Source organism: Eleutherodactylus coqui, chromosome 8, assembly GCF_035609145.1.
Source record: "Eleutherodactylus coqui strain aEleCoq1 chromosome 8, aEleCoq1.hap1, whole genome shotgun sequence".
NCBI lineage: Eukaryota > Metazoa > Chordata > Amphibia > Anura > Eleutherodactylidae > Eleutherodactylus > Eleutherodactylus coqui.
In genome coordinates, this window is record NC_089844.1 from 62,614,613 (window position 1) to 62,740,635 (window position 126,023).

At 44.7% G+C, this 126,023-nt stretch overlaps 3 protein-coding genes and 2 long non-coding RNA genes across 9 annotated transcripts; all 5 read left to right on the forward strand.

Moving 5' to 3' along the window:
- The first annotated feature begins 1,238 nt into the window (after positions 1 to 1,238).
- LOC136577490 (GATA zinc finger domain-containing protein 24-like) lies at positions 1,239 to 10,107 on the forward strand. Its single transcript, XM_066577380.1, has 4 exons — positions 1,239 to 1,268; positions 4,899 to 4,921; positions 7,554 to 7,598; positions 9,856 to 10,107. The coding sequence occupies exons 2-4, from the start codon at positions 4,909 to 4,911 to the stop codon at positions 10,086 to 10,088; spliced, it is 291 nt and encodes a 96-aa protein (XP_066433477.1). The 5' UTR covers positions 1,239 to 1,268; positions 4,899 to 4,908; the 3' UTR covers positions 10,089 to 10,107.
- An 8,284-nt stretch (positions 10,108 to 18,391) lies between these two features.
- Positions 18,392 to 26,766, forward strand: LOC136577492 (nacrein-like protein C1). The gene is made up of 5 exons (XM_066577381.1): positions 18,392 to 18,412; positions 20,688 to 20,710; positions 21,838 to 21,897; positions 25,977 to 26,378; positions 26,598 to 26,766. Exons 2-4 carry the CDS (start codon positions 20,698 to 20,700, stop codon positions 26,351 to 26,353), a joined length of 450 nt encoding a protein of 149 aa, XP_066433478.1. The 5' UTR covers positions 18,392 to 18,412; positions 20,688 to 20,697; the 3' UTR covers positions 26,354 to 26,378; positions 26,598 to 26,766.
- A 9,694-nt stretch (positions 26,767 to 36,460) lies between these two features.
- On the forward strand, positions 36,461 to 69,251 carry LOC136576450 (uncharacterized). 2 transcript variants are annotated; one of them, XR_010786372.1, is made up of 4 exons: positions 36,461 to 36,505; positions 65,576 to 65,653; positions 67,993 to 68,022; positions 68,744 to 69,251. It is a non-coding gene; the product is annotated as an uncharacterized lncRNA (long non-coding RNA). The 2 variants fall into 2 exon arrangements; XR_010786371.1 differs by lacking the exon at positions 36,461 to 36,505 and having other exon boundaries at positions 65,562 to 65,653.
- Positions 69,252 to 77,298: 8,047 nt separating this feature from the next.
- Positions 77,299 to 82,350, forward strand: LOC136577493 (uncharacterized). Of its 4 annotated transcripts, none has more exons than XM_066577384.1 (4): positions 77,299 to 77,705; positions 77,810 to 77,880; positions 78,302 to 78,330; positions 80,502 to 82,350. In XM_066577384.1, the coding sequence occupies exons 2-4, from the start codon at positions 77,843 to 77,845 to the stop codon at positions 80,717 to 80,719; spliced, it is 285 nt and encodes a 94-aa protein (XP_066433481.1). In that variant the 5' UTR covers positions 77,299 to 77,705; positions 77,810 to 77,842; the 3' UTR covers positions 80,720 to 82,350. The 4 variants fall into 4 exon arrangements, with proteins under 4 accessions (XP_066433481.1, XP_066433479.1, XP_066433480.1 ...); XM_066577382.1 differs by having other exon boundaries at positions 77,299 to 77,649; XM_066577383.1 differs by having other exon boundaries at positions 77,299 to 77,547.
- A 17,675-nt stretch (positions 82,351 to 100,025) lies between these two features.
- Positions 100,026 to 109,406, forward strand: LOC136576451 (uncharacterized). Its single transcript, XR_010786373.1, has 4 exons — positions 100,026 to 100,162; positions 100,783 to 100,813; positions 104,645 to 104,864; positions 109,227 to 109,406. It is a non-coding gene; the product is annotated as an uncharacterized lncRNA (long non-coding RNA).
- The last annotated feature ends 16,617 nt before the right edge of the window (positions 109,407 to 126,023 follow it).

The following is a 126,023-nucleotide window of genomic DNA, read 5'->3' on the forward strand; positions in this document are numbered from 1 at the left end:
CCTTCTTCTCCTACTTCCAATTTCTTCTTCATTCTTCTCCACCAGTAGAGAAGGAGAAGAAGAAAGTGAAGGAGAAGAAAAAGGATAAGAAGACGGAGAGGGAGAAAGGGAAGAAATTAATAAAGGAGAATAAAAACATTTTTCTTCCTTCTCGTTATTTTTCTCCTTCTCCAAAGAAGAAGAAGCTGGAAGATTAAAAGGAAGAAGCTTGGTGACTCAGTAGCTAGCACTGTTGTCTTGTAGCGCTGGGGCCAGGGGCGTAACTATAGAGGATGCAGGTAATGCAGTTGCACCCGGGCCCAGAAGCCTTGGGGGCCCATAAGGCCTCTCTTCTCCATATAGGGAGCCCAGTACTATGAATAAAGCCTTATAGTTGGGGGCCCCGTTCAGGGTTTTGCATTGGGGCCCAGGAGCTTTAAGTTACGCATCTGGCTGGGGCTCTAGGTTCACATCTTTATGGAGTTTGGATGTTTTCTTTTTTGTTTATTCTTGTTGTTCTTCCCCTCCTCTAAAGTAAAACCAACAAGTATGGTGGCTCAGTTGCTGGAGTTATAAGTTCAAATCTGTCCAAGGGAAACATCTGGATGTGTTTTTTTTCCAAAATTCATGCCAACAATATCCTTAATCGGATTTGAACACACACTCCTCTCTGATTTTTACCCCCGTTGATTTGAATTGGAGTTGGAATTGACTGTTCCAATTCACAATCATTTTTTTTTTAAATTTGGGTCTGCTGACTCAAATATTTCACTAATTGCGCAGCACTACATATGACTGCCATAATCATGTTGGGATGAGAGCATTATGCATAAAGCCCCCTGATTCCTCCATTGAATTATAGTGGAGGATCCATTTCAGTGAAATTCAAATGCAGGAACAGCTCTTACAGATATCTGTACACTTCAAGAGCCAAAATGATATAAGCTATGTATAGAGGTGAGGGATGAGAACATTATTCTTTCACTATATAAGGCACTTGTCAGGCTTCATATGGAATACTGCGTACAATTCTGGACACCAGTACCGTGGAAGGACATTGCAGTGCTTGAGGGGGTTCAAAGCCCAGCAACTAAATTAATAAATGTAAGGGGTTTTTTTTACTGTAAGAGTAGTGAGACTGTGAAACTCTTTGCCTGAGGACGTGTTGATGGCAAAATTGATAGAGGAGTTTCAGAGGCAGCTTTTTAGAGAACTTTGACATTACAGGATAGAGACATTAAAAAACCAGAAGGCTTGTTTGATCTAGGGATCTCCAGATTTGGAGTCAGGTAGGAACTTTTCAAATGTTTGTCCAGGGATTATTCTCACTGCCATTATGGAGTTGGGAAGGAATTGTTCCCCCCAAAATGGGGAAAATTGGCTTCTGGCTCATTGTTTTTTTTTGCCTTCCTCTGGATCAATAAGAGGGGTGGAGGTGTGTGTGTGTGTGGGGGGGGGGGGGGGGGGGGGGGGGGGGGGAGAAACAGGCTGAACTGGATGGACACTTGTCTTCTTTCAGCCTAGCATACTTTGTTACTATGTTATGTAAAGGGTATATTGACCTCAGAGCACCATTTTACATTTAATAGATGTTAGCTATATAACAGGTTGAGTAACTTTGTATATACGCTGCATTAGTCATCATGCTCTGATACTGAGTTATATAACATATTATACTACAGCCCTGAGTGGTTGTTACTGGAGCTAGTGCATATACTTAGCAACAGGCATCCCTTATTTAAAGGGAGTTTCCAACTAAATACTATTGATGACCTATCATTAGAATAAGTCATCAATAGTTGATCGGCCGGGGTCTGCCGCTTGAGACCCCGACCAATCAGCTAAGCGGGCGAATGCTGTCAGCACCACAATAACATAGAGGTCAGACCGGAAGCCTCCACGCCGATCTGTGACTAGTGGCTGGTGCTTGTTACTGCAGGCACGGGTCTCACTGATATCAATAAGAGCCGTGCCTGCAGTTACAAGTGCCGGCCACTATATGGAAGGTCGGCGCAGAGGCTTCCACTCCGACCTCTGTGTATTTGGAGCCGAAGTCTCCACGCCAACCTCCCATGAAGACCAAAGTACTTATAAAAGTAATAATTGCTTTATGCAAATTAATTTTAAATGAAAACTGTTCAATGGTTTTCAAAGATGAACATAAAGTAAGCGTTGAATAGACAAGGTACAATCCAAATGCCTTGCATAAATCAATAGTACAAGCAAATATAAAAATACTTGAAAAAAAATGTTTGACATGAGAACTTTATTTAAAGAATATGTCATTTCCTGATGATACATTCCCTTTAATGTTGATGATCGCAGCCTTATAAAGTGTATCATGGTCCGTCACACTTATTTCAGGTTATTCATAGCCCTTATTTTTATAGGTGCCTCAGAAAAACAGAATGTCTTCACATGCTTGTCACATATGTATAAGTTAATGAAGTATAATTTGGTATGTGTAGATTACCATTTATACGCATTTTGTGCCATGCATCATGCTTGCTTCCACCCAGCCCTTCAACGGCTATAAAAGCAACGCAGCTCGCACAGAGCAATAATCACACATTCTGCCTCGTCTCAGTTTTCACTTCTAGGTAGGTACTTAATATATACATTCATTTTTGTTGTGAATTGTTAGGATTGCTCAAAAATTCCACTTCCATTTGGGGTTTTAGAAAATTGTAGGAAATGATCTATTTAGTAAAGTCCTGATTTTATTCTATTGGTGGAATTACCGCTGTTATATGTGCGCTCAATGCCAATCTGATTCTCCCCAGCTTCTCTGTCACAGAATTGCATATCAAAATGTACTTTATGATTATTTTGGAACCATTCAATGTATAAAGGAGCATGAGCGGCCCGGAGAAATTGAAATTAAGTTTAGACCAGTTTCGCCCAAACGTATTGTAACACGTCTGTAATACAGATCCGTACAATACATTCTAACCGTATGTTATCAGTATTTCATCATTGCTTGATCTGTATTTACCCCCATGTGTGTTGCAATTAGTCTTATTTTCTACTGGGTAAATACTGAACCAAGTTTGCCCAATAGAAAATAATACCAATAAATGCAAATATGGAGGTGAAATGGATAAAAGTAGTGAATACTGCATTTTTAGCACATGAAAATAATAGTCATGTATTTAGATACATAGATTTAAATTAGTTCTGTATTACGGACCATAAAACATGGACCAAATACAGAGTATAAATATGCTTGTCTGAAAGTTCCCATATACTGCTATTTGCTGCAGTTAAGTATAAAATTACTTTATATTTATTGCATATAAGACAGTTTAATTCTAAAAGCAGATTTATGTCAAGACAGCTTCAGACTGACGCATTATCGCATGCGAAATACAGCCCATTGATTTCGCTCTAATTTCCTTTTTTGCGTGCAAAATAGGACCTGCTCTATTTTCCTGAATATTTGCGCACCAAGGGCACCATAGAAGTCTATGGGAGGTGCACAAGTGCACGCACAAAACACGAGAGCATTCACAATACGCTGCACAATTCTGTGAAAAGGAGAACACATCTGTATTTCATTAGCCTTTTAAATCAGAGTGGGGGGTGTCACGCACAAATGTGAACTCCCACTGCATGCACAAAGAACTACAGTACTATGCACCGATCCGTGCACAAATCACCTGGTTCACTGTGCAAATGCATTGCAATGAGGTGAGAGTATTTGCGTATATGCTCAACTAAAGCTGCCCTCACCCATATAATGAGGTTGGACAAGGGGGCTTTCACACAGGCTCCAACACACACTTCAACATGTGGAAAGTTCCATCCCAAAATCTGCATGCCTCCATGTGACATTTAATATGGAATTGAAAATGTCTTAATTTTGCCAGCAATTCTGCATGAAAACCTGCATTTACACGTGGATTTTGGTGCAGACTTCCGCAGTGGCAGCTTCAGCCGCCTATCGCAGAGCATTTTGATTCCAACTTCTGAAAGCACTTAAAGGGGTTGTCCCGCGCCGAAACGGGTTTTTTTTTTTTTCAACCCCCCCCCCCGTTCGGCGCGAGACAACCCCGATGCAGGGACTTAAAAAAAAAACAGCACAGCGCTTACCTTAATCCCCGCGCTCCGGTGACTTCTATACTTACCGGTGAAGATGGCCGCCGGGATCTTCTTCCTCCGTGGACCGCAGCTCTTCTGTGCGGTCCATTGCCGATTCCAGCCTCCTGATTGGCTGGAATCGGCACGTGACGGGGCGGAGCTACACGGAGCCGGCATCCTGCACGAGAGGCTCCATTGAAGAAACCAGAAGACCCGGACTGCGCAAGCGCGGCTAATTTGGCCATCGGAGGCCGAAAATTAGTCGGCACCATGGGAACGAGGACGCCAGCAACGGAGCAGGTAAGTATAAAACTTTTGATAACTTCTGTATGGCTCATAATTAATGCACAATGTACATTACAAAGTGCATTAATATGGCCATACAGAAGTGTATAGACCCACTTGCTGCCGCGGGACAACCCCTTTAAATACATCAGGTTCAAATATTCATAAATGTACAATAAACTCGTAAAACTTATCAACATCTACACTTCGCTTCTGATTCTCTCCTTTGGAAATGACTCCCGTTTCTGTCTGTCACCAGTATAATTTAGTCTGTGTAATTTAATTTTTGTCCTCTGTGTGGATTTATATGTCATTGTACGCCCTCGCTATTTGTAGGGAGCGCTGCTTGTATTTGGGCGTGTTCCAGCGTTACATTCTGACTTTCCATAGTGATTATATAGAACATTAATATTTCTCTAACTGCAGCGTTTCATCGTATCTGGTGGGATTTTGCCACATTGATAATAAACTGTAGATACGGTAGCTGAAAAATGACTTATTCTTGTTACTTAAGTATACTAAAACAAACTACTGAAGCCTCTTTCCTTTTCCAGGTTCTCCACCATGTCTAACTATGGTAAGTCACCCACCAGACCTTTGGACTTATTTTCCATATCTTCCATTATGTTATAAAACCTTCTAATCTCTTCTGTATTTGCTTGGAGCATTTGTCCTTCTGTTTATGAATGAACACATTATCTATTAATCAGCGAACACTTTTCTTACATTTTAAGAGATAAATGTAGAACTCAATGCTGTTGAAGCCACATACTCTGAATATTAGACATTTAAGGGGTTTTCCAAGCAGCGGTCACCGGGATAAAGCGGGGTTGGAGCAGAAGCACAGCTCCGACCCCTGTGTAGTGCCCCACACTCATAATTGTAAGGGCAACTCTTATTGAAATCAATGAGAACTGAGTTTGTAATTGCAGTCACAGTTTCCATTGATTGCAATGAGAGCTGTGCTTGCAATTACGATCGGTGAGCACTACACAGGGATCGTAGTTGTGCTTCTACTCCAACCCCGGTTTATCCCAGCAGCTGTTGCCTAAATAACCCCTTTAATTGCTTCTTATTTCAATATTTATATAAAGTATAACTTGCTGATTGGTGGTGGTCTCACTACTGAGATGTACAACTGTACTGAGAATGGCAGTCCCATGTCTCCGTGTTCTCATCATTGTGTTAGTGCTTCTCCCAATGACATCACAGTAAATCAGTGAATGGAGCGCTGGTCAGGATGCACAGTTGGTGCTCCATTCATTTCAATGGGTCTGTGGAAATACCCGAGAGCTTGCTGCTTGACTACCTCCGCAGGCCCAATGAAACTTAAATTGAACTGCAGTGCGCTTGCATGACCGTTAATCCATTTATTCTCCTCCTCACTGCAGGGAGTACTAAAAGCCAACAGTGAGGAGGATGGGGGACACGGGACCAACCTGCTCAGGATTGGTCGGGAAATCAGCGGTTAGACCCCCACCGATCAGCAAGTTTTACCCTATTCTGTGAATAAGATCTAACTTGTAATTCTGATACAACCCCCTTTAAAGCCTTAGCACTGCAGGGCGTATAGCTACATCCTGCAGTGTCAGGGTATGTATGACGGGAGATCATGCAGGGATCTTCCTCCATACAACGTAGGCGCTGGCTGTTTCCTACAGCTGACACCCGCCAGCTGTCGGGTTGTCCTCTGACAGCCAAGCACCAGATCTCCCTGCCACAGAGACCATCGGCTTGCTTCTGACAAACCAATGGTCTCTATGGCAACCTGTAAATAAACTAGTTCAGGAGTTTGAAATTAAAAGCGGGAGATTGCCGACAGATCGGCAGTAGCTCCCTGCTTCTTATTTCAAAATCCTGAACTGCTCTGTGTGGGTCTGTGCAGGCAGAGCACACTAGCACAGCTTGTGGCACTGTGCTCTGCAGTTCCCATAGTGATACATAGCCCGGAAACCTTCCGGGCTATATCGCTATGGGCAGTGGAGCTCCTCACGGAAAATTTCCTGGCGTGCCACTCAAGGAGTTAAATCCCCCAGCCAATTTTCAGCGGTCCCGTATGGCCCCCTGCGAGGAGATCACAGGGAGCCGTGTGGGTGTCATGGCAGCCAGGGGCCTTCTGAAAGGCTCCAGGGCTGTCATGGCAGAATGCCTATCAAGCCATGCTGGTGGGGTGGCTTGATAGAATGCTTGCCCAATCGCAGTAAGATGTAATTCTATGGCATTACATCATACTGCAGGAGCAGTCAAAGCATCGCAAGTTGTTCTCTCCTCTGGGGACTAAGAAAAAAAGTATAAAAATAAGAATAATAAAGTTTTACTAATTATTAAAAAAAAGGAATAAAAGTAGAAAAAAAAACCTTTGCCATCTTTATTATAAAAGAATCTAAATAATGAAAGAAAAATGCACATTTGGTATTGCGATATCCATAAAAGTATAATCTATCAAAGTAATGCATTATTTTTAGAGATGAGCGAACGTGCTTGTTTGGAGCAATTACTCGATCGAGCATCGCTTTTTTTGAGTAACTGCCTAATTGGGCGAAAAAATTTGAGGGGCGCTAGGGGTGAGCGAGGGGTTGCCGTGGGGAGTGGGGGGTAAAGCGAGAGAGAGAGAGAGCTCTCCCCTGTTCCCCCCTGCTACCCCCTGGCTCCACCCCGGCGCCCCCTGAATCTTTTCGCCCGAGTAGGCAGTTACTCAAAAAAAGCGATGCTCGATTGAGTAATTGTCCTAAACGAGCACGTTCGCTCATCTCTAATTATTTAAAGGCGGCAGAAAATAATTTAAAAATTAAATATCTTTGAAAAAAAAGTAGTACAGAAAAAAAAAAATATATATAAGTTTGGTATCGCTGTAATCTCACTGACCCATAGTATGAAGCTATCATGTCATTTTTGTTGCAGTTTGTGCACCATAGAAACAAGACGCACCGAAAGATGGAGGAATTTCTTTTTTTTTTCACTTTACTCCTTTTAGAATTTTTAAAAAGTTTTTTAGTACATTATATGGTACATTACATAGTACCTTTAAAAAATGCAACTTGTCCCGCAAAAAACAAGCCCTCTTTAATAAAGCATATATTTTTAACGCATCTTTACTATTCTAACTACTATGCATTATTATATTTTTCTGGATATGGTTTCTTCTACAGGCAGATACATTGATATACTGTATTGATAATTTACACCTCCGTTTCTTTATTTTTTTTTAGGAAATGGAAATTTTGTCGCAGGACTTGTCACAGGAGCTCTTTTAGGTTAGTTACTAAACTTATCATGACATTCCATTTTTAAAAGACAAGTATTTCATACAATGCAGAGAGGAAGATGTAATAAAACTGGTGCAACGGAAAAACGAAGTAGTTGTACATGTACCAATCAGGTCGCTACTTTCATTTGGTAACGTAGCAAACGTGTCTACCGTGGCTAACAAATTGCAAGCAGCATGGTGCAGTTTCTTCCTTTCTGGTGTAGTTTTATCCTAATTTTTACATTGGGATTAATAGTATTGCCCCTGTCAGTAAGTGCAAGACTTTCATAAAGTTTCTATGCTGGATTCTCTGACTTCGGCTTCTGTCACACACAGTGGGACTAGAGATGAGCGAGCCTACTTGGTAAGGCAGTTACTCGAGCGAGCATCGCTCTTCTCGAGTAACTGCTTAGTGATCCGAGCAGGCTTGGGTGGGCTGCGGGGGGAAGCGGAGCGTAGCAGGGGAAAGAGTGAGAGAGATCTCTCTCTCTTCCCCCCGCTCACCCCCGCAGCCCACCCGAGCCTGCTCGGATCACTAAGCAGTTACTCGAGAAGAGCGATGCTTGCTCGAGTAACTTCCTTACAGAGTAGGCTCGCTCATCTCTAGCTGGGACATATTTAACAATTCTTGTATGCAAGTTATCTGGCATACAGAATTCACAATTTTGGTACATTCCAAAATTGTGACTTTTTGTGGGTTTACACCAGCCCCATTACATTTTCAAAAAGTGGGTGAGGCCAAGCATTAGAGGGCGTGACTATAGCTTGTCACATTTACTATAATGTACACCAGAAACTGGCATACCATATAGCTCGGAGCTGGTGTAGGTTTCAGTCACAGAGGTGTCACGAGGAGCTGCTTGAGTCTTTTAATATATTTGTCGTCCTGCTACCAGAGTACTTGGACCAATGTGGGAAACAACTGTCTAAGTAAATATACCCCATAGTTTCTGTGGCATTTCTATACAGGCTGTTAAAAAACTGAATGAATTTCAAGCTTTTTCTGCAAACATTTTTGGTGGCATTTTTGTCGGACATTTATGATGTGTTTTTTAGGTGTTATTTCCCTAGAGAGAAACAGACAAGAAAGTGCCTGAAAAAGTGCAAAACCTAAAGAATGCTGCATATAAAAAAAACAAAAACATAGGGTTAGATTTATGAATCTTTCTAAAAGAAAAACTGCCTATAGCAACCAATCACAGTGTGGCTTTCATTTTATATTCTACTCTTGAAAAATGAAAGCTGTGCTGTGATTAGTTACCATGGGCTACGAAAAGTGGCATAGCTATAGTAGTCAACCGAGCCATGGGGACCTCTGGGCGCAGCACCCAGGAGAAAGCCCATCCAGCGAGTCACCCCCTGCACTGCAACTCCGGGCTATTATCTGCATTCACTTCATCACATCTTCCGACTCTTCCTCCAGCAATGTGTTCTCAGTGCAGGACCATATAGACCATGCTGGTATAACCTGGGTATCTCCTGCATATAATTCTATATGTTCAGCTGGTATCTCCCTGCATAGTGATATAGAACATGCTGGTATAACCTGCGTATATCCTGTATTACATATGTGCAGCTGGTATAAGTTATACATCTTCTTGTATGTAGTGATATTACCTGATTATCTCCCTCCCTGAAGAAGTTCTTACACTCATCTAGTCATCTAAAGTGCATACTTCATTTTAGTTCACATAGACTATTATTCCAGGGTTGCTGCCCCTTTTCCTACATTCGCTAGTCTGCATGTATGACCTTCATCTCCATGAAATGCTATTTCCTATTTCTCCATAACAGATTTTATCTCCCACCATAATGGAGTCCTTCTCAATCACTGTTGGGTTTCAGAGTCACAGCTAGGCTTTCTTTCGCTAAGGATTTAGTTTGCTGCCTTAGTTTCTAAGCACGCCAGCCATGGTAGAGGGGTTTGTTGATTCTCCGAAGTCAGTAGGGACAAATTCCCCACCAGCTCCTCCTAGCTCTGCTTCTATGGTGTTTTATGAGTAGCGGTAATTGAGCTAGAGCCCTTCTTGTGCAGGTCACATGGTGGAGTCATTTATTCACATACAGCAATTTTTGTGAGCTTACTATGTATTGTAAAGTGACAATTTGTAACGCGTTGATAAAGAGTAGCAGAGAGATTTTAAAGTCTTAATGAAGTCTACTGTCAACTGGCCATCATTACCTCGGCATCTCATGCTGTATAACAGATAGTGTAATAATTACAGTAATGATTCTTGTATCAAACTATAATAATTATTCAACAGGTGGCGGTCCCATTTATAATCCACGTGTTGGATACAACGGGATCATTCGTCCAAATGGGAACATTCGTCCAAACTGGAACTATAATGGAACCTGGAACAATCGTCCATACTGGAACAATGGTAGAAACTGGAACAATGGTGGAAACTGGAACAATGGTGGAAACTGGAACAATGGTGGAAACTGGAACAATGGTGCATATCGCCCTTATGGAAATGGAAACTACTGGTACTAGTGCACAGAACTGAACCAGAACAAAGGTGAGTTTAAAATAATTATACTGTCATCCAAGGCTATAATATGCTTCCACTATATGGCCTGATTTGACCAAAAAACTATTAACACTTCTATTTTTGAAAGCATTTTTTCCACACCTTTTGCAAAGGACTGTGGATGTTTTTTTTTACAATATTCCTGAAAAATAAATTGGTTATACTGTAGTCATTTCTGTGATATTGCATTACTATTCAATCTAAATGTTTACTCATTTTAATTTCCAATTTCGTTATAGCACAAGCCTGGACAGTCAACAAACTTCACAGACAAAGAAAAAGCCTGTTTTCTGTATAAGCTGTGGTCATGTTCTCCATCTGAATACATTGTCATTTGCTGTGTTTGAAATGTCCTGTATACTGTAATTTATGGAAATAAAGCTTGTCAGATGACACATTATAATGGTCTGCGTGGTAATGATTATAATAATTAACATGGTTAATTAAAATCACTACAAAACTACCATCTGAGCACAATGAAGAACTGGTGGGACCATAAGCCTGAAAATGTGGTTAAAAATGAAGCTGTAAAAATACTGTGGGACTTCTGTATACAAACAGACAAAGTCTTGGCCCGTAATATGCCTTATTTGACCATAATTGATAAGAAAAGGGTGTAGCTCAATGTCATTGCTTTACCTTGTGATGGCAGGGTCAATGAGAGACGATAAGAGAAAATGGCCAAATATGAACGTTTGAAGGTTGAAATACAAGCTTCTCTGGCACAAGCTGGCAGCTATGGTCCCACTAGTAATCGGTATATTGGGTGCCTAAAGACCTTGACCGGTCCTTGAAACAACTCAATATCAACAAAAGTAACATTTATCAGTTACAAAAGGCCACACGTCTTGACCCTACATGCATCTTACACTGATACACAATGACATCCTAGGCTCCTGGATGGTTCCCGATAGATTTGTGTATAATAATCATCTGAAGAACTAAGCAGGGCTACCAGCATTCTGCAATATAGAGTTGTAGTTAGACCTTCACATGGAGTGTTATGGGAATAAATCATACTCCAGAAGATTTCACTGGTTTGCTCCAGATTGGTGATAATGAGAAGCTTCATGCAGGAATATATGTATTCCTTCTGGTTTATTGAAAGTAAGTACAATACAGTTATACTAAATATGGCGCACCTATTACAAGCATACCTCTCCCAACATCATAACAACTCATGATTGGCCTAGTATGTAACGACGCTGATGATTAACACATGTTTACGCCCTAGGTGTATGCTGCTATGTGAACACGTAATTTCTATATACCCAAGTAGCATAGACTTTATTAATATTCCAATCTGGACCAAGGAATCCAAGTGATGAGATAAGGAGCACCCCCCCTCCCTTTTATGAGCAGTGGGCATCGCAGGTCTTTGGGAAACACATCTCAGGACCTTGTTAAGTCTTGGGAATTTGTGTAGGAGTGTATTTCAGATACCAGCATAAGAATGAACCAGTTAACCATTTGACTGCTAGCTATTTTCTATGAAGGTGGATATATGAATATATACATACATACATACATTTGCATAGGGTGCTTTAAGAAACACATTTAGAGGATCCTTCCTCCTGTGTATATGTGAAGTTCCAGTGTTACATTGTGTACTGCAGTTGAGTTTGACATTACTCTGAGACAAGTTAGACAAGTTGGTCTTTGTGAAGATAACATTGACCTGTGTGACATTAAGGCCGTTCCTATGGAGTACTGTTATAATTGTACCACTGCATTGCTGTTGTTGCTAGCTAAAGTTGAGCAGTCCTTAAAGGGGGTCTTACTACTACTTAAAATTGCTTCATAACCACTCTGTATTTCCTGGCTGCTGAGCAGGACCTATGACTGCCAAAGCAATGACCTTCTATAGCCAGTGAACAGCTGCAGCAGTTAAATGTCCGTGTCAACAGTAACTAGGAAGTATAGAAATGTTGTGAAGCAAGTTTAAGTAATGGAACAACCCCTCTAAAGGGTTGTCCCACTTTTAGCTGCTTTCAGACAGCTCCATACACTGCACAGCCACAACTTGCTTCCATACGCTCTCCCCATTCTGACACTACACCCTCCTCTCAGTGTCACCCCATACCAATAGTGCTCCAGTAGTGTCCACTACAAGAAATAATCCATCGTTGTACCCCACAGTAATAGTGTGCTCCTTTATAACACTCACAGTAATAATTCTTTGTGCTTCACCACAAGGTCATAATGTCCATTTTGTGCCCATGAATAATATAATAATTCTGTGTACCAAAAATAATGGTGCCCCATCTGTGCCCAGTGCCCACTCCATGCCCCTCATAACCAATAATGCCCTCCCTCATGGCCCCACATACCAAAACTCTCTGCACATTCTAATAGGGTCCGTCGTGCCTCCACATTGCAACATGGTATCACTCTGTGTCCCACACTGTAATCATGCTCCCCTTTGATCCCCCACACTGTAATAATGCGGTCCTTTGTGCTTCCACACTGTAATAAGGCTTCCATCCGTGCTCTCATACTGTAATAATGACCACTCTGATCCCCACTGTCTAATAAGAACAGAAGGAAGCGTCAGGCTGTGTTATACTGTGTTTCATACTCACCCAGTCCACAGTTCCCACAATGGCCCCCTGCAAAGTCAATGCACACACAGCAGTTTGACTTTTTTCAGGAAGTTGTGTGCGCATCTCCCATAGAGATGAATGGGAGTGTCTGTCCACAGCCTTCTGAAGAGTCAAGCTCTTGACTTTGCAAAGGGAAACCGCAGGAATGAGGTACTAGGCGGACACGAAACACAGCTCCCCGGACTCCCTGACATCTAAACTAGAAGCACCATAACTTTACAATAAGCACTTATTTTAGTGGTTATAGTAATTCATAGGTTCCTTTTAATAAACTGTTTCCGAAGAATGTCGGGTGCAGTTATGTAAATTTACATGAACTAGTCCTTTGGAAGGAAAATGCATGCATATGCAAGACAGTATTTATACACATTCCATTCCTCCTAGCCTTTGAGTGTGTAACGTATGAAAAGTATTCAACAAGAACATTTCCTTTGGATATATGAGTTAACCAATTGATGTTGTGAGGGAAAACAGACAGCCAGAATAGGTCATAATTAGCACCCCCATATGATTAGTGCTTCTCGTCATGATCGGTTGGGCTAATTCAAATTCAAATTTCATCAAGGATAACATCTACATGGACTTTGAAAAACCCCATCCAAATCTTGCCCTTGGACAAATAAGCAGCAGTGCTAACAACTGGGCCACTACAGTTGGTTGCTCAACAAGAGTAAACAGAAAGAGAATGTAAAAACAACATCCAGCTGTTGCCCTTGGACAGATTTGAACCTAGAATGCCAGGATGTCAAGGCAGGAGTGCCAGCGACCGATCCACAATGTTCGGTCTTCCTTCTCTGGAGGAAGTGGAGAAGACAGAGAAACAGAAAAAGAATATACAAGGTCCATGCAGATGGTTTCCTAGGAAAGATTTGAATCTAGGACCCCAACACTGCAAGGAAACAGTACTAGAGACTGTGCCACCATGCTGCTTCTTCCAATTTCTTATTCCTCATCCTCCACTAGAGGGGGAAGAAAAATAAGAAAGTGAAGGATAAGAAGCATTATAAGGAGAGGGAGAAAGGGAAGAAATTGATGAAGGTGTATAACACAAACCTTTTCTTCCTTATGCTGCTTCTGTTTCTCCTTTTCGGAGAAGAAAAAGCAGGAAGAGTAAAACGGAAGAAGCTTGGTGACTCAGTAGCCAGCACTGTTGGCTTGTAGCACCGGGGCTCTAGGTTTATATCTTTATGGAGTTTGTATGTTCTCTTTGTGTTTATTATTGTTGTTCTTCCTCTCCTCTAAAGTAAAACCAACAAGTGTGGTGGCTCAGTTGCTGGAGTTGTAGGTTCAAATCTGTCCAAGGGAAACATCTGGATGTGATTTTTTAAAACCCATGCCAATGTTATCCTTAATGGAATTTGAACACACACACCTCTCTGATTTTTACCTCCGTTGATTTGAATAGGAGTTGGAATCAAGATATCTGTACCCTTCAAAAGCCAAAATGATATAAGCAACGTATAGGGGCGAGGGATGAGACTGTAGTCGCCCAAAGTACATATATTTGGCCCCTCCATAACTGTCATACACGACGTGTCTTTTATGTGGATGCTCTGTGCAGATTGTCTTGTCTTTAGTTATGTGTATTGCACAGCTGCAGCATGTAAGAGGTTAATGCCTGGGATATGTCTAGAAATTGTAACCAATTGTCTTGTCACATGAGTATGGAAGGTATAAATAGGAGTGTAAGGTGTGGTTGTTAAGTTCCATTTTCTTCAACGGTAGTGTGTGGAGTGAGAGTGACGGCCACATTGGAGTACCTTCAACCCTCATGTGGTGAAGAATGGTAGAAGAAGAGAGGTTCCCAGATGACTTAACCCGAGGACCCTTATCCTAGGAGAGAGAGAAAGAAGGAGCCTGCCGTGCAGTATTCAGACACCTGTCTGCAAGTGAGTGTCAGTGGAGTGTCTTGTCCTCCTCTGGTGTGTGTGTCCAGGAGTAGAGTCATACAGATAACTTAGACTGTAGCCCCGGTTTCATCCTGTGTTCTCCTCCCTGACATCTTTAACCTGTTCCTCCTGCACTGGTGTGTGAAGTTCTAACCTCCTAAAGTAAAGTTCCAGTCTCTGACCATTCCCAGTGACTGAAGTTGTCAACTATCTGTGTGTGGACTTTCTTACTTTTCCCGTCAGGTATCTTGCGGAGTAAGGAACGGTGGCGTCACCCGTGACATATTTATTCAAGCCCATCACAGCATTTATTAAGGAAGAAATGGACAGCACCTTCAAAGTGAAAAAGAAACGGTTCCAGGAGGGACACATCTTTGAGGGTTGTTCTTAACCTCCCATATAATCCACTTAAGTCGAGAGCCGCACATACAAAAAAGGGAGAAAACCCCCCCAAAAACTTTTTTTGGGGGTATAAATACAATTAAAACTGGGTGAGTGTGCTCCAATGGTGGTCAAGAAGGAAAGTGTGCTGGAACTTACTTGGAGGGAAGGGAGTGACCCCACTATGAGGTGGGGGAATAATTACATAACACTTTAATCCATACACATTAATGGGGAATCCCAGCATACAAGAAAGCAATGGAGGTTAGTGGGACGCGATTTGGAGCTGAGGCTCCTTTTCAAGCAGAAATCTGTGCAGGAATTGCTGGACGCTGGGGTGCTTGAAAAAGCAGCCGACACTCAGCTCCAAAACATGTCGCACTTACCTCCATTGCTTTTTTGTATGCTGGGATTCCCCATTAACGTGTATGAATGAAAGTATCATATAATCATCCATCCAGAGAGGATGTGTTTTTTCCTCAACACACACTTGGGGACCATAGGGAGGAGAATCTCCCCACCTCATAGTGGGGTCACTCCCTCCACTCCAAGTAAGTTGCAGCATGCTTTCCTTCTTGACCACCATTGGAGCACACTCACCCAGTTTTAACAGCATTTATTAAGGTAACTGCTGTCACAGCGTTGTCTGGAAGAGGCCTAGCGGTGCCTTGGCTGAGGTTGCTTGCGCCCCTCTGGGGGGGGGGGGGAGTTGGGTAGAGCCACTGTGACAAGTGCCAACTCTACTCCCACCATCTCCTCAGTGTGAACTTTGGGTCTCGGTCGCTGCAAGAGCATTATTCTTCCACTATATGAGGCACTTCCCAGGCCTCACATGGAATACTGGGGACACCAGTACTCAGGAAAGATGTTGCAGTGCTTGAGGGCGTTCAGAGACGGACAGCTACATTAATAAACGGAAAAGAAGGACTTGAATACCCAGAGAGGGTTAAGGGGTGACTAAATAACTATGTATATATACATTAGGGGATAATACAAGGATCTCTCCCATGATCTGTTTATACCCAGGACTGTGACGGTAACAAGAGGGCATCCACTACGTTTAAAGGAAAGAAGGTTTCATCACCAGCACAGAAGGGGGTTCTTTACTGTAAGAGCAGTGAGATTATGTAACTCTCTGCCTGAGGATGCGGTGATGGAAAAATCGATAGAAGAGCTTAAGAGGGGACTAGATCTTTTTAGAACACTATGACATTACAGGATATAGACAATAAATAACCAGAAGGCTTGTTGATCTGGGGATCTTCCAACTGCCGGACTTGGAGTTAAGTAGGAACTTTTCAAATGCTGATCCAGGGATTATTCTGACTGCCATTATGGAGTCGGGAAGGAATTTCCCCCCCCAAGATTGGCTTCTGCCTCATTGTTTTTTTTTTTTTTTACTTCCTCTGGATCACCAAGGCGGTGGGGATGGAAACAGGCTGAACTGGATGGACACTTGTCTTTTTTCAGCCTAGCATACTTTGTTACTATGTTATATATAGGGTATATTGACCTCACAGCACCATTTTACATTTATTAGATGTTTATTAGATAGCTATTTAAAAGGTTGAGTAACTTTGTTAATACGTTGCATTAGTCATCATGCTCTGAGTTATATAAAGTATTATACTATTGCCCTGAGTGGTTGTTACTGGATCTAGTGCAGACCTGGGCAAAGCACGGCCCGCGGGCCACATCCGGCCCGCTGAATAGCTCGGACCGGCCCGCAAAGAGTGTCCTGGTGACTCACCAATGAGTCCGGTGTCAGCAACGGGAAGCAGCGAAACTATGCACTCCGAAGCCTTGTCCATTTTGTTCACTTCTGTGCTGTGCTAATAGTTATTCAGGCCTTACTTATTCAAGCACCTCTACCAATGACGTAGGCTTGAATAACTTTATTAAACAGCACATAAGTTAACAAAATGGACAAGGCTTCGGAGTTTGTAGTTTCACTGCTTCCCGATGCTGAGTAAGTGATGCCACTGTAACTTCTGAGTGCCAGGATGCTCGTTGCGGACCTTGGGGAGTGCCAGGACAATCGTTCCACGCTCGTCATTGGTAAGTGTCAGGACTTTTCCCTTTGCATTGTAATTAGAATAATAATACTAATAATATTCACTTTTTAATCTCTCTTCTTGGGGCAGCTCTCTGTGCCCTCTCCTAGGAGCATACTACTGTGTATTAAAAAAATCTATTTTCCGAGGTTAGCTGTTAACCCTTAAATATGGCGGCTAACATTAAAAAAAGAAAAATTGATGCAGAATGCCGAGTTTTTAACAAAGAATGGACTTCTAAATATCTATTTACTGAAACCAAAGGTAAAGCTGTGTGTTTAGTTTGTGGAGAGCAGATAGCTGTATTTAAAGATTACAATTTGCATCGCCATTATGAGACTAAACACGGAGAGAAATACAAGAACTTGACGGAGGCAGAGCGGGCACGGGTATCTGAAGATTTGCTAGATATTACAGCGCCATTCATTTTCAATGGCGGCCGTATTCTGGCCGCAAATCGGGCGGCTGGAATACGGCCCCATTAAGGCAATGTGCATGGAGCCTTCGTATGTTGGTCTGGCCCTCTAAAACCATTCCAATTTCTCATGTGGCCCCTTGGGAAAATTAATTGCCCACCCTTGATCTAGTGGCTATACTTAGCAACAGGCATCCCTTATTTAAAGGGGTTTTCCAGTGAAATACTATTGATAACCTAGCATTTGGACAGGTCATCAACAGTTAATCAACCGGGGTCTGTCACTCAGGACCCCGCCTGATCAGCTGAGTGGTTGAATGCTGTCAGCGCCACAATAACACAGAGGTCAGAGCGGAAGCCTCCACGCTGACCTCCATGCAGTGGCCAATGCTTGTAACTGCAGGTACAGCTCTCATTGAAATCAAAGAGAGCCGTGCCTACAGTTACAATCGCCAGCCACTACATGGGAGGTCAGCATGGAGGTTTCCACTGTAAAATGGTATTAAAGATGAACATAAAATAGGCAATGCACGTTCCAAATGCTCTGCATAAATCAATAGTACAAGCAAATGTAAAAATATTTGAAACTATGTTTGACATGAGAACTTTATTTGAAGAATATGTCATTTCCTGATGATACATTCTGTTTAATGTTGATGATCGCAGCCTTATAAAGTGTGTCATGGTCCGTCACTCTTATTTCAGGTTATTCATAGCCCTTATTTTCATAAGTGGCTCAGAAAAACAGAATGTCTTCAAATGCTTGTCACATATGTATAAGTTAATTAAACAACATACTTTGGTATGCATATGTAGATTACCATTTTATATGCATTATGTGCCATGCATCATGCATGTTTCCACCCAGCCCTTCAACAGCTATAAAAGCAACTCAGCTCGTACAGAGCAATAATCACACATTCTGCTTCGTCTGAGTTCTCACTTGTAGGTAGGTACTTAATATATAACATTGTAAGCAGTTGTTTAAACGAATTTATTTTAGCCTATTTGAACCTAAAATTCTTTTTCTTTTCTTGTGAATTGTTAGGATTGTTCAAAATTTCCAGTTCCATTTGGGGTTGTAGGAAATAATCTATTTAGTAAAGTCCTGATTTTATTCCATTGGTGGAATTACTGCTGTTATATGTGTGCTCAATGCCAATCTGATTCTCCTCAGCTTCTCAAAATGTACTTTATGACTATTTTGGAACCATTTGCTATATAAAGGAGCATGAGCCGCCAGGACAAATTGAAATTAGGTTTAGGCCAGTTTCACCCAAACGTATTGTAACACGTCTGTAATACATCCATATTACGGATCAGTGTTACAGATGACATTGTAACCTTATGTTATCAGTATTTCATCATTGTTTCATCTGTATTTACCTCCATATTTGTTGCCATGGGTCTTATTTTCTACTGGACCGAATTTGCCCAGTAGAAAATAATACCAATGAATGCAAAGATGGAGGCAAAATGGATAAAAGTAGTGAATGCTGCATTTTTAGCACATGGAAAATATAGTCATGTATTTAGATACATAGATTTACATTAGTTCTGCATTACGGACCATAAAACATGGACCGAATACAGAGTAAAAATATGCTAGTTTGAAAGTTCCCATATACAGCTATTTGATGCAGTGAAGCACAAAATCTAGGACAATTCAACTCTAAAAGCACATTTATGTTAGGACGGCTTCAGACGGACGCATTTGCGCACGCAAAATAGAACCCATTGATTTCATTAATATTTCTCTAACTGCAGCGTTTCATCTTATCTGGTGTGATTTTGTCACATTGACCATAGTTTTAATTGTAGTACTATGGTCCGAGTCTTCAAGGAACAGTTTTAGTTGTAATTCCTAGAACAGTTTCTTGAAAGAAAACAACTTTTTGCTGCAGTTTTCCCTCAGTGTTTCTGGTGCTGCCCTGAGCTAGCTACTATCATGTACATTCAGGTACTAAGAGCAATGATTCATCCATGCAGGTGTAGAATGTATAGCCTTCTATCATGCCCATGTACCTGCCCTGTTAATCATGAGCTACTAATTATATCAAAGCTCTAGCAAAAACAAACATTCTTGTTACGTCTTTCATCTGCCCAAACTCAGGAATTTACACAGAACTCAGACCGTAAAGAGATGTAGAACTCATATGGCATGGACAGAATCTAGACACAAACTCAAGAATTCAGACAGAACTCAGACTGCATAGACAGAACTCAGAAAGTGATGTAAAACGGAGATGGCATAGACAGAATCCGGACACAAACTCAGGAATTTAGACAGAACTCAGACCGCAAAGAGATATAGAACTCATACGGCATGGACAGAATGTAGACACAAACTCAAGAATTCAGACAGAACTCAGACTGCATAGACAGAACTCAGAAAGAAATGTAGAACTGAGACGGCATAGATAGAATCCCGACACAAACTCATGAATTTAGACAGAACTCCAGGACAGAGAAACGGACTACATACTCGTGAACAGACAAAAAACACAGACTGACAAGCGCTCAAAACACTCACCTCATACCTACAAACATAGTCAGATGGAATAACTATAGAATGTATGAGGTATTAGTTTGTATTTTGGCTAAGATACTTAAGCCCGTGAGCCCACTTCATGGGTCCTCGTTGTCCCAGGGGTACCTACACTAACAAGACAACTAGCCCCAGGAACCCTGCATGTGGAGTGTTCATCCCGATAAGGACAGCCCCACACTGGAACCTAGGGACTTACCTTGCCCTAGATGGACAAAGTATACACAGCAGGACACAGTTCACACTACACAAAAGGCAAACTGCACAGACAGGCAAGAACATGATGCTGAACAAATCAAAACGCACACTAAACATGTCCGCTCAAACCTCATGTCTGGCAACATGCACAGATAAGCAGAGACATAACAATGTTCACTGAACACAAAGAGCAAACAGGGGGCGACCAGCAGCCACTAATAGAGGGCTGGAATAAATAAGCAGAAGATCTGGAGAATTGGCTGGCTGGAACAATCCACACCCAGCCAGCTCAATCAACCATCACCTGTAGAGGTGTGCTGCTAGAAACCAAATAGTACAACAGATCCCAGCCAGCACAATCCTAACAATTCTCATGTACAATATATTGTAGACATTTGAAATATCATTCTTGTTACCAATATATTTACCAAATATTTACCAAAATGAAATATTGAAGCCTCTTTCATTTTCCAGGTTCTCCACCATGTCTAACTATGGTAAGTCACCCACCAGACCTTTTGACTTATTTTCCACATCTTCCATTATGTTATAAAACCTTCTAATCTCTTCTTGTATTCTGCTTGGAGCATTTGTCCTCGTGTTTATGAATGAACACATTATCTATTAATCAGCGAACACTTTTCTTACGAACATTTTAATAGATTAATGTACAATTCAATGCTTGTTGAAGTCACATACTCCGAATATTAGACATTGAAGGGGTTTTCCAAGCAGCGGTCACCGCTGGGATACACCGAGTTGGAGCGTAAGCACAGCTCCGATGCCTGTGTAGTGGCCTGTGCCCATAATTGCAAGCTCAGATCTCACTGAAATCAATGGTAGCTGAGCTTGCAATTGAAGGCGCAGTTCCCATTGATTTCAGTGAGAACTACGCTTGCAATTACAAGCTCTGGCCACTGTATAGCCATGCTTCTGCTCCGACCCCGGTGTATCCGGGGGGGCAGCTGCCTGGATAACAGCATTAATTTCTCTGTTTTCAATGCCTTAAATAATACCTATGTGCTTCTTATTTCCATATTTTTTCGTTACTGCGTGGGTGCTTTTCCCAGTGATGTCACAGTGAATCAGTGAATAGAGCACTGATCGAGCATGCACAGTTGGTGCTCCACTCATTTTAATGGGGCTGACAGATATACCTGAGAGCTTGCTGCTTGACTACCTGGAAATGAATTAAACTGCTGTGCACTTGCATGACCGTTGCTCCATTCATTCTCCTCCTCACTGCGGGGAGTACCAAAAGCTAACACTGAGGAGGATGGGGAACATGGTACCCCTCTTCTCAGGATCGGTCGGGACCTCAGCAGTGAGACCCCCACTGATCAGCAAGTTATACCCTATTCTGTGAATAAAGTATAACTCTATACAACTCTGATACAACCCCTTTAAAGATACTATGGCTATGGGCTGATTCACAGCCTGAGGATATGCTGTGGGTTTTTACTTGCTGGGATCTTATGACTCTTTAATAAAGCATATATTTTTAACAGATGCTGGATCTTTACTTTTCTAGCTACTATGCATTATTATATTTTTCTGGCAATATAGGCAGATCCATTGATATACTGAGATTCATTTACACCTCTGTTTCTTTATGCCTTTTTAGGAACTAATGGCGCAAATATTGCCTCAACTGTTGCTGGAGCACTTGCCGGAGCACTTTTAGGTTAGTTATTAAACTTTCCATGATGTATAATTATTGGTGTTGTTTATACCTTCCTTTTTAAAAGACAAATATTTAATACAACAGAGAGAGGAAGATGTAATAAAACTGGTGCAACGGAAAAAGGAAGTAGTTGTACTCGGAAACTAATCAGGTCGCTACTTTCATTTACATCTAACAGCCGGGAGGTGGGGTAAGGCAGAAAACGTGTCTACCAGGGCTAACGAATTACAAACATTTTATCATGCTGCAGGAACCACAGTGCTAAATATGGTGCAGTTTCTGCCTTTCTGGTGTAGTTTTATCCTAATTTTTACATCAATATTAACAGAATCGCCCCTGTCAGTAAATACAAGACTTTTATAGAGTTTCTATGCTGGATTCTCTGACTTCGGCTTCTTTCACACACAGTGGGGCATATTTATCAATTTTTGTATGCCAGTTATCTGGCATACAAAATTCTCTATTTTGATGCGTTACAAAATTGGGACTTTTGTGGGTTTACAGCAGCCTTACCACATTTTCAAAAAGTGGGTGAGGCCAAGCATTAGAGGGTGTGACTGCATGCAGCTTGTCACATTTACTATATTGTACACCAGAAACTGCCATACAATATAGCTCGGAGCTGGTGTAGGTTTCAGTCACAGAGGTGTCACCAAGTGCTGCTTGAGTCTTTTAATATATTTGTCATACTGCTGCCAGTTACTTAGACCAATGTGGGAAACAAATGTCGGTATTAGTGTATCTTGACGCCACCAGGAATTCCTGGTGGAGTCAAGATTGACAGGGGGGAGACGCCCCCTGATGCTGATTGGCTGGAAAGGGTGTTCAGCGTGAGGTCTTGCAAGGCCACTAAACATTATTAGAAAAGGCATACAGCAGCTGCTGCCGCGCAGCCCTAGGACAAACTTCCTTCACCTGCGGCGGCCCACAAGCAGCAACCCCCCAAACTTCAGCAGCAGGGAGGCCATACCGAAGTGACAGTGGTTTTTCTGCAAAGGCCATCACGGAGCAGTGTTGCCGCCGGCACAACGGCGGTGACAGCAGAGGTCCAAGACGGAGCAATGAGGCAGAGACGGAGGCTGTGGGCAGAACAGACAGGTGAGCGGCCACGCACCAATCACGCTTACCTGGGATGCCGGCTGGCACTGAGAACACACTGCTGCGTCTGCATACATGTTTCCCAACCTTAGCCTCAGGCTTACTATAGTACTTAGCCTTACATTATGACAAGTAAATGCTGCAATGTTACACCCCTAGCATGCCAGCATTTACACGTAATAATGTAAGGCTAACTACTATAGTAACCCCGATGATAAGGCTCCAGCAGCGCTGGGAAACATGTATGCAGACTGCACTGCTAGGACCTTTCTACCTTCACCCTATTGGGAGCTAGGGGTGTGAGAGGGGCGTTCCTCCTGTCAAACCCCTAGCTTCCGGTGGCGTCAAGCTACAGTAATACCGCAAGTGTCTAAGTAAATATGCCCCATAGTTTTTGTGGCATTTTTATACAAGCTGTTAAAAAAAACTGAATGACTTTAAATGATTTTTCTACAAACATTTTTGGTGGCATTTTTCACAGACATTTATGATGTGTTTTTTTAGCTGTTTTTTTCTAGAGAGAAACATATGGGAAAGTGTCTGAAAAAGTGCCAAACCTAGAGAATGCTGCATATTAAAAAACAAACAAACATAGGGTTAGATTTATGAAATTTTCTAAAAGAAAAACTGCCTATAACAACCAATCACAGTGTGGCTTTCATTTTATATTCTAGTCTTGAAAAAAAAAAGCTGTGCTGTGATCAGTTACCATGGGCTACAAACAGTAGCATAGCTATATGCGTCAACGGGCTCCAAGGGGGTCACTGGGTGCAGCAACCAGCACAAAGCTCATCCAGCGAGTCACCCCCTGCGCCACAACTCCAGGCTATTATCTTCACTCACATCATCACATCTTCCGACTCTTTTTCCAACAGTGTGTTCTTAGTGCAGGACCATATAGACCATGCTGGTATAACCTGGGTATCTTCTGGATATAGTTATATTTGTTAAGCTGGTATAAGTTGTAGATCTCCCTGTATATAGTGATATAGACCATACCAGTATAACCTGGGTATCTCCTGCATATAATTATATATGTACAGTTGGTATAAGTTATATATCTCCCTGTATATAGTGATATAGAGAATGCTGATATAACCTTCATATCTCCTGTATTACATTCGTATAGCTAGTATACGTTATACATTTCCCTGTATATAGTGATATAGACCATGCCAGTATAACCTGGGTATCTCCTACATATAACTATATATGTACAGCTGGTATAAGTTATACATCTCCCTGTATGTAGTGATATGGACCATGCTGGTATAACCTGGGTATCTTCTTACCTGAAGCAGTTCCTACACTTATCTGGTCAACGAAAGTGCATACTTCATTTCAGTTCACATAGACTATTATTTCAGAGTTGCTGCACCTTTTCCTACATTCACTAGTCTGCATGTATGACCTTCATCCCCATGAAATGCTAATTCCCATTTCTCCATAACAGATTCTATCTCCCACCATAACTGGGTCTTTCTCAATCACTGTTGGGTTTCAGAGTCACAGCTAGGCCTTCTTTCGTTAAATATTCAGTTTGCTATCGTAGCCCATAATCTAAGCATGGACGCCGTGGCAGAGTGGCTTGCTGATTCCCCAAAGTCATCAGGGACAAATTCCCTGCCTGCATCTCCGAGCTCTGTTTCTATGGTATTTTATGAGCAGTTGTGATTGAGCTAGAGCCCTTCATGTGATGGTTACATGGTGGAGTCATTTATTCACATATAGAAATTTTTGTCAATTTGTTATGTATCGTAAAGTGACAAGTTGTAAAGTGTTTATAAAGAGAGATTTTTAAAAGTCTTAATGCAGATCTATCTCTAATACTATGTCCTCCCTTTTTCTCAAACTTAACCTCTCTAAAACTGACCTTCTCGTCTTTCCGCCTTCCAACCGACCTCCCCTCAACATCTCCATTCCAGTGTCTGGCACCATTATAACCCCCACACAGCATGCCCGCTGCCTTGTGGTCACACTGGACTCTGACCTCTCCTTTACCCCCCACATTCAATCCCTGGCCCAAACGTGCCACATGCACCTCAGAAATATTGCTAAAATATGGCCGTTCCTCACCACGGATACACGGAAGACACTCGTAGTCGCCATCATCCACTCCCAACTCGACTACTGCAACTCGCTATTCATCGCCCTCCCCGCACCAGACTTGCTCTACTCCAGTCCATACTAAATGCAGCAGCTAGGTTCATTTTCTTTTCAACCGTTACTCAGATGCCTCTGCACTATGCCAGTCACTGCATGGGCTGACCATCCACTGCAGAACTAAATTTAAACTACTCACCCACAAAGCTCTGCATGGTGCCGCGCCACCATTCATCACGTCCCTCCTGTCCATGCACTCAGCCCGCTCACTCTGATCCACACTCAGACTAAACACCCCTCTAATATGAACCTCGCATGCTCGCCCACAGGACTTCACCAGAGCAGCACCCATCCTCTGGAACGCTCTACCCCAAGACATCCAGACAATTACCGATGAGCAAAATTTCAGATGCGCCTTAAAAACACACCTCTTATGGGAGGCATACAAAATCCCCTGACCTAGTCCCCCACCCCTCCTTATGGCTCCCCACACCTTCCACCCTGCCTATCACATACGACCTCTACCCCTGTACCTCCTTACCACCCGACCCCATTTGCTTTCTAATAACTGATTGCCACATGAAATCTCCTACTGCCTGAGTTCCCCATGCCTCGCTCCGCCTCTTATACCTCCTGTACCACCCCACCCCACTTGTTTAAAACTGATTGTATCTCAAATTGTAATTGTTGTACTGTTTGCATTTCTCCCATGCTTCTAAGCACTGTGGAATAAGTTGGCGCTATACAAATAAAGATTATTATTATTAGATCAAATCTAATGTCAACTGGCCATCTTTACCTCGGCATCACATGTTGTATAACATATGGTGTAATAATTACAGTAATGATTCTTGTAACAAACTATAATAATCATTCAGCAGGTGGAGGTCCCAGATGGAATAGACCAGTTAACAATTCAAGTGTTGGATACAACGGGAGCAATCGTCCATATGGGAACAATGGTGTAAACTGGAGCAATGGTGTAAACTGGAGCAATGGTGGAAACTGGAGCAATGGTGGAAGCGGAGGCAATGGTGTAAACTGGAACAATGGTGGAAACGGGTACAATGGTGTAAACTGGAACAATGGTGGAAACTGGAACAATGGTGGAAACGGGTACAATGGTGGAAATTGGTACAATGGTGGAAACGGGTACAATGGTGGAAACGGATACAATGGTAGAAATGGGAACATTGGTGGAAACAGATACAATGGTTCATATCAACCTAATCGCCCTACTGGATATTGGTACTAGTGCGCAAATCTTAACCAGAACAAAGGTGAGTTTAAACTAATTATACCTTCAGCTGTCACATTCAAGGCTGTATTATGCTTCCACTGTATGACCTGATTTGATTTACATTTTTTTTTGTACAATCACTTGGCATTTTGTTAAATGACCAAAAACTATTAACACTTCCATTTTTGAAAGCATTCTATGATATTGCATTACTATTCAATCCAAATGTTCACTCATTTAATTTCCAATTTCGTTATAGCACAAGCCTGGACATCAACAAATCTTCACAGACAAAGAAAAAGCCTGTTTTCTGGATGCTTGTGTATCCTGTATAAGCTGTGGTCATGTTCTCCATCTGAATACATTGCCAATTGCTGTGTTTAACATGTCCTGTATACTGTAATTTATGGAAATAAAGCTTGTCAGACGATATATGGTAATGGTCTGCGTGGTATTGATTGTAATAATAACATGATTAATTAAAATCTCTACAAAGCTACCATCTGAATTCAATGGAGAACTGGCGGGACCATAAGCCCAAAAACATGGTTAAAAATGAAGCTGTAAAAATACTGTGGGACTTCTGTATACACATGCCTGATTTGACCATAATTAATAAGAAAAGAATGTAGCTCAATGTCATTGCTTTACCTGGTGATGACAGGGTGATTGAGAGACAATAAGAGAAAATGGACAAATATGAACATTTGAAGGCTGAAATACAAGCATCTCTGGCACACGCTGGCAGCTGTGGTCCCACTGGTAATCGGAGGGCGAAAATTAGTCGGCACCATGGAGACGAGGACGCCAGCAACGGAGCAGGTAAGTATAAAACTTTTTATAACTTCTGTATGGCTCATAATTAATGCACAATGTACATTACAAAGTGCATTATTATGGCCATGCAGAAGTGTATAGACCCACTTGCTGCCTCGGGACAACCCCTTTAAGTATAACGAAATGAACTATTGAAGCTTCTTTTATTTTTCAGGTTCTCCACCATGTCTGACTTTGGTAAGTCGCCCACCAGACCTTTTGACTTACTTTCCACACCTTCCATTATAAAACCTTCTAATCTCTTCTTGTATTTTGCTTGGAGTATTATTCCTTGTTCGTATGAATGAACACATTATCTATTAATCAGCAAACACTTTTCCTACCCACATTTTAAGAGATAAATGTACAACTCAATGCTCGTTGAAGCCACATACTCTGACTATTAGACATTTAAGCGGTTTTCCAAGCAGAGACCGCAGGAATACACTAGGATTGGATCGGAAGCACAGCTCCGATCCCTGTGTAGCGGCCTGCTTCCGTAATTGGAAGCGCAGGTCTCATTGAAATCAGTGGGAGTTGAGCTTTTAATTGCAGTCACAATTCCCATTGATTTCAATGAGAGTTGCGCTTGCAATTACAAGCACCGGCACTTCACAGGGGCTTCTGCTACAATCCCAGTTTAGACTGGCGGCCGCTTTAATTTCTGTGTGTTCAGTGCCTTATATAATACCCATGTGCTTCTTATTTCCATACTTATATAAAGTATAACTTGCTGATTGGCGGTGGTCTCACTACTGACACCCACAATTATACTGAGAATGGCGGTCCCATGTCTCTGTGTTCTCATCATTGTGTTGGTGCTTCTCCCAGTGACGTCACAGTAAATCAGTGAATGGAGCGCTGGTCAGGATGCATAGTTGGTGCTCTATTCACTTCAGTGAGGCTGACGGAAATACCCGAGATTTTGCTGCTCAACTATCTCCGCAGGCCCACTGAAACTAAATTGAACGGCAGTGCGCTGGCATGACCGTCCCTCTATTCATTCGCCTCCTCACTGCAGGGAGTACCATAGGCCAACAGTAAAGAGGATGGGTAACATGGGACCAGTCAGCTCAGGATTGGTCGGGAAATCAGTGGACGGGGGACACAGGACCCGCCTACTCAGGATCGGTCGGGAAATCAGTGGTTAGACCCCCACTGATTAGCAAGTTATAACCTATTATGTGGATAACTGGTAATTCTGATACAATCCCTTAAAAAATACTATGGCTATGGGCTGATTCACAGCCTGAGGATATGCTGTGGGTTTTTTACTTGCTGGGATCTTATGACTCTTTAATAAAGCATATATTTTTAACGGATGCTGGATCTTTATTATTCTTACTACTATGCATTATTATATTTTTCTGGATATGGTTTCTTCTACAGGCAGATACATTGATATACTGTATTGATATATTGAGATGATTTACACCTCTGTTTCTTTATTCTTTTTTTTTTAGAAAATGTTGAAAATTTTGTCGAAAATCTTGCCACAGGATTTGCTATAGGAGCACGTTTAGGTTAGTTACTGAGCTTACCATGACTTATAATTATTGGTGTTGTTTAAATCTTCCTTTTTTAAAAGACAAATATTTAATACAACAGAGAGAGGAAGATGTAATAAAACTGGTGCAATGGAAAAAGGAAGTAGTTGTACATGTACCAATCAGGTCGCTACTTTCATTTACATCTAATAGCCGGGAGGTGGGGGTAAGGCAGAAAACGTGTCTACCAGGGCTAACGAATTACAAACATTTCATCATGCAGCAGGAACCACAGTGATAAATATGGTGCCGTTTCTGCCTTTTTGTGGTGAAGTTTTATTCAAATTTTTACATCAATATTAACAAAAATTGCCCCTGTCAGTAAGTGCAAGACTTTCGTAAGGTTTCTATGCTGGATTCTCTGACTTTGGCTTCTTTTACGCATGCTGGGGCATATTTATCAATTCTTGTATGCCAGTTATGACTTTTGTGAGTTTACACCAGCCCTGTTACATTTTCAAAAAGTTGGTGAGGCCAAGCATTAGGGGGCGTGACTATAGCTTGTCACATTTACTATAATGTACACCAGAAACTGGCATACCATATGGCTCGGAGCTGGTGGAGGTTTCAGTCACAGAGGTGTCACCAAGTGGTGTTTGAGGCTTTTAATATATTTGTCGCACTACTGCCAGAGTACTTGGACCAATGTGTGAAACAACTGTCTAAGTAAATATACCCCAGAGTTTCTAGATTTTCTTCTAGAGAGAAACATATTGGAAAGTGCCTGAAAAAGTGCAAAACCTAAAGAATGCTACATTTAAAAAAAACAAACCATAGGGTTTAATTCACAAATTTAAAAAAAATAAAAACTGCCTGTAGCAACCAATCACAGTGCAGCCTTTATTTTATACTTTGCTCTTGAAAAATTAAAGCTGTGCTGTGATTACTGTGTTTTCCATAAAATAGGACACTGTCTTATATTATTCTTTGCCCCAAAAGAGGCACAGTGTCTTATTTTCAGGGGGGGGGGGGCTTATACTCACCCGGTCTCGGTGCTGTGGCAGGCTGCAGTGTCTCAGCATTATCACATCACTCTCTTTCTGCTGACGGGGATTTGAATGCCCCACCTCCAGCAAGCAGATGCTGTGATTGGATCACGAGCGCTGTGGCTCAGCCAATCAGAGTTGGTGCTCAATGAACCAATCACAGCCATTCAGTGATGTCATTTACTGAATAGCTGTGCATGATCGAGTGCCGGCTCTGATTGGCTAAGCCACAGCACTTGTGATTCAATTACAGCACTCGCCTGCTGAAGGCGGGGTATTCAAAGCCCTGTCACCAGAAAGAGTGCTGTGTCAATGCTGAGGACACAGCAGCCTGCTGCAGACCTGGGGACCAGCGCAAGGAACCCAGATGCCACCGGCTAGGGGAGTATTACTGTTTTTCTTTCCTGTAGCTTGGCTAGGGCTTATTTTGGGGGGAGGGTTTATATTTCAAGTCCCCACAGCCATCCCCCCCACCACAAAAAAAATCAGGGTAGGGCTTATTTTTTTAAGGGACACGCGGTAGATACCATGGTCTCTAAACAGTGGCATAGCTATAGGGGTCAACCGAACCATGGGGGTCCCTAGGCGCAGTACCCAGGTGAAAGCCCATCCAGTGAGTCAGCCCCTGTACTGTAACTCTGGGCTGTTATCTGCACTTAGGTCATCGCACCTTCCGACTCTTCCTCCAGCAGTATGTTCTAAGTGCAGGACCATATAGACCATGCTGGTATAATCTGGGTATCTCCTGCATATAATTATATATGTTCAGCTGGTATAAGTTATTCATCTCCCTGTATATAGTGATAAAAGGCATGCTGGTATAACGTGCATATCTTTTGTATTACATATGTACAACTGATATAAGTTATACATCTCCCTGTATGTAGTGATATGCACCATGTGGGTATAACCTGGTTATCTTCTTACCTGAAGCTATTCTTACATACTTCATTTTAGTTCACAGATACAATTATTCCAAGGTAGCTCCGCCTTCTCCTACATTCACTAGTCTGCATGTATGGCCTTTTCCCATTTCTCCATAACAGATTTTATCTCCCACCATAACTGGGTCCTTCTCAATCAGTGATGGGTTCCAGAGTCATAGCTAGGCTTTCTTTCATGAAAGATTCAGTTTGCTGCCGTAGTTTGCTTTGTAGCCCATAATCTAAGCATGCAAGCCGTGGAAGAGTGGCTTGTTCATTCCCTAAAGTCATCAGCTCCTCCTAGCTCTGCTTCTATGGTAGCTTATAAGTAGTGATGACTGAGCTAGAACCCTTCATGTGAGGGTTAAATGGTGGAATCATTTAGTCACATATAGCATTTTTTGTCAATTTGTTATGTATTATAAAGTGACAAGTTGTAAAGTGTTGATAAAGAGTTAAGGCCCACTTAGACAGGACAAATGTCGAGCAAACGATGCCTGACTTGTCCTCGCTCATGTGCTTTTGTACAGGAGCGAGTATCGTTGCTTCACAGTGGGGCAGCTGGAAGAGATTTCTCTCCTCGCACACCCCCATCCCTCTCCATTCACTTAACATAGCGGCCGTTCAGTACTGAACAGCCGCTATTTACAATGAACTATCATCGTTCATAATTTTAAGCTGCATAAAATCCTGAACAATGAGTGATAAGTGAAAATAGCAGCTGTTCAGTATTGAATGCCGCTATGTTAAGTGAATGGAGAGGGATGAGGGCGTGCGAGGAGAGAAATCTCCTCCAGCTGCCCTGCTGTGAAGCAACGATACTCGCTCTTGTGCAAAAGCATGTGAGCAGGTACTTGCTGGGACGAGTGTCGGGCATCGTTTGCCCGACAGTCGTCCCTTCTAAATGGGCCTTAACAGAGAGATTTTGAAAAGTATTAATACAGATCCAGTCTACTGTCAACTGGCCATCTTTACCTCGGCATCTCATGCTCTATAACATATAGTATAATAATTACAGTAATGATTCTTGTATCAAACTATGCTAATCATTCAGCAGGTGGCTTTCCCAGTAATTGTGGATGGAATAGACCAGTTTATAATCCATATGTTGCATACAATGGGTACAATCATCCATACTGGAACAATGGTGGAAACTGGAACAATGGTAGAAACTGGAACAATGGTGGAAACTGGAACAATGGCGCATATAGACCTAACCCTCCTAATAGAAATGGAAACAACAATCGGTACTAGCGCACAAATCTTAACCAGAACAAAGGTGAGTTTAAAATTATTATACAGTCAGCTGTCACATTCAAGACTGTAATATGCTAATTGTATGACTTGATTTGATTTACATTTTTTTTTTGTCTATTCACTTTGTATTTTGAAAATTGCCCAAAAAGCTATAAACACTTCTATTTTTACAAGCATTTATAGGCCCCCTGTCCACGGGCGTGAATCCCGCCGGACTATGCTTTCCATAGCATTGCTATGGAAAGCGCCAGCCCCTGTCCATGAGCGGAGAATCATTGTGATTCTCTGTTTGCGGCGGGCAATTCGCAGCATGCTGCGAATTGCCGCCGATTCTCTGTGGCCAGCCTATCTATCAGATAGGGCTGACTGGCGGAGATTCGGCAGCGGCTCCTGCTCCTGGACGGCGGCTCCCGCGGCGATCTGCTGCAGGACTTGGCAATGCCTGTGGACAGGGGGCCTTACTTTGCAGCATTTTTTCCACACCTTTTGCATGGTACTTTTTGTATAAAGCATTATTCCTGAAAAATAAATTGGGTTATAGTCATTTCTGTGATATTGCATTTCTATTCAATCTAAATGTTTACTCACTTTAATTTCCTTTTTCGTTATAGCACAAGCCTGGACAGTTACCAAACTTCACAGACAAAGAAAAAACATGTTTTCCGGTTGCTTGCGTATTCTGTATAAGATGTGATCATGTTCTCCATCTGAATACATTGTCATTTGCTTTTTTTAATATGTACTTTATACTATAATATATGGAAATAAAGCTTGTCAGATGGCACCTGGTAATGGTCTGCATGGTAATGATCACAATAATAACATGATTACCATATACACTCGAGTATAAGCCTAGTTTTTCAGCACATTTTTTATGCTGAAAAAGCCCCCCCTCGGCTTATACTCGAGTGAGGATATAAAAAACAACAAAAAACCCGCAATACCTGCAATACTCACCTCCCAGCCTGCATCTGTGTCCCCGGCGCGACGGTCTTTCTGGTGGTGCGGCAAGCTGCTTGAGAATTCTCCCCGCTGTCATCTCCCTGCTCGGCTTTGAATTCCCACGAGGTCAGCGCTGTGTAAGTAAGCGCTGTGATTGGATCAAGTGCCAGCCAATCACAGCCGGCGCTCGATCATTCACAGCCATTCAGATGATGACATCACTGAATGACTATGATTGGTTTATTGAGCGCCGTCTGTGATTGGCTGGCGCTCAATCCAATCACAGCGCTTACTTACACAGTGCTGACCTCGTGGGAATTCAAAGCCGAGCAGGGAGATGACACTGGGGAGAATTCTCAAGCAGCTTGCCGCACTGCCAGGGAGACCATCGTGCTGGAGACACAGACGCCGGCTGGGAGGTGAGTATTGCATTTTTTCTTTACCTAGTATATACTCGAGTATAGCTAGGCTTATACTCGAGTCTATAAGTTTTACCAGTTTTTTGTTGTAAAAAGTATTGACTTGGCTTATACTCGGGTCGGCTAATACTCGAGTATATACAGTAATTGAAATCTCTACAAAACTACAAAGTAGAACTAGAGGGACCATAAGCCCAAAAATGTGGTTAAAAATGAAGCTGTAAAAATAATGTGGAACTTCTGCATACAAAGTCTTGACCAGTAACATGCCTGATTTGACCATAATTGATAAGAAAAGGGTGTAGCTCAATGTTATTGCTTTACCTGGTGATGGCAGGTTCATTGAGAGACCATAAGAGAAAATGGACAAATATGAACGTTTGAAGGTTGAAATACAAGCTTCTCTGGCACACGCTGGCAGTTGTGGTCCCACTGGTAATCGGTATATTGGGTGAATCTGGATGTAACAGAGCTGTATGTGTCTTGTGCTGTGTGTGTGATGTGTGGGGTCAGCATGCATATAGTAGAGCTGTGTGTGTAATGTGTGGGAATCAAAATGGATATACTACAGCTGTGCGTGGCATGTAGCAGAGCTGTGTGTGTAATGTGTGGGATCAGGATGGATGTAGTAGAGCTGTGGGCGTGATGTCTGGGGATCATAATGGATGTACCATGCAGCACAGCTGTGTGGCGCATCGCACCACCAGAAACAGTGGTACTATAATTTCCTAATAATTACTAGTATTTCGCTAATTGCTCAGAACTACATATGACTGCTATAAGCATGTTGGGATGAGAGCATTGGACATAAAGCCCTTCGTTCCTTCCACTTAACCCCTTCCCGCAACAGGACGTACCGGTATGTCCTGGGGATAGCGCGAGATCACATAAGATCCCGCGCTATCCCGCAGCGGGAGTCGGCTGTCAGTCACAGCCGGCGTCCCGCTGCAACAGCGGGGGGGCATCGGAGATGCGCCCCCCCGCTGTTAACCCCTTCCCTGCCGCGATCTAAGTAGATCGCGGCAGGGAAAGAGTTCACAGAGGGATCTGCCAGTAGCTCTGCCATGCCTTATGACAGCGATCATAGGCACAGTGCTGCAAGTCCCTCAGAGGGACTCAAATAGTGTAAAAAAAAGAAAAGAAAAATGTAAAAAGAAAAATATAAAAAAAACCCTTTTTTATGCTTTTTCTAATATTAGCATAAAAAAGGATAAAAAAAATTAAAACCTCACATATTGGGTATTGACACGTCCGTAATGACGTGTACAAAAAGTTGAACACACTTTTTATTTTGTACGACAAAAAGCGTAAAAAAAAACGCTAAAAAACAGAGGCAAAATGCTAATTTTTAGCATTTTGCCTCCCAAAAAATGCAATAAAAGTGATAAAAAAAGCCGTACATTCCCCAAAATGGTACCAATAAAAACTACAGCTCATCTCGCAAAAAATAAGCCCTCGTAGAGCTCCGTACATAGAAAAATAAAAAAGTTACAGGACTTTGAATGCAGCTATAGAGAAAAAAAAAGATTTCCAAAAAAAAGGGGGTTTTATTGCAAAAAAGTGTAAAAACCTAAAAAAATATAACAATTTTGGCATCGTTGTAACTGTACCGACCCGCAGAAAAAATTTAGTGTGTCATTTATGCTGCATGATTAACGCTGTAAGAAAAAGAAAAAAAAAATCTATGGCAGAATTGATGCGTTTTCTCTCCCTGTTATCATAAAAAAAACAATAAAACTTTTACAATATAGTCTATGTACCCAAAAGTGGCACCGATAAAAACTACAATTCGCCACGCAAAAAATAAGCCTTTATACGGCCGCGTCGACAAAAAAATAAAAAAGTTATGGCTTTTGAAAAATGGAGAAGGAAAAATACCAAAAAATCCTCAACGCCAAAATAGGCCATGTCATTAAGGGGTTAAATATAGTGGAGGACCCATTTGAGTGAAATTCAAATGCAGGAACAGCTTTTACAGATATCTGTACACTTCAAGAGCCAAAATGAGATAAGCCACGTAAAGGGTATGGTGACCTCTAAGCACCATTTTACATTTAATAGATGTTAGCTATATAAAAGGCTGAGTAATAGAGATGAGCGAACGTAGTCGGTAAGGCCAATTTCGCAATCGAGCACCGCGATTTTCGAGTACTTCACTACTCAGGTGAAAAGATTCGGGGGCGCCGTGGGTGAGCGGGGGGTTGCAGAGGGGAGGGGGGGGGGGGGGGGAGGAAGAGAGAGAGAGCTCCCACCTGTTCCGCGCTGCTACCCAAATCTTTTCACCCGAGTAGTGAAGTACTCGAAAATCGCGGTGCTCGATTGCGAAATCGGCCTTACCGAGTACATTAGGTCATCTCTACTGAGTAACTTTGTAAATATGTTGCATTAGTCATCATGCTCTGATACTGAGTTATATGCAGTACTAGCTGATATACCCAGCTTCGCCCGAGTTATTTTGGAACTGGTGTTTATCTCGTGTTCACACAGAAAATCTTATGAAGCCGTGGTTTCCTTAGAGATACCAGAACAAAAATATGTTCAGCATTTTGCATGGTTCTTTGCGTTACCCAGGAAATACCACGTGGAGGTAACCATGCGACGTTTCCTTTATATAAAATGACATCAGGAAGTGAGAGAATTAGATTACGTATGTAAATCTTGGATGCTAATTCTTTTGCGCTTAAGAATTGAATAATCGAGTTGGGACCCATTAACTTTTCCTATTTATGACATAATCAATGCTTGTGCCAAATTTCATGTTTTTATGACATCGGGAAGTGAGAGAATTAGATTACGTACGTAAAATTTGGACGCTAATTCTTTTGCACTTAGAATTGAATAATCGAGTTGGGACCCATTAACTTTTCCTATATATGACATAATCAATGCCCGTGCCAAATTTCATGTTTCTACGACATCGGGAAGTGAGAGAATTAGATTACGTACGTAAAATTTGGACGCTAATTCTTTTGCACTAGAATTGATTGCCATGATTCCCTGGCCTACCACCGAGGCTGAGGGAGCTACTCTTTATTATTTTCTCTTAAAAAACCACTTATCTTTCATTAGGGAAATCTCTCTAACTGAGCCTTTAGTGATCTTTAGACTGGGCACTTCTGAAAGCATTTGTGTCATTTATCGAAACCGGCTACGGGATATGAGAGGGAGGATTGACTCCTTCTCATATGACAACAATCCTGTCAGTCAGACCTGTTTTCAGTCTGGATATGAAACTGACATATACCAGAAGATAGAGGAATTTAGACAACGAATTAAGGTACGCTCTTACATTTGAGCTCCGATCGATGTCTATCTGTATCCCTCTATGCTTAGAGAAAAACTGGAGAGTATACTCGGTCTTGAACCAATGCTATTTTGCTCTTTAATCAAACTTAAATAAATCTTTGTTAGGGATCTTGACAATGTATCAAAATACGCTCCTGTATTAGAGCTTTGGCTATTGTCTATCTCTACTTCCCTATGCTTTAAGAGAAATTGGAAGCGTATACGTTTTATAGGACTAAGATTACCTTGATCTTGTACTAAATCTAACCAAGCTCAATTAGGCACAATATTCTAACATCTGCCCTCAACATTAAAGTACTATTTCTCCTGAAGATCCACTCACATGCAGTGGTGAAATGCGTAGAGCCGTGTACTGTATAATAGGTAGACCATTAAATCTAAGGGAACTACCTAAAGAGTTAATCCTCCTGTAAAAAGTTGTTCCAGTAGGGACTCACTATCTGAGCCGTGGCACACCTCTTAAACAAACAGGCTCGCCTTTGCAGTTACACACTGGAGCAAACTCTTTTGAGGAGTATATCACTTAAGCTATTTCTTGAGCATTATGTGACTGTAGAATCGGCCATCAGGGAATTAACCCTTTCCAATCCAATTTGTATCCTGGTTTTCCTAGGGGGCTTTCTCTTTTTCTGCTGTTATACAATGGCGCTATATGCTGGCTAAAGCCAGTACTGCATGAGGTGACACATTGGATAGGCTCCGACAGCAGAGAGACTGGCAATACACAGTAAGGCCTTAGTCACACGGGCGTTTTTTCGCGCGATCTGCGCATCGCATGACGGATGCGCATGCGCAAATCGCGTGACCGTCGCCGAAAAATCGGCCGAAAATCTGCTCCTAGCCGCGTTTCATTAGAAACGGGCCGGAGCTGTCCAGCGCATTGCATTCAATGGAGCCGGCAATACAGCCGGCTCCATTGAAAGCAATGGGCTGCCGGACAGCGCTGGATGAATTGTCGGGAAGGGCTTAAATATATAAGCCCTTCCCTGCAATTCATCCAGAAAAGTGGTAAAATAAAAAAAATGTATGTACTCACCTGCTCCCGGCAGCCGGAGATCCCCGCGGCCCGCCTGCAGTGGGTGTGAAGGGGGTGTGACTCAGACTTGCCCCTGATTGGCTCAGCGCTGAGCCAATCAGAGGCAGGTCTCAGTCACACCCATTCATGAATTCATGAATGGGTGTGACTGAGATCTGCCTCTGATTGGCTCAGCGCTGAGCCAATCAGGGGCAAGTCTGAGTTTTTATGACATCGGGAAGTGAGAGAATTAGATTCCGTACGTAAAATTTGGACGCTAATTCTTTTGTGCTTAGAATTGAATAATCGAGTTGGGACCTATTAACTTTTCCTATTTATGACATAATAATCAACCTTCATGCCAAATTTCAAGTGAGAGAATTAGATTCTGTACGTAAAATTTGGACGCTAATTCTTTTGCGCTTAGAATTGAATAATCGAGTTGGGACCCATTAACTTTTCCTATTTATGACATAATCAATGCTTGTGCCAAATTTCATGTTTCACGACATCGGGAAGTGAGAGAATTAGATTCCGTACGTAAAATTTGGACGGTAATTCTTTTGCGCTAGAATTGAATAATCGAGTTGGGACCCATTAACTTTTCCTGCCGGCATTCTCAAACGGCACTGCTAGCCGCGATGATCCCGGCACACACTGACTTCAGTGTGCAGCTGGAATCTCCCTCCCCCTGCCCCTACTACTTGGTTCCGCCGGGAGGGGGGAGGCGTTCGGCAGCACACTGAAGGAGAGTGTGTGCCGGGAGCATATTAACTCTTTCTTACCCACTTCTGCAGCAATCAGCAATTTCCAGCAACCTGATTGATTGTTTGGGTTGGCTGATTTACCAAACAACCAATCAGGTTGCTGGGAATTACCTATTGCGACCGAAGTGGGTAAGAAAAAGTTAATATGCATGCCGGGACCATCGCTGACCAGAAGAGGAGCTGAGCTTCCAGGAGGAGGAGGAGATAAGTATGTGGGTCTCGGGAGGGGCACTGTGGGGTGTCACTACTGCACTGGGGGGCCGCTGTGGGGTGTCACTACTGCACTGGGGGCCGCTGGGGGGTGTCACTACTGCACTGGGGGCCGCTGGGGGGTGTCACTACTGCACTGGGGGCCACTGGGGGGTGTCACTACTGCACTGGGGGCCACTGAGGGGTGTCCCTACTGCACTGGGGGCCGCTGGGGGGTCACTATTACCGCTGGGGCCACTGTGGGGTGTCCCTAATGCGCTGGGGCCGCTGTGGGGTGGGTGTCACTATTACCGCTGGGGCCGCTGTGGGGTGTCCCTAATGCACTGGGGGCCGCTGTCGAGTGGGGTGTCACTATTATCTCTGGGGCCGATGTGAGGTGGGGGTCACTATTACCTCTGGGGCCGCTGTGGGGTGGGGGTCACTATTACCGCTGGGGCCGCTGTGGGGTGGGGGTCACTATTACCGCTGGGGCCGCTGTGGGGGGTGTCACTTACCACTGGGGCCGCTGTGGGGGGTGTCACTTACCGCTGGGGCCGCTGTGGGGTGGGGGTCACTATCACCACTGGGGCCGCTGTGGGGGTCACTATTACCGCTGAGGCCACTGTGATGTGGGGGTCACTATTATCGCTGGGGGGTGGGGGTCACTATTACTGCTGGGTGGGGGTCACTATTATCACTGGGGCTGCTGGGGGGGTGTCACTATTACCGCTGGGGGGTGGGGGTCACTATTACCGCTGGGGCTGCTGTGTGGTGGGGGTCACTATTATCGCTGTGGGGGGTCACTATTACCGCTGGGGTCGCTGTTGGGTGGGGGTCACTATTACCGCTGGCGCCGCTGTGATGTGGGGGTCACTATTACCGCTGCGGCTGCTGGGGGGGTGACACTATTACCGCTGGGGTATGTTTACAGGTGGTGGAAATGGGTAGGGCTGTTTCAAAATAGACAGCGTGCAGATTTTGACTACTTTTTGGATGCGGAAATGCTGCAGAATTTTCCACAGAAATTTCCGCTGAGGACATTCTGCAGTATTTCTGCATCCAAAAAGCAGTCAAAATGTGCTCCCTGTCTATTTTGAAGCGGTCCTATCCTTTTTAGAATGACTTGTTGGCACTTTGCAATAAATAAGTGGGTTTTAGGTTACTGTTTGGGCACTCGGTCTCTAAAAGGTTCGCCATCACTGAGCTAGTGGATATACTTAGCAACAGGCATCCCTTATTTAAGTTCCTGCACTACAATAGAGGTAGTTAGATCACATTCACATCTGCACTGGACAAGGGTGAAGATCCGTTGTAAAATCAATAACAAAATAACACAGCATGCGGGAAGCTGGATGGATCCCATTATAGTGACTGCGTTCTGTCTGGTGTCGTTCATATTCTGTATGTGCCAGATAAAGCAATTTTGGTATTCTCATTGATCGGCTCTAGAGATGAGCGAGCACACTCGTCTGAGCTTGATGCTTGTTCGAGCATTAGGGTGCTCGAGATGCTCGTTACTCGAGACGAGCACCATGTGGTACTCGAGTCAATTCCATTTCCTTCCCCGCATGTTTAGCGCCATTTTCTAGCCAATAGACATGCAGGAAAGGCATTACAACTTCCTCCTGTGACATGACAGCCCTATCCCACCCCCCTGCAGTGAGTGGCTGGCGAGATCAAGTGACCGCCGAGTACTTAAAGCGGTCCCGCCCACGGCTCGCTTTAGACACACACTGGTGGAGCATAGGGAAAGTGCTGCTGACGAGATAGGGAAAGTGGTAGTGTAGGATCCTGTCCTCAAGAACCCCAACGGTCCTTCTTAGGGCCACATCTGACCATGTGCAGTACTGTTGTGGCTGGCTGGGAGCAGTTTTGCGCAAATCTTTTTTTTTCATCTTGGGCTGTGCAGGCTATTACAGCTATAGCGTTCTCAGTCTGCCATCTATAATACAGAGTATAGGGAAAGTGCTGCTGAGAAAGGGAAAGTGTGAGTGTAGGATCCTGTCTACAAGAACCCCAACGGTCCTTCTTAGGACTAACTCTGACCGTCTGCATTTTACTGGGTGGCTGCTGGGAGTTGTAGTGCTTCACTATTAGGCAGCTAGGCCTGTTTGCAGCCTTCCTTTAAATTTTTTTCTGTCTGGAGTTAGCGTTACAATACCGCTGTCAGTGTGAAAATGTACGCAAATAATTCCATAATTATTTACACCGGTCTGCGTCTGCAGTGAATTATACGCACAGCCCAGGGCCAACACTGCCACTTTTAGAGGGAAAGTGATATACACAGTATACAGCCTGTATTCTTTTTCAAACAAAAAAAACAGCTCCTTCGTTGGGCTGCATCTGACCTTCTGCATTTTGCTGGGTGGCTGCTGGGAGTTGTACTGCTTCAATATTTCCCAGCTAGGCCTGTTTGCAGCCTTCCGTATTATTTTTTTCTTTCTGGAGTGCACATGAAAATACCGCTGTCAGCGTGAAAGTGTACACAAATAATTCCATAATTATTTATACAGTTCTCTGTCTGCAGTGAATTACACCACGGTCTCTCCGCTAAAGTACTGTAATATTACCGGGGCCACTACAAAGTATTTCAGCTCAGCCGCTGTGCAGAGCGTCCCACAATACCATTTCCGTTGGTGGGGTTGAGATAGCCGCAGTTACCAGCACTATCCACTGGCTTTACAGTCTTCTCCCACTCCACACAGCCTCTATAATCTGCAAGTCTCTGCGAGCAGTAAATTACCCCAAGGTATCAGCGCGACACAGCGGGTTACTTTTTCCTAGTCGCAGCATAGAGCCTCCGCTATCTACAAGTCTCTGTGTGCGGTGAATTAAGGCCCAGTTGTCAGTGCTGTAGAGTGGGGTAATTTATTTGGCCCCTGCTCTATTCGTAATCCACCATGATGAGGGGTAAGGGTCGAGGACGTGGACACGGACGAGGACGCAATGGTCCAAGTGAGGGTGTGGGCACAGGCCGAGTTTCTGGTCCAGGTGAATCACAGCCGGCTGCTGCGGGATTAGAAGAGAGGCAAGCTTCTGGGGTCCCCAGCTTCATATCACAATTTATGGGTCCACGTGGTAAACCTTTATTACAAAGAGAGCAGTGTGAGCAGGTCCTGTCGTGGATGGCAGAAAATACATCCAGCAATGTATCGACCACCCAGTCTTCTACGCAGTCCACTGCTGCAACTCTGAATCCTCTGGCAGCTGCTCCTCCTTCCTCCCAGCCTCCTCACTCCATGAAAATGACATATTCTGATGAGAAAAAAATCACAGAGGTGAGGAAAAAGAAAAAAACACATATTCACTGAAAAAGCCAAAAATACCTGAAAGTCTGCGAAGCAGACACGGTCGCCATAGGCACGATCGCCATAAGGCAGGCACAATCGCCACCGGCGGCGATTGTGCCTGCCTTATGGCGATCGTGCCTATGGCGACCGTGTCTGCTTCGCAGACTTTCACATATTCTGATGAGCATGCAGACTTCCAGGAACTGTTCTCGGGTCCCTGCCTTGAGTGGGAAAAAATGGTTCCTCTCTCACCAGAGGAGTTTGTCGTGACTGATGCCCAATCTTTGGAAAGTTCCCGGGGTCTGGGTGATGAGGCTAGGGACTTCTGGCAACTGTCTCAAGAGCTTTCAGTGGGTGAGGAGGATGATGATGAGACACAGTTGTCTATCAGTGAGGTACCGTAGTAGTAATGGCAGTAAGTCTGAGGGAAGAGCGCACAGAGGATTCGGAGGAAGAGCAGCTGGACGATGAGGTGACTGACCCCACCTGGTTTGCTAAGCCTACTCAGGACAGGTCTTCAGAGGGGGAGGCAAGTGCAGCAGCAGGACAGGTTGGAAGAGGCAGTGGGGTGGCCAGGGGTAGAGGCAGGGCCAGAGCGAAGAATCCCCCAACTGTTTCCCAAAGCACACCCTCACGCCACGCCTCCGTGCAGAGGGCTAGGTGTTCAAAGGTGTGGATGTTTTTCAGTGAGAGCGCAGATGACCAACGAACAGTGGTGTGCAACCTGTGTTGCACCAAGATCAGCCGGGGAGCCACCACTACCAGCCTCACCACCACCAGCATGCGCAGGCATATGATGTCCAAGCACCCTACAAGGTGGGACGAAGGCCGTTCACCGCCTCTGGGTCGCACCACTGCCTCTTCCCCTGTGCCCCAACCTGCCACACAGATCCAACCCCCCTCTCAGGACACAGGCACGAGCGCCTCCCGGCCTGCACCCACACCCTCAACTCCACAGTCCTCAACCCCATCCAGCAATGTCTCTCAGCGCAGCGTTCAGCTGTTGCTAGTGCAAGCGCTGGAGCGAAAGCGCAAATACGCCGCCACGCACCCGCACGCACAAGCTTTAAACGTGCACATTGCCAAATTAATCAGCCTGGAAATGCTGACGCATAGGCTTGTGGAAACGGAGGCTTTCAAAAGCATGATGGCGGCGGCGGTCCCGCGCTACTCGTCCCCAGTCGCCACTATTTTTCCCGGTGTGCTGTCCCAGCCCTACACCAGCACGTCTTCTGCAACATAAATTGTGCCCTCACAAACGCGGTTACTGGGAAGGTCCACTTAACCACGGACACGTGGACAAGTACTGGCGGGCAGAGCCACTATATCTCCCTGACGGCACATTGGGTGAATTTGGTGGAGGCTGGGACCGAGTCAGAGCCTGGGACCACTCACGTTCTACCCACACCCAGAATAGTGGGTCCTTCCTCGTTGCTGGTATCTGCGGCGGTCTATGCCACCTCCTCTAAACCCTCCCCCTCCTCCTCCTCCTCCTACACAACCTCTACCTCTCAATTAAGAAGTGTGAGCAGCACATCACCAGCAGTCGATGTGGCGCAGCGCGGCAGCACAGCGGTGGGCAAGCGTCAGCAGGCCGTGCTGAAACTACTCAGCTTAGGTGACAAGAGACACACGGCCCCCCGAACTGTTGCAGGGTCTGACAGAGCAGACTGACCTCTGGCTTTCGCCGCTGAGCCTCCCACCGGGCATGATCGTGTGTGACAATGGCCGTAACCTGGTGGCGGCTCTGCAGCTCAGCAGCCTCACACACGTGCCATGCCTGGCCCACGTCTTTAATCTGGTGGTTCAGCGGTTTCTGAAAAACTACCCGCACTTATTTGACCTGTTCGGCAAGGTGCGCCGCGTCTGCGCACATTTCCGCAAGTCCCCCGCAGACGCTGCCACCCTGCGTGGTGACAGGAAGCGCCTGCGGCTCTAGTGGTGAGCAGCAGACATCGGCTACATAAATGTTACAGGGGTCTGCCTATACTGCTGCTACAAAAATGTTACAGAGGTCTGCCTATATTTCTGCAACATAAATGTTACAGGGGTCTGCCTATACTTCTGCTACAAAAATGTTACTGGGGTCTGCCTATACTTCTGCGACGTAAATGTTACAGGGGTCTGCCTATACTTCTGCTACAAAAATGTTACAGGGGTCTGCCTATACTTCTGCCACATAAATGTTACAGGGGTCTGCCTATAGTGCTGCTACAAAAATGTTACTCACCACTAGAGCCGCAGGCGCTTCCTGTGACCACTCTGACTATCATTATTGCCTTGCTCCTAGATACTCGCCAGGCTTTAGACCTTTTTATAGCCACTAACTCCTAATCTACTAGCTATCTCTTTGAAACAGATTAATAAGCAATTTTGCCATTGTGGCAGTTACTACTAGCCTACTCTGTTGGACTGGGGTATTGACCCCCCTATGCTATCTTCCTATAGTATCTTGAAATCTATCTCTCTCTATCTTTTGAGTAGTCTTTAAAAAGCATTTTGCCATTGTGGCAGTTACTACTAGCCTTTTCTCTATAACCAGGGGATTGACCTGGTCATGCTAACTATCCTATGGCATATGGTCCTTGATACAATTGATCTCTATGACCAGGGATTTGGAGTTTCTTTGTGTATACTCGGTGATATGTGAGGTGCACTATAACATCTACCTAACATCAGAGGTCTAAAGCATGTGAAGGTTCAAGCATCTAATCCTTCATGGGAAACTGGCGACATCTGTAATATTAGTTACTCTATCCCTTAAGGGCTTCAAAAAACGGCATTTTCTGAGGAGCTCTTCGAGCAATATCTGCTCTGTATCATTTGATAAACAATCACTGACTATAGTAATTCTGGGTTTGGTCTCAGAACTTGGGGACTAAACCAGAATCACTGAGAGAGCATGTGATCTATAAGAATTTGTTACCATGCAGGGCGGCGCGGGGTCCCGCGGGCAGCGCGCGCCGCTCCGGCGTCCTGGAGCTGTGACATCAGGGCTCTCCCGGCGACATGGGGCGGCCGGTGTGCGGCGGCGTGGGCGGGTCCGCCCGTAGGGTGCCGGCCGCACCCCTTCCTCTCTCTTGTACTGTGAGTGGGGGGTTGGCTCCTCCCACTCTCCACCCCTGGGCGGAGTCTTGCCGTTATAAGGCTGGCAGTGATCTGAGCTCACTGCCAGTTATTGGTTCTGTCAGCTCCTAGTTAGTCCTGTCTGCAGTTCTCTCCAGTCAGTCCGCTAGTCTGCTCGTCAGCTTCCTTTCCCTAGCTTTGTCTAGTGCTCAGCATTTCCTGTTTGGTAACTCCATCTGCCTTTCTTGTCGGCACTCTGTCCCCGTTAGTTAGTTCTATCTTGTGCAGTCGCCAGGTCCCTAGCCAGAGTAGGGACCGCCGTCCAGTTGTCCGCCTGGGGTTAGCCAGGTCAAGGCAAGTAGGAAGGGAGAGTGGGGTGCGGTAAGTTCAGGGCACCCCATCTGGCGCTCGGCGGGTCAGAGTGCCGTAACAGAATTAGGCAATTTGAGTGGTCTTTTTGTATTAATAGAGGATATTCCTCTAGGTTACATCTAATAGTGACAGGCATAATTAGCCATACACCTTCCTCATATCTTCTCTCACTACTTTGGGGTAATACTTACACCCTGCTCCTGAAGAACTATCGGTTATTCCGATAGGGAAACGCGTTGAGCATAAAAGATTGAACTGAGTATAAAGATTGAACGAATAGAGCACAAATGAGCTTTATATGAGGATACAGATATATCGATCCATATGATAAACATAAACTATTATTGGTACATCTGACTAAGACACGGTTCCAAATCATAATACCAGTTGGATATCATTTGGATCAGATAGCACTTAAAGCAATACGAAGGAACCATTGTATGAGGGGTATTACCCTCCCCATACTCTGAAACTCTTGCAAGTACAAGAGATCTATAGGGATCAAGGATACGGCTGGGTGGAGCATTATTTATATGACTCCCCCCCACCTCTTCGGATCCTTTTCGTTTGTTTTTTTCTGTCCTGTCACTACGTATTTTGTATGTGTTTGTCCTTTCTGTCTGCCCTGAGTTTTTAACTTACCCTCAATAAAGTTATTTTAATTCTATATCTGTGACAGGTCTATGTCCCGGGGGAACAGCAACTGAGCCAGGTTGGGCCTGTGGAACTTTTTCCTGGCTAATACAGTCTTTGGAGCGGTGAAAGAAAACGTAACTGATTTAATGAGACCTTCACAGGTGTACTAGCATCAAAGTCCACTTCATGCCCGCAATTGCTGAGGGTGTGGGCCAAGGTCTATGTCCCGGGGGAACAGCAACTGCGCCAGGTTGGGCCTGTGGAACTTTTTCCTGGCTAATCCAGTCTTTGGAGCGGTGAAAGAAAACGTAACTGATTTAACGAGACCTTCACAGGTGTACTAGCATCGAAGTCCGCTTCATGCCCGCGATTGATGAGGGTGTGGGCCGAGGCCTATGTCCCGGGGGAACAGCAACTGCACCAGGTTGGGCCTGTGGAACTTTTTCCTGGCTAATCTAGTCTCTGGAGCAGTGAAAGAAAATGTAACTGATTTAATGAGACCTTTACAGGTGTACTAGCATCGGAGTCCGCTCTATGCCCGCGATTGCTGAGGATTTGTGCAGAGGCCTATGTCCTCGGCGCTGTGAAAGTCTCCCATGTTTGGGCACTCTGATTTCTTCATGGTTCATTTCTTGGGTTGCCTAGGACCCACCTACTTCCCATAGCGGTGTTTGACCTGTCTGGCACAAAGACACTGACTGAGTTGGGTAGGGGGGAAGTGCAGATGGCTTTCCCCTTGCGGTGTCGATTGAGCTATTCGACACCTACACAGAAAGAATAGTGTGTGGGCACATGGATTTTCCCATTGCTATGTCAGTCGCAGCACCTTGCTGCGTTTGCTGGGACCGAGCCTGACCAAGGGCCCGCTCACATACTTCCCACACAGGCTACAGCGGGTCCTGGTCATGGTTTCTGGGCCTTGTAAGGCCACCTCCTCCTCCTGCTTGGGGTCAGGGGATCAGCACTGGGCATCATGTATTTGCTCTCGTGTTACCACAGTTATCTGAGACACTGGTTTGGGCCAAAGAAGAGGAGCGCTACTGCATTAATGGGACGTTCAATGCTGTACTAGCATCGGAGTCCGCTTCATGCCCGCGATTGCTGAGGGTGTGGGCCGAGGCCTATGTCCCAGGGGAACAGCAACTGCGCCAGGTTGGGCCTGTGGAACTTTTTTCTGGCTAATCCAGTCTTTGAAGCGGTGAAAGAAAACGTAACTGATTTAATGAGACCTTCCCAGGTGTACTAGCATCGAAGTCCGCTTCATGCCCGTGATTGTTGAGGGTGTGGGCCGAGGCCTATGTCCTGGGGGAACAGCAACTGCGCCAGGTTGGGCCTGTGGAACTTTTTCCTGGCTAATCTAGTCTTTGGAGCGGTGAAAGAAAACGTAACTGATTTAATGAGACCTTTACAGGTGTACTAGCATTGGAGTCCGCTCTATGCCCGCGATTGCTGAGGATTTGTGCAGAGGCCTATGTCCTCGGCGCAGTGAAAGTCTGCCATGTTTGGGCACTCTGATTTCTTCATGGTTCATTTCTTGGGTTGCCTAGGACCCACTTACTTCCCATAGTGGTGTTTGACCTGTCTGGCACAAAGACACTGACTGACTTGGGTAGGGGGGAAGTGCAGATGGCTTTCCCCTTGCGGTATCGATTGAGCTATCCGACACCTACACAGAATGAATAGTGTGTGGGCACATGGATTTTCCCATTGCTATGTCAGTCGCGGCACCTTGGGTCACACAAGGTGTTTGCTGGGACCGAGTCTGACCAAGGGCCCGCTCACATACTTCCCACACAGGCTACAGCGGGTCCTGGTCATGGTTTCTTGGCCTTGTAAGGCCACCTCCTCCTCCTGCTTGGGGTCAGGGGATCAGCACTGGGCATCATGTATTTTATCTCGTGTTACCACAGTTATCAGAGAAACTCGTTTGGGACAAACAAGAGGAGCAATACAGCACTAATGAGACATTCACAGCTGCGCTAGCATCGGAGTCTGCGCTATTCCCGCGATTGCTGAGGGTTTGTGCAGAGGTCTATGTCCTCGTCGCAGTGAAAGTCTGTCATGTTTGGGCACTCTGATTTCTTTATGTGTCCTGTCTTTGGGTTCCTTGGACACACCCATGCTGTGGGTGCACACAGACTTCCCATTGCGGTGTTTTACCTGCCTGGCACTAAAAAAAACACTGACTGACTAGGGCATGGATTGTGGGGCGAGGCCAACATGTATTTTCTCTCGCGTTACCACAGCTATCTGGGGCACTGCTTTGGGACAAACAAGAGGAGCGATACAGCGCTAATGAGACATTCACAGCTGCGCTAGCATTGGAGTCCGCTTTATGCCCGCGATTGCTGAGGGTTTGTGCAGAGGGCTATGTCCTCGGCGCAGTGAAAGTCTGCCTTGTTTGGGCACTCTGATTTCTTTATGTGTCCTGTCTTTGGGTTCCTTGGACACACCCATGCTGTGGGTGCACACAGACTTCCCATAGCGGTGTTTGACCTGTCTTGCACAAAGACACTGACTGACTTGGGTAGGGTGCAGAGTGTAGATGGCTTTCCCCTTGCGTTGTCGATGAGGTATCCGACACCCAAACACAATGAGTAGTGTGTAGACACATGGATTCCCCATTGCTATGTCACTCGCAGCACCTTGGGCCACACTAGATGTTTGCTGGGACTGAGCCTGAATCAGGGCCCGCTCACATACTTCCCACACCGAGTATTGCTGCATTGTGGAGATGTGTAGAAGTGCTGGGCTGGCACTTGAGTCCTCTTTATGCCCATGTTTGCAGCTCGTGACATTTTTGCGACAGAGGTGGCACGGGATTGGAATGATGATCGTACGTCAATTTATCATCGATTCTCAACAGCATTGTGGGCTATCGCAAACCCCTTTCAAAGAGGGTCACTGCCTGGCCCTGCCAACCCTCTGCAGTGTGTGCCTCCGGTTCCTCCTCATCGCAGACGCACTTAGAAATAGACATGAGGGTGGTGTGGCTATGAAGCGAGCGTGTAGCATGAGGGCAGCTGAAGGCTACGCAGGGACACTTTTGTTTGCGCTGTGGACGCAGAGTCGTACGGGGGGTTGGGCAGCATGTAACCCAGGAGAAGAGGCAGCGGTGTGACCCGCAGGCAGTGCTTGTGCTTGGTTGGAGGTAGTGTGGTGCTTAGCTAAGGTGTGCCTTGCTAATGAGGGTTTGTCCGAAGTAAAAATTGTTAGGGGGGGGCACTCTAGCCCCTATTGTGGCTTAATAGTGAGACCTGGGAGCCTGAAATGCAGCCCTGCATGCTGCCCCTGCACTTCCCTATCCGTTTCTGTGGTGTTTCCATGACTTTCGGATGTTTTCTGGTTTTTCACAAGTGAAGACCTATGCGGAACATCGGTCATATACAAAAATGCTCGAGTCGCCCATTGACTTCAATGGGGTTCGTTACTCGAAATGAGCTCTCGAGCATTGCGAAAAGTTCTACTCGAGCAACGAGCACCCGAGCATTTTGGTGCTCGCTCATCTCTAATCGTCTCCTAAAACAATGGAAAGTAATTAGAGGATAAAAGCAGATGTGAATGTGACCTTAGCTCCCCATATTTTACTGTACAGTGCCTGATGTAAAAGCTGCAATATTTCAGTTTTAAAGTCTGCAGAACTGTGAATAGCATTGTAGATCAGCGCAAGACAGGTAAAGCAATGTACTATATTACTATAAAAGTAATAATTGCTTTATGCAAGGCTATTTTACATGGAAAGTGTAAAATGGTTTAAAAGGTCAACATAAAATATACTTTAAATAGGCACTGTGTATTTAAAATACTTTGCATGAAACAATAGCACAGGCAAATATAAAAACTCTGTAATATATCTTATTAGAGGAAAATGCCCCCCAAAATTCTCCACTTTCTCTTCCCTTTCTTGCCTTCTACACTGATTTACTTTGAAATACTGCTAAAATCTGTCACAAGAAGAATCCGGTCACATGATGCCCAGAGGCGTATGCAGAGTGGAAAGGGAGGAGTAGGAGAGGCAGACAGAGATTCTACTGAAGGCTCTAATAAGTGTTTTATGTACCCCCCCTATGCACGCACAAAAACTCGCTTGTGTGAAGCCACCCTTAGGTAGCAGGGACTCCATTTCTCTTTGTGCACAGTGTATGGGGGGAAATCATAGCAGCTAGCTTCCACCCCTCAGCTCAAGAAAAAACTGTTGATAAATGCCATATACAAGTAATATATTGGCCAGAAATTGTGCTATTCCTTATCTACACATACAACAACCTATTCTTAAAATCATCTAAAAGGGCTGGTACACTTTAACCCCTTAATGACATGGCCTATTTTGGGCTTAAAGGAGATGTCTCGAGGAAGCAGTGAATTTTTTTTTTTGCCCAGTCCCCCCCATTAAGCATACATTACTAAGCCCCCCTGTAAATGACTTTTCTAGCTGGTTTGTACTTACCGTTCCAGCGTTTCAGCAACTTATAAAAGTTTCCCCAAGATGGCCGCCGTCTCTTTTCCCTTCGCTTGCTGCAGCCCGACGTGCGCGCTCCCGAGACGCTACCAGCTGTGTCTCCATGGCAACCAGACGCCCCGCAGCCGCCGACCGGACCCACCGCAGCCGCCGACCAGTCACCCACCGCCAGGCAGCAGGTAACCGGCGCTAGCCCCCGGCTCCCCAGCGCTACGCTCCCGGCTCCCCAGCGCTACGCTCCCGGCTCCCCAGCGCTACGCTCCCGGCTCCCCAGCGCTAGACCCTCAGCCCAGGTGAAGGCCCCGGAGCCCAGCGCTAGGCCCCGGAGCCCAGGTGAAGGCCCCGGAGCCCAGCGCTAGGTTCCGGAGCCTAGCGCTAGGTTCCGGAGCCCAGGTGAAGGCCCCGGAGCCCAGCGCTAGGTTCCGGAGCCCAGCGCTAGGTTCCGGAGCCCAGGTGAAGGCCCCGGAGCCCAGCGCTAGGTTCCGGAGCCTAGCGCTAGGTTCCGGAGCCCAGCGCTAGGTTCCGGAGCCCAGCGCTAGGTTCCGGAGCCCAGGTGAAGGCCCCGGAGCCCAGCGCTAGGTTCCGGAGCCTAGCGCTAGGTTCCGGAGCCCAGCGCTAGGTTCCGGAGCCCAGCGCTGGGCTCCGGGGCCTTCACCTGTCAGTGAACATCACCCCTGACCCATCACTTACCTGGGCGGCTTCTCGGGACAGCTGGACACCTGGGCGGCTTCTCGGGACAGCAGCTTTAGTTTCTGCACCTTCCTCTAACAGAGGATGGTACAGAATGGCCGCTCCAGTGCGCTCCCGAGCAGTGACAGCTCGTCTGCGCATGCGCAGAAGAGCTGTAGCGGGGAGCACACTGAAGCGGCTCGTGCTGAAAGGAGAAGACCGGACTGCGCAAGCGTGTCTAAAAAAGCAAGCTGCCAGCGAATTTAGACGGAACCATGGAGACGAGGACGCTAGCAACGGAACAGGTAAGTGGAATAACTTCTGTATGGCTCATATTTAATGCACAATGTACATTACAAAGTGCATTAATATGGCCATACGGAAGTGTATACCCCCACTTGGTTTCGCGAGACAACCCCTTTAAGGACGCAACGATTTTTGGCGGATTTTCTTCTCCATTTTTCAAAATTCATAACTTTTATTTTTCCGTCGATGCGGCCATATAAGGGCTTGTTTTTTTGCGTGGCGAACTGTAGTTTTTATCGGTGCCGCTTTTATTATTTTTTTAATGATAGCAGGGAGAGAAAAGCATCAATTCTGCCATAGATTTTTTTTTTACAGCGTTAATTATGCAGCATAAATGACACAATCCACTTTTTCTGCTGGTCGGTACGGTTACAACAATACCAAAATTCTTACATTTTTTTTAGGTTTTTCCACTTTTCTGCATTAAAAACCCTTTTTTGGAAATCTTTTTTTTTCTAAATCGCTGCATTCAAAGTCCTGTAGCTTTTTTATTTTTAATTTCCAATAGGTTTTTATTAGAGTGTTAGCAGATATCCACTTTTACATTTTCAGTAACATACTTATGACCAGTACATATAAAGTGTCTCTGCATATCATAACACTTGTTATTTTAATTTTTCTAAACATAAATGGGGAACGTGTATGGGGGTAGGGGGGGGGGGGGGGTTAGATAACAAGGTTGGGATATGTGGGTGGGTGATAGGCACTAAACCAGTAATTTGTTTCTTTAGCTTAAAGTTGTCTGCTTCTTGTTATCCAGGCTCTTCTTAGTTTGGTGTTCATAGTTGTGTTTGGTGTTGGTGTGGCAACAATTCTTTTGTTATCCCATCCAGCCAAGGTTGCCATGTCTCCTTGAAGTTACGCATTCTGTCTTGTTTGGAAGCATACAATTTCTCAAATGAACAGTGCTCAGATACTATGTCAATGAGTTTATTTAAGGTGGGAGTATTAGTGGATTTCCACTCTCTAACAATCAGTAGTTTGACACTAAGGAGGATGTGTGCTATTAACTTCCTGTTATGGGGTGGTGTTTCTTCTAGTTGTAGTAGTAGTATAGTTGTCTGAGGTCCAAGCGAGGTTCTCAGTCCTAATAGTCGGTTAATCATTGCTAGTACTGAGTTTCATAGTGGCCGTATGTATGGGCATTCCCATAGTAGGTGCAATAGGGATCCAGCTTTCCCACATCCTCTCCAGCATAGTTCTGACGTGCTCGGAAAGAGTGATGCTAGTTTCAGAGGAGAATAGTACCATCTCGTCAGTACTTTCTGGTGAACTTCTAGTAGTCTAGAGCTAACTGTACACTTGTGGGCTCTTCTACAGGATTTGGCCCAGTATTCCATATCATAGGATACCTTCAGGTCTCTTTCCCAATTAAGTATGTGTATTTTTTTTTGTTTGTTTGTGTCTCCCCTAGCTTCTCTGTTTAATACCTCATACCAAATTTTTAATTTCGTTTTTGGGATTTCTTGAGCAAACAAGAATTTGTGTAGGTATGTGGGTATTGTTAATATGGGGACTTTGTTGTCCATCAGAAAGCTTTTAATTTGTCTATATTGGAAAAGGTTGTCTCTGTTTAGGTTTCTCTCTTTACATAGTCTGTCAAAGGGTATTAGTTTGGAATTCTCTTGTATGTCTGATATTAGTTCAATCCCTTTTCTTTTCCAATCGGTAAGTGATAAGTTTGGTATTAGTAGTTCTAATGTATCAATGGGGAGGGCTACCTGGCTTCTCAGTTGGTGGGACTTAGAGATTTTTAGGGTGTATCTCCAGGTTTCAATTGAGGTTCTGATTGCTGGGCATGTTGGAGGTTTTATTTTTGGATCCATTGCGCTTGCTAGCAGTAATGTGCGAAGGTTTCTGCCGCCTCCCAGGTGTTTCTCTATTTCTGGCCAGCTAGTGTTGTTTTGGGGTTGGCACCATGGTCTCAGTTGTTGTAGTATTGTTGCTCTATGGTAAGCTGTGAGGTTGGGGACTCCCATCCCCCCCTATCTCTTGAGGAGTATAATATTGCTGCCGCCACTCTCGGTTTTTTGTTTTGCCATATGAATGTCATCATTTGTTTTTGGAGGCTTTTAATCATTTTTTGGGGAAGGGGCCCAATCATGGACCTAAAAATGTAGAGGACTTTTGGTAATGCCATCATCTTGTAAAGAGTTATCCTTCCCAACCATGATGGTTCTGTTTTTTCAAATCTTTCCAGATCAGATTGTAGCGACTTAAGCAGTGAGTTTATATTTATTTGGGGGGTGTCACTTACTGGGGTGGTTATCTTTAGTCCCAGATATGGAGTCTGTTTGTCTTCCCAAGAAAAGGGGAATACTTTTTTAATTATTTCTTTAAGGGTTTTGGGTACTCCTACTCCCAATAGTTGAGACTTATGTGGGTTGATTTTATAATATAAGACTCGTCTGAATTTGATAATGGTTTCTGTTATTGCTCTGAGTGAAGGTAGTGGGTTGGTCACAAGTAGTGCAACATCATCCGCAAATAGGCCGATTTTATGTTGGCGAAATGGTAGTGGGATTCCTTTTATATCTGGGTCTGTTCTTATTTTTTCTGCGAACGGTTCCATTGTTAGAACAAACAACAGAGGGGATAATGGGCATCCCTGGCGGGTGCCATTGGTTATTTGGAATGGGGTTGAAAGTGTTCCGTTTATTAAGACTCTTGCGGATGGGACTGAATATAATGCTTGTATGGCTCCTAGTATTTCTCTCTCGAATCCAAATTTTTTCAAAACCGAGAAAACGTACTCCCAATGGATCCTGTCTAACGTCTTCTCCGCGTCCAAAGTGAGGAGCAGAGAAGGCGTTCGCAGCCCCGCCATTTTTCCATCAGGTCCAGTATTCTCCTGGTTCCGTCTGATGCCTGCCGGCCCTGGGTGAACCCCACCTGATCGCTATGCACCAATTCTGGGATAATGTTTACTAGTCTTTGGGCCAGGATTTTTGCATAGATTTTTATATCACTATTCAGTAGTGAAATTGGTTTGAAATTTGTCGGGGAAGAGGGATCCTTACCAGGTTTGGGGATCGCCACGATTGTGGCTTGAAGCATTTCTGCAGGTAGGGTTCCTGTTTTTTTTGTTTCGTTGAAAATTCTTGTGAGGTTTTTAATTAGTTCTATTTTAAAAGTTTGATAGTACTCGTTAGAGCACCCATCGGGTCCTGGTGCTTTGTCTTTTTTTAAGGCGTTAATTGTCTTCAGAACCTCTTGCTCTGTTATTGGGGCATTCAGTGAATCTAGTTGCTCTCTGTTTATGGTTGGGAGAGTGATGTTGTCTAAGAACTCCCCAATGCTATTTTTGTTGGGCTGGGTCACTGTCGGGTCATCTCTCAAATTGTAGAGTTTGGCATAAAATTTGTTGAATACTTCTGCTATGGCTTTTGGGTTGTGTATTTTATGCTCAGATCCTATTTCCTTTTGTATATGGAATTCTTGCTTTAATTCTTGCTTGTTTAACTCTATGTGCCATGTAACTGGTAAATTTGTTATTATCTGTGTAATAAGTTGTTTTATATGTTCTGATCTGTTTTTCGTGTTGTAGTAATAGAAGATCTCTTAGTTGTTGTCTGGAATTGAGGAGTTTTTTGTGCAGCGTGTCTGTCGGTGTTTTTTGGATTTCCGTCTCTAAATTTTTTAATTGTGTGAGTAGGTTGTCAAGGATTTTTGCTTTTTCTTTTTTGTAACGGGAGCCTTGCTGAATTAGCATACCTCTAATGACCGTCTTGTGTGCGTTCCATAGTACAAATGGGTTTGTATCGGGGAGGTCATTAAATGTAAAATTTTCCTTAATGGCTTCAGATATTGGTTTTTTGTACGGGTCAGCTTTCATCAAAAACAGGTTATTTCTCCATATTTTTGGAGTGTTTGTTGAGTGTGATAAACTCATGGTTAGGAAAACCGGAGCGTGATCCGACCAAGAGGTTATTCCGATTGAGGCATCTTTCACCTTTGGTAATAGGGAGAAGTCCACCAAGATCATATCGATCCTGGTGAAGGGTCTATGCCTAGAGGAGTAGAATGTAAATTCTTTGGCGTTTGCGTTGATGCATCTGAATGAATCATACATTTCCTCCTTCAGAAGCCAAGGTGCCAACGTGAGTGATGCCATTCTTTTATTATTGGTGTCGATACTTTTATCGTGGATCAAATTGAAGTCGCCACATAATAAAAGCTGGCCCTTTTTGATTTTGCTAATTTTCTTCATCAGCCTGTTAAGGAAGTGTATCTGAGCACTATTCGGGACATATACATTAACTAGTGTTACTAAAAGACCATTCAGTTCACAGATCAATATTACATATCTACCATTCACATCCGTTGTTGATTCGATTAATTAGAAATCCACAGAGACCTTGATCGCAATAAGTACCCCTGCCTTCTTCTTTTCTGTGCAGGACATGTATATCTTGGGAAATTTTGGGTGTGTAAATTTTGGGTGTTTTTCTTTTATAAAATGAGTCTCTTGCAGGCATATGATGTCCGTTTTTGACGCTAATGCGTCTTTCCAAAGAGAGGACCTTTTGTATGGAGAGTTGAGACCTTTTATATTATATGACATAATCTTCACCTTCATGGTGGCGGAGTGTTTGACTGCTTTGTTTTAAGCTTTTTAATCTTAGAGCCTGGATTTTCCGGATTATTCTTTTCAGCGGAGGAGTTATCTGTTCGTTCCTTTTTGTTGTATTCCTTTTGTTTTGGCTTTGCTGCCTTCATTGTGTTGTGCCTTTGATGTGGGGGAAGGTAGTAAGGTGGAAACTGGTCCCCTAACCAAGCGGGGAGTAAAACAATAAACAGAGTCAAAGTGAGAGATTCTCTCGTTCGGCTTTCAGGCGTCTTCAGAGAGAACATCACTTATTGTTTGGGGGAAAATAAAAGTCCAGCTTGTACGAGAATTCAGGCCCTTTTTAACACATGACCAGGATGTCATGGAGGGTTCTTAATTCTTCCTGTGTTCACTCTCTGTCAGAGAGGAAGAGAACACATCGGAGGTTCTTTTGACTTTTTGTTTGGGGATTTAATTTCAGCCGTTGGATATTTCGTTCCATTCTGGGTCGAGACGTTTCGGGGCGCTAGCCCTTTCCGCGTGTTTGGGCGGAAAGCCCCATTTGTAAAGGATCTTGTTCTCTCGGAGGGCTAGGGTGACTTCGTGGAACTTCTTTCTTGATTGAATCGTCGTTTGTGAGAGGTCTGTGAAAAGCTTTATTTGGTTGTATGGTGTTGGTAAGGATGTATTCTTTCTTGTTTCGTATAAGAGTCTTTCTTTAACATGAAAGAAGTGAATCCTTACAATGACGTCTCTAGGGAGGTGGTTTGGCACTGGCTTAGGTCGGGGCAGTCTGTGCTCCCTGTCGATTATTCCTTCCTCCCCCGTCGAGTCAGGTAATAGGCATTTTATAAATTGTTGGATGTAGTTTTTTAGCTCTGAGTTCGGGACCGTTTCTTCTATCCCTCTTATTTTCAAATTATTTTGTCTACTTCGGTCCTCCATATCCGCTATTTTACTTTTTAGTGCTTCCAGCTCGTCTGCTACACTGTAATGCGCGTCTATAAGATCGTTATGAGACGTCGCTATTTCTGCCATTTTACCCTCCATGTGGTCCACTCTGTTGCCTAATTCTGTTACTGATGAGTTTAATGAGGCTGACATGGAGCATAGGTCCTTTTCCAGGGTCTCTCTAAGTGCTATTATCATACTTTTTATAAATATTTCAGATGCTGGTTGCTCTGAACATTGCATGTTCAGGATAGTATCAGCAGGGTAAGTTCCTACTGGGTCTGTGTTGCCCTGTCTATCCTGGGTTTGCACATTCTGGGATTCCTGGGTACTGTTATGGTCTGAGGGCTCTGTTACTGTGTGGTTTGACTGTTGTGTTAGAGTGGCGAGATATCTGCTTGTCGACCTCGCAGCAGGCGCCATTTTAGGTGCCCCTGCTTGTGCCTCCTTTTCTTTCCCTGGAGCTGGGCTTCTTCTTAGTGTTGTGGCTAGGGGCTTTGAGGATAGGGGCATGGGAGAAGGTCCTTTACCTTTCTTTAGGACGTTTCTCTGCTCCTCCGTTTCGTCCGTTCTCCCCCCTTCTCGTTCGCCGGCTGCCCGCTCCACTCCCGCTCGCTCCGTCTCCTCTCCTCTGCTCGGCCGCGAGGCAAAGAAGTTGGTGAGACGCTGCGGTCCTGTCTTCACCCTCCGCCTTGCAGCCATCACTGGTGAGTGTTAGCGCTGTTTCTTCCTTTGAAATCTCCTCTTTTCGGTCGCTTTTTGTCGCTTTAAGGGCCGGTTCTCGCGGAGCTCAGAGATCTGCGACTTCTCCGGTCTCCATCCAGGCCACGCCCCCTAGCTTTTTTATGTTTGATGTACGGAGCTCTATGAGGACTTATTTTTTGCGAGACGAGCTGTAGTTTTTATTGCTACCATTTTGGAATACATACGGCTTTTTTGATCACTTTTATTGCGTTTTTAGGGAGGCAAAATGCTAAAAATTAGCATTTTGCCTCCGTTTTTAAGCGTTTATTTTAACGCTTTTCCCCGTGCACAGTCAAAAGCATGTGCAGCTTATTGTACACGTCGTTACGGATGCGACAATACCAAATATGTTGGGTTTTAATTTTTTTTAACCTTTTTTATGCTAATTTGAGAAAAAGCATTAAAGGTTTTTTTGTTTTTTTTTAAACTTTTTTTTATATTTTCTTTTTTATTCATTTTTTAAATCTTTTTTTTTTTTTACACAATTTGAGTCCCTCTGAGGGACTTGCAGCACAGCACTGATGATCGCTGTGATAAGGCATGGCAGGGCTACTGCCCTGCCATGCCTTATTGCTTATACAGCTATCACAGGCTATAGCACTATAGGACGCCAGTGTCTGGCACCCTGTTGCCATGGCAACAGGCCGGGCTCTCCGCGATTATATTGCGAGAGCGCGCTCCCTCTGTGAACCCTTCCCATGCCGCAATCTACATAGATCGCGGCAGGGAAGAGGTTAACAGTGGGGGATGGCGGTGGGGGGCGCATCTCCGATGCACCCCCGCTGCTGCAGCGGGAAGCCGGTTATGACTGACAGCCGGCTCCCGCTGCAGGATAGCGCGAGATCATAAGTGATCTCGCGCTATCCCAAGGACGTAAGTTTACGCCCTGTTGCGGGAAGTACCCCGCTGCCAGGACGTAAACTTATGCCCTGGAGCGGGAAGGGGTTAAAGAGGTATTGCCATTTTGGGAATCCTATTTCAATGTGTTCAAAATCGCAAAACAATGGACTCACTAAAAACATGTCTGTTTCCAAAATGCCCCATTCGCAAGATATTGCAGATACCAGGGAAACAGACCACATCTTCTATGGAGAGAAATAGCAGAGTACAATGGTTTCTGGTAGCCAGACTCAAAGCTCGTCCACATGCACTCTTGAGATCCTGGCCATCAGATTTAGGTGAAAGAAGTCCGCAATGGCCGACCTCCTCTGCTATTTATTTCCATAGTAGAGGTGATATGTTTCCCTGGCAACAAAGAGAGGAATTCATATCTGCAATATCTGGAGAACAGAACATTTTGGAACTAAACATCTTATAGGTGAGTGCATTATTTTGCAGTTTCGAACATATAGAGCTCTTATATGTATGATGATATACTTGGCAATTGTTGTACAGCTACTTTTAGATTTCAATATTTTTCGCTAGCATTTTCAGAACATATTATATTTTTGACAGTTTACATATTTTAAAAAATCCAAAAAAATAGCATTATAAGGATATCATATATAATAGCTTTTTAAATCAAATTAATATAACCAAAAACAATCCAAGTTACACTAACAAGAAGCAAAAAGGAGAAGACAGGAAAAACAATGGAAAGATAGGGATAGTGGGCAACCTCACATATATTTGAAATCTACATTTGGCAGATTAAAATATTATAGAGAAACTGTTACGTTGTCTAAATATGAAATCCACAGTTGCCAGACTGCATCAAATTTGGGCATTGAGTCATTCAGTATATTAGATAACTTGTCATTTACCTGAAGGTTGCAGGTTCAATTCCCGCATGGTTCAGGTAGCCGTCTCAAGGTTGACTCAGCCTTCCATGCTTCCGAGGTCAGTAAAATGAGTACCCAGCTTGCTGGGGAATAAAAGATGACTGGGGAAGGCAATGGCAAACCACCCCGCAAAAACAGTCTGCCAAGAAAACGTCACAATGTGACATCACCCTAGGAGTCGGTCATGACTCTATGCTTGCACCAGGGGAATTTACCTTTACCATTTACCATAATTCAGCCTAATTTCTTTTTAACTAAGGTATACAGCCCAAATTCTAACTGCACGCAATAGCTATCCCAGCACCAAAAAAATAATGTAGGTCAATTTCATGGAATTTTTGGGAGTATGTGGGATTGACAAATTCAATACTGCCTGTTTTGGACCTTTCCGAAGATTAATATTTGGGACTGAATTGACTAAATGATATATGCTGGTCTAGAATCTAATTATTTTTGGGCATTCCCACCATACATGATGCAGAACACAAGCCTCTTAATGCATTTGGTGGGTCTTTGGGCCATCTGTGATCATAAACTGGCATAGATTTCAACTATAATCTATACTAGCTTCTGTTGTAAATTATAGTAAACGTGGCAGAAACGGTGCTGAACACCAAAACGTACAACTTTTAATTGCCAGAAAACTGAAGTCTAGAGATGAGAGAACGTACTCGTCCGAGCTTGATGCTCGTTCGAGTATTAGCGTGTTCGGGATGCTCGTTATTCGAAACGAGCACCACGCGATGTTCGAGTTACTTTCACTTTCATCTCTGAGACGTTAGCGCGCTTTTCTGGCCAATAGAAAGACAGGGAAGGCATTACAACTTCCCCCTGTGATGTTCAAGCCCTATACCACCCCCCTGCTGTGAGTGGCTGGCGAGATCAGGTGTCACCCAAGTATAAAAATCGGCCCCTCCCGCGGCTCGCCACAGATGCATTCAGACATAGCTCAGGGAAAGTGCTGCTTATGCTGGAGCTGCTATAGGGAGAGTGTTAGGAGTTATTTTAGGCTTCAAGAACCCCAACGGCCCTTCTTAGGGCCACATCTGACCGTGTGCAGTACTGTTGAGGCTGCTTTTTGCAGTGTTGCACATTTTTTTTTTTTTGTATATCGGCCGTGCAGAGCATTGCGTCCAGAGCATTGCGTCCTGCAGTAATTTTACATAGTCCAGGGCCAGTAGTGGTGAGGCAGGGACAGAATATACAGAATATATACAGGGATATACAGTCTATATAGGCAGTGGGCTTTTCCAAAAAAATTTGGGGAAAAAAATCTATTTGGGCTGCCTGTGACCGTCCTCAGTGTACTGCGTCTCTGCTGGGGGTAGTTGTCCTAATTCATACGCAGCCAGCTAAGTGTTACAGCAGGCTTGCGTAAAATTCTTTCCTCGCTCTGCGTTGCCTCTTACATCACCGCTGTATTCCTGTCCAGAGTGAAACAGTCTGCAGTAATTTTACATAGTCCAGGGCCAGTAGTGGTGAGGCAGGGACAGAAGACATATACAGTCTATATAGGCAGTGGGCTTTTCCAAAAAAATTTGGGGAAAAAAATCTATTTGGGCTGCCTGTGACCGTCCTCAGTGTACTGCGTCTCTGCTGGGGGTAGTTGTCCTAATTCATACGCAACCAGCTAAGTGTTACAGCAGGCTTGCGCAAAATTCTTTCCTGGCTCTGCTGTGCGTTCCGTAAGCGAAGTCAGCCTCCAACCACAGGCCAATAAGCGGCACATTTAATTACAGCGTTCTGTTTCTGCACTACTGGTAATACAGCATGCTGAGGGGTAGGGGTAGGCCTAGAGGACGTGGACGCGGGCGAGGACGCAGAGGCCCAAGTCAGGGTGTGGGCATAGGCCAAGCCAGTGCGGTGGCCAGGGGTAGAGGCAGGGCCAGACCGAATAATCCACCAACTGTTTCCCAAAGCGCCCCCTCGCGCCATGCCACCCTGCAGAGGCCAAGGTGCTCAAAGGTCTGGCAGTTTTTCACTGAGACGCCTGACGACCGACGAACAGTGGTGTGCAACCTTTGTCGCGCCAAGATCAGCTGGGGAGCCACCACTACCAGCCTCACCACCACCAGCATGCGCAGACATATGATGGCCAAGCACCCCACAAGGTGGGACAAAGGCCGTTCACCGCCTCCGGTTTGCACCACTGCCTCTCCCCCTGTGCCCCAACCTGCCACTGAGATCCAACCCCCCTCTAAGGACACAGGCACTACCGTCTCCTGGCCTGCACCCACACCCTCACCTCCGCTGTCCTCGGCCCCATCCAGCAATGTCTCTCAGCGCAGCGTCCAGACGTTGCTAGCGCAACTGTTTGAGCGCAAGCGCAAGTACGCCGCCACGCACCCGCACGCTCAAGCGTTAAACGTGCACATAGCCAAATTGATCAGCCTGGAGATGCTGCCGTATAGGCTTGTGGAAACGGAGGCTTTCAAAAGCATGATGGCGGCGGCGGCCCCGTGCTACTCGGTTCCCAGTCGCCACTACTTTTCCCGATGTGCCGTCCCAGCCCTGCACGACCACGTCTCCCGCAACATTGTACGCGCCCTCACCAACGCGGTTACTGCCAAGGTCCACTTAACAACGGACACGTGGACAAGCACAGGCGGGCAGGGCCACTATATCTCCCTGACGGCACATTGGGTGAATTTAGTGGAGGCTGGGACCGAGTCAGAGCCTGGGACCGCTCACATCCTACCCACCCCCAGAATTGCGGACCCCAGCTCGGTGGTGGTATCTGCGGCGGTGTATGCTTCCTCCACTAAACCACCCTCCTCCTCCTCCAACGCAACCTCTGTCTCGCAATCAAGATGTGTCAGCAGCAGCACGTCGCCAGCAGTCGCTGTCGCGCGGCGTGGCAGCACAGCGGTGGGCAAGCGTCAGCAGGCTGTGCTGAAACTACTCAGCTTAGGAGAGAAGAGGCACACGGCCCACGAACTGCTGCAGGGTCTGACAGAGCAGACCGACCGCTGGCTTGCGCCGCTGAGCCTCCAACCGGGCATGGTCGTGTGTGACAACGGCCGTAACCTGGTGGCGGCTCTGCAGCTCGGCAGCCTCACGCACGTGCCATGCCAGGCCGATGTCTTTAATTTGGTGGTTCAGCGCTTTCTGAAAAGCTACCCACACTTGTCATACCTGCTCGGAAAGGTGCGCCGGGTCAGCGCACATTTCCGCAAGTCCAAGACGGATGCTGCCACCCTGCGGACCCTGCAACATCGGGTTAATCTGCCAGTGCACCGACTGCTGTGCGACGTGCCCACACGGTGGAACTCTACGCTCCACATGTTGGCCAGACTCTATGAGCAGCGTAGAGCTATAGTGGAATACCAACTCCAACATGGGCGGCGTAGTGGGAGTCAGCCTCCTCAATTCTTTACAGAGGAGTGGGCCTGGTTGGCAGCCATCTGCCAGGTCCTTGGAAACTTTGAGGAGTCTACCCAGATGGTGAGCAGAGATGCTGCAATCATTAGCGTCACCATTCCTCAGCTATGCCTCTTGAGAAGTTCCCTGCAAAGCATAAAGGCAGACGCTTTGCACTCGGAAACGGAGGTGGGGGAAGACAGCATGTTGCTGGATAGTCAGAGCACCCTCATGTCTATATCTCAGCGCGTTGAGGAGGAGGGGGAGGAGCATGAGGAGGAGGGGGAAGAGACAGCTTGGCCCACTGCTGACGGTACCCATGCTGCTTGCCTGTCATCCTTTCAGCGTGTATGGCCTGAGGAGGAGGAGGAGGAGGAGGATCCTGAAAGTGATCTTCCTCGTGAGGACAGCCATGTGTTGCGTACATGTACCCTGGCACACACGGCTGACTTCATGTTAGGATGCCTTTCTCGAGACCCACACATTCTGGCCACTACGGATTACTGGGTGTACACACTGCTCGACCCACGGTATAAGGAGAACCTTTCCACTCTCATACCCGAAGAGGAAAGGGGTTCGAGAGTGATGCTATACCACTGGACCCTGGCGGACAAACTGATGGTAACATTCCCATCCGACAGCGCTAGTGGCAGAAGGCGCAGTTCCGAGGGCCAGGTAGCAGGGGAGGCGCGGAGATCAGGCAGCATGTACAGCGCAGGCAGGGGAACTTTCTCTAAGGCCTTTGCCAGCTTTATGGCTCCCCAGCAAGACTGTGTCACCGCTCCCCAGTCAAGGCTGAGTCGGCGGGAGCACTGTAAAAGGATGGTGAGGGAGTACGTAGCCGATCGCACGACCGTCCTCGGTGACGCCTCTGCTCCCTACAACTACTGGGTGTCAAAGCTGGACACGTGGCCTGAACTCACGCTGTATGCCCTGGAGGTGCTTGCTTATCCTGCGGCTAGCGTCTTGTCAGAGAGGGTGTTTAGTGCGGCTGGGGGAATCATCACGGATAAGCGTACCCACCTGTCAACCGACAGTGCCGACAGGCTTACACTCTTCAAGATGAACAAAGCCTGGATTTCCCCAGACTTCTCTTCTCCACCAGCGGACAGCAGCGATACCTAAGCAATACGTAGGCTGCACCCGTGGATGGAAGCATCGTTCTCTATCACCATCAAAAACGGGGACCTTTTTGCTTCATCACTCCGTGTATTCTATTCATCCTCCTCCTCCTGCTCCTCCTCCTGAAACCTCACATAATCACGCCGAACGGGCAATTTTTCTTAGGCCCACAAGGCTCAGTCATATAATTTTTGTAAACAATTTTTATACATTTCAATTCTCATTAAAGCGTTGAAACTTGCACCTGAACCAATTTTTATTTTAACTGGCTGCCTCCAGGCCTAGTTACCAATTAAGCCACATTAACCAAAGCGATTAATGGGTTTCACCTGCCCTCTTGGTTGGGCATGGGCAATTTTTCTGAGGTACATTAGTACTGTTGGTACACCAATTTTTTTGGGCCCTCGCCTACAGTGTAATCCAATTTATTTTTTGCCCACCTGCATTAAAGCTGACGTTACATCAGCTGTGCTGGGCACTGCAATGGCATATATTTATGTACCGCCGGTGGGTTCCAGGGAGCCACCCATGCTGTCGGTCCACACGAACTTCACAATAGGGAGTTGTACCTGCCTGTGTCTACTTATAAAAAAACCCCAGTCTGACTGGGGCATGCAGTGTGGGCCGAAGCCCACCTGCATTTAATCTGACGTTAGCTCTGCTGTCCAGGGCACTGCAATGAGATACATTTATGTACAGCCGGTGGGTTCCAGGGAGCCACCCATGCTGTTGGTGCACACGGAATTCCCATTGCGGAGTTGTACCTGCCTGTGACTATTTATAAAAAAACCCCGGTCTGACTGGGGCATGCAGACACCTTGACAGAATGAATAGTGTGTGGCACATAGGTTCCCCATTGCTATGCCCTTGTGTGCAGCTCCTGATGGCGGTGGCACAGGATTATATTTCTCACTGCTTCTCTACAGCATTGTGGGCTATCGTCCTGCCCCTTTTAAAGAGGGTCGCTGCCTAGCCGTGCCAACCCTCTGCAGTGTGTGCCTGCGGTTCCTCCTCATGGCAGACGCACTTATAAATAGACATGAGGGTGGCGTGGCATGAGGGCAGCTGAAGGCTGCGCAGGGACACTTTGGTGTGTGCTGTGGATACTGGGTCTTGTGGGGGGGGGGGGGTTGGGCAGCATGTAACCCAGGAGAAGTGGCAGCGGAGTGTCATGCAGGCAGTGATTGTGCTTTGTTGGAGGTAGTGTGGTGCTTAGCTAAGGTATGCATTGCTAATGAGGGCTTTTCAGAAGTAAAAATTGTTGGGGGGGGGGCACTCTTGCCGCTATTGTGGCTTAATAGTGGGACCTGGGAACTTGAGATGCAGCCCAACATGTAGCCCCTCGCCTGCCCTATCCGTTGCTGTGTCGTTCCCATCACTTTCTTGAATTGCCCAGATTTTCACAAATGAAAACCTTAGAGAGCATCGGCGATATACAAAAATGCTCGGGTCGCCCATTGACTTCAATGGGGTTCGTTATTCGAAACGAACCCTCGAGCATCGTGATAATTTCGTCCCGAGTAACGAGCACCCGAGCATTTTGGTGCTCGCTCATCTCTACTGAAGTCCCTTCTTTACAAACTGTAGCATATTTCACAAACATGAACAGTTAAAGTTTTTCTTCTTTTTGACAATGCAGTCATGCCACATATTTTTCATATGGTTAGATGGCAAACTAAGATAACATTGCATCTGGCATACTGTCAATAAAAGACTGAGCTGTCCTTTGTTTCCTTTTATCCTCGTGATTGTGATTGGCTCCTAGCAACCTTCTTGTTCGTGTATAAATGGTGGTAGACGCCTTGAGAAATCACAAGACCTTCTCCAATTTGTTCTGTGAACGGTATGTTTATTAACCGAGTAAGATATGGGATATTGTAATTGAGCTACATATTATGCAAATAGTTTAGGCATAGCATTGTGTGTAGGTGTATATTATGATGCAGCAATGGGCATTTATACTGTTTTTTTCTATACTAACCGATTGCATAACTTGATACAACTGTTATTGGTTGATGTTTTGTTGTCAGTGAAACGCGATCAAGAGAATCCAAAGGTTTATAATGATAGGATTTTATTGGTATGATTCATTGTAAGAGACCATCGAGTACACGCAGTCCTTAGACGTTTTAGTTTAAAATCCTGAAAATCCTGTCTTTTTATTTATGACTGCCGTATATTAAACAGAGTAGACATTACTAGTCTATAGGGAGAAGTAAGACTTTCTTCTTCCATAATCATTTGCAGATTGCTTCTTTTTTGCAAAACAGACATATGAAATTTGAAAAAATACTTTTAATCCTAGGGTCACAAGCACTGCGAGCATGTAGAAAACTATAGAAAAAGTTTCAGTAATTGAAAACATTGCAGAAAATGTATCACATTCATAGGAGGATTTGGATCCTTATTGTGGTCAAGTCTGTATTTTGCAATGCAACTTAGTATTGTTGATTTTCCTTCCTGCAGGAAAACACTTTACAGTAATATGTTTTTGTAATACAATACTAAATTTACCCTATATGCATTATTATTAGAGATGAGCAAACATACTCGGTTCGGGTGGAGTGGGGGGGGGGGGGAGAGAGAGAGCTCCCCCCTGTTCCCCACTGCTACCCCCCCCCCCCCCGCTCCATCACGCTGCCCCCCGCCCCCCGAATCTTTTCGTCCGAGTAGTCAGTTAATCGGAAAAAGCGGTGCTCGGGTCCAAAAACACCCGAACCGAGTACGCTCGCTCATCTCTAATTATTATGTATGTACTAAAAGGGTCTACAGACTTTACATGGACATTGCCTCTTTAGAATGAAACCACTGTTTGATATGTGCCTTCCTTCTTTCACCCCTGGCAATCGGCTTTTATAGTCAGGGGTAGCGCTTTCTGATCACCTATTTTCAGACTTTATTTTTATTGTAGTATTACATCACTATTGAATGAGATACATGTAATACTTTATCATTTAGAGTCTGTCAGGGTCTGAACCATTTTTTGCAATGACTTTGTTATAGATAAAAGAGGACTTTCTCGAGTTGGAGTCACCACCCCCTTAATGTTTGATAACCGTATGCCTTAACTCCTTCAATTCCTGTAAATATTAAATGTGTTGTCTTATAAAGATAAGCCCTATCCGAATGTCCTGTTGAGGCTTGGGACATTCATCCTTCAGCCAGAACAGAATCAGACTTGCACAGTATTACACGGATGGCCATGAATAACGAGCAATACTGCATTTCCCTCTCAGTTGCCGCTGCAGAAAAAATGCCTGGATGGCTGCAGCTTCCACCAGTAATTGTTTGCCAAGCGGGTGACGAGATTGCCCTGGCAGCCACATTTCAAGAAATGTGAACCTATGGGAAACCCGGAGATCAGATGGTTATAAATATTATATATAATAATGAATATGGATGGTACTTAGCTATAAATTAACCAACCAGCACATTATAACATTTCAGACATTTATATGAAGTTCGGATGCAGATGTAGTAGGTCTCAATGAGTTAAGATTTGGCACTATAGTTTCTAATAGGACTACATGTAAATCAATTAATTTATCTTATTTCACTCAGCTATCATAGTGCATAAAGAAAGCCAATAGATTCAGCTCTTCCACATCCATATAAAATGATCCAGATCTAACTATTCTGTTATAAACTATTTCACCAAAAGTACGAGGGCCTAAGCAAGGTGGTCCTCCTTTGGCCTTAATGACATTGGATACTCTTCATGGCATACTTTCGACTAATATCTGATATACTTCAGCTGTTATTTCCCTCCATTCATCCTGCAAACATGTGGTGAGTTCTTCTCTCAAAAAGATGGACGCTGAACATATTCCCCAATCTAGTTCATCCCAAAGATGTTCAATAGGGTTCAGGTTGGGACCATGTAGCTCATGATAGGGCCAGGTTAAATAAAAGAGAGATGATCTTCGTTAGTTTTTCATGTTTATTGAGGGAAGTGACAACATAAAACCACTTTTCCACCTTTGAGATTTCCAAGTGCTCTAATACCGTAGGATATGTGCAATTGGGCTTTATGATTGCAAAGTACAAAGTGTTAAATTATTTAACCTACCTCATATATCTGGTACTATTATTGTGAGTAGGTCACTAATATGAAAACTATATACATAGCAATGAAACAATAGCTTGTACAGTTGGTTTACAAAATTTTCTCTCCTTTTCCAGGAATAGCCACCATGGACCATCATAATCAAGGTAATAACCTCATCCCTACATCATACACCTCAAAAGGATCTGTCAGCTTTGAGACCAGGACAGGCAGCAATCAGGCAAGAAGTAGTTAGAAAACAGGCCAAGGTAGGAACAGGCATAGGTCAGGAAAGCTAAGTGTAAATGCAAGGGTTAAAACCGAGTACCACACAGAAACGCTTTCACTGAGAACATTAGGAACCCTATTGCTCATTCACTTTTCAGTGGCTGCAGGTGCCTTAAATAACCCGTAAATGGCTGAGATAGGCTGAGGATGTAAAAGCTGGGTGATGCTGGCCCTTTAAAAGGCAGAGCATGTGTGTGTGCCATACAGTTTCGGTCAGCGGCAGGAAGGATGATGCAATGCCAGACAGTGATAGAGAAGGGTGAGTGAGGGCACCATTGGTCACAGATGGTGGCCATGAGAGTGATGACGGTTATATTCGTAATTTCTCACCTAGTATCTACAATTTCTCTTCAGTTGATGATATTCACATTTTCTAGTTAAAAAAATAACATCCTCCCTTTTGCTGTCAAGTTTGTTTGCAAGATTGTCCCTCCAAAATCAGGACTGTGGGCACATATGATATATGCAATAAGAAAATATTAAAAAGTAAAAAAGAATTGATTCACTTTAATATAGTAAATTCTATTTTGTTGCTTACGCCTTATTCTTAATAATATATTTCAGCCAAGCTGTTATAATATTGACCTCTTGGGTTAACAGGAAAACATCACGAACCACCACATCCACCACCTCATACACAGCCGAATCCTCACCACCCAGGTCCTCAAGGAGGTCATCCACCCGAACACCATGGAGACCCTGGACATAAGGGACCACCTCATGACCAATGTGGACCTCATGGCCAACATGGACCGCATGGAGAACATGGGAAGCATGGAGAACATGGGAAGCATGGAGAACATGGGAAGCATTAGTACATAAAACATGATCCTATAAGGTTGAGAATCATCAGAGCTTTGGTTAATATAGGTTCTTTTCTCTACCTTTTCTCACGGGAGATCAACAAAGATATGTATGAATCATGCAGAAAATGTAATCATTTCTTAGTTTCCTACCTGATATGAAAATATTTGTAAGTGCCTTCTGCAGTGATTGTTTTATCACACTTTATACATCACATTTTAGCTTTCATGCAGCTACAAAGTGATATTTCTGCCACTTCATATCTGAATGCTTGTATCACATAAATAAAAAAATCTAAAAGCTTTCTGTGTATGCTGTATATGTTTATGGTTATTGAATAAAATCTCTATTTTTATGACACCTCTTACCACAATCCCTATGACATAATGCAATTGTGGAATTAAAGAGGTTCTGACACGAATAAGATTTTTATGCTTTAGCAGCCATTGTTCCCTGGTCTGCCTAATGGACACAGGGAACCCACGATTAATGGCTGCTAAAGCATAAACATCTTACACTTACCTTTTTCCTGTTGTTGTTGTGCAGCGGGAGTCATCTCCCAGCAAGTCTCTCTTCTTCCTCCGACGAGCCGCCCCGCTCCGGGAATCCGCGCATGCGGAGAAGACAGGTGCCCTCTGTCAGGAGTCAGGACAGGCCGCCTCTCCACTGAGCAAGTGCAGCACTCGGTAGTTCAGCCAGGATGGACGGGCCGCCCACAGCAAGCACTGCTGGTGACGTGGCGCCCGTCCGTTTACCTTGGAAGTGGCTGACGGACGGAGCAGAGCAGGAAGTGGTCATTTTGACCGCTCCAGCTCTGCTTCTAGAAGCCACAGAAGAAGATGCCCGACGGAGGGGACATGCCTGGCGATCAGTCCTGGCCAGGCAAGGTAAGTAAAAAATTTTTTTTTCATATCAGAACCCCTTTAATGGCAACATTGGATTGAATATACTGGTACAAAATACAAGGGCAGCTATAGAAACATATCCCTCAGCATGCAGACAGCCAAATGGCTATATGGAGGAGCATTGCACAGGAAAGACTATTCACACACCTAACACATATTGAGGCCAAAATATTAATTAACACCTCGTATTTATCATTATTTTTTCAGCAAGCATTCTGGCTTTAAATGCTCTGGGAGCCCAGGGTGGCAGTGCCAGTGTGGTTCACATTTGAGCTGGAGGGCAAACCCACCAGGCTTAATTGTATGTTGTGTCATTAATAAGTTGTAAGCCTTCAGGATGCACCACACGTATCACTTGGTCAGGCACCCTTTGTATGCCCTATTTATGCACAAGTATCATATTAAGCAGACCCACCCCCAATGTTTGATGTGAGTGGTTGTTAATCAGTATTTTGCATCTGGCAATTTTCCTCTATATAGTCATTTTGCTTTTTGGCATGCTCAGGTTTGTGGTGTTCATACCTGCCCTTGTGTTTTGTATCAGTATATCAAAAAGAATGGCCTCTGAGTTTTTGGAATTAATATGTCCTCTTTTTGTGATTTCTTTGCAACATTGGATTTAATGAAAATTTGTGCCACCATCTGTGATCAGGAAAAGTCCTTTTTAGGAACTCAGATTACTACCAGACACAGATGTTGATTGTCTGTTATGTCTGAATAGACCTAAACAGAAACCACAAGGTCAGGGGTAGGGTGAGAGCCCTGACACACACCAAAAGGGAAATAAAGAAGCAAGATGGGAAAGGGTCTATCACTGATCTTAAAGCGGCTGAACCTGTGTATATAGTGGAGCGCCCGCACTGAAAAGGGCGGCCCAGCAACAGGAACCTGGGGGATGGCTCTCAATGTCGCCAGATGGAATATGAGAGAGAAAGTGGATGGATCCAGGGCCTGATAAACGCAGAAAGGAGATGTTATCCCTTTGGTGTCCAAAGGTAAAAGAGCAGATGCATCAAGTGGGCCGCTTGTGATGTCATGACATCATGCCGGACCCGTGCATGCAACAGGGAGTAATTTAGCTCCCACAATCTGACATTATCATAGTGTCTAGTATAAAATCAAAGGCATATAAAGATACATTAATGTACCATATATTCCAGCGTATAAGACGACCTTTTAACCTTGAAAAATCTGCTCTGCAGTCAGGGGTCGTCTTATAAACCGGGTATACAAAAAAAAAAAAAGGTGTCAAAAAAAAATTACAGTACTCACCTCCCCCGGCGTTCTGCGGTGCTGCTGCAGGCTGTCGCTCCCTCCTCATCCCCGACAGAGCATTGCTTTCTGGATGCTTTCTCACGCGGCGTCAGCCAATCACAGCCATTCACTGATATCATTGAATGGCTGTGATTGGCTGACGCCGCGTGAGTTAGCCAATCACAGCATTAGCTTTCTGGAGGCGGGGATTTCAAGCCCCACATCCAGAAAGCAATGCTCTGTCAGGGACGAGGAGGGAGCGACAGCCTGCAGCAGCGCCGGAGAACGCCGGGGGAGGCGAGTACTGCTTTTTTTTTTTACACCGTATTCCCGGCGTATAAGGCGACAGTTGGAGGGTCGTCTTATATGCCCAGTCGCCTTATACGCCGGAATATACAGTATATGGCTTATATATTACAGCTCGATAAAGCGCAGAGGTAGTAAAGAGCAGTAATATAATAGTATGAATAAGGCATAAGATGACTTGACTGTCCTAATACATTTTAATTCCCCCTATGGCTGTTGTTGAGGTACAATTTTCTTTTTTCTTAAGTTTCATATTTCAAAATTCTGATATTGTAAATGTGTGCCTTCTAGAGATGAGCAAATGTACTCGTATCGAGTAATTACTCAATCGAGCACCGCGATTTTCGAGTACTTCCGTACTCGGGTGAAAAGATTTGGGGGGCGCCGGGGGGGCGGCGTGGCGGAGCAGGGGGTAGCAGCGGGGAACAGGGGGGAGCCCTCTCTCTCTCCCTCTCCCCCCACTCCCCACTGCAACCCCCCACTCACCCATGGCCCCCCCCCCGAATCTTTTCATCCAAGTACGGAAGTACTCGAAAATCGCGGCGCTCGGGCGAAAAAGGGTCGTGTCCGAGTAGGTTCGCTCATCTCTAGTGCCTTCCTACCTTTCTATCATTTGTATTGAGTTTTTCTCCACTCATTTTATGGTTCTGAAATTTGTCCAAAACAATTATAATTCTTTCTTTCCATCCAGATATTTTTGTCTCATTTTCCTTCCAAGTTGTCCAGTTTGGGTACATAACTAGACTATTAATTAGAATAAATCAGTCCATTAACATGTATGGCGCCAGCAGCACATGGATGAACTTTTTCATAGACTAAGTTGGAAACTATAATAATAATCTTTATTTATATAGCGCCAACTTATTCCGCGGCCCTTTCGAAGCACAAGGGAACACATAATACATTACATATGGTATTCAATTGATTGTGAACAAACGGGGTGGAGGTGATACAGGAGGTACGAAGCAGGAGATGGAGCATGGGTGAACACAAACAGTACAATTACATGTGGTATTCAGTTAATTAGGAAACAAATGGGGAGGGGATGATAAGGAGGTATAGGGGCAGGAGATGTCCACGATACAAAGTGGGACGTGTAGGGAGCTATAGGGAGAGGCAGGGGGTATGTTTTGGGGATAGGGGATTAGATCAGAAGATTTGGTATACTTCTTTGAAGAGGTGCGTTTTTAACGTGTGTCTGAAGTTCCGTGCATTGGGGATAGTCCGGATGTTTTGGGGTAGTGTGTTCCAGAGGACCGGTGCTGCTCTGTAGAGGTCCTGGAGGCGAGCACGTGAGGTTTGTATTAGAGGGGAGTTTAGTCTGAGTGTGTTAGTGGATCGGACTGTGTGGGATGGGTGATGTATGGACAGGAGGGAAGCGATGTACGGTGGCGCAGCACCATGGAGAGCTTTGTGAGTGAGACTGAGGAGTTTGAATTGATTTCTGTAGAGTATGGGCAGCCAATGCAGTGACTGGCATAGTGCAGAGGCATCTGAGAAGCGGCTGGATAGGAAGATGAGTCTAGCTGCTGTGTTTAGTATGGATTGGAGAGGGGAGAGTCTGGTGCAGGGAAGGCCGATGAGCAGCAAATTTCAGTAGTCTAGTCGGGAATAGATGAGGGCAAACAACAAGTGTCCATGATGAGAAACGGACAGATTTTAGCAGCATTCCTTATGGGGAAGGGGGCATGTTCCGGACAGGGATTGGATGTTGGGAGTAAAGGAGAGGTCAGAATTCAGTGTGACCCCCCCCCCCCCCCCCCCCTAAGACAGCGGATGTGTTGTCGGGGGGTTATGATGGTTCCAGATACCGATATGGAGATATTGGGGGAGGTTGGCTGGAAGGAGGCGGAAAGATGAGAAAGTCATTTTTTGAGAGGTTTAGTTGAGAAAAGGAGAGGACATGGTATTAGAAACAGCGGACAGACAGTTAGTGATCTTTTGGAGGAATGGTGCTGGGGAGAGGTATATAGCTGTGTGTCGTCAGCATGGAGATATTGGAGGCCAAATCTGCGGATGGTTTGTCCGACTGGGGCTTTGTAGATAGAGAAGGAGGGGACCGAGCCCTGGAGGACCCCAACAGTGTGGGGAAGTGGAGAGGAGGTACAGCCAGTGAAGGAGACATTAAATGAGTGGTCAGAGGGATAGGTGGAGAACCAGGAGAGAGCAGAGTCCTTTAGGCCAATAGAGTGAGGAATAGCGAGGAGGTGGTCATGGTCAACAGTGCCATTAGGTGACATAACTCTCTTGCTGCAAAGGAGCATTATATGGCACTCAAAAGTAATGGGCTGTCTGTGTAATGCATGGAGAAGACAGGTCCTTAGGAGGAAAAATGCGCTTTGAAGATCTAATGGGGAGAGTGTTGCTGTTGTGGAGGATCTCCACTCTAGCTAATAGAACAGATTGTTGAGTGGGGATCCTCCCTTTTACATTCATATGCCCTAAACACACATATTCAAAGGAGTTGTCTGAGGCTGGCAATCCCTCTAACTGGAGCACACTTCTGTATATCGGTAGACTGAAGTCCATGTATCTAATAGCAAAAAATATTTTACCTTTTATTAAAATTACATTGTATCCTAGATAGATAACTGGAATAGAATACACTAACCCGCCTCCCCTTCTCATGACCCTGTCCATAGCCAATTTCTTTTAACTTAGGGAGTGTTCTCACAATGTTATCGTACATGCTGTGTGACTCCGCTCAGGGGTTCCAAAACAAATGCTAAAAACAGCGCTGTGACGGAATCCCCGAACGGAAACAAAAGGAGCCATTCACCTCTATTGTTGCAGCGAGCTAGAGTTGGCAGAAGTAACCTGAGTGGGTGACTCGAATTGAGGCCTGGTCATGGGGGTGGCTACTCTGCATAGAACAGGACACGGGCAATAAACAGATTACACAAAAGTCATTTGTGAAAACAATAGCATAATGTCCATGTGACGCCAGTGCCTTTGTATGTAATGTGAGTTTGGAATAAAGCAGCAAGTCTACACTGTTTGCAGTAAAACCGAAGCTCACAGTTTTTACTGACTTGCAGGTTTACAGGATAAACAGACAGTAGTAGACATTTTAACTTGGTTTCAAGACACAAAGAATATAGATACGATAATTCCTGAACTCTTTTGTCTCTCTGGTAAACTGAAGATTCCAGACTGAATTAAGTCCTGACTGTCTGTGAGAGCTATCTGCAATGGATTTGAGAAATTATCTTAGAACTGCAGAAGGGCACTCTGTGAACTGCGCAGGGACCGATTAGACTCACGATTAGACTGGTTACTCCCCGTCCGGCTTCCGCCGGGTCTGCCCTGGATCTGGCAGATACCTGATTCTACCTGATATTTGGCACTCTTCTCTCTCTACACTGCTCAGTCTGCACCAGCTCCTTGCCCACACACCCGCTCTCTCCAACTTCCTACTCTACTCTCCTGACTCGCTTCTTTTCATCTCTCCCCACTCGCTTCTCCTCTTCTCCCCTCCCCTCGAACGGCCTTTTTATATCTACCCCCTGAACCAATCCGGGAAAAAGGTGAAATCTGATCGACCAATCCCAGAAGGAGCGGAGGAGAAATTAACAAGTGACAGGGTGAGTTAGGGTGGATTGTGTTCAGTCATACCCAGGTTAGACGGAAATGACACCAGACATTGAACTTTGGTTGACTCAGACAAGGCCAATACACACAAGTTACTACAATTGGCAGTACACACAGACATCTATACACACATCATATGAGGTAGTTAACCAAGTGCTGCGGGGGCCCTCACTTCGGGCCACTACATTGTGAAACTGAGATCTCTTTGGTGTCCGTTTTACAAGGTTTCTGTTTGTTTCCACTTTTTTTGAAGTATAGAATAATGTAGTTGACTATGGCATTCTATACTTCAAGTAAAGTGGAAACAAACAGAAACCTTGTAAAACGGACACCAAAGAGAAGTCCATTTCACAATGGAAATGAGTTGTTTCTTTTTCTTTCTGCTATGGGGGTTCTGTTACAGTGCTATTTACAGCAGCTGTCACCCCTAAGGGGAGTCTCCCGGCGAATACCATAACACTGTGTGAACGATCCTTAACAACGTAAATGTATTTTTTTTAACTGGCCTGAAGAATTAAAAAGTTTCAGGCTGGTGACACGCTGCTGTATTTTGGCCTCCGTTCTGTTCCCGTGATATGGAAGTGTGTCCTGGCCTGACTGCGGGTCTCATGTCTCAAACTATGAGCATCATTGGAATGTATGATACTTGGAGTTTGGGTCAGGAGATCCGTGTGTCACCGGTCTTAAAAAAACATTGAAAGTTCATAAAGAAAACAACTTGTCTGATGCCCCAGTCATTCCCACATGAGAAAAAAAGCAAAATGATTGCATACTACAAGCTCTAAACTCTACACTGGTGGTTCCCAAGCTTTTTCAGCCATGGAGCTCTTATTGAAGCAAAAGTTTCTTGTTGAGCCCCAAAGCGCAGAGGGTGTGGTCAAGGGAGGGGTTAGGGGCGGGGCTTATCACAACATATGATTTTTACCTCCGTCTTTATAAAAAGGACAGGGCTGTTTGAAAATAAGCAAACAAAAAAACAGAACCCTGGAGACCTGGATGGGCTATTGATATACATTATATTTAAAGTTAACATGCTGCAGAATTAAATCCCACACCATATGTCAATATCAACACGGGATTTGTGCAGATTTTGTTCCACAGCATGTGGATAAGATTTTCAAAATCTCTTCTACAGCTACTGTGATTCCACAGCAAATCTGCCCCGTGTAGTAATAGTGACCCCCTTTATTAGTGGCCCCAGTAGTAATTGTGACCCCATATATTGGTGGCCTCATTAGTAATAGTGATACCTTATATTGGTGGCCCCAGTGGTAGTAGCATCCCCTATATTGGCCCAGTGTAGTAATAGCAACCCCTATTGTGGTCCCATTAATAATATAAACCCCACATTAGCCCCAGTAGGAATATTAACCCCACATTAGCCCCCATAGGAATATTAACCCCACAGTAGCCCCTGTAATAATATTAACCCCACAGTAGCCCCTGTAATAATCTTAACCCCCTCAGTAATATTAACCCCACAGTAGCCCCAGTAATATAAACTCCACAGTAGGTAGTCCCAGTAATATTAACCCCACAGTACATAGCCCCAGTAATATTAACCATACAATAGCCCCAGCAATATTAACCCCACAGTAGGTAGCCCCAATAATATTAACCCCACTGTAAGTAGCCCCAGTAATGATAACCCCACAGTACGTAGCCCCAGTCATATTAACCCCACAATAGCTCCAGTAATAATAACCCCACAGTGGGTAGCCCCAGTAATATTAATACTGCCCCAGCCAGTAATCAGTACCGTGGTGAGCATCCATCAGCACGTGTGCTAGCAGAGAGGGCTGTGTATCCCTCTTCCAGCATGCTTGTCATGGGTTTGCCACCATGGCTCGGTTGGAGCCCCTGACTGTCACTTGCGGAGCCCTAAGGGCTCCGCACAGCACAGTTTGGGGACCGCTGCTTTGCACTAAGCTATAATCAATTACATAGCAAATGCATAAAGATTCACTATCTGGACATTTAGATTTAGCGTTGTAAAGGTTGTTGCCTTCATTCAGTGCAAAACACTCCTTTGAACTGATAGGCAAGTAAGTTGTATGGACTCTCACAGGTGGACAATATAGAGCGGCAGATGGGGCTGGTCACTTTTCTTTTAATAACATTCATACAGGATGTGACAAACATGTCCCATAAAAGTATATGGGTGCATCAGTGTGAGTCTGCAAAAGTTGTAGCTTGTACGGAGTTTCAATAAGGTTGTGTGCATGAGCTGAATCAGGTAAAGGGGGCAAGCATGGAATAATGTGTTTTTGCCTGAGTGGCCCTTTAAAATATTTGTCTATATAAGATTTTTAGGTCAGCAAAGAATGGGACAGTTATGAAACATTTATTACAGACCCGGAGGACAGTTGGCAGGTCGTTTATTATATCACATGTTGCTTACGTAAGATCCCGTTGTGCAAGAGACATAAAGTGCTGTCTCTGCTGATGTTGTACTGTAATAGGAATCCTTGTTAATGGCACATCATAAAGGTTTCTTAACACAGATGGACGTAAGGACTCAGGAAGCAGATGCAACAGGGTTAGGTAAAGTGGAAATGCAAATCAGCGGTGTGACTCAGTTCCTGTCGTGAATCGGGTATATTTGACTGCTTCCACCCTCTCCGATACTTCTTTTCTCTTCTCATGGTATAACATTGAGCATTTTCTCTTTGCTACATTTTCTTGCCAGGTTCCTACTATCTGTGAGTAGAAGATCCATGAGCTTCCTATACATCATGTTGACTATGTACGTTTTAGTATATTGTCCCGTTATATCTGAAATTTGCACCTTCTCTGTTTCTTACAGTTTGGAGACGTTTGCAGGCCACAGCAGTTCATTATGGGTCATTATCGATCTAAGATGCGTAAAGAAGACCAGTGAGTATGATTTTAATGACCTTACTCTGATCTGAAATTGGCAGACATATATTTTACATCAAAATGTTGCTCAGAAGACCCACAATTGGTGTTAATTACAGGGATTGGTTCAGGACTAGAAAAAAAAGGGTCAACTGTTATTCCAGACACAGCACCATGTCTGTCCTTGGTCTAAATGTCTTGCATCTCATCCCCACTGAAATGAATGGAGCTTCACTGCAATACCAGAAGTAATGCATGGACAGACGTGGTACTGCTTCTGCAAACACATGCAGATACTTTTTTTTAAGGCTAGGCAAACTCCTTCAAGTGTATACATGTTAATTTATGGCTTTCAAACCGTTCACTGAAAATATCCTAATTTATATAAAATAAGTATATATTATATCATCTGACACTAATATTTTTCTTTATATTCAAGATCTTCTAACGCGCTGAACGAAGACCAACGTAAGTAATCTCTCATTCATCTGTCTTTATTAACGTTAGAAAAACACTAGTCTATATTATTTCCTATGTGGTTGGAGTTACCGTATTCAGTCTTTAAATAGGTACTAACTAGAGATGAGCGAGTATACTCGCTAAAGGCAATTGCTCGAGCAAGCATTGCCTTTATCGAGTACCTACCCGCTCGAGACTGAAGGTTCGGGTGCCTGCAGCGGGCAGGGAGCTGCGGGGGAGAGCGGGGCGGAACGGAGGGGAGATCTCTCTCTCCCTCTCTCCCCGCTCCCCCAGCTGACAGGCGCTACTCACCGATCCCCCGCGCCGACACCCGAATCTTCAGTCTCGAGCGGGGAGATACTCGCTAAAGGCAATGCTCGCTCGAGCAATTGCCTTTAGCAAATATACTCGCTCATCTCTAGTACTAACTTTCCAGACAACTTATGCTCATTTAATAGTCCATTTGTGTCTCATTAATCTTGTAATATACTTCTATTAAAAATGTTGTTGTTCTACCACTGTAAATCAAGTTTGAAGTGGCTGCCAATAGAGGTCTCATTTCCAGCTCCTCTGCAATCCACTGTCTGTTGTTAGGTACTGAGCTTTTATAGTAACAGGGATGCTAGGATGTGGGGGAGGGGCTATGTTCACAGACTCTTCCATACACTCACTCATGGACTGACAGATTTGCAGACATCATGTTTGCTATCTTCGCCTCGCCTGCTCTTACAGCACATGTATATGTGTGTGTACTAGAGATGAGCGAGTATACTCGCTAAAGGCAATTGCTCGAGCGAGCATTGCCCTTAGCAAGTACCTGCCCGCTCGAGACTGAAGGTTTGGGTGTCGGCAGCGGGCAGGGAGCTGTGGGGGAGAGCGGGGCGGAACGGAGGGGAGATCTCTCTCTCCCTCTCTCCCCCCCACTCCCTCCTGCTGACTGCCGCTACTCAACGCTCCCCCGCGCCGGCACCCAAACCTTCAGTCTCGAGCGGGCAGGTACTCGCTAAAGGCAATGCTCGCTCGAGCAATTGCCTTTAGCGAGTATACTCGCTCATCTCTAGTGTGTACATATTATATTGGGTTACTAACCATTTGGCCAGAATGTCTCTGAATTTCTGAATCGGCCTGGGCGAGCAGAGGGTTGGACATTCAGATACTGCCTCACTGCTGATTGGACTAGAGACAGAAAAATGCAGCATAGGAAGTGAGGGAATGGAAGTACAGGACAGTGAACTACTTGCACAGCGCAAGGCTTGCTACATGCCCCTTGCCTGAAAGTGGATTACAAATGGAAGAGCAGCAGAAAAATGGGCAAGAGCACCTGAAAATAATAACTGACAGGCATAAACAGGGTGCAAACAGCAGCAAATGATTACGTAAAGAGAATCTGGTGTATTTTGAAAAACTTATGTATTAAGTTATGTATTAATTATTTGGTGGCATGTTGAGCCCCGTTGGGTGAATTTATCTTTTTCACGTGTTTCAGCTACTGATGAAAGCACCACTTTAATCTTATTTTCACACCCCATAAAGCCTTTATAGCATGATCAGATCGCATTATGCTCAGATCCTTTTTTATAGTTTTCTATAGTAGCCCTCAGCTGACAGCATTAGTTTAGTATTTTACATTGAAATATTGCAGCTACCTGATGATCATCATTTTGCATAAGGACTTATGCACACCATTGCATAACAGGCTGGGATTATATCGCGAGAGCCCGGCAACTTCACAGAGGGAGCGCGTTCCCTCTGTGAACCCTTCCCATGCCGCGATCTACATAGATCGCGGCAGGGAAGGGGTTAACAGTGGGGGGCGCGTCTGTCATGATCTCGCGCTATCCCTATGACGTAAGGGTACGTCATTTTGCGGGAAGTACCCTGCTCCCATGACGTACCCTTACGTCATGAGGAGGGAAGGGGCTAATAATAGATTAAAATCATGTTTTTGACCACACGAGTTCAGACAACATACTACTGTATTTGTGTAGTAAAAGGGCTCAAAGTCACATGCCAAACTTGGAATTTTCCTCACATTGCAGTGTTTTTTGTATACCTTGCCTGTTATATGGTAAGAATGCCCATAAATCATTCTTTGCTAAATTAACAAATATACAGTAACATTACATGGGAAAACTTTGGAGTTTAGTATAATTACATATGCTATGCATTCTTTCTTACAGCGATCCCATCCAGAAAACCAGCTTTTAACAACCACAGACATCATGGACATTTTGGAATGCATGGGCATCATGGACATTTCGGAATACATGGACATCATGGACATTTTGGAATACATGGACATCATGGACATCATGGGCATCATGGGTTTCATGGGCATCATGGTCATCATGGGCATCATGGACATCATGGGCATCATGGGCATCATGGGCACCACTAGCAAAAACACGGGCTCAAAATAGTTCATAATAATATTAGATACATATAAGTTATAATAATAAAGCATTATGTGGAGGAATATTTGAATGCTCCAGTGTTGTGCAGAGTAGATTCACTACGGCACTGAAGAATTCTCAGCTCCAGCTATATGCTATGAAGAGACTTCAAACAGCACATATATATATATAATTATTGTTAGCAGTATATACCCTGATTACATGAAGGTATGTATTGCCAACAAATTATCATTTTTATATCTGCAAAAGGGCATAAACAGATGGGCGTATTTTTGTCCCGTTATCGGGCCATGAAAAAAATGGCCGCATAACGGGACAAAATGAAACAGTTGATTTCAATGGTTTCATTTTCATTATTGGGATTCTTTCACGCATGTAGTTTTCCTATGTGCGAGAAAGATAGAGCAGGACCTATCTTCTTTCTGCTTTTTTTCAAACTATAGCGGAGTTTGATTAGTCAAAAAAAAAACAACTAAGAATACCACCGATTCATGCGTTAATACGCTCCATAGTGGCAAGCGTATTCGCACATGCACCCATGTGTTTAAGCCCTAAAAATGTGTTAAAGGATAAACAGACATTTTATAGTTTGGGGATTGATCACTGGCATCTTTACACTCGAAAATGATCGTGAATGAGCATTTAAAAATCCAATTGTTTATCCCATCATTGACTCATGTGCAAAGCACTTTACACAGAACTTTATATGGCATACTCATGAAGGAAGAACTCCGCACCTGCTCCCATGCAGGTCATCAGAAAATAATGGCCAGCATTTGCACATACAGGTATATAGCAGCCTTACCTGGAGGACTCTGGTAACAGCAGGTTAAGCATTTCCTTTGTGAATACAGAAGAATCTGCTGTTTTTTTTAGGCCCTGCCAGCCAACGTACATTTTTTTTGTGTTGTTTGGGCTAATAGTACAGTGGACCTGCCACCATACTATTACGCTTACCATTCCTTACGTGTCTTTTTTGATACAAAATGAGGGAGGGGGATCTCCTCTTCTTTCTGTATGTCTTATATGTGAGATAACATTGTGCCTAGTCTCCTCCACCTACTCCCTACTTTCCCTCCCTCTCCTTGGACATCTATGGGCAATTAAATTCTGATATTTAAGTGAAGTAGAAAAGTCATACTTTCTCCAAGGAGTCCAATAAGCATAGTGGCTCAGTAGTTATCGTAGTACTATTGCCATACAATGTTGAGATGCTGAGCTCAAATCTATATGCTCTCTTCAAATTTGTATTGGTTTTCTCCAACAATCAAAAAACATACTAACAGTTGAAATTAGATTGCGAGCTCCAATGGAGACAGATCCCAATCTAAGTCATGACTGTACAGCACTGCAGAATATGTATGTACTATAAAAGTTAGTTAAATGAAGAAAAAGGCGTTTTATCCCCATTAACCCCTTAGTGACGAAGCCTGTTTGCGCCTTAGTGACGGAGCCAAATTTTGGAAATCTGACATGCGTCATTCAATGTAGCATAACTCTGTAAAGGCTTTACATATCCAAGTGATTCTGACATTGTTTTTTCGCCACATGTTGTACTTCATTTAGGTTGTAAAAAGAGACCGATGTCATTTGTGTATATTTATTAAAAGTACCAATATTGGAAAAACTTTGAAAAAAATTGTAATTTTTTCACATTTTCAACCGTAATATCTCAAATATGTCCAAACATACTGTACAAATTTTTGATAAGATATGTATTTCCATCTGTTTACTTTATTCTGAATGCACACTTGAAAAACTTGTGTTTTTTTAACCATTTAGAGGACGTACAAATTTAACATTACTTTTCAGCATTTTGAGGAGCACTTTGTTTTCCTGCACCAAGCCAAGTTTGCAAAGGCTCATAAGTGTCAGAATAATAGATACCCCCACAAATGACCCCATTTTAAAAACTACACCCCTTAATGTATTCACTGAGGAGTGTCATGAGTATTTTGACCCTACCAGTTTTTTTCAGGAATTAATTCAATTTAGAGGAGAAAAAATAAAATTTCATATTTTTGCAAAAATGTCATTTTAAAGACATATTTTTTTCCTACAGAGCCGATGAAAATGAGGATTTACACCCCAAAATGGATACCCCCGTTTCTCCCGTGTTCAGAAACATACCATTGTGGCCCTAATCTTATGTCTGGATGCACATCGGGGCCTAAAATGAAAGGAGCAGTCGGTGTCTTTCAGAACATAAATTTTGCTTGAAAGCGGTTTAGGCCCCATAGCACTTTTGTAGTGCTGTTGAGCGGTCAAAACCAAAGAGAACCCCCACAAGTGACCCCATTTTGAAAACTAGACCCCTTAACGAATTTATCTAGGGGTGTACTGCTCATTTTGACAACACAGGTTTTGAATGAATTCAAGCCAAGCAAAAGGAAAAAATTGTAATTTTCGTTTTTTTGTCAATTCTGTCATTTTAAAAACAGCTTTTTTTGTACAGCACACACATGAATGAAGCCTTGCACCCCAAAATGGATACCCCTGTTTCTCCCGTGTTCAGAGACATACCCATTGTGGCCCTAATCCTATGTCTGGATGCACAACGGGGCCCAAAACGAAAGGAGTAGTCGGTGGCTTTCAGAACATAGATTTTCCTTGAAGGCGTTTTAGGCCCCATAGCACATTTGTAGAACTCTTGAGCGGCCAAAATCAAAGAGAACCCCCACAAGTGACCCCATTTTGAAAACTAGACCCCTAATGAATTTATCTAGGGGTGTACTGCCCATTTTGACCCCACAGTTTTTGAATGAATTCAAGCAAAGCAAAAAGAAAAAATTGTGATTTTTGTTTTTTTGGCAATTCTGTCATTTTAAAAACAGTTTTTTTTGTACAGCACACACATGAATGAAGCCTTGCACCCCAAAATGGATACCCCTATTTCTCCCGTGTTCAGAGACATACCCATTGTGGCCCTAATCTTTTGTCTGGATGCACAAGGGGGTCCAAAATGAAAGGAGTAGTCGGTGGCTTTCAGAACAGAAATTTAGCATGAAGGTGATTTAGGCCCCATTGCCCACTTGTAGAGCCCTTGAGCGGCCAAAACGACAGAGAACCCCCACAAATGATCCCATTTTGAAAACTAGACCCCCTAACGAATTTATCTAGGGGTGTACTGTGCATTTTAACACTACAAATTTTGAATAAATCTAAGCAAAGCAGTAGGAAAAAAATTACGATTTTCATTTTTTTGTCAGTGGTATCAATTTAAAAACTGTTTTTTTTGTACAGCACACATAGGAATGAAGACTTTCACCCCAAAATTGATACCCCTGTTTGTCCCGTGTTCAGAACCATACCCCTTGTGGCCCTAATCTACTTAAAGGACACATGGCTAGGCCTATAATGGAAGGAGCACCCGTTGGATTTCAGGGTACAACGGAATAAATTTCAGGCCCCATTGCCCACTTATAGAGCCATTGAGCATCCAAAACGATAAAGAACCCCCACAAATGACCCCATTTTAAAAACTAGACCCCTTAACGAATTTATCTAGGGGTGTACTGCTCATTTTGACAACACAGGTTTTGAATGAATTCAAGCCAAGCAAAAGGAAAAAATTGTAATTTTCGTTTTTTTGTCAATTCTGTCATTTTAAAAACAGCTTTTTTTGTACAGCACACACATGAATGAAGCCTTGCACCCCAAAATGGATACCCCTGTTTCTCCCGTGTTCAGAGACATACCCATTGTGGCCCTAATCTTATGTCTGGATGCACAACGGGGCCCAAAACGAAAGGAGTAGTCGGTGGCTTTCAGAACATAGATTTTCCTTGAAGGCGTTTTAGGCCCCATAGCACATTTGTAGAACTCTTGAGCGGCCAAAATCAAAGAGAACCCCCACAAGTGACCCCATTTTGAAAACTAGACCCCTAATGAATTTATCTAGGGGTGTACTGCCCATTTTGACCCCACAGTTTTTGAATGAATTCAAGCAAAGCAAAAAGAAAAAATTGTGATTTTTGTTTTTTTGGCAATTCTGTCATTTTAAAAACAGTTTTTTTTGTACAGCACACACATGAATGAAGCCTTGCACCCCAAAATGGATACCCCTGTTTCTCCCGTGTTCAGAGACATACCCATTGTGGCCCTAATCTTTTGTCTGGATGCACAAGGGGGTCCAAAATGAAAGGAGTAGTCGGTGGCTTTCAGAACAGAAATTTAGCATGAAGGTGATTTAGGCCCCATTGCCCACTTGTAGAGCCCTTGAGCGGCCAAAACGACAGAGAACCCCCACAAATGATCCCATTTTGAAAACTAGACCCCCTAACGAATTTATCTAGGGGTGTACTGTGCATTTTAACACTACAAATTTTGAATAAATCTAAGCAAAGCAGTAGGAAAAAAATTACGATTTTCATTTTTTTGTCAGTGGTATCAATTTAAAAACTGTTTTTTTTGTACAGCACACATAGGAATGAAGACTTTCACCCCAAAATTGATACCCCTGTTTGTCCCGTGTTCAGAACCATACCCCTTGTGGCCCTAATCTACTTAAAGGACACATGGCTAGGCCTATAATGGAAGGAGCACCCGTTGGATTTCAGGGTACAACGGAATAAATTTCAGGCCCCATTGCCCACTTATAGAGCCATTGAGCATCCAAAACGATAAAGAACGCCCACAAATGACCCCATTTTAAAAACTAGACCCCTTAACGAATTCATGTAGGGGTGTAATGCATATTTTGACCCCACAGTATTTGAATAAATCTAAGCAAAGCAGAAGGAAAAAATTACGATTTTCATTTTTTTGGCAATTTTGTCAATTTAAAAACTGTTTTTTTTGTACAGTGTACATAGGAATGAAGACCTTCACCCCAAAATGGATCCCCCCGTTTGTCCCGTGTTCAAAAATATACCTATTGTGGCCCTCATCTACTTACAGGACCCATGGCAAGGCCTATAAAGGAGGGAACACCCGTTGGATTGCAGGGCACAACTGAATAAATTCCAGGCCCTATTGCTCATTTGTACGGAATAAAAATTGACTCCCTAAAAATATCCCCCCCCCCTCCGCGCCCTTTTTGGCGTTCCCCAAATCTTAGATAAAAGTAATACTAAACTGTGTAGTATTTCCAAAGACAGGGGCAATTACGGAGGCTAATTGGCATGGGTACATGGGGCAATAAAACTGGGTATCTCCCCCTCCTCTCATGCTTTTTGGGGGTATTTCGTGACCTCAGTAGCGGGTATGGGGTGTAAAAAGTAGCGTTTCATGAGTCTTCGTAAGCTTGCTGAGGTGCGGTGGTCTCACACAGAAGACGCTCAACAAGCTGCTCCTGGAACTGCAGGAAGGTGAGCGTTCCCGGGGCTTCTTGTAAATTGCGTATTACAGGTAGCGGTCTGAATAGCGCTGGGCTCACGTAGCCGTAGGTGGAATCCACTTGCAGAGGCCCGCAGCGGATCCCAGCTGTGACCCTGCGTACGGCCGCGTAATGTACTGCGCATAACTGCCTATTCACACAGGCGGTCATTCGCAGTACACTTTTTTTTTGTTGTTGTTTGTATTTCCCGCACCCTCACTTAGCGATGACGCGGGTACCAGCAGCCCATATGCAAGGTAGTTGCATATGGGCTGCGGGTATATCCGCGACTACGGAGCACAATGGGCTCTATGTTGCGGATATTCGCGGTAAAATAGAACCTGCTGCGTTCTCTTTTCTGCGAGTGGATTACACAATTCCAACCCGCTAATGTGAGCGGAATTGTGTAATCCAATGCGATTGATCTGCGTAATACCACGGATCAGACGCATGCGGAATCCGTAATTCTTATCCGGTCATGTGAGACCGGCCAAAGGTAGATCGCTATCTTTTTTTCACATGACCGGGGACCACTCAACGAGGCCACCCGTCACTGTTCTAGGCTCTCAGCGACCGTTGGTCGCTGGGAGCAAGGAGATTTTAAGTTTCCTGGGCTCCCCGACTCCTGCGCATGTGTCCGGTGTTTTGCCGGCGGTCGCATGCGCAGAATCCGGGAAAGTTCACGGAAGAAGATTGCGTCGGGGCGCAAATACGGAGGCCTCCGGTAAAAAGTTTCATCTCCTCTCACCGATCGCATCGGTGAGGGGAGATGAACCTTCACCTTTTTTTAACTTTTACGTGATCGCCATTATCCATTGGATAACGGCGAACATGGGACCAGGAACCGCTTACCGCGGCTCTCCGTGAAGTCTCCTGGCTCTCGGCTAAGTTTTGTAGCCAGGAGCAGGGAGATTTTAAATTACCACGGCTTTTGCGCATGCGCCTGCCATATTGGCGACGGACACGTGCGCAGAAGCTGGGGTAAGGTCCGTGGATAAATCCGCAGGCCTTAGGTACGTCATTTCATCCTCCCTCACGGATATGATCTGTGGGGGGAGATGAAATGCAAGCTTTTTTAACTTTTTAAAACATTTTTTTTTACTTTTTTTTTTTTTTTTACTTTTTACCCCTTTTTTTTTACTTTTTTTTTTACTTTACATGATGACAGTAATCATGTCCCCAGTGACATCCCTCTGCTCCTGGCTACACATAGCAGCCAGGAGCAGAGGAATTTTGAATTTCCCAGGGCTCGAGCCCCTCTGTGCACGCGCCCGATGTCAATCATCGGGCGCGCATGCGCAGATAGGGATTTCGGGTCCCGGGACATCGCAGAGGCCCGGGGGTGAGTATTTTCACCTCCCCTCATGGATCGGATCCATGAGGGGAGGTGAAACTTTACTTTTCTTTTACTTTTTCGCGATCGCCGCTATCCAATAGATAGCGGCAATCGCGGGCCCGGGGACCGCTCACAGCGGTCCCCGGTAACACCTCCTGATTTCCGGCTACCTTCAGGAGCCGGGAGCCAGGAGATTTTAAATTTTCCGGGGACACCCGGGCTTCTGCACATGCGCGTGACGTCATCGTCTGGCGCGCATGTGCAGAAGGCCGCCGGCGGGTTCGGGAGGACCAGATCGCCGGGGGACACCGCGGACAAGCTGGGTGAGTATTTTCAGCTGCCCTGATGGATCAGTTTTGTTTACTTTTTTGCGATCGGCGCTATCCATTGGATAGCGCCGATCGCAATACCGGGGGGGACTGCCCGCACCCTAGGATGACAGCTCCATGCTGTCGGCTACCTGCGGGCACCGACAGCATGGAGCTGTCATGTCCTCAGGCAAGTGGGCATTAATCCTAAGAGGATGCATAAAACTACGTCCTCTAGGATTAAAGCCCACTTTCTGAGGACGTAGTTTCCCGATGGGGCAGTCGTTAAGGGGTTAATATATATTAAAAAAATTATTATGTTGGATTGTACTATTGATTTATGGAAAACTGTTTATAGTTAGAGGTACACTTTAAAACTTAGAATAGAAACTTTTGTACAAGTGTTTTGTACAAGTGAAGCATTGTGTTGTGGAAGGCATCTGTGCAATGCTTATGTTCAGGTTCTGTGCTTGTGGATAGTTGGGGTGGTATTTTTTTTACTTTCCCATACATGGAGGATGGAGGGCTGGCTGCTTACCTGGGACATGCTGAAACATGGGGTAAATGTCAATGTTGGTGAAGGTAGTTGTGATGGTGGTGGCTCAATTTCTGCTCTCAGTTTCCCACTTCTGGCTCTGAAGACTGAAGCTCAATCATCAACTATTGAGGAGAATCTTGAAGTAGCTATGCTACTGCGCCTACACAAAACTTCCACCTCTTCTTTGTCGTCATTTTCCTGAGTGGACTCTATGTCACAATTAGTACCAGGAGCTGGTGTAGTACCCCAAAGTTGGCGTCCTACAGCAGTAGTATTACTACCTCATGTACATGTAACGTGAATGTATATGTAACTGTGTATAGATGTGTAAAAGTATGTGTGTTGCACTCTAAATGATTAATTAAGTGTTAAAGGGGTTGTCCCGCGCCGAAACGTTTTTTTTTTTTTTCAAACCCCCCCCCCCCCCGTTCAGCGCGAGACAACCCCGATGCAGGGGTTAAAAAAGAACACCGCACAGCACTTACCTGAATCCCCGCGCTCCGGTGACTTCTTACTTACCGGTTGAAGATGGCCGCCGGGATCTTCTCCCTCCGTGGACCGCAGCTCTTCTGTGCGGTCCATTGCCGATTCCAGCCTACTGATTGGCTGGAATCGGCACGTGACGGGGCGGAGCTACACGGAGCCCCATTGAGAAGATAAGAAGACCCGGACTGCGCAAGCGCGTCTAATTTGGCCATTAGACGGCGAAAATTAGACGGCAACCATGGAGACGAGGACGCCAGCAACGGAGCAGGTAAGTGAATAACTTTTGATAACTTCTGTATGGCTCATAATTAATGCACAATGTACATTACAAAGTGCATTAATATGGCCATACAGAAGTGTATACCCCCACTTGCTTTCGCGGGACAACCCCTTTAATGTCCCGTGTTCTCACTGTCTAACCCTGTATGACTATGCATAACGCACCCTAACCTGCTCTCACACCTGTCAGTCACCCCTAGTTAGCCTGGGATTGGACAGAGAGTGTTCCCCTAGCCCAGGATTGGTTAGTTAGGAAGATATAAAAGGTAGTGAATGGGCAGGGTTAGAGAGTTCCATCCAAGTCTAGTCCAGGAGAGGGTCTGCAACAGAGACTGGGGGGAATGAAGAGTCCCATCTAAGTGAGCAAGGCAATGGAGAGATGAAGAAGAGAAAGAAAAGGAAGAGCATAGTCTGAAGGTGGGATGCGAGGAGTTCTGGTTTTGGAAGAGACAGGGGTGACCTACTTTAAAGGGTACTCCACCTGTCTTCAGAAACATAAGAACGTTCTACTCCCCTTTCCTGTGTTTTATTATTTTGGTTTTGTTTTTCTATTTTATTTTTGCTTTGTTTGTGATGGGTCTCGCCCATACATGGACTGGCGTCACGATCATTTAGACTTTTTAAATTTTATCTTAGTCATTTTTTTTACGCCCTTGCATGTGACTCACTGACCATGACCACGATTTCCTATGCTAAAGGGTAGCAGCAGAGCCACCATGACTACTTGTTTATTTTTCCATTGCCGCTCTACGCAGGTTGTTGGTCAGTGCTTGGTTCTGCTCACTGCACTTCCATTTCCATATCCCTCTGAGTACACAGTGCCTGTGGAGGGCTGACCACACACGTCATCCTTCTTCCCCTGAGTGACCTCTATGCCACAGTGAGCAAAGCACCTATATTTCCATTGCCTGTGGAGGGCTGACTGACCCACCCTCATCTTCCTCTTAGGAGGAAAAAAATGGTTTGGTATCAGAACATTTAGTGTCTTGGTCATCTCCCTCGGGTTGTTTGGACGGCCGATTGACATCCATGACACTGAATGATCAATTAGCTCCTCAGACTGATCCATGTGAACTGCTTCGGAGGGTGAGGGGCATTTGGCATGGAGAAAAGTAGAGGGAGAATGCTCATGGCTGACTGCTGCAGACAGACTGCTGTGTCCTTACGACTAGGAGGATGATGAGGTGGTGGAACTTGAGACATGCTGTGTTATCCACTTTACGACCTGTTCTACATGCTGCAGATGTAATGCATGGAAAGAACCACTTCTAAGAAACAGCAATGGGCTTTCCTCACCTTCTGCAGAAAGTAGAGCTGTTGCTTCAGTGGGAGCTGCTTGAAGTGTCAACTTGGCCCATCCTCTACCACTACCGACATATCCCCTGCAGCGTCCGAGGAGCCGTCCCACAGCCGAAGGAAAAGCAAGGTAGATAAAGACCTTGTTATGGGGCTCTACCATCTCCTCCCCTAGGGGTAGCTCGGGACCCGACCAAGTTACAGGTGGGGGAGGTCACAGTGAAAAGTAACCGGAGGTTACCTGTAGTCTTCTTTGTCACTTGTGATGCCACCATTCCGTCCTCTGTGGTGAACCTTGACAGTAGAATAAAGTAGTCCACAGTGAAACGTTATGGACAAACCAGGAACAGTCGGTAATGTTCGTTTACTGTAACTTAAACAAAGTCCCCTTTACAACAACAGTTTGGCACAGTTACAACCAGAGAAGGCGGTGTGGCATGAAGGATTCTTGGGATATTCTGAACGATCCACAGTCCTAGTTATCTGTGTGATCCTGCTCCCGGTGACTCTCTCTCCCCAACTCTCTACTGGGTAACACTCTTGCTTCTGGTGCTTTTCTCTCGCCAAGCAGCGGTCCTTCCTTCTCACTCAGTACTTAGTGGTAGCACTGGCATATCCTGGATAGACTAGTCCCAGGCTAAACTTCCTCCATGCTCTCCTCACACAGGCCGATCACTGAAGTGTGGGTGTCAGACTTTTCTCACTTGCAAACTCAGACTACAAACTCTTGCAAGACTAACCTAGTATAGACTGCCTAGCATAGCATCCTTGCAAACACGTATATTAGACATAGTCACATGACACACAACATGATACATTTCCCAGACATAACCCAGATATTAACCCATTCAGTGCTGCAGAGGTGCAATACACATAACTCTGATGCATTCCACAATTAAGACACTGACAGGACAATGGCACAAGACAGAAATATAACATTATGGAGGGGCCCCACTAACTTTGAGCCACTACACCCCTACCCCTTGCTTTCTTCAGGTTTCCTTTTTATTTATTCATTTACATTAGTGTTTTTTTCGTTTACTTTTTACTGTAGTTTTATGGCACTTATCAGCTAATGCCTCATACACACGGGCACGCACGGATTCCGCTGCTAAATCCCGCAGCGGAATCTGCCTGTGCCCGCAGACATAGGCATTAAAAGATAGGTTTTTACCTCTCCAGATCCAGCACAGGTCTCCTCCGTTGTGGCCGGATCTTCTTTCTTTAGCACGGTGGATGCGTCCGGGCTTGTCCTCCGACAGTGCCCGGCGTATGCACAGTGCCTTTTTTTGAATCTCCTGCTTTTCTGCGGATCCGTAGCACGTCCACAGTGACAACTGTGGGTGCGCTGTGGGTCAGACGGCTTCCATTGACTTTAATGGAAGTCGTCCCTGTGGGATCCACAGGAAAGTAGAGCATGCTGCAATTAATTCCCTTGCATGCAATCAGCACACCGAAAAAAAACAAAAACATAACCGCATGCTTTAAAGCTACTCTGCGGGTGCCCATGTCTCCCTATGGGCGTCTTGATTTGCGAATCTCCCGCGCTGGTTCCACAAATCAAATCCGCCCGTGTGCATGAGGCCTAACTTTGTAGTTTACAGAAAACCACCATCATAAGGTCTGTAAATTCGTAGTGGCAGGACCCCCCACAATAAACAATGTCTGAGGCCGCTGACACATTGTGGATTTGGTGTTTCCTTGTGTGGGTTTATTTTTGTTTTGTATTAATTGCCAAGTAAATAAGCCGCATTCCTTGGGAGGTGCGATATGTGACAACTGAAGACCACAGAGTATGGCTTGTATCTTTATGAGCTGTCCTTCTGGTGCAGCGTAATTGAATTCCCCGTACCCCACTGCTAGCTGCATAAGGCCTGCTAATAATTCATACTCGCTGAACTGGCGACTTTCAACAACATCTGAGGACACAAGCCGTGAACTGCAATACTCCCCACGCCAATGCAAATTTTGTCTGTCTGCTTAACTGCTTTATATGTTGACAGCAGCAGAAATATCCTCTCTCCCAATGTATAGACCACATTTCGTATAGGCATATAAACGTGCTGCAGCTTCTTTCTCTGCTCCCTCGTTAAACCCTGTTTACGTTCTCTGCTGGTATACAAGCTTTCACACCAGCAGCAATATATCCTCTGTATAATATCTGTCCCTAACCACAGACCACATGTTATATAGGCATATAAATGTGATGCAGCTCCTCTGTCCTGTGCTCAACTGTATAATCACCACTGGTCAAACTGTGCCTATGTTATATATGGCTAGGTCATGTGATGCAGGCATCCAATGAAACTTCTGCCCATATGCAAAATGGAGGACACATTTTGTGACATCATCAATGTGCAATGTCTGCTGATTGGCTGCACTCTGACCTCTGTAGCAGGCATTATGGGAAATGTGATTTTCCTGCGATTTTTTTTCCACCAAACATTGGTTCAGATTTACCTTATCCAATTCGGAAAAAAATGGAGACCATGTGGTAAAACATTGCATGTATAATGCAGCGTTTAACGTGGCGTGAGCCAGTGTATTGTCGCGTACAGCAGCGATTTTTGACCGTGCATAACAGCGTATCTCACACACGCTGTCATGAGCTGTCTTCCTGGTTTTTTTATTTCCCGCTCTGTCACTTAGCAACCTTACGTATAAACATCATACATACGCAATGTAATTGTGTATGTACAGCGTTTTGTATGCACCCATAGAGAACAATGGGCTCTATTGCACAATGTGCGCGGTAAAATAGATACATACTGCGTTCTTGCATGCGTATTATACGTAATGAAAAAACGCTAGTGTGAGTGGGACAGCGAAAATGAATGCATTTGAATTGCTGTAAAGTACTGCATTTTATGCACATTGCGCACGTAATACGCAATTCAAATACGCTCGTGTGACAAGCAACACTATTGTAAACCAGAAGCGACTGTTTATCACATGATGAACAAGTTCTAGAAACGAATCACGTGGCAGGAGATTATTAGCCCTATTGTGTCATGTTGTGTCCCAGATTACTCTTTTTATGATTTTTGGACGACGGTTAACTCTTTCCAATCCACTGTCTGACGTCTGAAGACATTCTGAATGAAGGCTGTACAGCTCCGATGTCGGAAGACGTCCAGCAGGGTATTCTTACTGTATATTACTCGCCGCTCTGTTGTCGGGGGCCTCTCCAGCATGTCCCATACTGCAGTACTGGCTCTAGCCAGCAGATGGCGCCATTGTATAATGCAGAAAGAGAGAACCCCCCTAGGAAAACCTGAATCCAAAATTGGATTGCAAAGGGTTAATAGTATGGCTCTGGATACACTACAATGTATACAGTATTCTAGTCAGTATATTGCATCAGTGTTTGTAAGTGAAAACCAGGAGTGAGTCTAAGGGCTTAAATAGATGGGCGCATGCGCTATTACGCTTGCCGTAATGGCTTGACAAAGACTGCGGTAAGCAGTTGAAACGTTGCTGGCTGCAAAGAATGGATTAATAAAGAGATATTCATTTTAAGAAGATGACTTGTGGATAATTTAAACCCCGGATGCTGCTTACAAGAAGATTGAAGGTGCTTTATGGTTTGGATGCATTGTCCACATCCTCGTAAGCTTGCATCAGTGATATGAGTTTTTCTCCCACCTTGGCCTAAGGAAGTGTTGTGTGCGGCAACCGTATATTAGACTTATCCCTGAGGATGTGATAGGCAGCCATATGCAGTGCACTCGCAGCCATACGCAGTCACTGCACGTATGGCTGGAAAAGATATAAAACACTTCGGGGAGACCTGCAGTGTTTTACGCATACGGCCGTGAACATGAGCCCTAAGGCTAGGTTCACACAGGGTGGATTTGCTGCAGTTTGGCTGCGTTTTTTTTTTTTCAGCTGCGGTTCCGAAACGGTTCTTCTGCGGCAAAACCACTTCAAAGGTTCTTTTTGGCTTGTTGATTTTATTGCGGATTTTGGCCGCATTTTCAGCTTGGAAAATTCATAAGCGATTTTTTCCCACAGGGCTTTTTCTACTTTGCAGCATATTTAAGGGCGGATTTTGCTGCGTCCATGGAGGCTATGGGCAAAAAAACAATGCGGAAAATCCAAAAGAAGTGACATGGTGCATATTCTAAAACCGCGCTGCAGCTGCATTTCTGCACTGTGGCAGTGCGGAGAAATTCCGCCCTGTGAGAACAACTTTTTGGCCCACACACATTTGCACTGCAAATGCAGTGGTTTTCCACAGTGCGGATATGCAACAGCAAACTGCAGCAAAACTACAGCAAATCCGAAGCAGCGGAATATCGCAACAGAGTCTGCCACGGCACCCCCAAGACATCCATACTCACATCCCAGATCCGCTGCGTGAATTCTGTCTGCCAGGCTGGCGCGCATGACGCGCTGGCAGTGGCCAATGATGCAGCCGGCGGTAGCCGGAGACGCGTATTCACACAATACTTCCGCTGTGCTCACAGCGGAAGTATAGCATGACTACAATGGAAGCTGGCCGCGCATATTCCCGCGCAAATAGAGCATTCTGCATTTTCTTTCACGCTGCGGAATTCCGCAGTGTGAACATGGAGCTATTAGGTTCATTAGAACCTAATAGCTGCGTGACAATGCCATAGATTTCTGCCGTGTTTCATGCGGCGGAAATCCGGCCGTGGGCATTAGCCCTAAATTCATTTTGAGTCTGCTTAAGTCTATAAACCTTTTTGGTTTTTTTTCACAATGTTTTGCTACATTTGTCTTTTTTGAGGCAACATTAACATGTAGTTATTGGTGAGACCTTCAGCTACTAAAGCCTAATGTCCATGGCGAAAATCAGGCCCGCCGCGGATTCTTCATGCATAATCCCGCAGCGGGTCCCTCCTTTCCCGCGGACATGAGGCTGAAAAGTAAGCATTACTTACCTGTCCGGACGCTGAGGATCTGCCCTCCGACGCGGCCGGATCTTCTTTCTTCGGCCCTGGCACTCCATTTATTCTTTTGAACTCCTGCTCTCCCGCGCTCCCGCATCGGAGAGCAGGAATTCAGCTGCGGGTGTGCCGTGGATCCAGACGGTTTCCATAGGCTTCAATAGAAGCCTGTGGGAGCCGTCCCCGCGGGAGACCTGTACTAAAATGGAGCATGCTGCGGGTGTTTTCCCGCACACGCAATTCGCGTGTGGGTGACCCGCTGCGGATCTGTCCCCGTGGACATGAGGCCTTAAAGGGGATTTCCAGGACTAAAACAAAATGTAGGGGCAAGAAATGGTGCAAAATAAAGAAATCTAGCATACTCAAGTCCTTAAGTGGCCCCTTTTCCAGCGTTGGAGCCTTCATGCTCACCACTCTGTTTCCAGAAGAAGCTGCAGAGGTCACATGCAGCTCATAGCGCACATGACCAATCCGCGGATCACAGGCTGCAGCAATGCTTTTGCAATGAATGACACGACAGCTAAAGCCTTTGATTTCCTTAGCAATCATGTGCGTAATGAGCGAATGTAATCATCGCAACTTCTTTCAGGATCAGAGTGATATGGACCGCTGGGATGGGGGTATTGAAGAAGTTAAGCATGCCATATTTCAGTATTTCATACCTTTCCCTGCCCAAAATTTTTGTCAGTCACGGAGGGCCACTTTAATGAATAACATCATAGAAAGAACAATGCCTCACAAACCTAATGTGATAAAATGGTGCTTTTTACTGTAAACTATTTATGGTGTATGAACTGCATCAGGAGACTATAAGCAAATACACTTTTACTACAGGGTTTTATTGATATCCCCTTTATACAGTTTACTCCGTGATTTATAGGCGGACAGTAAAAGTAAGTAAATGACAGTAAAGTAAAAACGATGACACCAAATGTATGAAGGCGCACCCGTGTTTGAATTAAAGAGACTCTCTCACCTACTTTTAGCCATATAAGCTAAGGTTATGGGCCAAACGTAGTTGACCTGCTGAGTCCGGGGATGTGTTATACTCACCTCCCACATCTTTCACCCGGTGTCAGCGCTGAAAGCTGCCACTCAATGCATTGAGCCGTGCACTAAGTAGTCCGCCTAGTCTAATTTTGTAATGGGTGGACTCAATGCATTCAGTGACAGCTTACAGCGCTGACACCAGGGGAATGATGGGGGAGGTAAGTATACCAGCTTAGCTTATAAGGCGAAAAGTAAGTGACAGTCTCTTTAACGAGTGCCTCTTCATGGATTATTGCCCATGAGCCCAGGTTCCTACTGCAAATATTAGTTATTCATACTCCTCTCTGCTTTTAACCTGCTACATCACATGATAGCTCACAATTGTATTTTGCGACAATCACAATACATATTATTGCTATGGAACAACTTTGTCTTTAACAGGGTTTTCCCATGACTTAAAATTGCTTCCCAACCACTCTGTCCTACTTGTCTTGACTAGATCATGTGACTGCTGCAGCCAATCACTAGCTATAGAAGAGCACTGCTGTAAGTAGTGATTGGCTACAACAATCACATGTCCTGGTCAGCAGCAACCAGGAAGGACAGAGATGTTGTGAAGCAATTTCAAGTTGTGGGAAAACCCCTTTAAGTTAAAGGTGTATCAAAGTGAAACGCTTGTGGTATTATACTCACCGGTGTAACTATAGGGAATGCAGAGGATCATAAAATCATACAATAGTAGAGTTGGAAGGGACCTCCAGGGTCATCGGGTCCTAAATGCGGTTGAACCCAGGTCCAGGAGCCTTAGGGGGCCCATAAGGCCTCTCTTCTCCATGTAGGGAGCCCATTACTATGAATGAAGCATTCTAGTTGGGGGCCCTGTTACAGGTTTTGCATTGGGGCCCAGGAGTTTCAAGTTACACTTCTGCGTTTAGGGGGTAAGAGAGCTGGGGGGGCCCCAAGATAAACTTTTGCACCAGGGCCTATGAGACTTCATCTACGCCCCTGATTATACCCTTAGGCTAGGTGTTGCCAATACGAGTTGCGCCCGAGAGTCTCAGGAACAACTCCTATCAGACAGTAACTAATGTCACCCTAGGCCGGTTTCACACAATCGAGAAACGCGCGCAAGATTTGTGCATTGTGAGACTCACAAATCTTGTGCAAATATGAACTCCTATCTTTTGAATGGAGTCATACACATGAGCCATGTTGCCAGAAAACGCCTTGCATCAGTGTGAAAACACACTCTGACAAGTGCGATATCAAGCCCAGTTTCTCGGCCTATTATGGCGCTCGCCCATGTGTAGGTAGCCTTAGGGGGGATGTTTTCACCTGTTGTAGTGGCCCAGAGTTAATGGGGCCCCTCCATAATGTTATGTCTATCTATCTCAAGTTATATTGTCTTGTCCAGTGTCTTATGTGTAGTATGCATTTGGATTATATGTATTGCACCTCTGCAGGATTGAATAGGTTAATGTCTGGATTATGTCTGGAAAATGTATCACTTTGTTAGCCACGTGATGTTGCTTGTTATAAGTGTTTGCAAGGTGCAGTGCAGGGGTCTTCTGCCTTCTTGCAAGAGTCAGTCTGGAGTAGTAGTAGGAGTCTGCAAGACAGAAAGAAGTTCTGCTGAGTGAACCACACAGACACTGATCGATCTGGGTGTGGAGAGAATGGAGGAAGACGAGCGATTCCCTTCTGCCTGACCTGGGCCCAGTCTACCCAGGAAATGCCGGTGCTACCACTAAGCACTGAGTGAGAGAGAAGGACCGCTGCTTGGCAAGAGAAAGGCACTAGAAACGTGAGTGTTGACTGGTAAAGAGTAAGAGAGAGTGTCGCTGGGAGCGGGATCACACAGATAACTAGGACTGTGGATTTTTTAAAATAAAAAATAAATAAAAAGATCACTGAAAAACGTATTAAAATAGCCATTTATTGCACCATTGCTATTTTGGCTTCACCCATTTTCCTAATTATACTTAATGATCGCTGACCTGAAACTATTGTCTTATTTAGCATGCTAGCATTACATTACATTATTAAGATGACATATACGCTTTTTGATCCTGGTACCATATTTTGGAAATACCATCTATAAACTGTCAGTTGTTGTTTTGCAGAATACTTTGGAGACTATTTCTGGGGATTCTCTCTGCAAAGTTCACGTCCCTGCAAGGGACCTTTCACATGGGACGAAATATTCTGTAACATTGTTGTGGAATATGCTGTCTCTGAATTCCACACCAAAATTCGCACTTCTAGCTTTGCAGATTTCAGTGTAAACAGGAGTCGCTCAATATATGGTGGAGTGGACCGGGGATCCTTCCAGCCGCCCGCCTCCATTCATTTCAACGACTATCTCTCCTGTGTAAAGCACTGGAGCGATAGGTGCTGGTACAGCTGTTGGGCACTCATGAACCCAACAGTCGTACAGTGTAAAGGTACCTTTAGACTCCGCTCTCTCACTTTACCTATCAGACAAATCTAATAATGACCCAATGGATCCACTCTCAGTCCACACACCTGACCATGACAGCCCCCCAGCTACCAGGTTCCATTTATAATACTGATGTGTTTTTTGGGTCTTACAAACTTTGGCCCAACACAGAAGGGGGTATAATATTCATTTGTTGGTAAGGCCTACATATATATGAGAAGTATAATGCTCATGCAACGTCTAACTACAGGAACCAGTTATACAGGTGTAGTGGCCTGAAGTATACATAACTGGTCCCTCCATAATTATTCATATATGTGTCCCTAACTGTCATGTCTTCGATGTGTATAGCATAGCTGCAGCGCACAAGAGGTTAATGTCTGGGTATGTCTGGAAAATGTAACAGTTTGTGTGTATCCAATGTTGTCACGTGAGCCTGAAAGATTCATTTGTTTGTAAGGTGTGCAAATGCGTCAGTTGGGTAATAGTCAGTTAATCAGGAGGCAAGTAGTCTAGTCAGTCTGTCAGACAGCAAGTGAGTCTGCAAGTCTACCCGTGGACAGGAGTCACCCCCACCTAGGCGCTATGAAAGAAGCGGAGTGATATATCCATCTGCTATGAATGGAGAATACCCGTCTTATCCCTAGTTGGCATAACGCTCTGCAACTACCATGGAAGGATTGAGAAAGTACCTGTACAGACAAGTAAACGGTGAAGGTTGGCTGGTAGAGGGAGTGAGAGTGAGAGAAGTCGTCCGGGAGAGAGATCCTACAGATAACGAGTACTGTATGCATCAAGATTCCCCCGAGTTGCCTCCCTGCCTCCTCACTAATAGGAATAGTCTTAGAGCCAATCCTCCATTGCAAGAACTGTCGTGTATTGTCCCTGTTGGATGCTCCAGTAAAGAAATACTTCACCGACCATTCCCAGTTTAGTCTATTTAAAGTACAGCCCTGTGTGTGTGGACTATTTATTGCACCATCGTCGGAGTTCACCACAGTAGGTGGACTAGTGGGGTCACCCGTGACAAATACTGAAGTTCTCATGCAGTTTTATACAGGTAACTGCATTGCTAGCGTTGCCTGGAGAGGCCTGCCGGGGCCTTGGCGGAGGGTTGCACGCGTCTCTTAGGGGAGGAGATGGTAGTGTCACCATGACATCCCTTTCAGCTACCATGCCATCTGCTCAGCTGTCGGCCCTGTACCTCGGTCACTGCAGACATGATATAGATCTGTTTACACAGCATTTATAAGAATTATGTCCTTGACCTCTGCTTATTTTGTCATATTTTTACAGTGGAACTGTTGTCATAGTAACTTTTGGGGAGTGCTTCCTCAGGGTGTGGACTGTTGCTGGAACAACAATGGCTAACTTGATGTCACTAGAAACCTACAAACCATATGTTTTCTTTCAAATATTCCATTTGCTTTACCGTCACCTGACATATTCTCTAGCTCTTCTACTCAACTATAACTTCAGCAGATCATCCCCGAGCAGTCACTGATCTCCCTGCACCGGAGGAAGGTATGTGCTATGTGTAGGTTTATGTTATATGTTCTGGAAGACTCCCTCAAATCCCAGTCCAATGTTCCTCTCATATATATATATAAAGATTTTTATATGTTAGAATTTATTTTATCAGGATGTTTTTGTATTTTTTTAACCCTTCCATTGCAGCCCTTTTTCTTTTTAGCATTTTCATTTTTTCCCCCACGCTTTCAAAAATAGCATAACCTTTTGATTCTTTCTGGGACATAGCGACACGGCAGCTAGTTTGTTTGTGGGGCAAGACGTATTTTGCAAGGGCATCATTCAACGTACCACATAATGTATTGGAAAACTTTTAAAAACTTTGTAAGTGGGGTGAAACGGCAAAGAAAAATACACAAGTGCACCATTTTTGGAAGATTTTGATTCTAAGGCGTTCATGGTGGAATAAAAATAACATGTTATCTTTATTCTATGGGTAAGTACGATTATGGCAATATATAGTTTATAGAATTTAACCATTAATCACATCTAATTCTCTGCAAACAAGCTATAAAGGATCAGGTGGATATCATTTAATGATATATTGTGTTCCTGAGTAGTTACAAAACAAGTGTGTAGCTCATATTTTTATTTAATTTTTTTACTTTCTGCAGATTCCAATAATAATGGGAAATTCAAACCAAGGTTAGTATCACAAACTATTTTTCTCCAGGTGATTTATGTAATATATTTGCTTGCATATGATTGCTAGCCATTCACTGCAAGAAGCATGCCTCCAACTAGAGATGAGCGGACGTACTCGTTTAGGGCGATTTCGCAATCGAGCACCGCTTTTTTCGAGTAACTGACTACTCGGGCGAAAAGATTCGGGGGGCGGCGTGGTGGAGCAGTGGGGAACAGGGGGAGCTCTCTCTCTCCCCACCCTCCCCCACTCCCCTCTGCAACCCCCCACTCACCCCCGGCGCCCCCCGAATATTTTCGCCCGAGTAGTCACTTACTCTTAAAAAGCGCTGCTCGATTGCGAAATTGCCCTAAACAAGTACGTCCGCTCATCTCTACTCCCAACCTTTTAACAGTGAAAAGAGGGAAATTTATGTGGTGTGCTGCATTGCTTTTTTTCCACTAGGTCACTTCTCTTTTACCATAATCCTTGTCCATTGTCCCCTCACAATAATGATGCTCTTAGTGACCTCTTCACAGTAATGATGCCCCTTAGTGACACCTACACAATTATAGTGCCCATTAGTGTCCCTCTCACAGTATGAGTACCACTAGGGGCCGCAATTACGACCTGGCCCCTAAGCAAGTAAGTACTGTAATCTATCTCTTATCTATCTGTCTATTTATCTTCATATCTATCTATCTTCAGAAGCTCCCCATTGCAATGAAAGCCCCCCAAATTGCATGGGATAATAGCCACACATCTGGGGAACACTGTGCTCCTCTTAAAAATTGGTCAAAATAGTGTACAGTGGTGTAGGGGGAAATCGTAGCACAGGGGTGTCACTGAAAACAAAAGAAGGCCCACACAGGGTCTCCTAGATCACAAATTGTGCCAAGGAAGACAGAGAATGTGCTGCTTGCTTTAAAAGCAATGTCACAAGGCGTAATTCTGCCGGGTGCAAAAAGAAAAAAAAGACAACACTGACCTGTGATAAAAAAAACAGCTGTAGAGCTACCCAAAATTTTGCTGTGCAAGACAGCAGGTGTGCAGCTTGTTTTAAAAGCAGCATCATGAATTTTACAAGAAGAAATTCTGCAAAGCAAACACAACACTCAAAGACTTCTGAAAGAATGCCCAGGCTGCAGAAGTCCTGTGAGCAGACCTAGCTGTGGACCTGATGTAGTTGCGACTAGTAGTAGCTGAGCGTGGTGGTACTGCACTTTTATACTTTTATGCAACACCCTACTCGCTGCCTTGCCAGGGTGATGTCCTGCAATGTCCACCTCTTCACCCGCCCTGCAAGAAGCTATAATGACTCTCCCTGTCTATCCATGTTGGGTCAAGCACCTCGTCATCTTCCACCTTCTCTTCCTCTTTGTCACCCTTCTTTCCCTGAGTAGACTCTATGTCACAGTAAACTAGGCACCTCCGTTTTCCGTTGCCTGTGGAGGGCTGACAGCGCACACTGACCCACCCTTATCTTCCTTTTCGGAAGAAAAAATGGTTGGGCATCAGTGCATTCAATGTCTTAGTCTTCTCTCTCTGCTTATTTATACTACCTGGTTGACATCTATGACACTGATCAAACAGCTCCTCAGACTTATCCACATAGACTGTTTCAGAGGATGTGGGGGATTTGGCATGGGGTGAAGTAAAGGAAAAATGCTCATGGCTGACTGACTGGAAGGAAGAGGAAGTGGTGGTACTTGAGGAATGGTATGTCATACACTTGATGACCTGTGGATGTAACGCATGGGCAGGACCACTTCTAAGGAATGGCAGTGGGCTTGCCTTGCTTCCTGCAGAACGTGAAGCTGTTGCATCAGTGGGAACTGCTGGAAGTGCCAACTTGGCCCGTCCTCTGTCACCTTTAACTCCACCATCAATACGTCCCCTATCCCTTGCTTTCTTCATGTTTCCTTTTTGTTTATTTTTTTATTTAGTTTTTTTTTTGGTACACTTTTTAGTGTAGTTTTATGTAACTTAGCTAACTTTGAAGTTTGCAGAGAACCACTGCTAGCTGCATAAGCTTTACACATAATTAGTAGCGGTCGGACTGGCGACTTTGAATGACGTCTGATGTCACTGACACACACTGTGCATATTTGGTGTTTCCGTCTTTGTGTTTCTTTTTGTTTTATATTAGCAAAAAAAAGAAGCATTGCTAACTAAATAAACTGCAATCCCTGGGAGGCACAATATGGAAGAACAGAAGGCCATGAAATATAGCTTGTATCTTTTGCGAGCTGTCCCTGTTTGGCACAGTGTAATTAAATTCCCCAATGGTCAGCAAATAATTTTTGTGGTCGAACTGCTGATTTTGAACGATGCTTGAGGCCACAACCCAAGAACTGCAATATTCCCCACACCAAAGCATATATTGTCTGTCTGTTTTGCTGCTATATATGTTGACAGCAGCAGAAATCTTCCCTGTGCCAATGTACAGACCATATAAACATGGTGCAGCTTCTTTCTCTAGTCCCTACATATAACCCCGGTATACAAACTTGCAGGCGTCCAATGAAACTACTGCACATATGCAAGATAGGGTACATTTGGTGACATCAGCAAGGCCCCTGCCCTTGCTGCTGATTGCCTGCATGCTGACCTCTGCAGCAGGCTGTTACGGTTGCACAGAGGAGGGGAAGATGACCAACACGGACACGACCCAAATAAGGGCTGGAAAGGAAACTGGAAGGAGTATGTACATGAATGGACACAGAAAAAACACAAACCAGAACATGCACGCAAACAACAACCACAGTCCCCAGACGCCAAAATACTTACCACTGTACCATAAAACCCAAACAAATGGAAATATCTAATAAGAGGTATTGGTTGTTTTTCGGTCAGTATATGTAAGCTCACAAGCCCACGTCAAGGGTCCTCGTTGTGTTGTCAGTTTTTACTCTAACAAGACAACTAAAACCCAAAGGGAATCCTACCTACAAGTGGGATGACCACACACTGAAACCTAGGGGACACTTTCTCACCCTACGTGATAGATAACATATACACTGAACAGGACACTATTCACACACACAAACAGACAAGGGACATACACCCTGAAAAGGTAAAATGCAGCAGACCAGTGGTGATTGGAGGACTCCACACCATCAGCCAGCCAAATCAACCACATTTGCAGCAATGTGTTCCTGGAAACGGACAGAACTACAAGTCCCAGGAGCACAACATGACAGAGGTATTATGGGAAATTAGATTTTCCTCTGATTTTTGCTAAAAATCAGTTCAGGCTAACCAGATTCAATTTTGTAAAAATTAGGATGATTTTAACGCCTGGTCAATCAAAATGTGCAGCACTGTTCACCATAGCAGCTTCTATAGGGCTCAACATGTAATGCTGCCTGAGGTGCATTTATGGTTGATGGAAGGGGAACATGGAAAATTTAAGGGTGCCTTTCCACGTGCATTTTTTTAACGTTGCGATATCGCTGCGAATGTCAATGGGACTTTATAATGTTAAAAACGCACCGCACAAAAATCGCAATACTGTTACATCACTATGTATGTTCTTGTTTGCCTATGACATCATTCTGTGCATGTTCCTTGTACTATGACATCAGTGTTCAAATGTCTCTTTAGATGTAACTCTGCTGAGTGGCGTAGCACTGTGTCGTTATACCACTGGCTTCATTATTTCTAAGCTGTGACATCATTGTATATATTTTCTCTGTACTGTGACGTATCTGTGTACTCATGTGACATCACATACTGAGTGCCATATCCAAACTTTTGTGACCACCTGTTTTCCCTTATATAAATGTTACCATTAGAACAGCTTGTACATTATTTTGTAATTTTTAAAAATCATATTGGCTGACTTGTTTCAGGTCCGCACCACCCACATCACGACCACCACCACCATCCCCACCCAGGACCACCTCCACCTCATCACATAGGTCCACATATAAACCATGGTCCTCCTGGACACATTGGACCACATGTTCATCCTGGTCCACATGGACATGATATACATCATGGACATCATCAGCATCATGGTCACCATGGGCATCATGGTAAACATTAAGCTTGTCTACTAGCGATGGGAAGGTGAGTCTGGATTAAGGAATATGTGTTATAGTATGTATTAGATTAAAACTGCTCTTGGTTGAAGGTAAATTGTTAAGACTTTCCCATTGAGGGTATTATTTGCAAAATACACAAAAGATAATGGCCGTATTTGGCAGGTGGGAGCTGCGCAGTCATGTGAGATCTGTTTCCAAACAGGAAAAGATATCCTGCACAACTGGTTTGTCCTCCGTACATTAATATACCTCTGTCGTCATGTTTTCCTTTCTTGCTAATTTTCCTTTATTGCACAGATCTGCTTCCGAAGGGCAGAGCAGAGCTGTAACAAATGGTTGACGTCAACCTGATAAATTAGGCTTGTTTCTTGATTCCTAAAGTTACTGGCTCTCAGATACTAAACTTGCACACAATTTCCTTGCATAATATGCAGAGAAGAGAACCCATTGAAATCAATCACATTTCCATATTTTATGCATTTCGGTTCTGCAAAAAAAAAAAATCAAAATAGAACATACTTGATCCTTTTCATATTTGCGCACCAAGGGTCCCCATAGTAATCAATGGGGGGAGGGTGGGGTGCACGCGCAATATGCAAGAAATATGTGAAACACTGCGTAGTTATGCTGAAACAAAGAACGCATCTGGAACTAATTAGTCATTTTATTTGGTGCACTTGTTTGTTGCATAAATGAACATTTTCTGAAAAAGTACAGTAAAATACGCCTCTATATGCACAAAAAAGCCTCACTGAGGGCTCCTGCACACTGGCAAGGTGTTTTCATGTGAATACCCACTGGTGTAACACTAGTGGGTCGCAGGGGTCGCAATTGCAACCCGGCCCCTTAGCAAACGGGGGCACATGGGCCTACTGCCGGATATAGTCTCACTACTGCGGGGTTCCCATCATCCTATTGCTGCAGCCCCATTGAGAACAAGGATAAACCCTGGATGTGACCGCCTGGCATCCCTGCGGGGCTGAAGGAATCCCCTGCTGCAGCTGCCACATCTGCAGCAGGGAATCGTGATCCTTTCATATTGCTTTCAATGGGGCCCGCTCTATTGGAAACAATAGGTGATCTCACAAAAAGATAGAACATGCTATGTTTTCTGATACAGCACTGCAAGAGTGAAATCATTGCAAATGAGAATGAAACCATTGAAATTCCTTGGTTTCATAATCATGCGTTTTCACTCACTCTCGCAGCGCAAGCAAATCGCCTGATTTTCTTGCCACTGTGAAGGCGCCCTGAGGCCTCTTTCACATGTTATGTAGGTGCGTCAAAAAATCGCATCTATCAGGACCAATGGTATCCTATGCGTTCCTTCAGATGAACAATATTTTGACGCGCCTAAAAATTGGGTGCCTCAAAAGATAGAACATAGACACGTTATTTTAATGCGAGGAGGAGGAGGGAGGTAAACAGTGGCTAGTACTGTTAACCCTTTGCAATCTATTTTTGGATTCAGGGTTTCCTAGGGGGCTCTCCCTTTCTACCATTATACAATGGCGCCATCTGCTGGCTAGAGCCAGTACTGCGGTATGGGACATGCTGGAAAGGCCTCCGACAACAGAGCAGCCAGTAATATACAGTAAGAATACCCTGCTGGATGTCTTCTAACGTAGAAGCTGTACAGCCTTCAATCAGAATGTCTTCAGACATCAGACAGTGGATTGGAAAGGGTTAAACAATGAGAGGTGCCTCTAGTGAGGTATTTACAGTGATTGCAGTAGTTTTGCTGACCGAGGGATCTCTGAGCTGCTGCGTCAGTTTACTGCAAGATGCCGTAGCCAGCCGTGAAAAAACGCGAAGAATAGCTGTCGCTATTCTTTGTTCATGCGATTTTGAGCTGTTAGCCGCGATTTTTTAGTGCGGTTATTGGAGCGTCACAATGACATTTGTGGGAAGGAGGCCGCGGTGTGCAAATACGCTGTACTAAGGCCCGCGCAGTTGTGCTTATGCTCGTGTGAAGCTGGCCTATGGATCCTTTTACACAGTGCTAGTAATCATTGGAGCGAGCGAACCAGTCATTTACTTTCAAACCATCTTCGTTAACACGCACAGATAATCGTTTAATTGTTTGCATAGTTTTTTCACTATAGCGGGTTCAGTCCATCGTTGCTCTGTCAGGGAAGTCTGGAAATAGTCGCAAATGATAAATTAATTCATGCCTGCATAAAATGAACAACGAACTATAAGCGAACAGATCATCGCTCAGTCATTAGCTGTGTTTACATGAAACGAATTACCATTTTCGTATAATTATTTGAACAATAATCGTAAAAGGATCATGAATGGATATTATCAGGGCTTTACACAGAAATCATGGGGCTCCATAGCAAAACACAGAACTGACCCCACTGCAAATAACGACTTTCTCAGATAGGATTTACTTTTATTAATATTTATTTTCAGCATTCTGTTTCTTGGGTTCACGACTTTCTACCATCGGATCTCATAAAACAGTGAACTTTGTACATTAACTAGAAAAAAATGGGAGCAGAATATATGATATCAGTGTTCTATGAGCTCCCTCTAGTGGCAGCTACAGTAGCTGCTAGGACAGCATCACATCCAGCATGACAAGCATTCTAAAAGAATAGTTTTTAAATCAATTCTCCACTATCGCCTCCCATATACCTCTGGCCTTTTTTTTTCATGGCACATGTAGTGTTAAACTGTTAGGAAGACTGAACATTCATCTGCCAATTTTAATCCATATTTGTCCACTTCCAAAACTTCCATTGGGCCGCATTTACACGGATGGGTGCGTTATAAATTTGAAAAACTACGATTTTTCCTGTGAGTGTGATGCGTTTTTCATGTGTATGAAAATTGCATGCTCTTTAGTAAAATAGTAAAAATAGACAATCGCATCGCACCTGCATGAAAAATAGCTCCTATAGGAAAAAATGGGCGATTACTAAACAGAATCGCTCAAAAATAGGACATGCTGTGATTTGGGGAGAGAAAAATAACGCATGTAAATCCCGCTATTTAAAATAATGGTCTCTTTCTGTGTATTATTTCTCGCGATGCACAAAAATCACACATGAAAATCACCCTAAGGGCTTCTTCAGATGGGAGCATGCGCAAAAACACTCGCTACTACAGAGCGTCTCTGTACATGAAACTATCAAAAGTTTAATTTTTTTACTTTTTGCCATTTAAATTTTGCGCTGTTGTGTGCAGTAAAAAAAAAATCAGAAAGATGGGTCCCGCCCTATCTTTTCTTGCATATCTAAGAACTACATACGAGAAAGATGGGGCAAGGCCTACTATTTTGTATTGCGCGTAGCAACATAGTGTAAGAGTCACGCTAGTGAAAAGAAAACCATTCAAATGAACGGTTTAGTTTCACTACGTTGCGGGCGTGATTTTCATAGACTCCCCCAGTGCCTTGGGTGCACAAGTGCGCACAAAAATAAAGAATGTTGTGTATATTTTCACGAGCACGAAAATATATAAAGAAAACCGCTGAATGCGAGGGCTCTACTCTCTGCAGTTTGCGCAAGCGATTTTTCACGCAGGAAAACTCACACAAAATCGCCCGTCTGCAGGAGCCCTTACTGTGTTTTTTGCACGCGTATACCATGGCCATTTCCGCACATAAAAATCATGCAGGCGAGCTCACATGGCCAGTTAAGTTTAAGTAGATTAATATGTGCCATTTTCATACGCAATTCGCACCAAAATAGGACATGCTGCATTTTTTTTTTTGGGGGGGGGGGACCGAAATGCATGTGTGCGCAAAAAACGCACATGTACGGAAATCAATGGGTTGTATTCACTGCATATTACACATGCAAACTTTGTACATGTAATAATAAGGCCCATTGCCCACGGACAGATTTTTGGTGCGCGTCATGCCCTGCACTGCGCATGCGTGCTGGCGCAACGGCTGAGACGCTCGCGTGTGGATTCAGACAGGTGAGTATGGGTCTCTGGCTAGGCACCAGGTCAGAGGGATCCCACTAGTGGAATCCGACCCGGCCGTGTGCAGGAGGCCTAAATCTTAGGAAAAAAATAATCCGCTTGCTCATTCTTCCTGTTGCAGTACTGTCTGAGGCAGGCTTCTTTTCAGTGGCCCACCCTATAGTTGGGAGTCCTGTTACAGACCACTACATTGAGGTCCAGCAGCTTCACGTTACCTCTGATGATAACTAATTAGCTCACTGCTTTTGTTTTCCAAAACCCCCTAAAAATAAAAGGTGGAATTTGCTATCTTACAAACTAATCCCTCTTTTCTGTTCTGGTGCATCCCCCAAACTGTATTTTTGGCTATTTTAGCTTTATGTATGTAATAACAGACATTATATACATATTGCATGATGCTGCATACATTGTGGACTGATTTTCATTTTTCGCATGTTTGCATTTGCAGAAATGAAGTGAAAGGAGATGATTCCTGCTGACGGCATGCAAGAATATATATATGTGTGCATATGCAATGATACATATATTAATATAATAATACATATATTAAAAATGTGCTGGTATATTGACTGTATTATTGCTGTGACTACGAAATAATGACTAAAGTTATGACTGTTTCACTTATTGATGAATTGTGTACTTGTCGGATTTCCTAAGCTGCGCCAGCTGCCGGCTGTACAGTATAGCGACAGACAGGCTAATTTCAGTGGTCTGTCACTTGTACCAATCAAGTAAGTGCTTTTGCGAATCTTAATTTTGAAACTCTGCAGAACTGTCCAGGAGATGAGTCTAATGTAGATAAGGCATATTCATTAGAGATGAGCGAGCACACTCGTCCGAGCTTGATGCTCGTTCGAGTATTAGGGTGCTTGAGATGCTCGTTACTCGAGAAGAACACCACGCGATACTCGAGTCAATTGCATTTCCTTCCCCGCATGTTTAGCGCCATTTTCTAGCCAATAAGCATGCGGGGAAGGCATTACCACTTCCTGCTGTGGCGTGCTCAGGCACATGCTGTCAGAGGTTAGGGAAAGTGCTGCTGCTCATTCAGGGATAGTGTTAGCGTAGGATCCTGTCTTCAAGAACACCAATGGTCCTTCTTAGGGCTACATCTGACCGTGTGCATTACTGTTGTGGCTGGCTGGGAGCAGTAGTGCACTAATTTTTTTTAAGCATCTCGGGCTGTGCAAGTCATTTCAGCTATAGCGTTCTCAGGCTGCCTATATAGGGAAAGTTTTACAGGACTCCTGATCCTCTGTGCAAGAACCCCAATGGTCCTTCTAAGGGCTACATCTCACTGTGTGCATTATAGTTGTGGCTGGCTGGGAGCAGTAGTGCACCAACTTTTGTATTACCCATCTAGGCCTGTTCCCAGCCTTGCAGTTACAGCGTTCTCCGCCTGCAGTGCCTTACAATGAGCTCTAACCGTGAAACAATACTCTAATATTTTCTAGGCCACTGCTAAGTATTTCAGCTCTGCCACTGTGCAGAGCGTCTCACAATACCCCTTCCTTGAGGGGGGTTGAGATAGCTGCAGTTACCAGCATTATCCACTTACTTTAGAGTCTTCTCCCACTCCACACAGCCTCTATTATCTACAAATCTCTGCGAGCGGTAAATTACCCCCAGGTATCAGCCCAAGACAGTGGGTTAGTTTTTTCAAGTCACAGCATAGAGCCTCCGCTATCTACAAGTCTCTGTGTGCGGTGAATTAAGCCACAGTTGTTAGTGCTGTACAGTGGGGTAATTTATTTGGGCCCTGCTCTATTCCTTATCCGTCATGATGAGGAGTAAGGGTAAGGGTCGAGGACGCGAACACAGGCATCCAAGTGAGGGTGTGGGCACAGGTCGAGTTCCTGGGTGTGAATCACAGCCGGCTGCTGAGGGATTAGGAGAGAGGCAAGTTTCTGGCCTCCACAGCTTCATATCACAATTTGCGGGTCCGCATGGTAGACCTTTATTACAAACAGAGCAGTGCGAGCAGGTCCTGTCGTGGATGGCAGAAAATGCGTTCAGCAATGTATCGACCACCCAGTCTTCTACGCAGTCCACTACTCTTGGCCTAGGGACTTCAACTCTGAAACCTCTGACTGCTTCTTCTTCCTCCCAGCCTCCTCACTCCATGAAAATGACATATTGTGAGCAGGCAGACTCCCAGGAACTGTTCTCGGGTCCCTGCCCTGAGTGGGAAAAAACGGTTCCACTCTCACCTGAGGAGTTTGTTGTGAATGATGCCCAACCTTTGGAAAGTTCCCGGAGTCCGGGTGATGAGGCTGGGGACTTCCAGCAACTGTCTTAAGAGCTTTTTGTAGATGAGGATGATGAGACACAGTTGTCTGTCAGTGAGGTAGTAGAAAGGGCAGTAAGTCCGAGGGAGGAGCGCACAGAGGATTCGGAGGAAGAGCTGCTGGACGATGAAGTGACTGACCCCACCTGGTTTGCTAAGTCTACTGAGGACAGGGCTTCAGAGGTGGAGGCAAGTGCAACAGCAGGACAGGTTGGAAGAGGCAGTGGAGTGGCCAGGGGTAGAGGCAGGACCAGAGGGAAGAATCCTCGAACTGTTGGGGATCAGCCGGGGAGCCACCACTACCAGCCTGACTACCACCAACATGTGCAGGCATATGATGGCCAAGCATCCCACAAGGTGGGATGAAGGACGTTCACCGCCTCCGGGTCACACCACTCTCTTCCCCTGTGCCACAACCTGCCACACAAATCCAATCCCCCTCCCAGGACGCAGGCACGAGCACCTCCCAGCCTGCACCCACACTCTCACCTCCACGGTCCTCCACTACCTCCAGCAATGTCTCTCAGCGTTCAGCTGTCACTAACACAAGCGTTGGATCAAAAGTGGAAATAAGCCGCCACCCACCCATGCACAAGCTTTAAACATGCACATTGCCAAATTAATCAGCCTGGAGATGCTGCAGTATAGGCTTGTGGAAATGGAGGCTTTCAAAAACATGATGGCGGCAGCGGTCCCGCACTACTCGGTCCCCAGTCACCACTATTTTTCCCGGTGTGCCATCCCCGCCCTACACCAGCACGTCTCCCGCAACATAAATCTTGCCCTCACCAACGCGGTTACTGGGAAGTTCCACTTAACCACGGACACGTGGACAAGTACTGGCGGGCAAGGCCACTATATCTCCCTGATGGCACATTGGGTGAACTTGGTGGAGGCTGGGACGGAGTCAGAGCCTGGGACCGCTCACGTCCTACCCACACCCAGAATAGCGGGTCCTACCTCGGTGCTGGTATCTGCGGCGTTTTATGCCACCTCCTCCAAATCTTCTCCCTCCTCTGCCACCTCTGCCTCTCAACTAAGAAGTGTGAGCACATCGCCAGCAGTCAGTAGCATGTGGCGCAGCAGCATAGCCGTGGGCAAACGTCAGCAAGCCGTGCTGAAACTAATCAGCTTAGGTGACAAGAGGCACACGGCCCCCGAGCTGTTGCAGGGTCTGACAGAGCAGACCGACTTCTTGCTTTCGCCGCTGAGCCTCCAATCGGGCATGGTCGTGTGTGACAACGGACGTAACTTGGTGGCCGCTCTGCAGCGCAGCAGCCTCACACGTGCCACGCCTGGCTCCTGTCTTTAATCTGGTGGTTCAGAGGTTTCTGAAAAACTACCCCCACTTGTCTGACCTGCTCGGCAAGGTGCGTCGCGTCTGCGCATATTTCCGCAAGTCCACCACAGACACTGCCACCCTGAGGACCCTGCAATGTCAGTTTCAGCTGCCAGAGCACCGACTGCTGTGCGACGTGCCCACACACTGGAATTCTACGCTGCACATGTTGGCCAGGCTGTACAAGCAGCGTAGAGCAATAGTGGAATACCAGCTGCAACATGGGCGGCGGAGTGGTAGTCAGCCTCCTCAATTCTTTACTGAGGAGTGGGCATGGATGGCAGATATCTGCCAGGTCCTCGGAAACTTTGAGGAGTCTACCTAGATGGTGAGCGTCGATGCAGCAATCATTAGCGTTACCATCCCGCTGCTTTGCCTGCTGATAAGTTCGATGCTAAGCATGAAGGCCGACGCTTTGCGGTTGGAACAGGAGACGGGGGATAATAGTGTGTCGCTTGATAGCCAGACCACCCTCATGTCTATATCTCAGTGCGTTTTGGAGGAAGAGGATGAGGAGGAGGGGAGAGACAGCTGGCTACACTGCAGAGGGTACCCATGCTGCTTGCCTCTCATCTATTCAGCGTGTATGGGCTGTGGATGAGGAGGAGGATCCTAAAAGTCATCCTCCCAGTGAGGACAGCGATGTGTTGCATACTGGGACCCTGGCACACATGGCTGACTTCATGTTAGGCTGTCTTTCCCGTGACCCTCGCGTTGGACGCATTCTGGCCAACACGGATTACTGGGTGTACAACCTTCTAGACCCACAGTATAAGGAGAACCTTTCCACTCTCATTCCCAAAGAAGAAAGGGGTACAAGAGTGATGCAATACCACAGGGCCCTGGTGGAAAAAATGATGCTAAAGTTCACATCTGACAGCGCTAGTGGCAGAAGACGCAGTTCTGAGGGCCAAGTAGCAGGGGAGGCATGGAAATCAGGTAGCATGTCCAGCGCAGGCAGGGGAACACTCTTCAAGGCCTTTGCAAACTTTTTTGGCTCCCCAGCAAGACTGTGTCACCACTCTCCAATCAAGGCTGAGTCGGAGGAAGCACTGTAAAAAGATGGTGAGGTAGTACGTAGCCGATCGTACCACAGTCCTCCATGATGTCTCTGCTCCATACAACTACTTGGTGTCAAAGCTGGACACGTGGCACGAACTTGCGCTATATGCTCTGGAGGTGCTGGCCTGCCCTGCTGCTAGCGTCTTGTCAGAGAGGGTGTTTGGTGCAGCTGGGGGAATCATCACGGATAAGCATACCCGCCTGTCAACTGCCAGTGCCGACATGCTTACACTCATAAAGATGAACAAAGGCTGGATTTCCCCAGACTTCTCTTCTCCACCGGTGGAAAACAGTGGAACCTAATGATTCTTTTCACTGCAACAGGAGAAAAATGCATTCTCTATCACCACAAAAAAAGGGGGAATTATCTTTGTCAATCACTCTCGGATATTATTACTACTCCTCCTAAAACAGCATGTCATCACGCTGAACTGCCAATTTTTCTGCGGTCCAAAAGGCTCTGTTTTAAAGTTTTTACAATTTTTCAAAGTTTCAAAAGTATTTATACTTTAACAGAAACCAATTTTTTTCACAGAGCTGCCTCCAGGCTCTTTTACAAATTAAGCAACAGCGAGCTGTACCTTTAAAAAATGTTTATGGGTTTCACCTGCCCTCGCGGTTGATCAATTTTTCAGGGGTACACTTGTACTCTTGGTACACTAATTTTTCAGGCCCTTGCCTATACTGTTATCTAACTAATTTTTCCGGCCTTAGTCTTCACTCTTGGTACCCAATTTTTTTCAGGTGTTCGCCTATACTTTTGGTACACCAATGTTTCAGGGGTTTGCCTACACTCTTGCTACAGAAATGTTACAGGGGTCCGCCTATACTCTTGCTACGGAAAATTTAATGGGGTCTGCCTATACTCTTGCTACATAAATGTTACTGGGGTCCGCCTATACTCTTGCTACAGAAATGTTACTGGCGTCCGCCTATACTCTTGCTACAGAAATGTTTCAGGGGTTCGCCTATACTCTTGCTACATATATGTTACTGGGGTTCACCTATACTCTTGCTACATATATGTTACTGGGGTCCGCCTATACTCTTGCTACAGAAATGTTACTGGGGTCCGCCTATACTCTTGCTACAGAAATGTTACTGGGGTCCGCCTATACTCTTGCTACATAAATGTTACTGGGGTTTGCCTATGCTCTTGCTACAGAAATGTTACAGGGGTCCGCCTATACTCTTACTACGGAAAGGTTAATGGGGTCCGCCTATACTCTTGCTACATAAATGTTACTGGGGTCCGCCTATACTCTTGCTACATAAATGTTATTTGGGTCCGCCTATACTCTTGCTACATAAATGTTAATAAGGGCCCCCTATAATCTTGCTACAGAAATGTTACAGGAGTCTGCCTATACTCTTGCTGCAGAAATGTTACAGGGGTCCGCCTATACTCTTGCTACAGAAATGTTACTGGGGTTCGCCTATACTCTTGCTACAGAAATGTTACAGGGGTCCACCTATACTCTTGCTACATAAATGTTACTGGAGTCCGCCTATACTCTTGCTACAGAAATGTTACTGGGGTCCGCCTATACTCTTGATACAGAAATGTTAATGGGGTCCGTTTATACTCTTGCTACAGAAATGTTACAGGGGTTTGCCTATACTCTTGCTACATATATGTTACTGGGGTCCTCCTATAGTCTTGCTACAGAAATGTTACTGGGGTCCGCCTATACTCTTGCTACATAAATGTTAATGGGGTCCGCCTATACTCTTGCTACAGAAATGTTACAGGGGTCCGCCTATACACTTGGTACTGAAAGGTTTGAGGGGTTCACCTATACTCTTGCTACAGAAATGTTACTGGGGTCTGCCTATACTGTGGGTGCACAAAGGTTTCCCATTGCGGTATTCAGCTGCCTGACACATACACAGAATGAAGTGTGTGGGGACACATGGATTTTCCATAGCTATTTAACTCATGGCACCTTGGGTCACACAAGGTAGAGGCTGGGACCGAGCCTGACCCAGGGCCCGCTCACGAATTTCCCACACAGAGTATTGCAGGTCCTTCTTTGGTCATGGTTTCTCAGCCTTCTTATGTCATCTCCTCCTCCTGCTTGGGGTCTGGGGATTGGCGGTGGGCAACATGTATTTTCTCTTGTGTTACCACAGTTATCTGAAACAGTGGTTTGGGCCAAACAAAAGGAGCATTACTGCATTAATGAGACGTTCTCAGCTGCACTAGCATCCGAGTCCGCTTGAGGCCCATGATTACTGAGGGTGTGGTCAGAGGCCAAAGTCCTGGGGGGGAAGAATCAACTGCGCCAGGTATGGCCTGTGGAACTTCTTTGTGGTTCATCCAGTCTTTGGAGCAATGAAAGCAACTGTAACTGCTTTAAAGAGACGTTCACAGCTGTCCTACCATCCGAGTCCGTTTTATGCCCACGATTACTGAGGGTGTGAACTGAAGCCGAGGTCGTTAGCGGGGTGAAACTGCCTTGTTTGTGCGCTCTGATTTCTTTATGTGTAATACCATCTTTGAGTTTCATGGGCTCGCCTATGCTGTGGGTGCACAAAGACATCCCATTACGTTGTTTTACCTGTCTGGCAGAAATACACTGACTGACTTGGCTAGGATGCAGAGCAGACGGCTTTCCCATTGCTGTGTTTTACCTATCTGGCACAAATACACTGAATGACTAGGGCAGAAGTGTGGGCCGAGGTCCTGGTCGAGGCCATGTTTGGGCACTCTCTTTTCTTCATGTTTAATACTGTCTTGGAGTTTCATGGGCTCGCCTATGCTGTGGGTGCACGAAGGCTTTCCCATTGCATTGTTCAGCTGACACATACAAAGAATGAATTGGGCAGAAATGTGGGCCGAGGCAGAGATCCTTGGTGGGGTGAAACTCTGCCATATTTGGGCACTCTGATTTCTTCATGTGTAATACTTTCCTTGGGTTCCAGGGGCTCGCCTATGCTGTGGGTGTACAAAGACTTCCCATTGCGGTGTTTTACCTGTCTGGCACAAATACACTAACTGACTAGAGTAGAAATGTGGGCCAAGGCCCTTGGCGGGGTGAAACTCTGCCATATTTGGGCACTCTGTTTTCCTCATGTGTGATACCATCTTTCAGCTCCTTGGGCTCGCCTATGCTGTGGGTGCACAAAGACTTCCCATTGCGATGTTTTACCTGTCTGGCACAAATACACTAACTGACTAGGGCAGAAATGTGGGCCGAGGTCCCTGGCGGGGTGAAACTCTGCCATGTTTGGGCACTCTGATTTCTTCCTGTGTAATACCATCTTTGTGCACCGACAGCATAGGTGAACCCAAGGAACTCAGAGACTTCCCATTGCGGTGTTGAGCAATCTGACACCTACACAGAATGAATTGTGTGGGGACACATGGATTTCCCAATGAGGATATCGCTATGCGCTGGATAACAGCCTGACAGCCAGTGATTAGAACACTGGAGGTAATTAACTTTTACTATATTTATATCCCTATGTATTGTCCTGTTTTAATGTACTTGAAAAAGGACTACCTTTGTAAAGGCCAAAACGCATCGTACTTTATTAAATTGTGGAACTACTACTGCCGCTGATTATCATCTATACGCCTGCTGGGGGGGTGCCTGAGTACAGGCACCTCCGTGAAGTAAGTGACACAATATATTATATCTCTGCTCTAGTTCAATAACAGACACCGCCAGAGCACTGAGAATTTCTTTCCTTTGTATTTATTTCTTTCTCCACCATATTCCATGATTGGAGCATTCTCAGGTCGCTCTCCTGCAACTCATAGGATTTCCATTTGATTGGTGGATTTTCTTCTTCTTCACATTATTCAAGAAGATCCACAGTACCTTCTTGAGGATATCCTTTGAACAAATGGTTACTTTATTTGATTGATTTATTTCATCATCTATTATTGTGTTCCTATTAGCTAATCTCCTCGGAGCGCCGCCTGTTAATACCTTTTTGCTATCAAATGTGAGTGTTGACCAGTAGAGTGCGGAGAAAAGCAAGTGTGTTGCCGGGATCAGGACCTACAGATAACAAGACTGCAGTTTTTCCCGTACACCTGTGTGACCTCCCTGTCATACCACTTTGACGTTTTACAGTGCTTTCCTGCTGGTGTGCATTTCAAAGTTGTAATCAAGTTACTTCAAGTTAAGTGACCAGTCGCCCATCCATTTTCGGAGGCTGTATCTTAAAAGAATCCAATGTGTGTGGGGATTTACTCAGACAAATAGAAATTCCCCCACGGAGGCCGCGCAAGGGTGAGTTTACTCCACCATCTAGGAGTTCCCCCGCAACAGAAAAAACTGTGCCATCACGCGTGATATAAAACAGGACTAAAGTAATCCAGTATCGGGTTTCCCTGTTTCTTAACCTGCCCTTGGACGTGTTACTGGTTACCCTCCAGGTGGGAGATGGCAGAGCCACCATGACAAGGCCCAAACTCTAGCCCGCTGTCTCCTAGGCCGTGGCTCGCTCTTCGGACGCTGCACCACCTCCCGTGGCAACCTGTTGCACTCATTGATCACCCTCGGTGTCAGAAAGTTTTTTTCTAATATCTAATCTGTGTCTCCACCTACTAAGTTTCCCCTCAGCCTTCTTTTTGTAAGCTAAACATTCCCAGATCCTTTAACCATTCCTCATAGAACATGATTTGCAGACCGCTCACCATCTTGGTAACTCTTCTCTGAACGTGCCCCAGTTTGTCTGTCTTTTTTAAAGTGAAGTGCCCAGAACTGGACACTATTCCAGATGAGGTCTGACCAAGGAAGAGTAGAGGGGATTAATTACCTCATGTGATCTAGACTCTATGCTTCTCTTAATACATCCCAGAATTGTGTTTGCCTTTTTGGCTGCTGCATCACATTGTTGACTCATGTTCAGTCTATGATCTAATAGTATACCCAAGTCTTTTTCACATATGAAATTCTTTCATAGAGAATTTTTTTTCAGTGATGTAAATAATTAAAGTGAGAAGATGAAGCCTTGAAAGGGTATACCTAGTAATTATACCAGTACATCTGGAGTTCATAATTGTAGTTCAAAAGAACAGTTCATTATAAAGTGTTGAGTTGTTGATTTGTGAACCTTAATGAGAAGGAATGATGTAATATTCTTTAACTCCTTAGTGATGCAGCCCCTTTTTTTTCATTTTCGTTTTTTCCTCACCCCCTTTTAAAAAATCATAACTCCTTTATTTATCCATCGACATAGAGGAACTGTTACTCTTATCTTCAGTTCCCAGTGAGGGGAAAACATCCCATGGTAAATGAGATAGGCCCACGGCTCTGCGCAGGCAGAAGCTAAAGCGAGCTTCAGCCTTCTGCTGACACGTCCTCCTCCACCGACTACATCTCAATACTCCACACTACTCACTCCGTTCTAGGCTCTGCCCCCTAACTTCTCCTCAACTACTACACTGTCACTCACAACAAACAAGTTAGGTAAGACAGACTTGTCACAACAAAGCTTACAAAGAACACAAATACACGCAAAACAATTTACACATATGGACTTACATCTACTTTAAACACACCCAACTCTTGGCCACTACATACTTACCTGTTCTCAGCCCTGGTGATCCAGCACTGCAGCCCCACAATTCTCCCGTCTGGGTTAAGAGCAGAAGTCAGGTGACCACTGGCTGCCAATCAGAGGCCACTGTTCCGAACTCCTGGCATTATGGCACCCAGGAGTGATTACTCAGAAGGATGGAGGGAAGCACCAAGGTGGATTCTGTCACTGCAGCTGCTACTACATGTGTAAAGTCAGTAGTTGCAGCAGCCCTGCTGATCGAGGGACCCATTTTACATGATTGGTATTTTCAGAAATGTTGAGGAACACCCCAAAAGAATGTAGGGACTTTCACTCTTTGAAATCTTGAATGGCCGGCCACCATTAGCAGACTTTTCTTTCTACAGGAACTATATGGACAGTACGCTTTTTTAGCTTACTGTTATTTAGCCCCAAAAGCAACTGATTAATTTGCAAAGAACACAACTGGAATTCACCATCTACAACCTAAAAGGTTAGGTTAAGCAGGTACATGAGGAGATGATCGGTTCCACCAAATGTCAGGGCTTCTGCAGACGAGCATATGCGCACATACGCTCGCCTCAGTGCAACATATTTGTGCAGTGAACGAGGTCGATTTTCACGCGTATCGTGCATAGTACTGTAATTTTTGTGTACGCAGGGCCTGTTCACGTATGTGCACGGCAACTTCCCGACCCGATTTAAAAGTCTATTTAGCCTAATAAAGTCAAGATGTGTTCTATTTTTCACGTAAAAATGCGTATTGCGCATTTTTGTGTGTATGTGCGAACCTGTAATAGACTTCTATGGAACCTTTGCTGTGCAAATACGCAGAAGGATAGAGCAGATCCTATTTTTTTGCATGTGCATTAAATGCATGCGTAAAAAATGTTAATGAGAACGTATTGCAAAAATATATTTTGCCCGCACAAAAATGTGTGTAAATATGTACATATGAAGAAGCCCTTAATCATAGCTACAGTAAAAGTGGAAGGGAAACCTAACTGAATTCATACTTCACACTAAAAAGACTGATTCACACGGGTGATGCGATTTTGCACCAGCCACATCGTGGCCGAAAAACGCATCAATGAAGAATAGCCGCAATAGAGTCCTGAGATTGATTAGCATTTTCTCGTCCATTCACACAGGCGTATCACGTTAAAAATACGCTGCAGAGCTGAATTCCGCTGGTCGGCAGAAATCCCCGTAATGACTTGTAATGCTCAAATAGCGTCAGCTTTCTACTTTCCCGAGCGCCGGACGCAGGTAAACTCACTCCACCTTCCCTTTTTTTCAGCTCTCATAGGGAGTCTCCAGCATTTTTCGTCAAGTGATAGGTCAAGATCAAAAATGGTTGCCATTTTCATGTTTGATGGTGTTTTTTTCACACGCCCGAATGCTTCACATGGTCACAATTTTCGGCCGATGTTTTATTGTGGCTAAATAGCCGCGTAAAAATGATTGTGTGAATGAGGCCTGAAGAAGTATAACTTTCAATCCAGTGATTCAAATGTGCATCAAAAAGATGAAGCCAGTGAGGGAGAAGAAAAGTGACCATTATGGCAGCTTCACTCTGGCGTATTGCAAAATACAGTCGCTCCTGTGCAACTTTTTTGCTCAGTGAATGAGGGTACTTTGCACGTATGCCTGCACACAATACTGTGCGTAATTGTGCAAGCATGCGCGGATTTCTGCTGTACATTTCTGCAATGGATGCACTGCGGATCACCGTTAATTTGATTTTTTATTGCTTGTGGGAGATCATAAGCAATGAGTTGAATGGAGCCCATCTGCTTGTGATCTGCAGTAAAATGGAGCATGCTGTGTTTTTTTTTTCCACGCGTGAAATCCGCAAATCGAATTTAATCACGTCCTTGGGTGTTAAATTCAATTTAATTGACGGTGGATGGCCAATGATTCCCTATGGGCAAATTTGACTGCGGATCTCATCCACGGAAAACCGCGCGGATTTGCTAATTCTATTTCTCTAGTGGACATGAGGATTCTCACAATGTATTTGCTATCTTACCTGTTCTTGTTTCTTATAATGTTGTATACAGGGGAATGGAAAATGGCCAAAGCATTCCATCTGGCTTCTACAGAAACAAGCAGCTAAATACCTCTGACTGCTGGATCTGTTCTCATGTTCCAGCAAATCGTAAATTACCTCTGACTGGTGTCCCAATAACGATGAAAGATCTTAATGTCTCAGGGTATAGTTATGATGTCGAAATGGCCATAAATCACAAGTTAACAATAGTCTCTCAGACCCAGGAATATATTTAGAATTTGCTGGCCTACTTACACCACCCACTATATGTGTAAGACCCATTTATGTAAATCATATAGCCGAAATAAAAGATTGCACATTCCAACTGCCAAAGGTGTGTGTGTGAAAGACTCATTGTGAAAAGTTTTTCCAGGGAATATAAAGAAGAAACATGTCATAGGGTCTTTGGTAATTGAAATAATTAATGCTGGTGTGCAACTATGAAAGTGTCCTGTGCCCCCAGAAGATGATGGAGGCAGCTGCATGACCAAATTATATAATAACATGGTATGGTTCCAAAGGTGGCTGGGGAATCATGGTAAGATAACTCCTAGGGTATTAAATCAGTGTCTACATTACATTTGCAGCAACAGAACCTACTCATGGAAGCAAGGGAAAATTGTACCATAGGAAGAGTTGTACTAGCCATCAAGAATTATACCAGCCACCAAGAGTGTACCAGGCAACAAGAGTTGTACCAGCCACCAAGAGTGTACCAGTCAACAAGAGTTGTACCAGCCACCAAGAGTGTACCAGCCACCAAGAGTTGTACTAGCCACTAAGAGTGTACCAGCCAACAAGAGTTGTACCAGCCACCAAGAGTGTACCAGTCAACAAGAGTTGTACCAGCCACCACGAGTTGTACCAGCCACTAAGAGTGTACCAGCCAACAAGAGTTGTACCAGCCAACAAGAGTTGTACCTGCCACCAAGAGTTTACCAGCCACCAAGAGTGTACCAGCCACCAAGAGTTGTACCAGCCACCAAGAGTTGTACCAGCCACTAAGAGTGTACCAGCCAACAAGAGTTGTACCAGCCAACAAGAGTTGTACCTGCCACCAAGAGTGTACCAGCCACCAAGAGTGTACAAGCCACCAAGAGTTGTACCAGCCACCAAGAGTGTACCAGCCAACAAGAGTTGTACCAGCCACCAAGAGTGTACCAGCCAACAAGAGTTGTACCAGCCACCAAGAGTTATACGAGCCACCAAGAGTGTACAATCCACCAAGAGTTGTACCAGCTACAACGTTCAACCATCTCAATTAGCGTGCTTTTAGACACAGCGATCATCGTTCAAAAAAATCTTTCAAAAGACTGAAAGTGGACAATAATTCAGTCTAAATGCGAGCCAATGTGCGCTTCTCTTTGTTCAGGACTGAAAATCATTGTTGGCTTGTTCACTTGTTCTGTTTAAACGCTTATAGTTAAGTGTTTCACAAAGGGAATGTGAACACTAACCGAGAAGAGAACGATTCTCATTGAACGAGTCAACGACTAAACAGTCTAAACAGACTACACAAGCGTGAATGAGCTGGTGATGATGTCACCAGCTCGTTCGCTCGTGCAAAGAGAATCGTTCAGTGTAAAAGGAGCCTTACCGATGCCTCTAAAATGCATTCTAGAGAAGCTAGATACAAAGTGTTCACAGCAGCAGATAAAGCTTGAATGTGTTTTCCCTCATGGACAGGCTGGGAAATTCAATTAAGAAATAAACTCAATAAATATGCTAATATCAAGCATGGAATAAGTAATGAGACAGCTATTTCTGTCCATGTTCTCATTGAGGAGAAGCCCAAGTTAGGCCTCCTACACACAACCGTATGCGTTTTAAGAATAGCCGCAATGAAGTCCCGAACTTTAGCCGCGTTTCCTCATCCATTTGCAAGGGCGGCTGCAGCACATCAGTGAAAAAATACACCATTGCTTGGAAATCCCTCGGTTGGCAGAAATCCTCAGAATGACAAATAATGCTTAAATAGAGCCAGCTGTCTTCGTTTTCCAGTGCTGGATGCAGGTAAACTCCCACCCTCTCCCTTTTTTTTCAACTCCCATAGAAGCCTATGTAAGCCTACTGTGTATTTCTGCAAACGATAGGGCAAGATCTCTCTTTTTACTTACCGTAAAAAAAACAGGCACCATTTCGGTTGCCGATGTCCTATTATTCCCGGCGTGTTTTTTTTTTTACGCAGCTAAAAATCGCTCATGTGGATGAATACATTGGAATCCAATGCTTCAAATGGTATCGATTTGTTAATGCGGCTAAATTAGCCACATATATATAGCCTTAGGGTGGCTTCACACGAGCGTGTTTGTATGCCGTACATAGGTGCGCACCAACGTACGTGCACGAACACGCGTGAATGCAGGTCCATGCCCATTGCCTTCAATGGGGCTGCGGCTGCTGCCGACGGCCCCATTGCAGGCAATGGGCTGCCAGCAATCTCTGCAGTGATTTTCGGGGAAGGGCTTTAAATATAAGCCCTTCCCTGAAAATAATCCCTATTTGTGGAAAAAAATAAAATAAAATTATATATATACTCACCTCTCCACCGCTGCCTTATAAATATTCCCCACAGGGAGTTCCCTTGTCATTGAACACTGTGACAGCACTGTCACAGTGATCAGTGCCGAGATGACTCCCCGCCGGGAGTAAAGAATCCCCTGCCACAGCTGTCGTTGAGGAGAACGCGATGTTCTCCTATTGCTTTGAATGGAACCGGCACGTCTGCAGTCCGATTGAGAGCAATGGGCTGCTGGTAAACCCTGCAGTGATTTTCAGGGAAGGGCCTGTTAAAAGAGCTTCAGAGCAGTGCTGTGAGAAGACAGGCTAGACGCGCCTGAGTCCTGGCAGCTGAGGAGAGGTGAGTATATATATATTTTATTTTTAACACATTCTAGGGATGATTTTCAGGGAAGGACTTATATTTAAAGCCCTTCCCAGAAAATCCCTGTAGGGCTTGCCAGCAGCCAATTGCAGACCATTGCTTTAATTGCTTTAGAAGTTCCGGTCCAATTTAAAGCAATGGGAGAACATTGTGATCCACTGCCATAGCTGTCACAGCTGTGACAGCTGTGGCAGGGGATTCTTTACTCCCCGCAGAGATGAAGAAATCCTTTGCCACAGCTATCACAGCTGTGACAGCTGTGGTAAGGGATTCTTTACTCCCCGCCGGGAGTCCTCTTGGCACTGATTACTGTAACAGTGCTGTTACAGTGTTCAATGACAAGGTGTCTCCCCGCTGGTGAATATCGACGCACACCACAGACCTATGGTGCACGCATGTCCAATGTCTCGCAGGTACGTGTGTTTGCATGCCTGTAAAACACGGACATGTGAACACACCATAGGGAACCAATGTTTCTAATAGGAGCATGTTTTTGTGCGCACAACTATACACACATAAACACGCTCGTGTGAATCCACCCTTAGGAAAGTTGCCCTTCACAATAGAATGGCTCTTAATTACCTGTTAGTAATGGAAAGCGGTACTTGTGCTATTACAGGTCAGTAGGTGGACTGAAAATGCACATGACCTTATAGAGGCACGTATGAAGAAGGCAAAGAAGTTGCAAAAAAGCTAGAAATATATGAAATGAGGGATGGAGTCATTTTTTTGCTGGGTGGGGGTTTTTATTAGTGAATGGTTTAATAATACGCTTTCTGGTTGGCTGAAACCGATAGTGTTAGTCATCAGACTAAAGCTCCATTTACACACAAAGATGATCACTCCAAGTTTGGCAGAAACTGACAGTTTTAAGCAATCATTTTGCATTAGGTACAAATGAGCTAATTAGCCTATTAGTAGCTAACTAGCTTCATTTGCATGTATTTAGAGAACAGTGGGTGGTCTGTTCTCTAAATACATCTGCTGTATTCTGCTGTGGGCTGCTGGCTGCATACAATGCTATCAGCGCTGCCCGCAGAGAACACAGCAGGTCATCCCTGTTATCAGGGACAAAGAATTTTATCCTGTCTTGAGGTCAACGAAGAGTACACAGTAAGTGCACAATGGGCGCACATTTACACGCAATGGCTATTGCTCAAAACCATTCTTTGGACAAATTTTGAGCGATAATCGTTGCGTGTAAATCAGCCTTAATTGAAATATTTTTAGGTGCCTGGAGATTATTAATTTGTTGTATTTTTAATTACAAAAAAACTAGCATGTTTTTTTTCTCATTCGAATGTTTTTCCTTGTTGCAGGACAGCTAGACAAATGTCTCTTCCATAAACAATTGATGACATAACAGATACAGAGTTGACCATCCGATAGCCTCCATGCCCACGAGCGTATTTGCACTGCGGGAACCAGAGTGGGCGTTTGCCTATGGATCCCGCAGCATATACTGCCCATAGACATGCTATGGAAAATGCTTTTCCATGCCCACGAGCGGGAATCAACTGCGATTTTCCGCTTGGAAGGGAAAATTGCGGCATGTTCTATTCTAGTGTGGGCATCACACGGACGGCTTCCATTGCAGCCAATGGAAGCCATCCGTCCCATGGCGAGTTGCAGCAGATGGCGCGACTCTCTGTACTGCGCATGTGCGGCAGTGCACCAGCTGGCATATCCACAGAGCGGAAAGAAGACAAGATGACAGGTACGCGGGGGTCAATGCCAGGGCACAGGGTCTGATTCCACTGTGAAATTTCACAGTCGGAATCCGACCTGGGCGTGTGCATTCAGCCGTAGCCTAGCTTGACTACCCTAGCTCTCCTGAAGACCCCACAGCTAGTTGAGAGTTAGGTAAGGGAGTCCCAAAGAAACACCCCTACCCTTTCTTTGACTTCCTCTCTCACTTTAACCATCAAACCATCAAACCAATCTAATAGTTATCGGACAGTTCCATACTCTGTCCCCAAACCTGATTATGACCGTCCCCAACCTACCAGGTTCGTATTAATACTTATGACTTTTGTGTTGGCAACTTTGACCCCCTTCAGGAACCGGGACTGGGATGCGACAGTTGCCTCTGCATTCTCCGCA

Bases quoted from the DNA above. Each gene is read 5' to 3' on its own strand.
- LOC136577490 (XM_066577380.1), top strand. The intron at 7,599-9,855 runs GTTAGTTACTAA...ATTATTCAACAG, and splicing joins TGTCACAGGAGCTCTTTTAG to GTGGCGGTCCCATTTATAAT.
- LOC136577493 (XM_066577382.1), top strand. The intron at 77,881-78,301 runs GTGAGTATGATT...TTTATATTCAAG, and splicing joins AAGATGCGTAAAGAAGACCA to ATCTTCTAACGCGCTGAACG. The intron at 78,331-80,501 runs GTAAGTAATCTC...TCTTTCTTACAG, and splicing joins CGCGCTGAACGAAGACCAAC to CGATCCCATCCAGAAAACCA.
- LOC136577492 (XM_066577381.1), top strand. The intron at 21,898-25,976 runs GTTAGTTATTAA...ATAATCATTCAG, and splicing joins ACTTGCCGGAGCACTTTTAG to CAGGTGGAGGTCCCAGATGG.